We start from the raw sequence: 144179 nt of genomic DNA, 5'->3' as shown, positions 1-144179 counted from the left end.
ACTTGTATTTACTTGGTTCAATCGGGGGATTGAATCAAGGGGATTAAGGTTGGTTGGTGAGCCAAGTTAAAAACCAACGTGTGTAAGGGTTTGATTGTGAGCCCGGGAAAACAATCGGGGTTGGTTCTAGTCGGTGAGCCTGGGAAAACCGACCGAGTTCGTTGTGAGCTCGTAAAACAACAAGTTTGGTTGTGCTTGTAAAACAACCGGCTGTAATCCAAGGGGGTTATAGTGAATTCCCAAGAGAGACTTGGGGAGTGGACGTAGGAGCAAGGGGTAGCTCCGAACCACTATAAAACTCTGTGTTTGCATTGGATTGTCTCTTCTCTTCTTCCTCTCACATCACTCACAGCACTTAGCATTAATTAAATAACTTGCAATAGTTTTTAATTAATCATCCATAACGTTTTAATTATCCAAATTAATTTAAAACCCAATTCACCCCCCCCTCTTGGGTTGTCTATCTGGGCAACAAGTGGTATCAGAGCCAAAAACTCTTCCACTCAAGAGTTAAAAGATCAAAATGACAACCCCATTTGGATCTTCTCACATTGAGGGTCAGTCCACCCAAAGACCCCCTTTCTTTAATGGATCCGACTACTCATACTGGAAGGCTAGGATGAGAATATTCATCCAAGCCCAAGACTATGAGATGTGGATCATTGTAGTAAATGGCCCATACATCCCATCCATATATGTAGATGGTGTCAAGGTACCCAAACTAGAAACGGATTGGGATGAACATGACATGAGGAAGGCACAACTAAACTCTAAAGCTATGAATGTGTTTTATTGTGCCTTAGATAGAAATGAATTCAATAGGGTCTCTACTTGCAACTCTGCAAAAGAGATCTGGGATAGACTTGAAGTGACCCATGAGGGCACGAATCAAGTTAAAGAATCCAAAATTAATATATTGGTTCATAAGTATGAACTATTTAAAATGGATTCTAATGAGACAATCACTAGCATGTTCACTAGGTTTACTGACATTGTCAATGGCCTAAAAAGCCTTGGCAAGAGCTACACTAACAGTGATCTTGTCAGAAAAATACTTCGCTGTCTACCAAGGTCATGGGAAGCCAAGGTGACGGCAATCCAAGAAGCTAAAGACTTGAACAAGCTTCCACTCGAAGAGCTCCTTGGATCCCTAATGACTCACGAGCTAACCATGAAGCAACACAGCGAAGAAGAGTCCTCCCATAAGAAAAAGGTAATAGCACTTAAATCTACTTCATCTAACAAGGACCTGTCTTGCAGTAGCAGCAGTGAAGAAGAAGAACATGAGGAAGATGATGGTGAGGCTCTTCTTGTGCGCAAGTTCAAGAGATTCATCAACCACAAGAAGTCCTATCATCAAAGGAGAGGCCCCTCAAATTTCTACCGCAAGGACAAAGGTAAGGAAAGGGAAAACGAGGGGATTGGGTGTTACGAGTGCAAGAAGCCGGGTCACATAAGAGCAGAGTGCCCCTTACTGAAGAAGGGGAGTAAGTACAAGAAGAAGAAGGCTCTTGTCACTACACTATCCGACTCCGACTCATCATCCTCCTCATCAGATGATGAACAAGAAGAGAAGGCCAATTTCTGCTTCATGGCCAACGAAAACGAGGTAACTTCCGATACGCATCTTGATTTCTCTTTTGATGAACTTTATGATGCATTTAATGAGTTAATGGTAGAATATAAGGCCATAAATCTTAAGAATAAAGAACTGAAAATAGCTAATCAATCATACCTACATAAATACGATAAATTAGTTAAGGATAAGGACTTAATCACCAAAGAAAATATTGAACTTAAAACAAGCAACCAACTTTTAACTCAAAAGACTAACACCTTAACTAAAGATAATGAAAAACTAACTAAGGAATTTTCAGAACTTAAAAAATATAAACAAACCTTAGATAAGGATCTTACAAAAGAGCTTAATGATCTAAAAGCAGAAAATCAAACACTAACTAAAGAACTTAACAAATACAAACCCTTAGTTGAAAAATTTACATATAGTTCTGAAAAATTAAACATGATACTAAATAGTCAACGAGCAGTATTTAATAAAGCGGGTTTAGGGTATAAACCAAGAAATAAACAAAAACTTCTTAGTAACTTCTTTGTTAAAGCTGGAGAAACTAAAACTAAGAAAATAACCTGCTTTTGTTGTGGAACTATAGGACATAAGGCAAATGCATGTGACTATAGGAAAAGTAAAACAAAAAGGGAAATTAAAAGGGTATGGGTTCCAAAAGGAACCAACTTGACTAACCATGAAGGACCCAAGAAAACTTGGGTACCTAAGATGACATGATTTGCTTGTGTAGGAGTGTCTTGCAGCCAAGGTCAACAAAAATCGCTGGTATTTGGATAGTGGCTGCTCAAGGCATATGACGGGTGATAAAGATCAATTTTTCACCCTTGAAGCTAAGAAGGGAGGTGCTGTGACTTTTGGAGACAACAACCAAGGTCATATCATTGGTATTGGTAAAGTTCAAATCACCCCTTCTACTTTTATAGATAATGTTAGATATGTTGATGGTCTTAAGCATAACTTGTTAAGCATTAGTCAATTATGTGATATAGGATATGATGTTATGTTTAAACCATCACTATGCATTATAACAAATCCTAATGATAATAGTTTAGTTTTAAAAGGAATTAGACGTGGAAATGTATATGTTGTAGACCTAGAAGATCTTGCAAAACATAACCAATGTCTAGTTGTAAATGAAACTAAAGATAATTATGCTAGTTGGTTATGGCACCGTAAGTTAGGTCATGCAAGCATGGACACAATAACTAAACTAGTTAAAAGAGACTCCGTGATAGGTTTGCCAAAATTAAAATTTGAAAAGAACAAAATATGTGAAGCATGTCAATTTGGCAAACAATCTAGGAACTCTTTTAAATCCATAAAATGTGTCTCTACTTCTAGGCCTCTAGAATTACTACACATGGACCTATTTGGTCCAACTAGAACAACAAGCCTAGGTGGAAATAAATATGGTCTAGTTATAGTAGATGATTACTCTAGGTACACATGGGTCATGTTTCTAGCGCATAAGGATCAAGCATTTTCTATGTTTAAGAAGTTCCATAAGGAAGTAACAAATGCTAGAGAGTCTTCAGTCATAGCCATTAGAAGTGACCATGGTACCGAATTCGAAAATCAATCATTTGATGAATTTTGTAGTAAAAAGGGGATAACCCATAATTTCTCAGCACCTAGGACACCACAACAAAATGGAGTTGTGGAAAGGAAGAATAGAACACTAGAGGAAATGGCTAGGACTATGTTATGTAAAAGTAACCTCCCTAAGTACTTTTGGGGAGAAGCCATTAATACCTCTTGTCACATATTAAATAGAGTTTTATTAAGACCCATTATAAAGAAAACACCTTATGAACTTTGGAAAAACAGAAAACCAAAAGTTAATTACTTTCATGCCTTTGGATGTAGGTGTTTTGTACATAATAATGGGAAAGATAATCTAGGGAAATTTGATCCTAAATCTGATGAAGGAATATTCTTAGGTTATTCTACAACTAGTAAAGCCTATAGAGTCTTTAATAAAAGAACCTTAGTCATAGAAGAATCTATACATGTAGTATTTGATGACTCTAGTGACATCTCCTCTAGTAAGAAAGTTAATTTTGATGATGATGTTGAAATACTTGAAGAAAAGATAGATGAGATGGGATTACAAGATGATAATCAAAAATTGATTGAAGAAGCATCATCAAGTCAAGAGCCTATTGTGGATCATGGGCTAACAAAAGCTTGGAGGTATGCTCACGGGCATCCTAAGGAACTCATTCTAGATGATCCATCTTAACCGGTTAGGACTAGAGCTTCACTTAGAAATCTAAATAACCATCTAGCTTTTGTCTCACACTTTGAGCCCAAACATATAGAAGAAGCCGAAAATGATGTAAATTGGATAAATGCAATGCAAGAAGAACTAAACCAATTTACTAGAAACAAAGTGTGGGATCTAGTAGAGAGACCTTCTAAATATCCAATTATAGGTACAAAATGGATATATAAAAATAAGCTAGATGAAAATGGAATTGTTATAAGGAATAAGGCTAGACTAGTGGCAAAGGGTTATAATCAAGAAGAAGGCATAGATTTTGATGAAACCTTTGCTCCCGTAGCTAGACTTGAGGCTATTAGACTATTATTAGCATATGCATGCTCTAAGAATTTCAAACTATTTCAAATGGATGTAAAAAGTGTATTTTTAAATGGGTATATTAATGAGGAAGTGTATGTAGAACAACCTCCTGGTTTTGAAAATCATCAATACCCTAATCATGTGTATAAACTGAACAAAGCACTTTATGGATTAAAACAAGCACCTAGAGCATGGTATGAGAGACTTAGTAAATTCCAATTAGAACATGAATTCTCTAGGGAAAATGTAGACACAACATTATTTCTGAAAAAGCAAAATAAGGAGATGCTATTTGTACAGATTTATGTTGATGATATCATTTTCGGTGCTACTAACAATCGCCTCTGCGAAGAGTTTGCTGATTTGATGCAGAGTGAGTTTGAGATGAGCATGATGGGAGAGCTGAACTACTTCCTCGGGCTTCAAATCAAACAATCTGAAGGAGGCATCTTCATCAATCAAACAAAATATGTCAAGGAGATGCTCAAGAAGTTTGATATGGAAGGAAACAAATCAATCAGCACCCCCATGAGCTCATCATGCAAATTAGATCAAGACGAATCAGGTAAATCTGTAGATCAAAAACTTTATAGAGGTATGATAGGATCTTTACTATATCTTACTGCAAGTAGACCTGATATTATGTTTAGTGTTTGCATGTGTGCTAGATATCAGGCTAATCCTAAAGAATCACACCTAGCTGCAGTTAAGAGAATTTTTAAATACTTAATAGGAACTAAGAACATAGGGCTATGGTACTCTAAAGAATCTAGCCTAAACTTAATAGGGTACACAGATTCAGACTTCGCTGGATGTAAGCTTGATAGAAAAAGTACCAGCGGGTCGTGTCAGTTTCTAGGAGAAAACCTAATCTCATGGTTTAGCAAGAAACAAAACACGGTTGCATTATCCATTGCAGAAGCTGAATATGTGGCAGCCGGGAGTTGTTGTGCTCAAATCTTGTGGATTAAACAACAATTAGAAGATTATGGCAGTAAACAAGATAAAATCCCCATTAATTGTGATAATACAAGTGCCATAAATCTAACTAAAAATCCAATTCAACATTCAAGAACTAAACACATTGAGATAAGACATCACTTCATAAGAGATCATGTATTGAATGGTGATGTGTCACTCCAATTTGTTTGTACTGATAATCAATTAGCAGATATTTTTACAAAACCCCTAAGTGAAGAGAGGTTTAGCGTGCTTAGGAGGGGATTAGGAGTGATTGATCCATCCTAGTGGGAGTTTCCACTAGATTAATTGATTTTGATGATTAGAATGCGGTTAAAATAGAGTTTCTATTCAATGATCATCAAATCAGATCCCAATTAGGTGATTTTCCCTCATTTGGCACGGTTATAGCATGACTTTTAGGTGCGTGCCAAGGTTAGAGACGACTCGAGTAAGTTTCAGAGCCGGCTCCTAAGGGGGAGTCGACTCGCGCATATTCTGGAGTCGACTCGAGGTCGAGTCGACTCGCGACTCAGGGGAGTCGACTCGCAGTCGGGATCCGACTTTTTAACCCTAGGTTTGTCGTTTCGCAAACACTTTTCTTTCAAGCCGCCACTGTTCAAAAAGCCCTAGAGCCGACTCCTAGGTCGTCCCCGATCGTCTCCAACCTCTGTTCGGTCGATTTTTCACCGGTTCTTAGGATTTTCGTCCGTTCCTAGGTCGTCTCCGGTCCGTCCCGAGTCTCCTCCGTCGACCTTTCTTCGTCCTTTAGGTGTTTCTTCCCGTTTAGGTCAAGATGCCTCGTAAGACCGTGGTTAGGAAGAGGTCCCGTCCCGAGGCCGGTCCCGAGCGGCGCTCCAAGGCGCGGCACGATCCCGCGAGGCAACCACCTCCGGCTCGTTCCCCGCCTAGGGCGGTTCCCGCAAGGCCGTTGGCCGGGAAGGCCGTCACCACCGGGAGGTATGTCGACTTTGACTATCTCTCCCGGGAAGGGTTCACCATAGGTGATAGGCTTAGAGCCCAGGGCCTAGAGTACTTCCTCACTTTGGACCTTCCCACTTACCCTGGCCTTGTTCAACAGTTTTATAGTACCGTCCATCGGGGAGATGGAGGTATCGAGGGCACAGTAGTAGGTGTCCCTGTGCGTGTCACGGAGGATCTCATTGCCCACATCCTCCACCTTCCATTAATAGGGATGGCTCCCGCACACCCTGAGGATAGAGTTGAGGCCCTTACGGTCGTCTTAGGGCATCCACCTCAGTCCCCCCTAGACGAGGTATCTGCTAGCTCACTTCCTATTGAAGTGAGAATCCTTTTGAGTATTCTGTCTAGATCCATCTTCCCTAAGACAGGAAGATTTGATTTTGTAAATGAGAGGGACCTAGCTGTTATGTCTTACATTCTTCAGGACACCCCGGTCAACTTCCCCAAACTCATCTATAGGTATATGTGTGAGCCCCTAGATAGACCTAGGCTCACCCTCCCATACGGCATGATTTTTACTCTTCTCTTTAGGGAGTACGAGATTCCCATTCCTGAGAGGGAACCCTCTCGTGCATTGCGATGGACAGATCGCTTGTGTACGGGGACCATGCACAGGATGGGGTTTCGGAAGAGAGAAGGGATCTGGGTTAGGAAGTCTACCCTCACCGCTCAGACCACCAGACCTTCACCTAGTCCTGAGCCCGATTCAGACTACCCTGACCTTCCAAACCATCCAGGCCTCCCATCCACTCCTCCTGCTCCTACCACCTCCGCCGGACCTTCCTCCTCGGCACCACCCTCTATGGCGGTCCGGATTGATCCTGAGCAGCTCCGGGAGCTGCGACAGGAGATAGTCAGAGAGGTGAGGGATGAGCTGCTTCGGGAGCTCCGAGGTGCGGTGCCTGCTCCCACTCCTGCACCTGTATCTTCTCAGTTGGTCCCTTCCTTGACAGCCGTGACTGACATGACGGCTCATGTACGGGAAGAGATCTACAATGTCCGGAGTTTGGTCCAGGCCCAGTTCCACAGCATGAGTGAGGTCACGAGCTCCACTCGACAGATGCGAGAGGAGATAGGTCGTGACATGCACACCACCACCGAGGGGGCCGAGCGCTTGGCGAATGTACTCATCGACAAGCTGGACGCACTTCAGACATCGGTGACTGGGCTTCAGGCGTCGGTGACAGAGCTCTCCACTACACATAGCAGAGCCACCACGTCTATCATCACACAGCTTGGCCATGTCACAGATGCAGTCACCCTCCTCATGGAGCAGAGCCGATTGAGAGGAGGAGCCACATCCTCGAGAGGAGGAGCCACATCCTCCAGAGGAGGAGATGCATCCTCGAGAGGGGGAGCTTCATCCTCGAGGAGGACATAGATGTGTTTGAGTTCTGTTTTGTATTGTTTTACTTTACTTATTGTATGCTCAAATCTACTTCAATTCATATCAATACAATGAGTAGACATCTTATCTTCAATTATGTGCCATTTGATGATTGTTTGTACCATTGATTGTGGTTGATTACCTCCTTTTTGGTATGATGACAAAAAGGGGGAGAAATATGTATAAAATGTGTAAAAGGGGAGAAAAATAAAAAAAATATATGTAAAAAAAATCAATGAAAATAAATAAAAAGATAAACTCTTAAAAACACACACAAATTTGTTCTAAGTGGATTCGGTACCTCGAGGCTCATTATCTCTCTTTTGGGGCTCCTAATGGAGTAATCTCCAGAATCTATTCAAGGGATATTTGGAGATTAGCTGAATCCTACTCAAGAACAAATTGACAGATTTTTCCTCTAAAAACAAAAAATTCAGTTCAAAAACTTCAAAGCATTAAAAGAAAATTCAGAGAATCAAAACATAGTTGAATGCATATGTTGAGGGGGAGAATCTGAATTTTAATCAAGCTAAATCATTAATGACATATAAGCCAAACAATTGATTGCATAATATGAAGGCTTATATAATTTCAAATGAAAGGGGAAGCTTTAACTCCGAAATTTATTGTTTCACTCCTTTCAAACTTGGATAAATTAAATTATCAGACATTTGAATTCATTTATGGATTTTATTTCATTATTTATTGAGCAAGTCATTTTACAAATACTCAAAGTTTTGTCATCATCAAAAAGGGGGAGATTGTAGAGTGATTGATTAAAACCCCATTTGATTTTGATGAGCTCAAAGCATTCGAGTATATCTTGTGATTACTAATGAATTCAATTGAGTATTTCAGTGAAAATCCTATCCAAGTGTCTCTAGATTTTGGTTCATAGTATTTTGGATAAGTTAAGAAGTCTGCTGAACCAAAGTCTGAGACTCGAGTCGACTCCCGAGTATCACGAGTCGACTCCAAGCGTATCAAGTTCACTGGCACGAGCTCGAGTCGACTCCAGACTAGTACGAGTCGACTCCGACTGAGAACAGAAAGAAGAACAGAAAGCCTCATCTCAGAACCTGTCAACGAGTCGACTCCTGAAGTGCGCGAGTCGACTCCAATGTTCAACGAGTCGACTCCAGGGTAGTAAGAGTCGACTCCAAGAGGTACACAAAGAAAAGTCAGAGAGCAGTTTTCGAGTCTGAGATTCGAGTCGACTCCAGTGGAACGCGAGTCGACTCCGATGGTTGGCAAGTCGACTCCAGAGAAAGCAAGAGTCGACTCTCAGCGGTACACAAAGAAAAGGTCAGAGAGCATTTTATGGACTCTGAGATTCGAGTCGACTCCCGCAATACGCGAGTCGACTCCGAGACTGTGCGACCATCGACAGACAGAAAACCATGTTACTGCCTCTGAGATTCGAGTCGACTCCCAGACAGCTCGAGTCGACTCCCAGACAAGCTTCACGTCAAAAGGCAGAAGACCAACTTTCGGAAACTGAGAGCCGAGTCGACTCCAAGGAAGTTCGAGTCGACTCCAAGACTGGATGAGCCAAAAGACAGAGAATCGGGAGTTCGGGCTCTGAGATTCGAGTCGACTCCAAGGACAGTCGAGTCGACTCGAGTGGACAAAATTCAAAATTGGATCCACGGACTTCAGTGGATGAGCCGACTCCAAAATTGCCAGGTCAGCTCCAGAAGTTGGCGAGTCGACTCCGGGTCAAGACGAGTCGACTCCCAGTCGTGACGGCAACTTTAATTCAAATTTAGAACAGTTGCCGAGTCGACTCCGGAAAAGCTTGAGTCGACTCCCGCTACAGCCGAGTCGACTCCTGATCGCGCGAGTCGACTCCAACCCACCAACGGTCATATTGTCAGGCTGCGCAGAGTGTGCAGAACGGACAAAAAAAGCAGTGTAACGGCTAGTTTCCGTGGGGGTTGGCTTAAATAGCCACAGAAGACTGTAGCAAGACAGAGAACAACCATTCCACTCCAAGCATTCAAGCTTTCAAGCTCTGCAACGTGCTCTTCAACGAAAAAGGGGAAGATCAGCATTTACTGCAACCAACTACATCTTCCCAGCAATTAAAGCCTCCTCCTCCTGCATTCAAGTCGACTACTCATTCGAGAGGAGACCTGAGTTCAAGAAGCCATTCCTCTACTTCAGCTTAAAAGCGTTTGAGGGCTTCTAAACTCCTCTTTTGATTATATTGTTTCACATCTGCTTTTGAGAAGCTTATTTTCCTTTCTTTCTATAACTTGTATTTACTTGGTTCAATCGGGGGATTGAATCAAGGGGATTAAGGTTGGTTGGTGAGCCAAGTTAAAAACCAACGTGTGTAAGGGTTTGATTGTGAGCCCGGAAAAACAATCGGGGTTGGTTCTAGTCGGTGAGCCTGGGAAAACCGACCGAGTTCGTTGTGAGCTCGTAAAACAACAAGTTTGGTTGTGAGCTTGCAAAACAACCGGCTGTAATCCAAGGGGGTTATAGTGAATTCCCAAGAGAGACTTGGGGAGTGGACGTAGGAGCAAGGGGTAGCTCCGAACCACTATAAAACTCTGTGTTTGCATTGGATTGTCTCTTCTCTTCTTCCTCTCACATCACTCACAGCACTTAGCATTAATTAAATAACTTGCAATAGTTTTTAATTAATCATCCATAACGTTTTAATTATCCAAATTAATTTAAAACCCAATTCACCCCCCCCTCTTGGGTTGTCTATCTGGGCAACAAGTGGTATCAGAGCCAAAAACTCTTCCACTCAAGAGTTAAAAGATCAAAATGACAACCCCATTTGGATCTTCTCACATTGAGGGTCAGTCCACCCAAAGACCCCCTTTCTTTAATGGATCCGACTACTCATACTGGAAGGCTAGGATGAGAATATTCATCCAAGCCCAAGATTATGAGATGTGGACCATTGTAGTAAATGGCCCATACATCCCATCCATATATGTAGATGGTGTCAAGGTACCCAAACTAGAAACGGATTGGGATGAACATGACATGAGGAAGGCACAACTAAACTCTAAAGCTATGAATGTGTTTTATTGTGCCTTAGATAGAAATGAATTCAATAGGGTCTCTACTTGCAACTCTGCAAAAGAGATCTGGGATAGACTTGAAGTGACCCATGAGGGCACGAATCAAGTTAAAGAATCCAAAATTAATATATTGGTTCATAAGTATGAACTATTTAAAATGGATTCTAATGAGACAATCACTAGCATGTTCACTAGGTTTACTGACATTGTCAATGGCCTAAAAAGCCTTGGCAAGAGCTATACTAACAGTGATCTTGTCAGGAAAATACTTCGCTGTCTACCAAGGTCATGGGAAGCCAAGGTGACGGCAATCCAAGAAGCTAAAGACTTGAACAAGCTTCCACTCGAAGAGCTCCTTGGATCCCTAATGACTCACGAGCTAACCATGAAGCAACACAGCGAAGAAGAGTCCTCCCATAAGAAAAAGGTAATAGCACTTAAATCTACTTCATCTAACAAGGACCTGTCTTGCAGTAGCAGCAGTGAAGAAGAAGAACATGAGGAAGATGATGGTGAGGCTCTTCTTGTGCGCAAGTTCAAGAGATTCATCAACCACAAGAAGTCCTATCATCAAAGGAGAGGCCCCTCAAATTTCTACCGCAAGGACAAAGGTAAGGAAAGGGAAAACGAGGGGATTGGGTGTTACGAGTGCAAGAAGCCGGGTCACATAAGAGCAGAGTGCCCCTTACTGAAGAAGGGGAGTAAGTACAAAAAGAAGAAGGCTCTTGTCACTACACTATCCGACTCCGACTCATCATCCTCCTCATCAGATGATGAACAAGAAGAGAAGGCCAATTTCTGCTTCATGGCCAACGAAAACGAGGTAACTTCCGATACGCATCTTGATTTCTCTTTTGATGAACTTTATGATGCATTTAATGAGTTAATAGTAGAATATAAGGCTATAAATCTTAAGAATAAAGAACTGAAAATAGCTAATCAATCATACCTACATAAATACGATAAATTAGTTAAGGATAAGGACTTAATCACCAAAGAAAATATTGAACTTAAAACAAGCAACCAACTTTTAACTCAAAAGACTAACACCTTAACTAAAGATAATGAAAAACTAACTAAGGAATTTTCAGAACTTAAAAAAAATAAACAAACCTTAGATAAGGATCTTACAAAAGAGCTTAATGATCTAAAAGCAGAAAATCAAACACTAACTAAAGAACTTAACAAATACAAACCCTTAGTTGAAAAATTTACATATAGTTCTGAAAAATTAAACATGATACTAAATAGTCAACGAGCAGTATTTAATAAAGCGGGTTTAGGGTATAAACCAAGAAATAAACAAAAACTTCTTAGTAACTTCTTTGTTAAAGCTGGAGAAACTAAAACTAAGAAAATAACCTGCTTTTGTTGTGGAACTATAGGACATAAGGCAAATGCATGTGACTATAGGAAAAGTAAAACAAAAAGGAAAATTAAAAGGGTATGGGTTCCAAAAGGAACCAACTTGACTAACCATGAAGGACCCAAGAAAACTTGGGTACCTAAGATGACATGATTTGCTTGTGTAGGAGTGTCTTGCAGCCAAGGTCAACAAAAATCGCTGGTATTTGGATAGTGGCTGCTCAAGGCACATGACGGGTGATAAAGATCAATTTTTCACCCTTGAAGCTAAGAAGGGAGGTGCTGTGACTTTTGGAGACAACAACCAAGGTCATATCATTGGTATTGGTAAAGTTCAAATCACCCCTTCTACTTTTATAGATAATGTTAGATATGTTGATGGTCTTAAGCATAACTTGTTAAGCATTAGTCAATTATGTGATATAGGATATGATGTTATGTTTAAACCATCACTATGCATTATAACAAATCCTAATGATAATAGTTTAGTTTTTAAAGGAATTAGACGTGGAAATGTATATGTTGTAGACCTAGAAGATCTTGCAAAACATAACCAATGTCTAGTTGTAAATGAAACTAAAGATAATGATGCTAGTTGGTTATGGCACCGTAAGTTAGGTCATGCAAGCATGGACACAATAACTAAACTAGTTAAAAGAGACTCCGTGATAGGTTTGCCAAAATTAAAATTTGAAAAGAACAAAATATGTGAAGCATGTCAATTTGGCAAACAATCTAGGAACTCTTTTAAATCCATAAAATGTGTCTCTACTTCTAGGCCTCTATAATTACTACACATGGACCTATTTGGTCCAACTAGAACAACAAGCCTAGGTGGAAATAAATATGGTCTAGTTATAGTAGATGATTACTCTAGGTACACATGGGTCATGTTTCTAGCGCATAAGGATCAAGCATTTTCTATGTTTAAGAAGTTCCATAAGGAAGTAACAAATGCTAGAGAGTCTTCAGTCATAGCCATTAGAAGTGACCATGGTACCGAATTCGAAAATCAATCATTTGATGAATTTTGTAGTAAAAAGGGGATAACCCATAATTTCTCAGCACCTAGGACACCACAACAAAATGGAGTTGTGGAAAGGAAGAATAGAACACTAGAGAAAATGGCTAGGACTATGTTATGTGAAAGTAACCTCCCTAAGTACTTTTGGGGAGAAGCCATTAATACCTCTTGTCACATATTAAATAGAGTTTTATTAAGACCCATTATAAAGAAAACACCTTATGAACTTTGGAAAAACAGAAAACCAAAAGTTAATTACTTTCATGCCTTTGGATGTAGGTGTTTTGTACATAATAATGGGAAAGATAATCTAGGGAAATTTGATCCTAAATCTGATGAAGGAATATTCTTAGGTTATTCTACAACTAGTAAAGCCTATAGAGTCTTTAATAAAAGAACCTTAGTCATAGAAGAATCTATACATGTAGTATTTGATGACTCTAGTGACATCTCCTCTAGTAAGAAAGTTAATTTTGATGATGATGTTGAAATACTTGAAGAAAAGATAGATGAGATGGGATTACAAGATGATAATCAAAAATTGATTGAAGAAGCATCATCAAGTCAAGAGCCTATTGTGGATCATGGGCTAACAAAAGCTTGGAGGTATGCTCACGGGCATCCTAAGGAACTCATTCTAGATGATCCATCTCAACCGGTTAGGACTAGAGCTTCACTTAGAAATCTAAATAACCATCTAGCTTTTGTCTCACACTTTGAGCCCAAACATATAGAAGAAGCTGAAAATGATGTAAATTGGATAAATGCAATGCAAGAAGAACTAAACCAATTTACTAGAAACAAAGTGTGGGATCTAGTAGAGAGACCTTCTAAATATCCAATTATAGGTACAAAATGGATATATAAAAATAAGCTAGATGAAAATGGAATTGTTATAAGGAATAAGGCTAGACTAGTGGCAAAGGGTTATAATCAAGAAGAAGGCATAGATTTTGATGAAACCTTTGCTCCCGTAGCTAGACTTGAGGCTATTAGACTATTATTAGCATATGCATGCTCTAAGGATTTCAAACTATTTCAAATGGATGTAAAAAGTGCATTTTTAAATGGGTATATTAATGAGGAAGTGTATGTAGAACAACCTCCTGGTTTTGAAAATCATCAATACCCTAATCATGTGTATAAACTGAACAAAGCACTTTATGGATTAAAACAAGCACCTAGAGCATGGTATGAGAGACTTAGTAAATTCCTATTAGAACATGAATTCTCTAGGGAAAATGTAGACACAACATTATTTCTGAAAAAGCAAAATAAGGAGATGCTATTTGTACAGATTTATGTTGATGATATCATTTTCGGTGCTACTAACAATCGCCTCTGCGAAGAGTTTGCTGATTTGATGCAGAGTGAGTTTGAGATGAGCATGATGGGAGAGCTGAACTACTTCCTCGGGCTTCAAATCAAACAATCTGAAGGAGGCATCTTCATCAATCAAACAAAATATGTCAAGGAGATGCTCAAGAAGTTTGATATGGAAGGAAACAAATCAATCAGCACCCCCATGAGCTCATCATGCAAATTAGATCAAGACGAATCAGGTAAATCTGTAGATCAAAAACTTTATAGAGGTATGATAGGATCTTTACTATATCTTACTGCAAGTAGACCTGATATTATGTTTAGTGTTTGCATGTGTGCTAGATATCAGGCTAATCCTAAAGAATCACACCTAGCTGCAGTTAAGAGAATTTTTAAATACTTAATAGGAACTAAGAACATAGGGCTATGGTACTCTAAAGAATCTAGCCTAAACTTAATAGGGTACACAGATTCAGACTTCGCTGGATGTAAGCTTGATAGAAAAAGTACCAGCGGGTCGTGTCAGTTTCTAGGAGAAAACCTAATCTCATGGTTTAGCAAGAAACAAAACACGGTTGCATTATCCACTGCAGAAGCTGAATATGTGGCAGCCGGGAGTTGTTGTGCTCAAATCTTGTGGATTAAACAACAATTAGAAGATTATGGCAGTAAACAAGATAAAATCCCCATTAATTGTGATAATACAAGTGCCATAAATCTAACTAAAAATCCAATTCAACATTCAAGAACTAAACACATTGAGATAAGACATCACTTCATAAGAGATCATGTATTGAATGGTGATGTGTCACTCCAATTTGTTTGTACTGATAATCAATTAGCAGATATTTTTACAAAACCCCTAAGTGAAGAGAGGTTTAGCGTGCTTAGGAGGGGATTAGGAGTGATTGATCCATCCTAGTGGGAGTTTCCACTAGATTAATTGATTTTGATGATTAGAATGCGGTTAAAATAGAGTTTCTATTCAATGATCATCAAATCAGAACCCAATTAGGTGATTTTCCCTCATTTGGCACGGTTATAGCATGACTTTTAGGTGCGTGCCAAGGTTAGAGACGACTCGAGTAAGTTTCAGAGCCGGCTCCTAAGGGGGAGTCGACTCGCGCATATTCTGGAGTCGACTCGAGGTCGAGTCGACTCGCGACTCAGGGGAGTCGACTCGCAGTCGGGATCCGACTTTTTAACCCTAGGTTTGTCGTTTCGCAAACACTTTTCTTTCAAGTCGCCACTGTTCAAAAAGCCCTAGAGCCGACTCCTAGGTCGTCCCCGATCGTCTCCAACCTCTGTTCGGTCGATTTTTCACCGGTTCTTAGGATTTTCGTCCGTTCCTAGGTCGTCTCCGGTCCGTCCTGAGTCTCCTCCGTCGACCTTTCTTCGTCCTTTAGGTGTTTCTTCCCGTTTAGGTCAAGATGCCTCGTAAGACCGTGGTTAGGAAGAGGTCCCGTCCCGAGGCCGGTCCCGAGCGGCGCTCCAAGGCGCGGCACGATCCCGCGAGGCAACCACCTCCGGCTCGTTCCCCGCCTAGGGCGGTTCCCGCAAGGCCGTTGGCCGGGAAGGCCGTCACCACCGGGAGGTATGTCGACTTTGACTATCTCTCCCGGAAAGGGTTCACCATAGGTGATAGGCTTAGAGCCCAGGGCCTAGAGTACTTCCTCACTTTGGACCTTCCCACTTACCCTGGCCTTGTTCAACAGTTTTATAGTACCGTCCATCGGGGAGATGGAGGTATCGAGGGCACAGTAGTAGGTGTCCCTGTGCGTGTCACGGAGGATCTCATTGCCCACATCCTCCACCTTCCATTAGTAGGGATGGCTCCCGCACACCCTGAGGATAGAGTTGAGGCCCTTACGGTCGTCTTAGGGCATCCACCTCAGTCCCCCCTAGACGAGGTATCTGCTAGCTCACTTCCTATTGAAGTGAGAATCCTTTTGAGTATTCTGTCTAGATCCATCTTCCCTAAGACAGGAAGATTTGATTTTGTAAATGAGAGGGACCTAGCTGTTATGTCTTACATTCTTCAGGACACCCCGGTCAACTTCCCCAAACTCATCTATAGGTATATGTGTGAGCCCCTAGATAGACCTAGGCTCACCCTCCCATACGGCATGATTTTTACTCTTCTCTTTAGGGAGTACGAGATTCCCATTCCTGAGAGGGAACCCTCTCGTGCATTGCGATGGACAGATCGCTTGTGTACGGGGACCATGCACAGGATGGGGTTTCGGAAGAGAGAAGGGATCTGGGTTAGGAAGTCTACCCTCACCGCTCAGACCACCAGACCTTCACCTAGTCCTGAGCCCGATTCAGACTACCCAGACCTTCCAGACCATCCAGGCCTCCCATCCACTCCTCCTGCTCCTACCACCTCCGTCGGACCTTCCTCCTCGGCACCACCCTCTATGGCGGTCCGGATTGATCCTGAGCAGCTCCGGGAGCTGCGATAGGAGATAGTCAGAGAGGTGAGGGATGAGCTGCTTCGGGAGCTCCGAGGTGCGGTGCCTGCTCCCACTCCTGCACCCGTATCTTCTCAGTTGGTCCCTTCCTTGACAGCCGTGACTGACATGACGGCTCATGTACGGGAAGAGATCTACAATGTCCGGAGTTTGGTCCAGGCCCAGTTCCACAGCATGAGTGAGGTCACGAGCTCCACTCGACAGATGCGAGAGGAGATAGGTCGTGACATGCACACCACCACCGAGGGGGCCGAGCGCTTGGCGAATGTACTCATCAACAAGCTGGACGCACTTCAGACATCGGTGACTGGGCTACAGGCGTCGGTGACAGAGCTCTCCACTACACATAGCAGAGCCACCACGTCTATCATCACACAGCTTGGCCATGTCACAGATGCAGTCACCCTCCTCATGGAGCAGAGCCGATTGAGAGGAGGAGCCACATCCTCCAGAGGAGGAGATGCATCCTCGAGAGGGGGAGCTTCATCCTCGAGGAGGACATAGATGTGTTTGAGTTCTGTTTTGTATTGTTTTACTTTACTTATTGTATGCTCAAATCTACTTCAATTCATATCAATACAATGAGTAGACATCTTATCTTCAATTATGTGCCATTTGATGATTGTTTGTACCATTGATTGTGGTTGATTACCTCCTTTTTGGTATGATGACAAAAAGGGGGAGAAATATGTATAAAATGTGTAAAAGGGGAGAAAAATAAAAAAAATATATGTAAAAGAAATCAATGGAAATAAATAAAAAGATAAACTCTTAAAAACACACACAAATTTGTTCTAAGTGGATTCGGTACCTCGAGGCTCATTATCTCTCTTTTGGGGCTCCTAATGGAGTAATCTCCAGAATCTATTCAAGGGATATTCGGAGATTAGCTGAATCCTACTCAAGAACAAATTGACAGATTTTTCCTCTAAAAACAAAAAATTCAGTTCAAAAACTTCAAAGCATTAAAAGGAAATTCAGAGAATCAAAACATAGTTGAATGCATATGTTGAGGGGGAGAATCTGAATTTTAATCAAGCTAAATCATTAATGACATATAAGCCAAACAATTGATTGCATAATATGAAGGCTTATATAATTCCAAATGAAAGGGGGAGCTTTAACTCCGAAATTTGTTGTTTCACTCCTTTCAAACTTGGATAAATTAAATTATCAGACATTTGAATTCATTTATGGATTTTATTTCATTATATATTGAGCAAGTCATTTTACATATACTCAAAGTTTTGTCATCATCAAAAAGGGAGAGATTGTAGAGTGATTGATTAAAACCCCATTTGATTTTGATGAGCTCAAAGCATTTGAGTATATCTTGTGATTACTAATGAATTCAATTGAGTGTTTCAGTGAAAATCCTGTCCAAGTGTCTCTAGATTTTGGTTCATAGTATTTTGGATAAGTTAAGAAGTCTGCTGAACCAAAGTCTGAGACTCGAGTCGACTCCCGAGTATCACGAGTCGACTCCAAGCGTATCAAGTTCACTGGCACGAGCTCGAGTCGACTCCAGACTAGTACGAGTCGACTCCGACTGAGAACAGAAAGAAGAACAGAAAGCCTCATCTCAGAACCTGTCAACGAGTCGACTCCTGAAGTGCGCGAGTCGACTCCAATGTTCAACGAGTCGACTCCAGGGTAGTAAGAGTCGACTCCAAGAGGTACACAAAGAAAAGTCAGAGAGCAGTTTTCGAGTCTGAGATTCGAGTCGACTCCAATGGAACGCGAGTCGACTCCGATGGTTGGCAAGTCGACTCCAGAGAAAGCAAGAGTCGACTCTCAGCGGTACACAAAGAAAAGGTCAGAGAGCATTTTATGGACTCTGAGATTCGAGTCGACTCCCGCAATACGCGAGTCGACTCCGAGACTGTGCGACCATCGACAGACAGAAAACCATGTTACTGCCTCTGAGATTCGAGTCGACTCCCAGACAGCTCGAGTCGACTCCCAGACAAGCTTCACGTCAAAAGGCAGAAGACCAACTTTCGGAAACTGAGAGCCGAGTCGACTCCAAGGAAGTTCGAGTCGACTCCAAGACTGGATGAGCCAAAAGACAGAGAATCGGGAGTTCGGGCTCTGAGATTCGAGTCGACTCCAAGGACAGTCGAGTCGACTCGAGTGGACAAAATTCAAAATTGGATCCACGGACTTCAGTGGATGAGCCGACTCCAAAATTGCCAGGTCAGCTCCAGAAGTTGGCGAGTCGACTCCGGGTCAAGACGAGTCGACTCCCAGTCGTGACGGCAACTTTAATTCAAATTTAGAACAGTTGCCGAGTCGACTCCGGAAAAGCTTGAGTCGACTCCCGCTACAGCCGAGTCGACTCCTGATCGCGCGAGTCGACTCCAACCCACCAACGGTCATATTGTCAGGCTGCGCAGAGTGTGCAGAACGGACAAAAAAAGCAGTGTAACGGCTAGTTTCCGTGGGGGTTGGCTTAAATAGCCACAGAAGACTGTAGCAAGACAGAGAACAACCATTCCACTCCAAGCATTCAAGCTTTCAAGCTCTGCAACGTGCTCTTCAACGAAAAAGGGGAAGATCAGCATTTACTGCAACCAACTACATCTTCCCAGCAATTAAAGCCTCCTCCTCCTGCATTCAAGTCGACTACTCATTCGAGAGGAGACCTGAGTTCAAGAAGCCATTTCTCTACTTCAGCTTAAAAGCGTTTGAGGGCTTCTAAACTCCTCTTTTGATTATATTGTTTTATTTTCATCTGCTTTTGAGAAGCTTATTTTCCTTTCTTTCTATAACTTGTATTTACTTGGTTCAATCGGGGGATTGAATCAAGGGGATTAAGGTTGGTTGGTGAGCCAAGTTAAAAACCAACGTGTGTAAGGGTTTGATTGTGAGCCCGGGAAAACAATCGGAGTTGGTTCTAGTCGGTGAGCCTGGAAAAACCGACCGAGTTCGTTGTGAGCTCGTAAAACAACAAGTTTGGTTGTGAGCTTGCAAAACAACCGGCTGTAATCCAAGGGGGTTATAGTGAATTTCCAAGAGAGACTTGGGGAGTGGACGTAGGAGCAAGGGGTAGCTCCGAACCACTATAAAACTCTGTGTTTGCATTGGATTGTCTCTTCTCTTCTTCCTCTCACATCACTCACAGCACTTAGCATTAATTAAATAACTTGCAATAGTTTTTAATTAATCATCCATAACGTTTTAATTATCCAAATTAATTTAAAACCCAATTTACCCCCCCCTCTTGGGTTGTCTATCTGGGCAACACTTATCCTAGGGCTCGGTCGAATTCCGAGTTAAACTCGGAGAGTCCCCCCCGAGCCCAAGCACGTCCTAGACATAAGCACCGCTATATTACTGGTCTTGGGCCCCTAGTTCAGCTATGCCGAGCCATAACGCAAGTTCGGTTATATAGCGGACGAAGTTGGAGCCGCAGAACCTAATTCCTTAATATAAAAACGGATTCAAACGAAAGATCTTTAGTCAGCCAAAAATGGAATCAAAGCATAAGTCATAACAAATGTATATTCATTTTAAAAAGCCCATAGGCCAAGTACAAGAGTCCGGACTCGGCCTAAACAAGTATAAAGGCCATTCCGACTTACACAAAAAAAAAGAGAGCAGAAAGGAAAGGAGAACTATATAAAGGGCTCAGGCCCGGCGATTTCAGCAACGGTCGGCTCCTCTGCGGTCGAGGCCTCCACGGTAGCCTCGGGAACCGCCCCGGTGACCTCGGGGGCGATCTCGCCTTCTTCAGCTTGACCCTCCTGGTCGGCCCCGCCAGAGGTTGGAACCTCTGCCTCCGCCTCCGCTTCTGGATTTTCGACCCCAGCGCCTGGTTGAAGCAGGCTAAGGTCGAAGTCGGGAAGAAGTCGCCGCAACTGGTTGCGGAAGTCCTTGAAGCCCTGGATGAGCCCGTTGACGCCTTCCTCTTCCATCAAGTCGCGAAACTCTTCCGATTCACGGAAGAGCTTGACGGCGTCCTGGGCCTGCTCCCGGGCCTCCTTCTCCCGAGCCTCATGGTAGGCGGCCTTCCGCTCCAAAGTCTTTATTTCTCTTTCGCGGTCCGCGAGCAGAGATTGCACGTCAAGTAGACGGATCTCGAGATCTTGGACCTTTATTCGAGCCTCCCCCACCTCCTGCTCGCGAATAGCGAGCGACGATTCGGCCTCCGTCCGGCGGGCCTCAGCGGCGCGCACTTCAGACCTGGTCAAAGTGTGCGCGCCCCTCTCCTCTTCAAGTTCGGCGACCAGAGCCCGAACCTCGTCCTCGGCCGCCCCTAGCTTCGCTTGAAGCACTTTCTGCTCGGCCCCGGACGCGAGAAACTTTGTTTCGGCCTCCTCACGCCCCCTTTGATGCCTTCGGGCCCGGTCCCGATAGTCCTGGATGATGTGAATCATCGTTTCGGTCTCGTGGAGGCGCTGCAAGAGGAACACGTAAGAAATAGTTTTAAGCCGAAACACAAATTTGCACAGAAATAAAAGCTGACTTACTCGGATGGAGGAGCAAATAGTGGAATCCATGAACTCGCCATAGTTCATGGACCGGATCTTGGCCTGGTCGGCCGGGAGCAGCGCGACCCGGAGAACTTCGCGCGCCACTTGTACGCTGTCGAGGGCCGAGTCGCCCTCAAAGACGGCCCATCCAGGAGCGTATGGCACCCGCTCCTGGGGGCCCGATGAACCCGACAGGCCGGCCTCGGCCGGCCTGGGTGCAGCCGACCCCGTCGCTTCCTGACTATTCCCCGGCTCGGAACCGGAGAGCTGGGGTCGGATTGGCGGCCGACTTGACCGCCGCATGGTAGAAGAAGGGCGCACGAGCGCCAAATCTATCGAAGTCCTCCCTCCCTGGTCGGAATTTGGAGCTTCCTGCCGACCAGAGATTTGCGAAATGGGCATCGGGCATGGGAGTGCCATCGTGGCTCCGCCAGAGCCTACGCCCTCTCCCCGACCAGCCTCAGGGCGCACGGGGCGAGGAGCGCGCACCTCAACCGTTGTGGTCGTCGAGGTCTTCGCCGAGGTCTTTGCTTTCTTCCTCGGCTCGGTCGGTTCTCCTGAGAGTTCGGCCGCCCTCTTTTGGAACCGGGCGTATAGGACCTCGCTCTTGGTCACCATTTTTGCGATATCTGCAAGGACGAGCAGGATTAAAACTTGGAAACTGTAACAAAATGAAAAAGACACCCTACTGCTACTCTTACCATGGGGACGCGCCGAGCTCAGCCCAACATTCACTAGAGCATCCTCACTGATGAGGCCGCTCAGTAAGATGCCGCCCCCAAGGTTGCGAATGGTGTCGAGGACCCCTTGCTCGCGCGAAGAAAGCTTAGGGACTTTATTGACAGACTTGAGTTGGGTTGGCCCCCACCTAGGGTTAAATCCCCATGTCCGTTCAGACCCCAGGAAGAAGAACTTCTTCTTCCAGTCATGAATGGAGGAGGGGGCACCCTGAAAAAGTGGCCGACCCACCCGAAGGGCGATATAGAGCCACTCTCCGTCTCCCGGGTTCGACTTTAACACAAAAAGTCGCCGAAAAACATTAACAGAGGTCGGAATCCCGTGCAGTAAGCACAACGACAGGAAACCGATCACTGTTCTCCAGGCATTCGGAGCGAGTTGCGCCGGAACCAGCTGGTATTCCGTTAGCAACTCATCCACGAAGCCGTGAAGAAGAAACCGTAGGCCAGCCCAGAGTGATTCCAGATACACTCCAATCCGGCCTACTGGAGGGTCGGTCACCCGATCCCCCTGCCTGGCGGGCTCCAACTGGAACCCTTGGAGAGGAAAAAAACATTCCTCGGTCATTTCCACCTCCAGTACATCCATGGTGGACTCGACTTCACTTGGACCGAAACCCATTAGGAAAAAGGAAAAGAGATTATTGGGAGAAAAAGAAGAAAAGGGAAAGGGACCTGTGAGACGCCGGGAACAAAAACCTCGGACTGAGAAAAACTGGAGGAAGAAGACAATAAGAAAGGAGAAGGAAGCCAGGTGAGGGTTTATATAAATCCCTCCAACGGCCCAGATCAGCAAAAAAAAAAAAAAAAACGCTGCTCCCCATTCGGGTTACGACGCGTGTCAATCCAAAAGATAAAACGCCGCATTTATTCCGGGCTGACGCTTCGAACACAGAAGCGCCCTATCGAATCATACGGCCCCATCATGAGCCCACGACGCGAGGACGCCTCGGAGAAGGCGTTCCGATAATGAGGTATTCTCGGGAAAGAAGAAACGCCGCCTATTAAAGGCGTCTCAAAGCGCCCGATAATTCAAAAACGCGCAATAATTTCAAAATTTTCCATAATAACCCAACTAAAACTACTTCCCGCGCTCAAGCTAGTAGCCAGCTAGAACTAGGAAGTCGAGGGGTAGTGTTGGGAGATTACCCAAGTCACAACACCTCAGAGGCGCTCGACCGAAGAGCACCGACCAAAGAGGCGCTCGACCGAAGAGCGCCGACCAGAGAAGCGCTCGATTGGAAAGCACTGACCAGAGACAAAAAGCGCCAAATAGAGGCGCTCGGCTGGAAGGTACTCGACCGAAGAGCACCGACCAAAGAGGCGCTCGACCGAAGAGCGCCGACCAGAGAAGCGCTCGATTGGAAAGCGCTGACCAGAGACAAAAAGCGCCAAATAGAGGCGCTCGGCTGGAAGGTACTCGACCGAAGAGCACCGACCAAAGAGGCGCTCGACCGAAGAGCGCCGACCAGAGAAGCGCTCGATTGGAAAGCGCTGACCAGAGACAAAAAGCGCCAAATAGAGGCGCTCGGCTGGAAGGTACTCGACCGAAGGGCACCGACCAGGAGCAATCCCGCCACAGGACACACCGCTAAGCGACCTGCTCGGCTCGGCACCTCCGCTAGGCCCATGCCTTAGCCGAATACCCAATCACCGCCTAATCCTCCAACAAGTCTGACAACCAAGTACGTAACTCCACTACAATCTGCCACCGTCCCTAAGTCATCAAGGCACGGGATCTCCACAGGAACTCAGCATGACCTGTCATTAATGCATAAGACCCCCTCGGGCCTCCGATGCACTCAGTCATTAAATGAACACAGCTCAAGACGATCTCCGGATCACTGAACCATCACAACGTATGGCTCACCCTGACCACCGGTTCACTCAGCAATTAATGAACTTACTATCTACGAACCCCCGGGCCTACCATAACCGGCGGTTCAACACACTCCAATGGGCCCAACCGACCGTGACAGCTCCCTGACTCCGGTCTGATCCGGCCTTATTCTCCACAACAACATTAATGAGCGTGATCGCGTCCAATTATTGCAAAAGGAGACAAACTCCCCTGTCACCTCCCAGGTAACGTTATGTCCCTCTATAAAAGGGGCGGGCCCTCTTCCACTACGACACACAGATTAGCCCCCTCTGACTTAAGCTTCGGAGGGCCGGCGCCGGATAATCCGGCCACCGGCTTTTTTGCAGGACTACCCAGGGGAACACCGCCAGTCGGCGCACCGCCTCCCACCATCCCAGCAGCGGAACTCCTCCCCCTCCTTGGTCCGCGGCAGCCCCCGGGTCCAATTTCCAGCAACAGTACCCAAGGCCCAACTCAATCCAAGCCACCAATCTGTTCCAACCAATTCAAATGATGCCAACTTCTTGCCTCCCCAATTCATATTCTCATGATTTGGTTCTACTTTTGCTCCAGCTGGAAAAGGGAATGAAGCCTGAAGAATCCCACTCTCCCCTGATAGCTCCAAAATGCCTGACCTCACTTTCCAAACAAGGTCATGGGCCCCATGACTCCACTAGGCCGACTCGTGTACCAAGACAAAGTCACCAACACCACCACCACCATTCGAGCCAATACCTGGCCTGACCCAATTCATGGGTCCCACCCTGACAAAGAACCAGTTTGACCACTGCCTGTGAAATGACTAACAGCAAGCAAAGCAGAGTGGGTGACAGCACGGAGAGAGAGAGAGAGAGAGAGAGAGAGAGAGGTTAAAAGAAAAGGTTAAGTGGTGGTAGGATTTGTCGAGTAGCAAGAGTGGGGAGTACAGGGATTGGAGGCTGCGGAGGGGACAAAGAGGAGATTTGGGTTGCAGGGGAAAATCGTACTTGGTCGGAGGAGATGTCACGTCGCCTTTTTTTTTTCCCTCTTTCTTTTTCCTTTTCTAATATCCTCCGCCGCTGAGCCGACAAAGGGGTTCGACCAGAACCAAATCCCGAAGGCATCCTCCCCTCGGATCTCTCGCTTTGCAGTGGCACCATGATCTTTATATCGAAGCCCTTTGGTATAATAACTATAACTTTTGGGTTGTAGCATCCAAGATTTCCATTTCTTTCTGATCCACTAGTTATTATTAAAATATACTCGTACGATTCTAATGTTTAGTTGATGCATTGTATTGAAAGTTATTCGTACTTTCGGTATATAAATTAAGGTTCGTGTCATCCGCTATATACGGTTGGAGATTTGACTCCATTGGTAATGTTTTCTTTAGAATTGTTATATGCCCTTTTATGTACTTTGTATTGGATTGACATGATTTATTAGGTTAAAAATTAAATGCGTAATCATTCATTGCGGCTTAATACTTATTCTTTTTCATGCAAATTCAAACATACAAGCTTCTATGAGAACATTATTATGGTTTTTAAGGAAAAAAGAAATTAAATATGTGTATTAGCTTGATGAGGTGATGCATCCGCATGTTTTAATGTATCGGTGGCTCTACATATTTATATTTTGTGGAATCTGATTGTGCATAAATAACAAATAGAACAATGTATACTTTGTTGCTTTTGGCGCTATTTTGATCACTGATGCATATTGACATTTGGCAATATGTTGGTGACCTTATTATGCAGAGTTGTTTGCGCAAAAGTAAATACTACATAAAACAAAATTTGAATTTCTTCCATCCAATATATGATCTGTTGTTTGTGTAGATGGTTTCTTTTTTGTTGTTTTTTATGTAGAGTTTTTTTTTTCTTTTTGTGATCTGAAATCAAGATTTTTTCCATATCATCGGAGAGTTTAATAAGATTACTAAAATGTGCAAGCTTCTCAAAATTATATAACCTTCAAAAAAAGAACTTCTAAAAAGTAATATGACAAAATCGTGTGAAGATGCTGGAAATCACAATTCCAAGCAATACTTTTTTCCGCTTTCTCTCTTAGTGTCTTTGTATATACACCAGCAAAAGGGGATTTGACATGGAAAACAAAAATTTATGAAGATATGATATTGGAAAACACTACATGTACAATATCAAATTTGTGCTTTTAATCATGAATTCTTATAATTGGTTTGAAAGCTATGGTTGTATTTTCTAAGTACAATAAGTTTTGTCAGCTTAAGAATAAATTGCTTTTCCTTATAATATTATAGAAGTGTTAGAAGATGAGCTTGTGCATCAACAAGATTGCATAAAAGGGGCCCTGTACTTGATCTTTCGCGGAATATATTCTATAACATATTCTCTTGTTTTGATATTTAAAACATATTTTTACTACTTATAAATTTTTGATTACTCGAGTCAAATGGTATCAAAAGCATTGTGATCTCAAATACTACTTCTCAAAGTTGTAGCAGTCCTCTACTTGTTAATATTTAAAGGTAAAATCTTATCAAGCCCAAATTTGATAGAGTTATATACAGATTGCATGTTTTGGAGGCTAACAAACATTTTTATATATATATAATTGCTCCGCAAGTATACTCAATTTATAATTTTCTATACAAATTGTCGGATTCTACAATTTTGGCTCTTCCCTGCTTGTTAAGATTTTATAATGCAATATTAACATGTCATCTTTATTAGAGCTACACGTGGAATCATCTGCATGTTTTGGAGACCAACAATTAAGCATTCTTTCTAATTAGTTCAACAAGTGCACTCCATTTATAATTTTTAGTACTCATTGTAGTCTACCATTTTTGCGCTTCTCTACTTGTTATGATCTTATGGTACAAGCATATATACATACATACATACATACATACACATATATATATATATATATATATATATATATATATATATATATATATATATATATATATATATATATATATATATATATATATATATATGTAGCACTAACAGACTATCTCTAATAGACCTATATGTTGCAAACAAGTATTTGGGACTATGCATGTATATCGTGAAGCTAACGGAGCGGCCGACTGGGTGCCCGCATATGTAACGAGCTACTCAAGAGGCACCCTATGAACTGGAGAGAGAGATGCCCAGAACACTTCGGGGCCTTTTGTTTTTCAATTTTATTGGGTATATTCGTACTCGTGATGTATGAAATGTCCGTTTTAGCAAAAAAAAAAAGTATTTGAAAAAAAAAAATATTTGGAGACTAACAAAAGTAGTTTTCTACAAGTGTACTCTCATCACTGTGGTGCTTATATTCTTAGTATAATAGGCCATCCCTACCAAACTAAAACTTAGGATTTATCGGTAATTACTCTAGGCAATCGCGTGCATTGTATTCGTATTTCATATTCCTTGTCCCACAAACTCTATCACTGTGGTGCCTGTCAACTTGTTTAAATTCTCGTAGTGCAACCTTATATGGCCATCTCTAACAATAGTACACGTGGAATCACATATTTTTAGAATCTAACAAATATCTTCTGTAGATGCTTGAACAATTGTAGTCCACAATCCAACAAACAGCTCCTGCAAATCACGAAGAATGCGTCGGACTGTGTTGGTCTCCAAAGCATATCCATGAAAACAAGGGAAAGAAGACATACACCCACCTTCACCAATATATAGAAGGACCAAACCTAGCAGTGATGCCAACAGTGGCAAAACATCAATAATTGATACCCGTGTTTCTCACCCATTTCAAGCGATGGAGAGCAAACCCCGGGATCAGCCCCAAGGCCTCGACCTCAGAGGAAAACAAAGTACAAAAGGCCACGGTCCACGTGGTGAACCCACTAAAAAGAAAGCTAGAGATCGAGGCCACAGTCTTTGGCTGACCGAACTACATTTTGGCCTTCTTCTCGACCTCCCACATGGCCATGAGCCGGCTGTGGACCCGGACTTGTCCTTGGCTTTCGTGGACTTCTGTGGATATGGCCAGCTTTTGGGGCTGGTCGCCTATGTTTTTATCGAAGTTATCGATCCATGGGTGTCTAGTTACTGAGGTCCATTATCTCTTTGCCTTTTGGGTTGTTTCGAGGTTGATGGTACATGGCTCAGGTTGGCTTCATTTGCTCAAGGGATTGAGGTGCATGAAATAATCTACAAATAATTTGGGCAGTGTTTCCCAAGGATAATTTTAACCTTAGTTTTTTTTCTTTTCAGTTATGATAAAAAAAAATCTCTCCTCAGAAACATAATATGTCGATGAATATATGTGAATGAATTCTCGAAAATCTCGGACTTTTATTATCTTTTAGTTGGATGCAAGTGATAGGATGAGGGGACATTGATCATATGCATTTAATAAGTTAACACACTCTTGCTTTTTTTTACTTTTTTGCTTTACCAACAAAAGAATATATAATGATACTTGCATTGCGTAAAAATTTCCAAGCAGTTCATTTTTTCCATTTTCCTTGCATATTATCAAATTGATAAAATTTAGAGAATTTAAAGGCCACTCATGCCATGTGAGATTTTTCAGAGGGAGACAGCTTTATTTGGTAGAACTATGCTGCTTTATCTTGCGGGCACATGGTATTCCTTATTGTTTTCAGTAGATAATATAGACAAGAAGATTAGCTAAGCGACTGCAGAGTTACTTTTCCTATGATCCTATCTTTGACTCTTTTTGACGAGACCCGGTAGGTTAAACCTTATCCTTGTCACTGCTCTGAACCTGCTCGACTGTCTCGTCCTTGTGGAGTAGAGTGAGGAGCAAAGTAGAAATATAAATGACAAAATCCTTCGAAAATGACCACACAATGCCATTGCCAACTTCCAAGAGCTCTCAGCCACGCTACCAAATGCCACGTTTAGGGAGTTGGCTTCCCAGGAAGCGTTGTCTCCCGAGTATATACAGCCAGTTTTTTTGAGATAAAAAGAGTATATACAACTAGTTGCTTGTGCGTATATATGTATATATGTATTTATATACAGATATATATTTATATAGCATCATCAGTGTTATAATTGACTTTCCAATCAGCAAGCTATAGGAGCCTTGCTATAGACGATTACCCGTTTTCCAGGTAGTTTGAGAATAATAGCCCAAAGGCGAGTCCTTTAATTAATTAGGACAGTTCTTTAATTAATTGTTTTAACTGCTTCATTGGATCCCATAGATCACAAGGAGATTTCTCTTAAACTAGGGATAAAAAAATAATTTCGCCCCCTAACTTAGAAAGATCCTAAGAAAATCAACTAACCCAAGGTCCCTCTTGGAAATACAAATAGGTTTATCTAACTTCACTTGCAAATATCCATAGAGAGCAGTGTTATATGCAATATCGAGGAAATATTGGACGTAAAATGACAAGGAAAAAAACTTTATCCACCTGTCGATCTATATACCGTAAAACGTTTGAAAAAAAATCACGATAATCTTATTTTTTTTAATTTTAATATTAATATATTATTATATAGTGTCACGGGAGGCCTTTTAAGCAGTTACATTGGCCATATATTAAAGCTTCAATATAGTGACGGTACCCTCGTTTAAACTTTTTGCATTAATTTTTAGAGGCCCCGTATGCCTCTGACTCGTAGTCCTAACCAAGTACAAGACAAAATATTACGGAGCTCGAGGCAAAAGGCCTAAGAGGAGAGCCGAACCCACAGCATGCCTTGGCCACCTCATCCATGTCAACCCCATCATACCATGACATGCGATGCGAACAGCCCATGCATGACATGCGCCGTGAAATACTTCTGACATTCTTTTTGGTGGTATATGGGCTCCCTACGGTACGTACCACACACGCACACGCCCACCCACATAATAACAGATTTATGCGGGGTGGCGAGACTCAAGAGTGCATGGGACTTTGTATCACGTAACAGGCGGGGGGTGACAAGACTGCATGGGACTTCGTATCTCCCATGCTACAGGTGTTATTCTAAAAGGTGCAACTTCTGTAGGGGGACCGGCTCTAGTAATATAATGGGGTGGCAAATGTTCCTTGGGCTTGAGAAAGCTTGGGACACCAAGGTTGTCTCGTCTTGGGAGATCGAGGAGGCCGAGGGGACCATCATAGGGTGTGATAAGGTGCTCTTCGTGTGCTCGTGTGGACAGTGATTGATTGGCGGCTTTTGGGTTTGGTTTGGGAGTGGGGTTGGATAAAAGCTTCTCCTTGGCCAATTTAAGGGGTGGCTGGTGGTTTAAATTTTGACATGAAATTAGCTTGAGCCATGAAAAAGGTGGCATTCCAGGGACGTATTGAAACCCAATCAGAGTTTTCTTTTCAGACTAGGAGATCTTAGAACACTTTGCGGGGACCAATAGCATGACAAATCAAGATGTTGGTTCCCGATGACCAAGATGAAAGGTGCAAGAACCTTCAATTGTCATTGAAGAAGGAGAGAAGATAACAAAAGATATGTGCCCTAACTTGGAGGGCAACTTGGGTGGAACTCAACCTAAACCGGCTTGTTCAACCCACTCATTGTGCAGCGCTAGGTTAAAGTTTTATAAATCTGGATTAACTCTGGGTTCAAAAATTTCAACCTAATTTGAAGCATGTCGACCCGATTCAATCCGACTCTACTCAACCTAATTTACAATTAGTAAATAAATAAATAAATAAATCACATATGTTTGCAATTCATATTTATGTTTCATGCGTTATATGCTTTTTTAGTATTGCATGTTTGTAATTTAAATTGATAAATAACTGAGATCCTGAACCAACAAAAGTATCCCAAAACTTTTCTTTATTTTAAAGTTTTGAATCTAACTTGATTAACACTATTTAATTGATTAACCTGAGTTAAACTGAGTTTAGTTTGGAAGGAGGTTGGGTTAGGTTGTGTTAGAAAAATCTCAACCTGAGACTAGGTTGGATTCGATTGGGGTTGGGAGATATATTGGTTGGATTGGGTTAAGGTTCGCCCTCAACTAGGTCCAACTAGCTCGTGTTGCAGCGGCACCAATCTAGAGACCTGTTGGAGCCTAGTTAAAGCTTTCAATCTTCCAAATCTTAGAACCCTTGAATAGCAAGACTAATCAAGATCTTGGTTCCTATTGATTGAGATGAAAGGTAGAAGAACCTTCAACAAAATTGAAGTACTAGAGAAGATATCAAAAGAAATATTACCTATCACTTTACACCTTTTCAATGTTTAGTAATTCAACAACAAAAAAAAAAAATTATAAGATGGTGAAAATGAGGTTGAAAACCCCGTAGATTATATATATATATATTTGAGAAAAGGATAGTACATCAGAAATGAGGCCATCAAAATTTCATTGGGGTCATGAAATAGGATAAAATATAAATGAGAAAGCTTCCAATAAGAGATTTAAAGATTAAAGTTTTAAGATTCAAGAGGATAAGTTTCCATCATAACTAAGATCCAATTTTCCATTGAGAGATGATTCCTGAATTAGCAAACAAGGTGCTTTTGCCAGAAAGTTGAAAAATCCTGGAATTTATTTCTTTTCAAATCTTCTACCAGATTGAAGCAGCAAGAATGTCTCATGCTATATGGAACTTCTTAGGAATTCTGAGCTCGGCTCAACTACAAGGAGAGCTCAAACAAATTTCAGAGCTTGGCTCAACCATCCAGTTCTTATATATGTAGCGGAAAATCTCCGCTCAGCTTGACTAAAACCTGACCCAATACTTAAATGAGCGAAGCTCGAGAGGGTTTTATTAAGCTCAACCTGAGCTCAAGCCAAGCTCGAGCTGCTTGTTAAAAAGGTGAGCCCAGAACCTGGGAAGCCTGGGTCCTGGCTGGGCCAGTTTGTACCCCCTAAGCATTAACGGGACTTGATATGGACACGAGCCAATAACCTCGGGCGGAAGATTAAATCCACGGGCCTTCTATGTGCCAAAAGCAACCACAGTTTGGAGACTGTGACAAACTCATGGCTGCTGAGTATCGGTCATTAGATATTTCTGTGTTCTGGCTGGAAAGAGTTTTTGGTGCATCAAGCATTTAACTTCTATAATTCCATTTATGAGATCATTATGACAATCATCTTAATGCTTCTATGCAATTATTATATGTCATTTAACTTCTGTTTTTTTTTTTCTTTTCCTGCATTCTCTCTATGCAGCTCACAGCTTTATCTTCTTTTCCTCTTTAGTTTACCTAATTATGATCATCTATCCGGTCCCATGGTGGGAATCAGAGTTTATGTCTAATAGTCATGCCAAGTGGTTGGGAGAAATGAAACTAATCCAAGCTATTCAACCTCCAGACTCAACTATCCAAAAATAAAAAGACAATCCTATCCCCGATGCCGAGGTCAGGAGGGTTTCAACAAATTTAGCACTTGTACCATTATTGATCGAGAGCTTGATCGCACCCCTCCGATTTGCGGCATAATTAAAGTATGATTAGGTCGCCATTCCTTTGTTTTAAAAGAAAACCGAATCTATACCATTACTCTCTCATATATCTCCAACTCAAGCTTTCTGTAGAACCTAAACATGGCGATCCTAAGTGGATCTTCATATAGGTGTCTATTTAGTTGAATACTACTACAACTAGCCGGACCAATTTGCATGGTGCTAAAATGCAAAGCAAAATACAGAATAAAACAAAGTCTCAGACAAAACATAAGAAGGTAATGCAGAAAAGTGATTTTTACGCGACAATGATTCAGAAGCAGCTCAGGCAAGTTTGCTGAATCTAATTCCAAGAAAATTCATCTGAGCTAATGCAGCCAGGATTACAAAAAGAGATTCCACTCTAAAGCAACATAGCGAATAACAACTAGTCTCCAGGAAAAAGAAAATGTCATGCAGAAAAGTGATTCCCATGGGAAAATGATTCAGCAGCAGCTCTAGCAATCTGACTGAATCTAATTTCAAGAAAATATAGGAGAATTCATCCGAGTTGATCGAGTCATGATAGCATATAGACTGTCCACCTAATTGTAACCTTAGAGCGGCCTAAATCTATCCCAAGTGAACTTATCTAAGAGCAGTGACAGCTCCTTAATGTCTGAGATATTCATCAGCACTCCAGAAGTCAATTCTTTCTCCAAAAGCCACTTCACATTAAGCCAATCAGCCAATGATTAGATAACAATATCATGATATATTCAGATTCAACAATGGTTGATGAACAGAAGATTAACTGAAAAATAACAGACTCGAGCATTAGTGTGTTTGATAGCTCAAATAATACATATGGCAGGCTAACTTTAAAGACAAACACAACCAAATGGAAGTGGCATGCTTCAATGGCAAGTGACATGCTTAAGCTCCTAGGTTTGAGCCCTGCTATCTGTGCAGCTCGCAGAATCAGTAGAAGGGGATGTGGGAACCTTAAAGGAGACAAATAGAATGAACCAATCATGAACAAATTAAGTGATGAATTTAGATTACATTACTTATTTTGTGGTTGGCCTCGCCCATTGATTATAGCAATTTGTTTGGTATGTCAATTGCCTACAAGATATATAGATCGTTAAAACTTCACTGTGGAACTTCAGCAGGTGACAAATAGCATCCACATCACCTGACAAGCTGCTTCATGCTGGTAATCAGCATCAACAAACTACCTTTCTGGCATCGTGGACAGATTATGATGGAGACAACACTTAACTTAGAACACAATTTGATAAAAGAAATGACGACATCCATCACAAGAGGTTGCTCAAAACTTCCAAGAAGGCTCTCAAGTTGCAGGGTAAATTGATAATATGGCTAAGCAATTATTGTATCCATTCAAGAAACTACTACAGTATTTAGCAAAGAGCATTTAATGTTCTTTTTTAATGACAGAAAAAAGTTCATGACACGGTGAATCATCAATGACACCATGACGTTTCATGATTGATAATAAAAGAAAAAATCAACAAAGAGTAAAGCTCTTTCTTATTTTGTGCACCCCTCAACTGTATGCTTGTCCACCAGAATAAAGTGAACATGAAATTCTTGTGCTGCCTACAACCAATCAAAACACATTTCACTGTCATACCTTCAAATGGCAATAGTTCAGGGCCTAAAAAAAAGTGAAAGAAACATAAAGGACATAATTAAGCTTAAACAAAAAATAAAATACATTTTCCCTTTTATCATAAAATATTATGAGTACTTGTAAGCAAGATTTTAGAACTTAGTTTTGGTTTTGGTTTTGGTTTCAGTCCCTTGGGTAGAGTTTAGGTTTCACTGCTTCAGCAGTGAAGTTTTACTCCCAGTTTCAGAGTTTGGTAAAAAACTGAAGAATAAATTCCAAAAATAAAAATATAAGATAAATAAAAGAAGCCAAGAAAGTTATGCATCATTTTAAACTAAGGTTCGCCATCTCGGTACCGGACCTCGTACTGGTGCCACACTAGCACAGTGTCGGTATGGTATGGTATCGAATTTTTTTGGCGTACCGAGTGTCAGTACGCTACCCATACCGGATACTGATACCGACTCGATACAGTATGGTATAGTAAGCCCTGTACTAGTCCGGATCGGGGCGATATGGTGTACCTTGTTTTAAACTTTTTGTTATATAGGTTCTTCTTTAGTTTCTATTATTTAAGGTTGAAGTTAGTCTTGCACTTGAGCAAAATTAGGTATGCTAATATTTTTACTCTGCATATATGTATACGTATATACATTATTTACTTTTGGAACATTTTTGGGCATTTTTACTTATTTTTGAGGCTAAAACTTTATTTAGTCAAGTGCATGCAATTTGTCACATTACATTTATTTCATGTAAAAGTTATTATTTTTGTGAACTGCATTATATCCAATTATTCATGCTAGTTTTTACTTTTTGTAAAGTACCATAGTAAGGGCAAATTTTGGAGGCCTTGGTCCATCAACGCTTAAATTTAATATCTATCTCCTTTTTTAACTAAAAAAAGAAACAAATATGAAAGACCCTACAACTTATGAAGTTCAACAAATAAAATAATGAATTTATCATGATTATAAATACTAAAATATAACCTTAAAAAGCATCTATCAATAGTTTGAGTCAATTTTGGCCAAAACTAGCTGAAATCACTGAAGTTGGACCAAAACCTACCAGTCTCAGCTGACATTGATGGAAAACTAAAACTGGGGGTTAGTCTTAGTTCAAATTTAGTTGAACCGGATCAGTTTCAGCCAAAACTAACAATCTTGGTTGTAAAAATACCAAACCTTAATAAGGTTGATTTCTACAATGAAAAGCTTGATAGGTAGTAGCAAATAGTAGTATGTAATATAACAAGAAAGGCAATGATCATCAATCAGGATTATCTCATATACTCAAAGAAGCCGACAAAAGTATATGATTGTCTCGGTGACTACTGATACAATCCTATAATCTTCCTCTCCTAAGTTCCAACAAGCAGCCAAGGAACTGCATATAGCACCTAGGTGGTATGAGGGTGCCTAGGCAGGCAATTAGACCTACCATGTTTAATAGATATCTAAAACATAAATTGTACTCCAGAAAAAAGAAGGGAGACAGAATGATGTAGTCCCTTAACATTAGTGCTGCAAAAGAAGTTTGGTGCAAGCTAAATAAATTTCAGATATGGGCACATGTAAATATTTTTCTTCATAACAGTCAAAACAACAAGAAAGAGAGCAAAAGGAGAAGCAGCAACATTTAAATTATGCTGAATAGAGAGAAAACATAAAACATAGAGGATAAAGCTTCCACAAATGCGTTTTTCAATATAACCCATAAATCATGTATAACTTGTCATTCCCTGTAAGCCCATATTTAAGACACACAAACAGCCCTAAAACAATATTTACTAATAAGAAAATACTCTCAACTTGCCTATAAAAACATAGGATTCTAGATAACATAATTTTATACATATTTTCACTGGGAATTCCTGATCAATCAAAACTCCATTATAACAAAATTATCCATTTTCTTAACAAAAAATGATAAAAGACATTTCAAAAATACTAAAATTCCTACCTTTGCAGGACTCCCTGTAAAAAGATATCAAAATCTCAGTAACTTGCAATCCTAATGAGTTTTAGGATTCTATAGATCTAATCTATATGACTTTTAAATGATAAGTGTACACATAATAAAACTCAAATTATAAAATTACAATAAGTAATACAAAAAATGTAAATAATTGAAAAAGAAAAGCACAAAATTGAAAATTAATCGAACCATTGAATCCTTAAATTTTGATCGCATCACAAAGAGGAGGGAGCAAGGAGGTGGTGGAGGCACAGGTGGGGGAGACGAAGGCAAAGGATAGTCGGGTTGGAGGCAAAGAAGGCAAAGGAGGGGAGAAACAGAAGCAGAAATGAGAATTTGTTGAGGATATTAAGGACACAAAGGAGCAGTAGAGGCAGAGCAGGAGAGAAGAGGAGAAGAATAAAGAGGAATAAAGGAAAGGTAAAAATAATGCTTCCTCCGTCTGCTGCTGGAGTTCCTGCCTCTCACCATTCAACCAAGATCTACTATCCCCTACCTGCCATCAACATACTTTCCACTCGCTCCTCAATTCCTCCATCTCCATCCCTTATTTAGGGTCAGAACAAGAAAGTTCAATGGCAAAGTGTCCTTTAAAGCCTGCCTGAACTGCCTTGACAAAATAAAAATAGTCCATGCTTGATCATCATATCTTCTCCTAAGCCATCATAGTGCCCAAGCTGCATATGCAGACTGCCTTACCTGATGCAAGCACCTGGGTGATTTGTACCCGCTTTTTCAGAACAGTTTTCTTAACAAAAAAGGACATTAAACCAATGGCTATCCTTGCATCAAAAGTTCATTATTTTCAAACTAAATCTCATCTACCTCACATATACTTACATCAAAGACCATTTCCTCACCTATCCAGAAAAAAACTATTTACACATCTATTTACATCAAAGACCATTTCCTCAATTATCCAAATAAAAAAAAAAACACTTTAGTTCCAATCTGATTCATATATTACTTAGCCAGGCAGGCATGCACCAGTGGAGCAAGTCCTCAACAATACCGAAGGAAGCCTTGCCATGAAGTTAAGGCAAAGAAGTACAGCAAAGAATCTCACATCCCTCATGTAGGACTTAGAGACAATATTGACATTTGACAATGAGACATAACTACAACTGTGTGTCACAAATGACCGTTGGCACTTTGCTTCTAACACCATTGCAACTTCACCAAAGATGGTGCTAGAACAAGCAATGCAAATAAATGGAATTAGAAGTCTAACTTCCATGGCCTTGTTTGCTTGCTTCTAGGGCCTTTGAGTTGGGGCTCATTACATGCAATCTCAAAGGAACTGGAAAATATGCTTGACTCTAGCGTTGAAAATTGTACGGAGCTCGATATGGAACAGTTTTAAAAAACAAGATTATCAGGTTATCGTAACACAAAAGTAACATTTTTTGACTTCTACCAGAATTAGGACACAGGTTTCCATGGCATTCAAAAATTGCTACAGAATCATAAAACCTTGGGAGGGGAGGAACCATAATTCAAAATTTATTAATGTCCTAAAAATTACTAATTTTGTTATGGATGTGTTTGGATATACTACAAAATCATGAACCATCACAATTTCACATGTCTCATGAAATTAAGCATAATGATTTTACAACAGTGGGTTGTGCAATGAGTTTCGTAAAACTGGAAGTTTCAATTGAGTAGAAAATTTGAAATTCACAATTTTTCTTTCCTTATCATCTTAAGCTTTTCCACTTTCGAACCTTCTCTTACACACAAGCACACAACCATACACCTTCTTAAAAACAATCAAAACATTCAAAATTCAAATATCCTAAACATAGGAAAGGTTAAAATCATGTATTCGAATTAAAACAATTTTAAATGCAGTCATATCCTTGTCTTGTCTTTTTTCTTGATCCATTACTATTTGTTTTAGTAACAATTGTGCAATATATATACAATATTAGAGTTTTTTGCATGTATGTCCTTATAAATATATAAAATTGCATTTATACCTTCTCAAATTTACTATTTACATGTATATCCTTATAAATTATTTTGTTTTACATGTATATCCTCAAAAAATTTACTATTTACGTATATAACCTTAACACAATAAACGTAGGCAGGCAAAAAAAATAATAATTTATAAGGATACACACAATGAGTAAATTTGCAAGGGTATACATGCAAAAAGAAATAATATATAAACACATACATGCAAATAGCAAATGTGCAATAGTATACATGCAATTTCAGATATTTACAAGGATACACATGCAAAAAGTAAATATGTGAGGGTATACATGCAATTTTATATACTTATAAGGATATACATATAAAAAAATCTGAAATATTTAAGAGGAGAAAAGAGAGAAAGCTTGCTTGAGTAAGGAGAATATGAAGGCTAAGTATGATGGAGCTAGATGTATAAGACCAGGCAATGTTACTAAAACACGTGATATGGTGCCAAATGTCCAATTTCTAAAAGAATTTGGCATCGATGTCTTCTAAAAATCAAACAAATAGACAAATACTTATCTTTTATATATGTGTGCCTGCATGTGTATGCGTGTGTGTAAATTTCAGCCATTGGATTATATTAATGACAATGTTCTAGCTTCTAAAAAATGGCTATTTGGATTTATTAAGAAGCCATCCAGGTCGATGGTTCGCTATTTGGCATTGCTTAGAGATGTTCTTTTACAACTTTCCTGGTAAAACAAATTGTTCTTAATAAAAGTATGAGATGGGGGATGGGAGATGGGCGGCCACCGGAAGGGAAAACGAGGTCGGGCTTGGATTTGCTAAGACAGATGAATGCTATCGAAAAAAACAAGGCACAGTGGATCGGGCAGTTTATGGGGTTTGGGTCGATAATTGACCAAGCAACTAAATCTAGCGGGCATGCCGGCAGTGTTCGGGCAACCTACAAAAGAGAGGAGGGCTAGAAAAGAAGAAAAGAGAGGGGTTCCGGTATCCCACCTTAGGAATAGGTGAGGTGGAGGGCTTTGATTAATCGTTGGATTAAGGAGAAGGGCTAACAAACAATCAACAGCTAAAGGGGTAGTTAGAGAGGGTGGAGGATCGGTGAGGCTGCTATGACGGAGGAAAAGCAAAAGAGAACTGAGGAAAATATAGAGAAGGGGTGAGGGCGAGGGTTCTGGCTATTTCGCTTGTCCAACATTGGCAAGGTTGCGCACAACAACTGACCTAGGGTCCTCTCGATGATCACATCAGCTCGTTGCGCTCACTTTGGTGGAGGTTTCAGCCCCCCAACTTGGTTGCAGAAATCACATACTCAGGTGGCTTTCAAGCCCCTCTCAGTTGGCAAGTCCACCAGCCAAACTTGCCGAGCTAAATTGAGTTAAGACTAAAATTGAGACCAGGTTAGGTGGCATGGTGAGCCAGGTGTTACAATAACCTGTTACCAAATCTCGCCTTTCTAGAAGTTTGTAAGTTAGGAATGAAAAATTTTATTATGTGAAAGAGAAAAGATAGTAAACATTAGATCTTTTCAAAAAATAAAATATTTATATTTATATTAGAAATAAAATATAACAAGAAATAATATATCATAGCTGCTAGCTAATTAATTGACTTAGAAAGCTCAGAATTGGAGGAGATTCAAGCTCATGACTTCCAATAATTTGAGCTCTGATACCTTATCAATTGATCATTAAATATCCAAGTTAATTATTTATTTAACTCATTCATTTGTCAGACTAAGTTGATTATTGTTTTGTCTCATTCTCATTAGTCATCTAGCATCATTTCTTGTCTTGATTCATCTATTCCCGCATGAGTATAATTAACAATGTATATAAGGCAGATCATGGTATCAAAGCTATGTTTACGATCAAGAAGATTTCCTGTTAAATCGGTTGTTGAAATCACTAAAATCTATTCAATCTAAAATTTGGTGATCCAACTAAATTAGTGACTTGGCCAAGTTTTAAGTAAATTGATAATTCAACTCAACCATATTTCCAAGGTAACATTTATATTCTACATCTATATTATGTGTGCCTTTCTAAGAAACTATATTGCATTCATTTATGTTTATTATTTGCTATTAAATATTTGTTAGATATAATTTTTGTTGATTATTTTACATTTATTTATTACTTTATTATAATATTTAATAATTATATATTTATTTATTATTTTGTCATTTTTATTGACGTGTTAACTTGTTTGAGTCATCAGCCCATTGGGATTGTTGGAAACTCAAGCGAGTTGAGTTATATATGCTTTTAAACACTATTTTCTTATTATATATAGAGAGATATATTAAGCTTGCTAATGGAATGGGTTGACCAATGACTCGACACGACCTACCCTGTTTAGATCCTGTTTATAACACATCTAGACAAATTATGGTCTAAAGGCTGATACACCAAGGAAGGTGCAAGCCGAACATCAAGGGTACAGACTAAATGAATGTGGTGTAAATCCAAAAGAGTGAAAGATCGGCCCATAACGAGATCTTAGTGGTGCAAGTCCAAGGATGGTAGTTACACCTATCTTACCACTACACAGAACATGGAATAAGTGGGGTAGTTAAACCTATCCTACCACGAATTAGAACATGAGAAGAATGGTACAACTACTTAAATATAGGAGTAGTTGGGGGCTGATAATTATCATGCATGACAATAGTGGCCCACATGGCGCAAACCAGCAAGGATAAGTGTCAATAGCTAAGTAGCGACACAGGTCCTATCAAACTGTAATATTGAAAAAAGATCTTTTCGACCTCCAACATATTAGTCAATTCTATTTTATCTATTCTTATCTTTGCATCAGTTTAACTTTATTCTGCACTATATTTACCAATAGGACTACTTTAGAAATAGTGTTAACTTAGATCTCTCCTACCATAGCTCAGCCTACACCTTGTCCCTATCCAAATCTATCTTCTTCAAAAGGCAATGTGATGGTGGCAAAACTTCTTGAAGGTCAAGACAACTGGACCCACGCTACTCATATCCTCCCTTCAATCATCCTCTTTTTGATAGCTTTGATGCCAATGGCATGCCCCTGTACCTATCTATCCTCTTGCTGTTAGATTTGTCATGCAAGTTCTTTGGCATAGCCGAGAAAGAAATTTCTTTGCATGCTCAGAGAGCTCTTGTTGGCAACATATTTTCTGGTACACTTGATGGACATGTTGTGTAGTTGTTGTCATGTCATTGCAAAAAAAGATCAATGAAGCAGCTGCAGATAAAGTGGCATCTATGTTAAGGTCACTCTTAAAATGATATGTGATATTTTCGATTTTGGTGGTGAAACAGATCGAAAGACTTCTTGCTATTATTAAGAGCCGGTATTATGCGTTACAACATATTCCAATGTGTACTGTGGCGAAATTAGCCGATCCTATCTTTATGGCAGATGAATCAGTTTTTCAATTGCAACTGTACGATCATGTCGAGGTCCTTAAGGCATCTTTCTCTCAGACTTTGGCTTACCAGGAGTATGAGGCTGAACACTATCCTATGGATCGTCGAGATTTACAAATTGAGGTAAACAGGAAGTTAACCTACAAATGAATGCAGGAGGAAATTTGACCGAGTAGATAATAAACAATGCTTCGGTTAATATTAAGCCGATATTCAAGCTCGAGATAAGCTTCATCCATCTTGATCTTCAGATGGTTGTTATGAGGAAAGTCGGTGAATCACATTAACACTGATCCCTTTTACTAGAGTCGGACATCTCCTAGTGCCAGTAGATGAAGGACAACAGTTTAGCCAGCTTGCGGTATAGCCTGACCCTATTTCGAGGTTTGGAGGGCAATCACCTCCAAGGGTACTACCACCTCCTCTTCATCGGAAGCCATCCAAGCCAAATCTATATACTAAGGGGCATTATCCATACTATTAAGCACTTTTCCTTCCAAATTAGCCATATCTGCCATGAGCCCATGAGCTAGGAGGCTAGCACGGCGATGGATCTTACCTTCACCATATCCTCAATGATTTCTAACTATTACTCAAGTTTAAGTCTCGCTACTACCAAATCTCCATGGTCTCCAAATCACTTAAGTTTAAAACCCGCCACTACCAAATCCCCATGATCTCTAAATCGGCCAAGTTGAATAATATCCAAATCCAAATATTAGCTGATGGATGCGGCATCAGATACATCCCATCACCCTCTTAACCATCGATTGATGGGATATAGGAGGCATTATTTACACAACATATATATCTATTATGATCTAAAATCTGATACATAAAAGAGGGTACAAGCCAAAACAAGAAGGGTGTGGGCTAAATGAATATAGTGCAGACCTAAGAGAGTGAAAGATCAGCCTATGATGAGATCTTAGTGGAGCAAAATCCAAAGACTATAGTCACACCCATCTTTCCACTATACAGAACATGGGATGAGTGTGATAGTTGCACCTATCTCACCATTACCTAGAATATGGGGGAGTGGGATAACTACTCAAATGTTGTAGTAGTGGAGAAAAGATAACCACTATGCATGACAATAATAGTCCACATGGTGCAAACCAGTAAGGACAAGTGTCGACAGTTAAGCAATGACACTTGTTCAAGCAGTTAATGAGAGCCACTTATAAATATCAAATTATAATGTTGAAAAGGAATATTTTCAACTTCCAATATATCAGTCAATTCTATTTTATTTTTACTTATCTTTGCATCGGTTTTACTTCATTTTGCACTATATTTACTAGTAGCACTTTTTTTAAAAAATAGTGTTAACTTAGATATCTCCTATCGTAGCCCAGACTATGCCTTATTCCTATTATAATCCATCTTCTTTAACAGATGGTGTAATAGTGGCAAAACTCCTTAAAGATTATGACACCTGAATCCATGCTACTCTTCTATCCTCCCTTCGATCATTCTTTTTTTGACTGCTCTAATGCCGATGGCATGCTCACGCACCTATTTACCCTATTGCAGTTAAACTTATCCTGCGTGTTCTCTGACAAGCCAGCTGAGAAACAAGTTTCTTGGCCCATTCGGAAAGCTCTCGTTGGCAACAGATCTGATCTGGCAAACCCATAGGGCCAAGCTGGATTCCGAAATTGGACCCATTTGGCATTCTTGGTTATTTATTGAACTTTGATCCACCCCGACCAGATCTGATCTGTGGGCAATATAAGTCTGGATCAAGTCTCCTTATTTCTGACCCGACCCAACACGAACCTAAATGACAAGTTAAGCCATAATATATAAAGGGCCAACCCGCCCAAGTCCCAGTTCTCCACTCCCTCGCGTTCCAATTCACCGTCCCTCATCCTCCTGTACACCACAGCGACCAATCCTGAAAAGATTGCATTAACTTATACTAATTTATTGGGTAAATTTAAACAACCTCTATCTATTTCCCCCTAAAATTAAACTACCTCTAAAATCTTTTTTCTTAGTTCTCAATCATGACGAGTAACAGTAACCTGTTAACATGTTCCTCTTTCATAGGATAAACATACCACTTGACTTACATTTCTATCCACTAGAAATTGAAAGCGAAAAACAAAAATTAAAAAGAACCAAAGGCGTAGTCGGAGAAAATGAAACCCTCCTCATCTGGCACTCTGAAATCCTTTCAGAGTGCCGCTGAAGCACGCATTTTTCACACAATCACAGCTTAATAAAACCCTAATCATTCAAAGAAACTTAAAGAAAGAGGGCAGATCAAAGGTTTTAGAGAGTGCCGAGTTATCTGAATTTACTTGAAATCCAAGTGGAAGAGAGACCGCTGACTCCCAGATCGGGAAGGAGGATCGGAAGGGACGTCTCGAAGGCTCTTACCCCACCTCTCTTTCCACCTTCCGTGCCACGGAATCGTTGTCCTGCGACGGCGGAGAACGACGACGGGCTTTGCGAAGTTTCCAGGGACGGCGTGCCGCCTCGTGAGCGGCGGCACCTTCCGTTCCATGGCCAAGTACTTCTTGGTCATGTTGCCGACTGTCGAGCCGGCCGACGATCTCGATCCAGCGGCCTTCGAAATAGAAGGGGTCCTCGAGGAAGATCTCGTCGGCCCACTGATCTCTCTCTTGGCTTAGGACGCGGGCGAGGGCGGACTGGTCATCGGACTCGACGAAGACCTCGTCCTCGAACTCCTTTTTGAGGCGGCGGCCCCACTGCTCGTACTCGCGGTCCTGTGGGCCGAAGCGGGCCCCAGCGGGAGTCGCGGATGAGGACGGCGCCGGTGTCGAAGACCGACCCATCCCTTCTTCTCGAACACGAGGTGGGGCCACCCGTGGAGAACGAGAGCTCAATGTCGTCGCCGATGCTGACGTGGACCCGGCTCCCGGTGCTCCCGGAGTCAAAGATGACGGCGAAGCTCTCCCGGAGTCCGACCGAGCGCACCGCAGCTAGTTACGTGGGGCACGAGAACAAGATGAGCAAAGCGCATAAGAGGAGAGACCGCTCCATCCCGGCGTCATATTGGTGGATATAAGAGGAAATATTCGATATATCTCGTGAATAAGAGGAAATACAAAAGTGTTTTAATCGGTAACAAGATCTACTTACGTGATGACTTTGCCCATATGATCTCGTTAGGAAAACTCAATAAAAAAATAGATTTGGAGCAACTAATGGAATCTTAATCATTAAGACAATATTACATATGCTTAATTCTAAGATGAGACCCTTAAATTTATAAACATTTTTGGGTATCTATCTTTACATGTACCTCTATTTCCTGCAATTCCTAATAAAAATATGTGCATTTATTTGAGAGCAGGAGCATAACGGTTTACAAAATGGATCTCTCATATATGTGAAACGAAAAATTATATATATAAATAAATATAAATTTATCCTTTTTTTGAAAATAAAAAAATAAAATGGATTTTCCTAATGAATACAAAAATAAATATAAATCTGTTTTGGCATTTTCCCCATTCTTGTCTATTAACCCGCGGACCTGCGTTCCTTCTTTTTTGAAAAGTATTCCATTTTGGACTTTAATGGATCCTTAGACTTTTACCTTCAGATAAGTGCAACATTTATTTAGTTGACACACACATATTGGTGATATATGGTATATTTACACATAAGACAATTCAATGTCCACTTAAAGATGCTCTATAAGTAGTTATTACATGGTGAGGGCATGATGATCCAATAAAATCTAAAACCGATTTTTTTTTTTTTGGTAAAAAAATCTAAAACTGATTGTTTTTTCAAAAAAATGAATAAGTAAAACAAATGTCATGCTCTTTTTGTGCAAATCTGATAGCAAATTGATTTTTTCTGCAAAGATGGCCCTTAAATGAATCATTTTTTCATGAAGAAAGAGAGCAGAAAGCGAAATAATAACATGAGAAAGAGGGATTAGTAGTACATTATTGGCGAATAATAACATTGAAACAATTGGTGTAACTCCGTATAGTAAGAAACTGGCCGTGTTTAGGGATAATAACCTCGGCACCGCTTTGAAAAGTATTGAGGCAGACTGTATTATCCAGCTTACTTTTATGAACTAAGACTCAAGTTGCCCTTTTATCTTTATGTCGTTTCCTTCCTTTCTTTTTTTTCTTTTATGCTGAGAGTAGCGCTCACGCTCGATTGGAGTGCATACTGATGTACCAACAAAAAAAAAAAAAAGCGCAAATAAGAAAAAAAGAAGGCAGTACATGATTGGAAAGTGCTTTGAAAGGGCTTGCTCTTTTCGTTTCTTTTCTTCAACCGCCGGCCCCAGCCGCGCGAAGGCTCAAAGAAAGAGAACAAGCAGTGAACTACAACTTCTGTGTTATTCACCTTAATCTATGATGGACGTGGAACAACCGACTCTCATTCGGAATTTCTCCAGAAGAACGTGTGGAAAAATGGAGCAGAAATTCTCTGAAGGTTTCCTTTCCCCTAAACAAGTTTAGGATTCAAGAGACATAACCCCCCCAACCCCAACGCGGCTTAGTTCATGAAGTGTGAACACTCGATATAATTTTTGACAATTGGTCGCGCTGCTGCCGTTTCTTCCCGCGAAGTTTCTTCTTGATCAATATATATTACTCCAAGGAGAGCTTCGCCTTGACGCCTTGAAAGCATCCATTGATGTACTCAAGCAGCTCCGGAGAGACGGAGAGGCAGAGAGAGAGAGAGAGAGAGAGAGAGAGAGAGAGAGAGAGAGAGAGAGATTGTATTCTGGTCCTCACTTAGAAGCGGCTTGAATGATGCTTGCATATATGGTGGGATTGCTTAATCTAATCACGACCACAGGGGTGGAATCTGCACTTCAGGTCTGCTTGATCGTTGTGGCACTGCAATCCATGTTCAAGTGTGGGTTACTTCGGCTTGCAGATCAGGTAAATGCTTCTTTAGAGTAGTGCTAGCAATCTCACTTCCAGGGCCAAATTTTTTTTGAGGCTTCAGGGCAGGCATAGGTCCGAAAATTTTTGGATAATCTAAAATAATTTAATTTCTCTCATCGACCCTCTATCTTCCGAGAATTTTTTCTACAAACAGAGAGTTTTTTCACTTTTTAACTTTCGAAAGAGTTGGTTGGATCAAACTTTCCAGCGATCGCCACAAATCTGCATATAGAGGGTGAATCATGTTCTTAGAGCAGTGTTGTTTACGTGCCTCGATCTAGACAAGATTTTTTTAATCTTCTGAATCTATTTTAATAGATTATTCTTTTATAATACTGTTATATAATAACAATATAGCGATTTGTAGCTATTAATATCCAACAAAGGCTGGGGTGGTGGTTATCTACGGTGATGGTGATGATGAGATACATGTTGGTGATGATCAAATGTTCGGATTATGATATGATGGCATTCAATGATGTTGATGGAGATGATGGTTGTGGTGGACATGAATTAGATGATGGATGATGGAGGTGGGGTCGCTGATGGTGCTATTGATGGTGGTAACTTGGGTAGCAACATGGGTTGCAGATTAGGAGGAAGGGAATACGCTTAAGGGTTTTGGGTAGAGTGGACGCAGGGGTTAGGCTTAGGCTAGTCCAAGATGAGTCTGAGGTGATAAACATGGTATTGTTATTGCTACCGTTATTTATGGTTATAACAAGGAGATGAGCACTTGTAATATTTTGGGAGATGTGACAAGGCCGATACTGATGTCCATTGAATCACTCCACCCGATTCTCCACCTTGCACCCAGTTGCCTCCGTCGCTCTTCTCCACTCAATAGAGAACGAGTTAACGGCCGCTAGAATCTTCATACATTTCTTCCATCCAGTTAAATTACCTCATACAAGACAAGACAACCCAAAGAATGACCACATGTCTCAGACGCACACCCCTTTCCAATCACATCCATCCGATGAAGATCCAACGCAAACAACCATCCCACCACCCTAGGAAGAATCAAGGAAAAAATAAAATATCAAAATCCAAAGACTAGTAGGGAGTTGATTCTCGGCGCCTCACCAGTTGGCCCTAAATGGGTCTCCACCTCCATCAATTCAATTGGAATTGAGGGAAGAAACTAAGTAGAAGAAATCCTAAATCAAAACCCTAATCCTAATATTAATTTCGGCGCTAATTCCTTTCCCTTATATCATCATCATCTAAAGATAATGAAGGGAGATAGGTTTCATGAAGGTAGAGTTGTGGTCATCGGTGAATTTGGATAGGCAAGGATGGGTTTGTCAAAGTAGAGGTTTGTAGGATTCAAGGAGGGGGGATTGGTAGCCTCCAACCTTGCTTCTTTTTTCAGGGCCTATCCGAAAGAGTCAAATGGAGGAAAAAGAGAGGGTCTCTTCTTTTTTTTTTTCTCCTTTTCTTTTTTTTTCTTGTTGAGATACAAATAAGTTAAGGTGTTAATTTGGCCACCACCATGGCTGCCAACTTGGTATACAGTATCGATAATAGGTGGGAGTGCAGCTTTTTTGTATAATGCATTTACGCTAGCAATATTCCAAACAAAAATGCAAGGAATCCTCAAATGATAGGCCCCACCAAAATTATTATTCAATTTCTTTTTTTTTTCAAAAACAATTGAGATAAAGAGAGGAAAAAATTATACAAGATGAATTATTCGAATCAAAATCCTTAAGATGCACAATCCAAGTCTCAAGCATCAAACCTTCCCAAGAAAAGAAAAGGGGGACATACTTGAGTTCACTATTAGATATAAATGTTATTATTTTATAAGTTCAACTCTCAACTAGGTTTATCCGAAAAAAAAACTGTGGCTAAAAGTGGAGACTCGCCCTAAACATGGTATATAGGTAAATTTACCTTAACTAGTTTCCAACTAGTTATATCTTAACTTTTAATTATTTTTTGGAATTGGATGGCCTCAATCCCTACGTAGCCCTAATCCCTTGCGTCTCGACTCTACTCTCCCCCCCCCCCTCTCTCTCTGTCTTTGTCTCTTCAACATCCACAGCTTCTTCCAGTCAACCATCAGGTCGATAGAGGAATATGAAGGATCGGCTATATTAGCTGTAACAACCCAAGACCTCACCCAAAATGGTTAGCCAGAAGATATTATTTGGGTTCCTTGATTCTGTATAAATACCCAAGATCGCCTCGGCAAATAATCGATGTGGAATTAAACACACGCCCGCACGGATCCTCACATACTCCTCCCGTTTAAGCTCTGACGTCCTCGTCAGGCTAAGGATTCAAATTCATTTAAGTCTAATCATAAACACCACGATAGGCCCATGGTCCGCCTCCATAAATTCGGTTGTAGTGTCTCCTAGTCCACAGGCTATGAGCCGAGTTCGCTCTGATACCATTTATAACAACCCAGGATCTTACCCAAAATGACTAGCCGGAAGATATTATTTGGGTTCCTTGATTCTGTATAAGTATCCAAGATCTTCTCGGCGAATAACCGATGTAGGACTAAACACACTCTTGCAGGATTCTCACATTAACAATCGAAATGGATCAATTATGATTTTGAAAATTGCAAAAATTACAACATTTACCATAAAATTATATAACGTATCAATTATGATCCTTGAATTTTGCCCAAATTACAGTATTTGCTTCTTTTTTTTGCCCTTCTACAGCCAACAGTACCACAAGAAAATTTTATTGATTTAGAGGCTGGAAACACAGTAAGGAGTAACATCATAGAAGTTGGGCTCATGGAAAACATGGCAACACAGGTACATGGATGTCCTACATATTTATTTTAATTTTTTACCCATTATATGGTGTTATTGAATTTTCTTTTTGAATTGCATCATCTCCATCTGCTTTCCACTGAGTTCTGCTCAAGTGAGGAACATTAAGTTATACCAACAATAAATATTACCAAAATAAATATTACTAAAATATTCCTAAAAAAATATTGCAGAATAAATTTACACCATGAAGTAGAAATGGGCATCGGGCCGTGCCGGGCCGGGCTCGGCCCAAGCCCACCGGGCTACAGACCAAACGGGCCGTGCCTGGCCCGGCCTGTTACTAAACAGGTTGTGCCTGGCACGGCCCGCTTAACCTAAAGGCTAAGCCCGGCACGACCCTAGGCCCGTTGGGTGGCGGGCCATGCCGGGCCCGGCACGGATCGTGCCTGGCACGAGACAGGCCGGGTCCGGCATGGCCCGTCTGTCCAAAAAAAAAATGCTGTTATAGGTGGCCCATAACGGCTATTTGTGGCTTTTTACTCATTTTGCCCCTCCCAACAGCCATAAAACGGCTAATTTGAGGGGTATTTTGGGATATTTCCGGGCTAGCCCGCGTGCCATGCCGTGCTTGGCCCACGAATTGTGCCAGCCTAGGCCCTTATGGGCCGTGCCGGGCTCGGCCCGCGGGCCAGAAATCCTTAACCCAGCCCGACCCCCTTTTATGAGCCGTGCCCAACACGGCCCGTAACTATAGCAAGCGGGCCGTGCCTGGCCATGGGCAGCCCGGTCCAATGCCCACCTCTACCATGAAGGTAGGGGGGAGAGAGAGAGAGTTATGTGCGAGATCCATAAATGATTTTATCTTGAAGCTCTCCGTACTTGGATCACAACAAAGATTGCAGGTTATTTTGCGTAAAGTCCTGGATTGGGTGATCATATCTATGTTAAAATGCGAAAGTTTGCCCCTTAATTATTCTAAAAACATTGTTATGCATCGGTTATTGCTATCTGGTGAAAAAAGGTACACAACACCAAGCAATAGCCCTACTCCATATGTCAGCATTATAGAGAATATCATCATCAAATAATTTAGCATAATTTTCTTTCTGTGGATCTTATTGCATGGGACAACTTTCAAACTTATAAATGATATAGAAACAAGTTCATAAAAATTACCCTATGGAAAACAGAGTAGAAATTTAGTCCATCAGAAATTTTAAATTACACCATTATAGCTATGTAATGACTGCAGCTTGAGACCATTGTCAGTCATTATAATGTTCTGGCAGATAGTAATTTGGCTTCAGAAAAGTTAATACCTTTATCTATGGATTCGTTGAAAACAAAAAATTCAGGTTGCTCTAATGAATCAAGCTAACTTACCTGCCTTTGAAGGTGCCTTCTATCAGTTCCCCATCAAAGACTCAACACTCATGTAATAAAAAAGGATTCAGTGTTCCTCCCTGTAGCAAGAAACAGATTGGATCACTTGTTACCGAAAAACTTCACTTTTGCACTCTTTCAATGTAGTCCATAGAAGAACCATAAAATCAGTTCCGATGTATTACCTATCTTGACATTCTCAAACAACTCTTGATTACTGCCCAAGGACTTCAATTCTGAAATGGAACATAATTATCATAAGGAAATGTAATCAACTGTTTCCAGTGACCCCCATACCTAATCATTCCCTTCTCCTTCCCAACCCTTTGAATTAATTTTAAGCAGTGAGCACCTTCTTGTTGAAAATTGACATTTCCATCTATGCACAGTAGCTTGTGGACATTCAGAAGGAGATATAAACGAGATAGACCTATTATATTCTATCTATATCAGAGGCAAGAGCAGTTTATTTATTAAGTTCCTGTGCTAAATATTTATCACTTTCCATCTTAGAATATTCCTCCTTTTTGAATGCTAGGAGCAACAAAGGAGGCAGACACAGGATCGACAAACTGAAACATCAGAACAGAATCCTCCACATACTGCCACGAAACAAGATGATGATCCAAAGGAATGCACAAAGATAGCGCTAAAGGTTTCAGTAGCCATAGGTGGGCTCACTGGGAGCATGATTGGTGTTCTTGCTGGAAATGAACACAAGAAATCAGATAACATTTTCCTCAAAATCAGCCACTTGCTGCTATGGGCTAGTTTTGTGTTGTGTTTTATCCTAATGGTACTAGCACTTCTCAGCATCAAGAACAAACAGTTAGTTATAATTGTCAAAATTGCCATGTATGCAACCATTGTTTCACTGATATTGTCAGTGGTTGATGCCTTTATTGTATATATGAAATCTGGAAATCTATGAGATTTTGTTCCACTATGCTCGGTGTTGGCTTTCATGGTCTCATGTCACAAGAACGATGACAACTGCACATGACTTTGGATCTAGGGGACAGTTTCCTTTGAGAGAAGGTAGCCAACTAGATTTTATTCCAATTGGCTCATTTATGCCGAGTGTGAGCCCAATGGTGTGTATACTCATTTGTGTCATTTAACCCCCCCTCTTTTTTGGGAAAACTACTCAGATCTTCGAATATATAAAGAGAGTACCTAAGGACTAGAGCCATTCAAATATTTCAGCAGATCATGGTGGTAATAAACTTCAAAACTATGATTCACAGTAGATGATGATGATGATGTTTCTACCAAGCTAGAAATTTCTCATTAAGAATACCGATGAGGTAAAGAACTGAAACATATGATCTGATCAAAGACACGTAAACCTAAGTTGACAGAACAGTTATCTGACCTGCTTTTTGGGGTAAATTTTGAGGTTGAGCAATATAAAAGTATTTTGTATATAATATAGAATCCTAGGCTAAATAGCACACAAGTTAATTAATGAGAACTCCAACTTTTCTTCAGTCATCCTTTTTCTGAGAGGAAATTAAAAGTCTAATCAACCGATGAGGCAACAGAAACTGGGGAAGAGAATTGTTTTTATTCTTTCTCTTTTTCCTTGAGGGAAAAAAAATTGCTATTTCACTTACCTTGTTACCCTTATTTCACTTCACTGCGTTGAAATATATAATGGCCACTACATCAAAACACTCAGATGTCACCACCTTAGAAACAATTTTCCTGCAACTCTTCCAAAATCAAGCATGTTAAAAGCAACAGAACTATAGACTTATACGGTGATTAAATGTCAGAAGGATAAAATAATGCAAGTATTGTCATGCCTCAGATCCGGAGTATGACATGGCCGTGCTACTAAGGGATACAGCCCACGGTAATACGAAGCTAACATTACATTTAGCTTTCAAATCCATTACAGATAAAATATAATAATTAAAAGTCTAATTCCATTATTCATTAAATAAAATCAATATTAGTTCAGAGCGTCTAAATCTAAACATAAATACCAAACCCATAATTCTTACTATTCAAAAAATCACTAACTACAAATTTATAATTAAATAAAGAACTAAAGTTCTGCTCTGCTATATAGATCGCTAAGCTTGCTAGCGCGAACTTCAAGCCTGGACCATCCTTTGTTCCTATCGACCCTATTCCTCTGAAGAAAGAACAAAAAAATAGAGGTATATGAGTGACACAGCTCAGTAAGTAAATCTTTCACTACCTTATGGGATCAAATATGATTTTTTTATGTCAATGCATCATTTAAGAAAAATAACAGATATTCCAAAATAAACATTTCATAATACAGTATAATAAATCGTCATAAAGCAAATCATGAGTGCATAAATCATTCATATTTCATAAACATAGCTCCAAGTTTATTTTGCAAATCAATACATAAATCATTCTTTTTTTATTTAGCCATATCATAGTTCAAAATATTGCTCACATGTACTCGTGCTACAATCATTTTATACCTATGATAGGGCCCGTGTTCGTAATCGACAAAGATTCATATTTCGTACGCCAACTTTATACCTGTTGGTAGGGCCAGTGTTCGTATGTATGCTAGCTTCGGGTGTCGATTTTTTCAATTCTAGAGATCATACATAGCTATCCGAAAGCCTTTAAAAAAACTTATATCTTTTTTATATTACATACATATAAATAGATGAAAAACATTAAATGGCGTGATCAGATTTATATTTCATAACAAAGCTATTTTCATTAAAACACTTATAGAACTATTTTTCATAATAAAATATAATTTTTATAACACATATGCTGATCCATAATTCTAAGAAAAGCATGATATTTCTACAAGCAAATTCTAGCACAGAAAACATAATTATTTGAACAATAATGAGTGTAAGGTCTGCTTACCTCTTTCGTCTTAGACCGTCAAACTTCACTAGAAAATTCAGTTAACCCTATTAACATATGAAAAGTAAAATTAATTTTCGTTTGATGATTTTAATCGAATAATAAGAAATAGAGATAGTCGGATGATAGCGTTCGACGATTTTGAGTGGGTCAGGCCTCAGTGATTCGATCAATAAATCATAGGAATGGACTCGATCAGGTTGAAGATTAATCAATATGGTTCATCAATAAAGGTTTCAAGGACATTCAGCAGAGTCGAAGTGATCGGTCCAGTAGGCAGCCCGAGCACCAGGATGGATCAGGGCCCTTTACAGAAGTCAACTCAGGTTCGTAGATCAGATCGATAGAACCCGATACTGGATTCCATAGATCTTATAGAGAGAGAAAGTAGAGAGAGGAGAGAGAAAGTAGAGATGGAAGAGAGAAAGTAGAGAGAAGAGAAGAAACAAAAGAGAGAAATAGAGGGATGGTTCTCTCTCTCCTCTTCTTCTTCTTTTCTTCTTTCTTTTTTTTTCCTTTTCTTCTTTCTTCTTTTTTTTCTTTTTTCTTAGCAAAACATAAGAGAGAGAGAGGGCAACTGTGATCGTGGTCGTCCAGCAACGTGGCGGTGGCGGGCAGCAGAGGGCGGTCAGCGGCTACGGCTGGCCGACTGAGTTTAGTGGGAGAAAATCGAAACAGGGGTGCCCTGTTTCGGATTGACTCCGACAATTGCCGGCTCAAATCCGTGGGATCGAAAGCCCAAAACACAAAGGAAGAGAAGAAGATGGAGAGCTCGTACCTCAGTCTGGCGAGGCTTTCCGGCGAAAATCGAAGGAAGAAACTCAAAGAAGAAAAGCTTGAATCGGAGGATTTCTAGCCCATTCTTTGATGGATCTCAAGAAGGAGGACAGGGGATCTTAAGTAGGCAACAATCCCTGTTCAATTCACCTCTTATTGCCGGTTTTTCCAGCCCACAAGCCCAAATAAAAACTGGGTTATTACAAATATAATGTATTTTATTTGATAAATTACTCAAACAACATGCACAGAGACATAAATCCACTTAGCTTTTAGGGAAAAATCATTTCAGCCATCTGGAAGAGGCTCCATGAAAAGCTATATTCTTCCTTAAAGAGTGGGCAGGAGCATAGACTGCATGGATTGATTCATGAATAATCTAACCTATGTATCTCATTGGTTGTCCTCTTCAATACCTTCAACTTGTTCATCAAACAGCCAATAAGCATAAATTCATTTTTTTTGACTGTCGAATAAAACAATTCATATTCACCTTCTGAAACCCTTCCTAAAGATGCATTCAGTGTCCATAAAACCACAGATCTCAATAATTTTTGAGAAGTTGCAACTCAGAGAAGCAAGACTCTACACTCTCCAAGACTCTTCTTGGTCCAATACTCATCATGCTTAACCTGCCAATCTGAATAACTGATGTAAAACCATTGCTTACCATTAGCACTAGAAGGGATGCTAAGTACCCTTTATTTTACTTTTTCCATGCATGCATTTTTCAATTTTTAATTGCACTGTGATCGCAATAAGAGAGCTGATGCAATAGAATCACCCTTTTTTTCCATGTCTAGCATACAAAGATGATATAAGTACAGTCTTTCACATATAGAGTAAAAGCCTACAAATTTCAGATGGGTGAACAAGGAAAAGATCGAGCCAGTTAACACAGCAAACAAAAAGAAGGTGTTAAAAGCCAACCATCCTTAGCTGATTGGCACCCCACTCCACTTCAGAGAGGTCCACAGTTCGAAGACCACTGACCCCTGCTGGTGGTACTCCCCATGCATTTCTCAATAAAAAAATCTAAACAATTTAGTATCGAACAAAAATAAAGTCCCACTGAAATGTTAAAAAGCTCATACCTGAATACATCATGTGCACAAAACATTGTACAAACTTGGTGCCAAATTTTCATATCAACCAGCATGAAATACTGGATGACCATATTCATATCGGTTCAGAGTTGAAGCCAGCACTTGCAAAAGATGAACCATTCATAACATGAAGATTGGCCCTGCACATAGGACCTATGAATTTCATGGATGATAGTTATTTTGAGTATAGATCTCAATTTTACTTCCTCCTAGTTAGTTTAGTATAGCAAACTTTAAGTGCTTAAGTTGTCTTGTCAGATTTAATTCATTGTGATCACCTTCCTTTTCAGGGTTTTTCATTTTCAAACCCTCAAATGATGGAAAAAGTATAGGTCATTCAACAAGGTGCTGTCAAAGATGACCCCAAGAGGCTGGGGGTTAATTTATTCTTCTTGCAATATTCCACAGAGTTGTGCTTCCTTAAGATACTGCTAAAGCTGAATACAGCTTCTGTATGAGGAGCTTGAGGACTCAGGATAAATTGTCTGAAGACATCTAAGTCATGAGTAATACCTGGTTTGGTAATGGTTACGGTTATCAGGCTCTAAACAAATCTTCGGTACATCTCTAGTTTTCAAGCAAGTAGTTTCCCTTGATTAAGCTTATAGTTACATTTGGGAACCAAAAGGTCTTGTATATTAGGAAGGTCCAACACATATTTCCTCTATCAAAAGACAACCAAGGATGAAGATATCATATGCCGAGGTCATGCCAAGCTCGCATTAACACAGTGCTAGTGCTTGGCAAAAGCTGTCACTATGGCATTTCAAGCACAGGCATGCAGCCAATATCATGCCAATGTTAGATGTTAGAAAGGCATTGGCATTGTATGTGTTGTATCATAACAACTGTGGCAACCGACACTTTAATCCATGAGGACAGCCTCCTTTTGGAAGTTGCTCCACCGAAATCTTCAATCACAAATTTCCTTCACAAAGCTGCTTCAGGGTTTTCATCTCTATCTAGTCATCTCCACCAAGGATAGTATCATTTACATAGATAACAAGTATAATTAGCCATCAAGATGTTTTCCAATAGTAAATCAAAAATAATATGCTTGACTTCTTTTAAACTCAAAGAACCAACAGTGCTTAAATGAACTTGCCAAACCAAGCACAAGGGAATTTTGCTTTAGATGATAGATGGATCTCTTTAACTGGCACGCCTGCATCTTTTGCTAAAGCAAATAGAGGAGTATCCTCATAGAAGTTTTCACATAAATATTCATGTAAGAATGAATTATTGACATCTAGCCTGAAAAAAAAAAAGACAAAAAGATGACTTCAGATTGCTAGCAACTCAAACCATAAATTTAGCTAAGTTAAGCTTTCCCACAAGAGAAAATTTCTCAAAGAGGTCTGCATGATAGGTATGAATATAGCTGTTAGCAACAAGTTAGCTTTGTATTTTCAGCTGAACCATCCTGTTTAAACTTGACAATATATGCCCAAAGACAGATTACACTAAATTTCCTAAAGACAGAGGCACCAGCTCTTAGGTTTTATTCTTGTAGAGCGCCCCTTTTAGTTCTAGAAACTTGATATTTACATTAAAATGATTCCGAACCTTGTGAAGAATCTTATACAAGACATAAGGCTCATATTATTCTTCATAAGATAGAGATAAGTCATTTGAGATTAATTATTGACTAAACTAACAAAATATTTAAAGTTTTCCAACGAGAAACATGAGGAATCCATAAATTGCTATGCACCAACACGAAATATTCAGGTTTAAATTTATTAAATCAAGGACTTTAAAAAACAGCCCCATGATGCTTAGCAAGCTCATGACTCGCATAAGGTTACTGACATGTTAGGATTACTAGGATTACATAATGAAACAGAAAATGATGTATGCCCTCACCAACACTATCATCTAACTAAGGTCGTCTTATGACAAAGATAAATAACCACCAAGATCGAAAAAAATTGAAACCTCCTTTATGTCCTTTACTGGTTGTCTTCCCCATTGAGAGATCTTGAAAATTCATGATTGGTAGGACAAGAAGTTACTTTGCAATTTAAAGACTTAGGAAACAGCTATTAAAGATAACATAAGATCGAAATTTTGGGACATAAGTCTGAACATCCCCCAGATGAGAAACAGGAGAGAAGGTTCCATCAGCCAGCATAACATACTTGCAAGAAGGAAAAAGTATCAGGATAGGAAAAAGAACCAAGGGTTTCAGTCTATGTGTGGCTTTTTATTTTTCCTTCATCTGCGTTCACATTTCCTTTATGTTTCCTTTAAAAAATTTGGAAATTATCTTAACATTGTTTCTTCTAGTAGATGTTAGTTCTTACTTATTATTATTATCCACCTTTTATCTTCTCCCCCCCCCCCCCCTCTTTAAAAAATTTGGCTTTTTATCCCCCCCCCCTCTTAGAGAAGTGTTCTAGTAACCTTAACATAATTTTCTCCGCATACTTATATGTGGATCAAATTCAGTTAGTGAAAAAATAAATATCTCCAGTGATTCTCTACATAAAGGCAAGCATTAGTGTGCAAGCAACAAGCTGAAAACATGTCAATTAAGTCCACAATCAGAAAATGCTGAACTATCAAACATTGCATACCTTAATACACCAACTTCATATTCTAAGCAGAGAACACAGCCGACAAGAGCACGTAAATACCAGCAACTATTCATGCTATATCTTGCTTGTATAATCTCATCAACAAAATTCAATAAGGAAAAAGATTCCGAGCAAATGAAGAACTTGGAGCTTATTCGAGATGCGGTTTAAAATCCAATAGAAAGCTGGATCTCAATATGGTATAAATAGCAAGCAAGAAAGCAAGAAAGCAAGAAAGCAAGAAAGCTGGATTCTGATGCCAGCACAATTGAAGGTGTCAGCTTAACTTAGCTGGGTCTCCGAAGGAAGAGAAGACTTTGCGCCGGATCTTCTTCCTCTCCTCAAGAGAGTGGAGAAGAACGATTCAGAAATTTCCTGAAGCTTGCCAAGTAGGCATGATCAAGACGCAGGTTTGGAGTCTTTAGAGGACTTCAAGTCAACAAAATTTTGGAGTCTGCCTTCCCCCAACCCCACTCTCACACACGGACTTTCCTCGAAACTTCTTTCACCGACGACCAATGAATCAGATCCGATCTTTCTTGACCAGGCGTGTGAGCCCGGCATTAGTGGGTTTTTTTTTTGGGGGCACACGGCATTAGTGATAATATAAAAGAAATATAAAAAATATATGAACCATATCTAATGCTAAATATCAAAAAATTATAAAGACTTTTGTAACGAATTAGCTTAAGGGTTTTGGTGAAAGAGATGTGGTGCTGATTTTGAATATTTATTTGTGTTGGGTCGTGTCACCACTCCAATAAACAGGGTGGATCCGTTGAGTTCAAGATAGTTGTTATGGTCAAAATACTCTTAAGGTGCAACCCTAATTGTGCTCGAATGTGGTTCGAAGCCGTTCTAATTTGTATTATGTTAAAGCCATACCCATATCCTGCAGTGGATCGAAGAAGAAAAAGAAGCTAACAAGTTGAATGTCAATAGTGGTCAAGTATTTATAAGGTTTTTTTTTTTTTTGATTGAGAATTCTGTTATTTATGATGTTATGTCACATTTTTTTTTTCCCTCAATTTACTCAATGTACTACAACATGTTATCTCATGACTAACCTCATTAACATCATGCAAAAGAACACTAGAACTGGAATCGAAGAAGAATGGATTTTATGGCTCCTCTTTGTATTTTTTTTCCATAATTTGTATAGGAAATATATGTTGCACCTATATATAATTAGGCAACAGTTTGAATACGGATCAATCTAAATTCAACCCAACCAAATATTTTGGATTTAAAATTTTGAACTCAAACATGCGTACATGATGCATTATCATTATCAACCCGAGGTCTAATTTCAGATTCCAGGTCTAATTTTCATATTCCAGGTCAAGCCGATGGGTTGAATGCCCACATTATTGATTATTAGTTGCATATAGGAAAATAAATGGCTTGGTCTGCAGGCAAAATTCTATATTTGTTAAGCCAGATCAGATATAAAATTGTTGCAAATCTTGAGCCGACTGATTTGCATTTCTAATTGGGAGCCATGTGGTAGGAAACCAGAGGTCTAGTCTATATCTAATACCATGGCTCCATGGAGATCGAAAAAAGTTGGACCTCTCAAGTAAACAAACATATCAAGCAAATTCCATTTACTTGTTGCATCTTTTTGCATACATGCAGTTAGATATTCATGAATTTTATAACATAGTTTATATATTTAACATTACAAGTAAATGAAGCTAGTGGCGCAACTGCTTCAATGAATACAGATACATAAAAAAAATACACACTACCAATAATTTATTTTCACCAAATAAATAGAAATAGGTCCGTATATAACACTGCAGATATAAAAAATATCTTATAAAACTATTGAGTGCTTACTTGGATGGTATCACTTTTTGCCACTGGAGCAGGAGAGTGGGGTTCTATTCTAGTTAAATTTGACCCTCAAAGCGGGGATGGGTTTAGCATCTAGGTTAGGGATGAGACCCCCTAATATCTTTAAAAAGAAAAGATACATATATTTTGTAGGAAGTCAGTTTGTAATAATTGAAAAAAATAACTATTTTTATAGATAACTGTTACAATAAAAGAGAGGCCGTATTAGACAAGAGAACAGAGAAATGAGTAGTCCCGCCTTCCAAATGCTCTGTATTTTATTGTTACTCTTTTTTTAGGAAAGAAAAAGAGCTCAATGACTAGCATGGACTAGTTAAAGCTTGTTGTCATGCCACGATCTGAGATCGTGAGCCAGAGGCCGCGGCAACCGCTCATAGGAAACTCTCCTTACGAGCATGCAAGGTATCTTATCATAATATCAAAATCAGGCAGCAAAAATAATTTAAATAATAACGTTCAAATTCTAATTAAATAGTAAAATTAAAGTCTTACAAAACCAATAATATTCGAAAATCTAGTCTAAATAAAGATATCAAAATCTTATCTCCAATCACTCTCCCATGATAAATCTCCGAGTCGAGCTAAGTCTTCAAATACGTAAAAACAGTATAAAATCGTATAATGAGCTAGACAACCCAATAAACAATAAATACTTTAGCTAGATAAATCAAGCAATAAAATAATAATAATATATTGAAATTAAGCATGCAAAATAAATCGATTCAAAGTCAAATCGATATGCTATCCAGTCAGTCACTTTAAATTTCAAATCTTGTTTCATAAATCAATTATATTTCAAATCGTCAAGTTTATCTAGAGAACCATGAGCTATAACTGCATTTATACCATATTGCTGGGCTAGAATATGTGCTTAGCAAAGTACCAACGTATATCCCTTACTAGTAGGGCATCCATATAACAATGTATAACTTCCACTAGTAAGATATCGATATGCCAATGTAAAATCCCCACTAGCAGGGTATCGATATGCCAACGTATAATTTCCATTGGTGGAGCGTCAATATACCAATATATAACCCCCATTGGCAGGGAATCGATATACCAGCGTATAATCTCTACTGGCACGATGTCGATATATTAGTGAATAACTTCCAATAGCAGGATGTCGATATACCAATAAATAATCCTCTGGCAGGGTATCAATATATAGTCTGGCTACAAGTCCAAATATGTTTCGTAGCAAAAACTCGTTTTCTCATATTCATATTTAGTATTCCAAATCGTAAGATATATAAATTCATATGACATTGAAATCAATCAAACATAATCTATATCGAAATCAATACGTTTAATTAAGAATCATACAATATTCTAGAAAGAGGCACATATAATAATAAAATACTATACATAAACTTCTTAAATCAAGAATGGTTCGTTTAAGAAAATATCTATAATTTGTCGATAGATCTAGAAAAAAGAGTTACATTACTCACCTTGCGAGCAAATCTAAAGTATCAGCCTAATCAATTTTAAAAATTCTTCTAAGATCCCGGTATTTAAAAATTACCAAAATTTATCACAATTATTCCAAAAAATAGAAACCCTAATTTCAATACTTTATAGGGCTGCGGGAGTGCCCGACACCCCAGTTGGTCTAACCAAGGCAAAAATCATCTGATCATGTTCGAACTAGATACAAATAGTTTAATCGGGATTGGAGGTGACCAAATCTAATAGTGTTTGACAAGGATTAGGATGGAGGTTGGCACGCTGTTTGATGACTCTAGATTAGGACCCTTCATCTAGATCGATCCAGAAATCACTAAGAGTCGTACTTATAGGGTCCAATCAACGTTAGAGAGAGAACATTCAGGTAGAGAGAGAGGAGATAGGAGAGAGAGGAGATAGGAGAGAGAAAGAAGAGAGAAGTCAGATAGAGAGAGAAAGTTTAGAAAAAAAATAGAGAGAGGAAAGAGAAAGATAGAGGAGAGAGAAAGAAGAGAGAGACTCTTTTTCTTCCCCAAAATAGGGGAGAGTCCGTCTCTCCCTTTTCTCTTCGATCAGAGGGGGTAGCAGCCCATGGTGGCTCAGCTCCAGGCAATAGTGGCCACGACGGTTCTCAACCGCAGTCATTGTTGACAACGGTGGCCGGTCGGATGGTTTTTCGGCGATTCGCCGGCCCAAATCCCATCTAAAATAGCAAAAGAGAGAAAGGAAGAAGAAGAAGATCTACTTCAGTCCAGTGAGGTGGTCCAGCCGCTCCTTTCGGCAACAAGTCGAGAAAGAAGATCGAAGGAGGAGCTTGGGATCAGTGGCTCGATCTCGACTGAACTTGAAAATGGAGGAAGGGAGTCTTTAGATAGGCAATCCCGACCTTATCCGGCCAGTCTTTGGGTGGCGATGGGACTCCGATCACCATCACGACCGGAGAGGAAGAAGACTCCCAGCCGAAGTCTTCCTCCCGATCTGCCTAAGGCCAAAATATGGCTAGGCCAGTCGAGAAGACTTAGCCCAGTCCATTGGTTTTAGACTTGTAGACTAGACGTTTAGACATAATATATGTAAACATCAGTCAATATTTGCACAAAATTGAATTTATAAATAGAACATGCCGTTGGCTCCTCTAGCTAGGAAAAATCCATAATTACTTGCCTTACACTAAAAAAAAATGGATAGTCTATTTTTGATTTTCTTTCTTGTTTGATTTCTTAATGGACCATTAAATACAGGATTTTATATGTTATTTCCTAAAATTTTATATATATGCATATTAATCCCTACCTTTTCTATATTTGTATAGTAGTCTATGAAATCTAGTATCTTTTTTTTTTCTTTTTTCTTTTTTTTTACATCCATTGAGTTTTTGAGCATTATTGGATGATCGGATCATCTCCTGTGATAGTTTTTCTTTTTTTTGGCTCTTTGTTTAGCTGCAAGATCGAAGTAAAGGAGCCCTCTTTTTCTAGCATCAGGTTAGCTGGTTAGCTGAGAGTTCTCTGCATTTTCTTACAATTTATTTCATCCATGAGCTTATGTGCTTCTCTTTGTTAATCTAAACCTATTTTCTCTTTATTTTTTTGTTTGATCTAGAAATATTTGATCGTACTGTGAGTAGGCTCTGGGCAAATAGTTTTTATGATCTTTCTTTTTTGTTATCTTTTAGGGAAATTATCTACATATGGCCATCAATTCTCTGGATTTTATTTGATTTCTCTGCGAATGTCCATCTATGTACATCATGCTGCAATCATGGCTTTCTTCAATTCTACTGTTCAACCCGAGATCTGTGACCGTCAGATTCTACTGCCACAGCTCGAGTATCCATTTCGACTATCTTTCTTAGGGTCGCTCGCTGTTCTAGAGCAAGAGATCAAGTGGCTCTTTGGATTCGTACCAAGGAGATGAAGGCATTGGAACCTTTTATTGGAGGCTTAGAATTTTTTTTTTTGGAAACTAGTTTCTGCTCTTCGTCTTGCAGCATTGATACGTTATTTTTATTTTGTTATGGTACCTCAATGACCTGCAGTTTTGGCCATGACTTAGATTCCTTCTTTTTATTAGAAAAATAAATATCAATCATGCACTCTTCTCTCGCAACTATTTGCAGGCATGCTCCTTGAATGATCTCTTGAAATGCAATTACGAAATTCTTATTCTACGCATTGTCTTGTACTATCAAAATATACTGGTAGTCGCTTAAATCCCATGCACTGTATGAAATATTTGATTGATTGATTGATGAAACGATAACAATCTATCAAGTACTCTACATAATTTCTCGTTAAATTAAAATGGCTTGGCCAATACTGCAACAATTTAGAGAAATTGCGCTATTCAAGCAACGCACCTTCAATCGGCGAGTTCACAATTATTGATAATATTATTTCATTTTATTGAAACATGGCTGATACTACAAGGAGCCATCGTTGTGTGCATGAATTTTTTTTTATCATTATATGATATAAAAAATGGTACATATTATCCGTAGAAATTAGATCAAGATATGAAGTGCGATTAATTGTTGAGTTGCCTAATCAAGTATTTTTAGGTTCCGGTAACTTCATATGTGCATCTGTAGGACCAGCCAAAACATTTTCCCTGCTTACATATGCTAGACTTGCTAAATTCTGTAACATTCCAGTCAAAAAAATTGATGCTTTTAGACATCTCTAGCTTTTTACCTTGTTTTCAACATTGCACCTGCCCTGAGTTCATAGCCTACCGAATTTTACCAGAGGATCTAGGAAAATAAGAATGTCCTTCCCCATTCGCCCAAATCGACCGATTTCCAAATCTAGGTGCTACAAACCAGCTAAAACTACACCAACCCCGAGGAAAGGACTTCCGTGGACATCAGGACCGCCGATCGGACGGCCCACATGCGCCCCGCGGGCCCTCGTAATCCAAATGAGGAGGAACGAATCTGGATCTTAGATGCCGGATGGGGGCATTTCGGTCATTTCAGTTCCTTCCACGACCGGCCCGAGGGCTGCGCTCGTGTTCCAAGCGGGAAACTCCGAGGGCGGATAAAGTCCTCTCCTTCGCCTAATCGTGGAAGAACGAGAACGAGAGGACGAGGGCGGGGGGGAAGAGAGCGAGCGATGAGGGCATTTCGGTCATTTCAGTTCCCTCCACGACCGGCCCGAGGGCCGCGCTCGTGTTCCAAGCGGGAAACTCCGAGGACGGATAAAGTCCTCTCTTTCGCCTCCCCGTGGAAGAACGAGAACGAGAGAACGAGAGAAAAGGAGAGAGACAGAGAGAGAGAGAGGAGAGCGAAAGGGGCAGAAAAAGGTGGGATTTTTGTCCTCGAGACAGAGCAAGGGAAAAGGAGGAGGAGGGCAATGGAGGACGTGGGGGGCACCGCGGCATGGGTCGCGAGCCGCGCTTCTCACGTGAAGGTGGACTCCTCAGGTTCCGCTCGCCTTCCTTGCCTCCGAAGCGATCTTGGGTTAGGGTCTAGAGATGTCGCTCTTGTTCTATTTGTCTGTTCCTGATGATTTCTGAGGGAAAATTGCTGTGTGCTTTGGCTCTCTTTCCTTCATTTACTTTTTAAAAATTTCTTTTTTCGTTTACAGATTCGAGTTGCGAATGCTTTTTGGCATAAAGAGTCTAGTAGTTCTTGTGGAAGATTTGGAGTTTTGTGATTGAAATGAGACTAATCTTTGGCGTTCTTTCATTAATAATTTTATTTTGATTCTGTCCTGTTTTACATTTTTTGTGGATATTCTGATGTTTAATATTTGGAGAAATCTTTGTTGAATTTATGGATTTGGTCCATTTTATGAGAATTCTGGTGAATTTTTCTAGATAGTGTGATACTTGTGGTTGTGTACACTTTCTTCGCTTCTCTTCTCTAAATAGTCTCCCAATATGTATGTGGATGTTGATTGTCATTGTAAAAGTCTTTAGTTTTCCTGTTTACACCGTTCTCAATTCCTGGTAATGAATAGTATATGTTTTTCTATGAATTTAACTCCAAAACACTTTTATGAATCCTTTCTATCATCAGAAAAATTACTGTCTGTAACCTTTCACAGCTTGGCAGATGTGTTTCCTGCCATACTTCATTGTGTAGAAGACATTGAAATGATCATTTGCTAACTTACCATCACTTGCTGACAGGGCAATGATGATTCTTAGTATTGCTCCATCTAAGTTGAAAGTTTAAATATGCACATGCAAGGCACTTAACATCTGTGGAAGTGTATTTTTTTTTAATGCTCAACAAAAATTCATAGCACATTGTGTTTTCAACCATGGGCCCTTTCACTCAAAGTCATGCCAAGCAATGTTTAACTGGTAAATTGCCATTTAAACACCAGACCCAGTTCCTTTGTTTCTTTATGTTTTGTTAATTCTTTCTAAAACACCTACCATACTGCATTTTTTGTGAGATGCATAAGCCCCTCTAAGAGATTAATTGAATACATTCGCTTTAGAACATCCCAATCTCACGTGCACTACCAAAATTAATGCCAATGTACAGCGCTTTTTCCATGGCAGCCACTCTAACACTTAATAAGTTGGGATAGCTTAGTAAAACCAGTTAATTGGGAAGCATTGAGGACTTGGTGCTTCGTTCTCCCCATGTCATAGTGGGAAGCGTGAAAGGAATCAAACATTAGAATGTTGAAGAAGCTTTTACTAACAAAGAAAGTTTAGAGTATATTTCCTGGGACTAAAGTTGTAGGGTTTCAGACTACTTGTGATTCTGCATTTGTTATGTCATTAAGCTTTTCCCTTCCTTTTGTTTTAGACTTTTTTCCCTTTCAAAGAGGCTTGTTATAATCTAACTAACTTTGATAAGTAATATATGATTCTCATTTCGACAATGCTATCATTGGTTTAGTAATTAATTCAAAGTCTTCTCCACTTTATGCATCTGTTTTCATAACTTCTCCATCTTATGGGCTCACCTACTCCCTGTCTTGCACATGGAAGAATCACTTGTATAAGCTGACTATCCATCCCCTTAACGCTCAACTGCATTTATTTACCTTCTACCCCATTGATTTTCCTTTTTCCGATGATGTAATAGTTACCTAGTCTTTGATTGCTACTTGGTGTGTTTTACTCAAACTTTCTTAACATGGGAACGGCATTCGTTTAACTCTTTTCTCATCAGTCCTCTGAGTCACCCACTCTTTATTATGATCTTTTTTTTTCCTGGCATGATTGTAGTTTATTGCACTTGAAGTACAACTAGAATTATGATCATCTAATTATTATGTAATTCATTTAAATTTTTCTGTTTCCAGAACTTGAGAGAGTGGTGAATAATATTCAAGGTTCAATTCCAAAAGTTGAATGGAATTTTGAAGGGATCCACTACTTTGACAATGGGCCACTTACGGTTCAGTACCTATTTGTTTTGGATGCATTGAACTTCTGTTTTTGGCCAGGTATATTTCTCTTTATGCCAATTAACTCTCATCCTTATATTCAGCCATCATCATTATTTGTAGCATGTTATGTTATGGTGTATCACACTAACAAGTTTTAGCAATTGGTGGTAGAACTGTGTTTATTATGTCTGATGAGGAAATTTTTATTTTTCATTATACTCATGTAGCTCATCATATGATAGCTTTATTAAGTTTCTGATTTGACTATTTAATACTCTGTATTCTGAAGAAGTTGCATTATGCTATTTGAGCAACTTTTGGCAATTTAAGGTTTTCATGAGATCCACAGATTTTCCAGACCCATGTTTTGGGATGAGAAATGGTTTCGATATGATGGATATGATGGATTATCAATTTCAAAATCCGTGATATTGATGGGCACACCCATGTGCTGTGTCCCCACCTTGTAATCCATGTCCAAGCTTTCCAGACTACGTCTTTCTATGGGAATGATTTCGCCTCAACATTCTCCATAAATTTTCAATATCATATGCAAGTTGTCTCCAGGACTGTCAACTAGGAGCAGATTCTCAAGCATGCTTGATGGTAGTTTGAGCAGGGAAAAGTAAGTGCAACCTTAGCATGCCAAGAACCAGGAAAATACCAGACCTTCATTGTTGAAAGTTTAATAGCTTAAAAGGCAAAGTTATGAGATCCTTTGCCTGATGCTGTGATGTAGTTTCTTTGATAAAAATGATATTCAGCAGTGCAAAACATATCAAGATGCATGTTTAACTGAACCATGTTTTATTCAGTACTCTACTTGCAAATGCATCGCTTTGTTTGCATTTCATATTCCAAATGTCAACACTTCTTCTTTTTCCCCCTTCTTCCTCTCCTTTTTTTTTTTCTTTCAGCAACTTGTACTAATTTGATGTTCCCAATTACTTACGCTAACCAGATAAGGACTTGAACTATGATCATTTGGCTTCGGGATTAAAGGCAGCTTTGCAGAAGGACAAGTCTGCTCTTGATGCAGATCGTCTACAGAATTACACTGGTATCTATTTTATCCTTGGACCTTCAATTCCTGCTAATCATTTATGTCAATCTTAGCCTTGGTCTTATTTTGAGTATTTTTAAGGAGTACCATGCACTTATAATGTTTTGTGCGAGCAATTGTTGCATGAGAATTATTGAATGGCCATAGAAATGAGAATTAAATTGTCAAAATGTTAGGTCCTCAACTGCGTGAATTTTTGAAGTGGCCGCGCCCACTTCCTCTGGAGGATGAACGAGTACGGTTACTGCATGAGGTAGTATTCTCTGAGTCCTTTCTTGACAATTTCAAATAAATAAAATTATTTGCATGTTTTCTTTGAAACATTATCATACCACTTCTGCTAACTGATGTTTGTCTCCATCATCTAGTTGCTTGTCTTTCTTTTTGCTTTGTTTTATTTCCTCGATCCTTGTACAAGGGTGCGCTCATCATATTTATCTTTTTTAGATGCAAGGACATTATTGCTTGCAAAAATGAGTTAATTATTTAAAGAAAAAGTTTCCTGTGTATTTATTTCTGCTTTAATTCGTTCAGGTTGGACTGGAACTGGAGAGAAGCTTTGGGGGACAGGCAGCCAACCTTGTAAAGTCTTGCGGAAATTCTGCTATAACTCTAGTTGCACTTGTGACACGTCACTTTCCAGGTAAAATTTTCTTGTTGTTTGCAGTTGTCATTTTCCAAGCCTGTATATGAGACGACATATATAAGAATTTTGGAAACATTGCAAAGGTTAAACTTATAAGACACTTTGCAGTGTTTTTCTCTTTTCTTTTTTTCTTTTTTTTGGTAAATAATGAAGAAAGCATCACTCAACTGCTCCAAGCATTAATGGAGGAAAAAGGTTTTGTGTTAGGTCTCTTATTGTGTGTATGGTGTCAATTGACACGTATCTTTTAGTCTTCTTACATCCAAGAAATTTCATTTAATATTTCATACTCTTTGCTGTCAACATATGTACAAGGATCGTGGCTTAAATTCATATGATGATAAAGCAAAAAAACTTCGAACTTCTCATATTATTCATGATATCATGGAGCATGAACTATAGATGCGATATTCTTAAATGTTTTCTTGGTATTTTTACAAATTAAAATTTTGTTTTTATACAGCTAAGTGTGTTTGTAGATGATTTCTATGCAGAATTTTCAGAATATAGTGGGCTTTAGAAATATATATTTATTATTTTATGGTCATTGTAAGTGTGTCTGGGTTTGTGCTATTTTTATTGAAAGATAGACGTAGAAGCTGCTTTTTTGTCACTTGTTTCTATATTGATTTTCCATGAGATAACTATCAAGACTTTCTACTTTTCAATTTTAAGGTAACTTGAGAATGAATCCTTGACCCCAAGGTCACAAATGCTCTTGTCAAACATCTATAGGGTCATGGGAATCTTTAAGGGTTTTTTGCACTTGATAAGAATATAAATTCGTGGAACATGATATATCGAATCAGCCTTTCATTCAGTGGAGAAGGCTTTGATTTGGAAATTTAGTATTAAGCAAATTATTATGTATTTCACTCCAATCTAATTTTCTATTTCATGTGTCTTCTTTCGTGCGAAAGAACATGGGCATCATTCTCGCTAGCATTGATAATTTCCATATTATCTCTTATAAGAGAGTAATAAATTGTAACTATAGTTTATTTTTTCCTCCTTTGATTTTATTTATTGAAGTTGGCTTTAATCCAATTACCTGAAAGCCTCAAATATAATTGTCAATTGAGCTACATGCTCAAACTTTTTTTTCTTGACTCTAATTTGTAGGGAACATTCTGCTGCATACATTTCTATCTGTTTATTTTTTTGGTTGTACTATCCTTTTGCTTTTTTGGTGTGAAATATTGTCATAATTCCAGTACATATTAAACTAGGTTTTCGAGATCATTCATTATACAAGGGTCACCAGGTCTTCTTGTACAAAAGGGCACAAATTTTTGCTGCTGATTTGTGGGGTGCTTTCAAGGGCCAAAGTTTTGGAAATTTCTACGACATAGGCTCCATTACAATATTTGCAGACTATATCGTCCCTGCTGTACTAAGACAGCTTGGTGTGCTGAAATATAGTTCAGCCTTATCTAGCTCTATTGATTCTAACGACGAAATAGGTGCTGGCAGTGAGGAGGAAGTCGAGATACGTGCTTGCTCTATTCATGCTGTGGAAAAAATGAGAGAACTTATTGAATCAAAATTCAGGAAGCAGGTATATCAATCTATTGCTGTACTTTCTGTTATCGAATCTGTGATGTTCACTGTTAAGCATATATTGCATGCTTGGTATACTTCAGTTTACTCTGACTAAAGTACTTAATCAGGTAAACTTTTTCCTATCATGCAAGGTGAACATGTGCCAGATACATTGAGATTGCAATTTTGCTTTGCCTCTCTTTTTAAAATGACCAATCTTCAATTTTATATTTCACTGTGATATATGTTTTAGTATCAATTGAAAAAACAGAGATAAATACACTAGGTTCATTAAACACGAAAACTATTTCATACCTTAGCCCAATAAACAAATAAATAAATAAATAAAGGAGGTGGGTGGGGCCCAGGAATTTCCTCTGCTGATACCATATAGAAATTGTGAAGTCCAAAACTGTGTTCAAAGGCTCAAATTTCTCAAAATACACTTCCATATATTGTAATTTAGATTCTCATAAAGCCAGTGGGTCCATGGTTATGGATCCATAATATTTTTCCGGATGCTATGGTGTTGGTTGTTGGTGCTGGGTATTAGGAAAATATTGCTGGGTCAGTACATAATGAACTCATATGCTAACCATCTTTCCAATACTGAGTGTCAAACCCACCCTATCAATTGAAAGAGAGATTTTTTGGATCTCGTCCAGTGAAGATTTTAGTCAGCCATGGAAAAGAATGGACCCATAGCTTCTAGACAGAAATAGTAGTTGTATTTTTGTTTTTCTAACAGAATATTCTTTAGAAATGTGCAACTTATCTCTTACAGAAAATGAATTTAGTGAATACTGTAATCCTTGGGTAGCAAAAAGACTTGTAAGACTTTTCAGATAAAATTTAGAAGGGTTTTTTGACTCTGGAAGGTTTAAGGTATTGTCAGCTGTAAACCTTCAGCATGATTAGGCTACAATATTCAGTCCTGAGGTTCTTCTCACCAAAACAAAGGGAAAATCAAAATGGTTCTTATTTGAGTTCTGTTGAGGACTTGAAGATCAAATCTTGAGCTTCTTTGCTGTGCTACTTTATATGCTCTATCACAATTGTAAGGGGCTCAATATCTACCATATTCTTATTATTTGAAGGAGAATTGACACTACAAAATGTTTTGCTGTCAAGGCAACATATTAGTTTCGCTTCATTAATTCTTGAAGTAGATGCACTAACTAGTCTCCACATGGATCTTTTGTGCAGGTGCTGAGTGTGGAGATGGATCTCTGGCTCTGGTCCTACGGCGTTCAGAAGCCGTCTTTGCGGCATCACCGCACACTTTCAATATACTATTGAGTAATTACAAGCTGCACAGTATGGTCATGACTGGTTTGTTTTCTATCCTGTGAAGACAGGTGTGAGTTTCTTCTCATCAGTGCAATTTTTGAAGGTAGACATCTTTCACTTCTTGTCCTGTTAAGGGGCCAATTTTGAAGGGATCCATGTTTTCTGACTCTTTGGGCTACACTCACACCCGTTGTGTGGCCGATGTACCAAAAAAAAAAAAAAAAAAAAAAAAAAAGAAAAGAAGGAGAATCCATGTTTTGATTAGACACTAGGATTTTGCGGAATAGGCAACTCTTGAAGGGTAGAGAATTTATGGTTTATAGAAAAAGAAAAACTTATTGCTTTATCTGGCAATGACCCCAAAACTGATGAAAAATTATTCAAGTATGCAGGCCAAGGGGGCTTGCTCCTGGTTATAGTTAAACTTGTAGAAAGCAAGCAAACAGTAATTGAATTTATAAATAATGATACAAAGAGCAAAAGTAAGATGAATAATTTTAGATTCTATAGTGTCATAAATTGGTAAATTGTAAATATTTTTTTTATATTTATCTTAAATTGTAAAATCAAATCTTAGAAAGCCTTTCATTGGTACTTATTTTTATTTAACCTGATTAAAACTATGCAGTTAAATACTTTGAATCATATTAGAAAATGCTGAAAAGAATATAATCTTCATCTTTCTTTTGACTTCAATGGTAAATTTTTTCTGTTCATTTTTCAGTCTGATGCTAAAAAAGGTTTTGGCTAAATAAATCTAGATAAGTAGATTGCCACACAAGATAGAGATTCAAATCCATTGTGCCAAGCCCCGATGTATTTATTGCTGTTCTTTTGGATGGCTTGCAAACTTTTGGAGATTAAAATCCATTGTCGTCTCACCTGGCCATGGACTTTAATGAAACCGAATTACTGTCTGATGTTGTATGAGATTCTTGGTGCAGTCAAACCAGAGTTGGGTCAACCGTCAGCAGAGGGCCGACACAGCCAACAAAACATCGAAATCTTACTCAGACCGAGCTTGTGAATGAACTCAAAATTTTAACTTGATTATAAATTACCAATAGGCTTGGGTCAGGTGTGAATTGGCCAATCCAAATTGCAGCCACGGGAAAGATCACAGGAATCTCTTGTTGATTGTAAGATAAATGCAAGGAAAACTTTGTTGAGCTAGCAGGTTGGAAGTGGGCCATATTTAGGAAATCTCCAATGCAGAAGGCTTTCTCTCCTTCCGCCATTGCTTCCAAGTCTCTTGGACAATATTAATGTTCGGACACATACTTAGCCTTGGTCTTCTGGATCAAATCATTGCTGCCAGTTGGGTTTTGGCACTTTGCCAGGTTTTCCTAGACATGAACTCATGGAAACAGTCTGTGGGACAGCGTTACAGGGATCATATATGTGAAGCATGCTATATGGACTGCTAGGGTCAGATCTGGTTCTTATCAGCTTGTTCTTAAGTTTCATTCATTCTGGTTGGCTCAGTTGTCAACTTTGCATTAAATTCCAGTCATCATGATGTTTTACAGGACCTTTACAACTTCTCAAAGATATCTTGGCTAAATAATTCCAAGGCCAAATCCTTGTGCCCATACAATTTTAAGCTTCTCTCCGTACCTAAACTCTGAAATTTGTCCCTGAGGTACTCTTGGACAAACCCTTTAAAAAAAGAATAGCTTATCCTTTTTTCTTTATAAAAACTGAGGTTTGTAGCTCTTGCTTAAGGTAGAGAAATAACAGCAGTAGACTAAGCTTAAAGGTGGGAGTGGTTTCTCTTATTCTGCCTGCCTGTCATTAGTTTAAAGAGGAATTGAGGCTTTTGGGCTCTGAGGTAATCTGCTGCTTTGTTATGGAAAGTGAGAGACATTCAGCATAATTCTGGCCTAATTGTGACTTCTGGTGAGCATATATTTCGGTTTAGTAGTACCAGGATGATAATTAAGCTCATGTGCGCAATGCTTATACCGAGCAAAAATGCTCTTTGATAACAATGGAACAAGAAACCTCCTCCTTAAGAAGTGAACAACAAAATCTTGACAGCAAGCGCATGGTTCTTCTCTCAGAAAGTAAATATTTGATTTTAAGTAGATAATGATGTAATTAACCACTCACACCAATAAGCACATTAGGCTTGACGCTGACAACATTCCAAATATCGATGACGGTGTATATAACTGTTAACTCGGTTGTCTCACCATTGCTTCTCTTAAAGAAACCCATCTAATTATTCACCAGACCTACCAATTGCTTTGGACAAGAGAACCCACATTCTCTTAGAGCTCGTTTGATTCATGGAAAGTATTTATCCTTTTACAAATATAATTTTTAAAAAGCAGATTTCTGAAAAAAAGATACTTGGAAAAATATTTTTGGCATGTTTGGTTGACAGTGGAAAAGTGACAGATTTCATGATTGCTTATGTTTGGTTGATCGTTTACTTTTCTGAAGAAATTATATGTATTTTCTATTATACTCTTAATAAAAATTAAGTATTTAATGCTTTTTTACTATGAAAGAATTTTTTTTAGAAAAAATAAAAATGGAGTGATTTTCGGATCACGAAAAAGTAACTTTCTTATGTTTTTAATAGAAAAAATTTTTCCATAAAATATAAGAATTATATTTTTATGAAAATACAACTTTTCCGTCTTTCTTTTTTAAAAATTACAATCAAACAAAAAAACATTTTATTACTTTTTCGTTGACTATATTATTATTATTATTATTATTATTATTTCGGACCAAACGACTCCTTGATGCCTTCCAATATGCTTTTAAGAAGGCTTCAATATTTAACCTTCAAACAACACAAGCAAGTATGGTCCTTGGTCAGGACTCTAGGTGCAACTCAAGACCGAAAGCACAAGCAAATTAATGCAGTGCTGCCGCGGAAAACAAAGCTGGAGAGCATTAAATAAGTGCAGAAAATTAAGCTACGGGGACAAAAGTAAGCGCACTTTGTGGGGATTGTCCTCGCCCATTGCTGTCCCTGAATAAGCTGGTGCCTGTCACCGAGACGGGATTCCAATAATTGATGGGAACCCCTCCCACTCTCAACTTGTCCAAAGTTCCGTGGTGTTACGATCAATTATGGACGCCACCGCGCATTCTCATCCTCCCAATGGAGAAAAAGGCGTCTGGACCACCGCCAAAGCCCAAAGGTTCTACAGGATAAAATTTAAGTACCATGAACATGCAGTACAGGACGATAGATATTTTGCATGCAGCATACTCGTTAAGTTCCAATTTATATATCCAACCATTGTGCCTCCTGCTTTCAAAACCTAGGGTTGAATCCAGCCTTTCTTTTCTTTTTTTTTTTTGCTAAAGTGAATCCAGCCTTTTGAAAGCAGCATTTAACTTATTCAGTTGGATGGCATAAGAAAGGTCGCAAACATTAGTATGTTATGCTGCTAGAGTAATGTTTATGGGAGCTGAGGTAGGGCTTCTTTGTGTGGCTTATGGCATTAAATTAAATATCAGGTTTCTTATAAAAAATTAGCATAATGGCCAATGTTGAAGCAAGAATTCTATTACCAGTGCGTCGGGATAGAAAAGAATCTTACGATTAAGAAATATGATAATTGATTGATGAAGCTTATGGAGAATTTCTTATATACCCTATGCGACAATTTGGGATTGTTGCAATACACGTAGGATAGGTGGGTGCTTGAGAAAAGTTCGAGCATGGTATTTCTGATACAAATATAGAGTAGGTGTGCCTCTCCCACTGTGTGATATTGTATTTTCTGATGCTAGTGGCTGTATCTATGTAAAGCAGTGCAACTGTGCCGCCTCGCAAAAAAAATAAAAAAAATGTAAAGGTTTTGGAACTTTTTCGATCCCAATCAAGGGATGTATATAAATATTCGGAGCATGTTGGGGGCGTAACTGCAAAATAGAGAGACTAGACGGGAGGCAGACGGGGCAGTTTGAACAAGTAAAGGGTGTCGCCCGTGGTTATCGCGCAGATACTAAAAGCTAATACCTCTTTTGTAAATTCAAAACTAACGGAGGGTCTTAGTGAAAGAGAAGTTTTTAAAACGAAATAGGAATAAGATGCCACAAGTTGGCACATTGATAATTACGCCACAGAGGAATCGGACGGTGGAGAGGGGGACCAGCCGCGGAAACACGGAGTCGCCCCGCACCCCAGGAGTTCGGAACTTAATCCCCCGACCCCCTTTTAATCCCAAACCCAAGGCGGTAGCCCGACCCCAACTTTCTTAACCCCAACATCGAGTTAAGCTAACCCCCGATGACCCCTATAAATTCCCCCACCCCCAGCTTCTCCGCCTCCTGTCCCTCCTCCTCCTCCTCCTCCTCCTCCTCCCCTAACCTTGCTCGTTTCTTGTTCCCCAAGTAACTGGAAGAAAAAAATTCTCCTTTTTCTTAGAAAAATTAAGCCGGAGGAGAAGTAGCTCTCACCTGCGTGAGAAATCTCCGACGATCTAGGGTCCGGAATTGGTTGCGTCCCCGGCGACCGGACAGCCGGTTGATGAGATCTGACAGCCGAGAGAGGAGGGGAGGATGAGCTGCAATGGCTGCCGAGTTCTCCGGAAGGGATGCAGCGAGGCCTGCATTCTCCGGCCGTGTCTCCAGTGGATCGACAGCCCCGAGGCTCAGGGCCACGCCACCGTCTTCGTCGCCAAATTCTTCGGCCGCGCCGGCCTCATGTCGTTCATCTCTGCTGTCCCCGAGTCCCAGCGCCCTGGTATTCCCACGAAATGCCCGCTAGAGCATAAGCTAGCTTCCCCTCCGAGGTTTTTTGATGCCAAGTTCTTGGCTTTCTTACCCTTGTCTTTGGATCTTTAGCTTTGTTCCAGTCGCTGTTGTTCGAAGCGTGCGGGCGGACGATCAACCCGGTGAACGGCGCGGTGGGGCTCCTGGGGGGCGGGAACTGGCACCTCTGCCAAGTGGCGGTGGAGACGGTGCTCCGCGGCGGGACTCTCAAACCGCTGCCGGAGCTTGCCGCCGCCGCCGACCATGACGACGTCGCCGCGGTCGTGGGAGGGAAAGGCGGGTTCCTCTACGGGCGGCTGAGGGCGGGAGGGTGGCCCCTATCCTCCGCAGCCAAGCGGCCGAAGGCCTCCCCCGCCGAGAACAACGCGGCGGCGCCGCCGTGCGATCTGGACCTCTGCCTGACACCCGGGTCCCCGGCCGTGGTTCGGGAGCAGAAGAGGCGGAGGCCGGCGACTCCCTCGATGACCTCGGAGGGGTCCGTGACGACGAGCGGCGAGAGCGGCGGCGATCGCCAGCCGCAACTCCTCAACCTCTTCGTCTGAGAAGAGCTCTTGATCGAAATTAATTGTCGCTCGTATGTGTGTCCTGGTAATTTCCGAGCTCCGATCGTAGTCGGCGAGGGTTTTTGTTTTGCCTCTTTTCCTCTTTTTTTCTCTCTCTTTTTCTCCTGCTGTAACTACCGGTCTGGATTCCCGCTACCGAGGGGAAGATGAGAGGGCCGGTAAGCACACCGCTCTTTTTCCTAACTACGAAGTGTATTATCCTAAATTAAATTAAATAAATAAAAAGGCCTTTCTATTTCATCTTGCCTGTGTTTCTCCATTCCGCCTTTTTTTTTATAATAATTTGGAAGGAAAAAAAAAAAAAAGGGCACGCTTGGGCATGGCGCCGCGTCGGGGGTGACGCGGCATCGCACCACCCCAGGTAATTTTAAGACCATTTGCTTCTATCGAAGACTCTGGAGGCGACACGTTTACTTCAATGAACTAAAACTAAAACAACCAGTTGAGCTTTTGGGACTCTCGAATTTATCCAGATATTTTGACGTTTCGACTTTTATCTATAAATTGATAAAATACAAGGATTAGGAGCGTGCAGAGAGAGGACGGCTCTTGGGAGGTGGGGAGAGCCGTATCGAAGTGGGCAAGGTATTTTGAGGATGATGGTAGGGTCCACTGGGCGGCAAGTTGCGACGCATTGCAAGTGTGCGGCGGATGTCAGCGTCGAATTCGGCGCTTCCTCTCCCCCCCTCCCTCGTTGTGGAGTGGGGGATGACGCGGGATTGTGGGGCCCAACCCCACTCCCCCATCTCCCCAAAAGCGGGCGATGCTAAACTTGGGCTAATATCGTTTCGTTTCATTTCTTTTCTATTCTTTCTTCCTTGCAATTTTTTTCCATTACCTGCGCTCTCTTGGCCCCAATTCGCCGCATACGCTCGAGTGGAGCCCCCACTACTACTATCACCACCACCACCATCACCGGCTAGCACAGGGCAGATTGCTTTGCCTTCCCATCCAAATATTCTCGACCAGGAAAAGTTTGTTGTTGTTGATGGGATGTCGTAGAGTTCTTTTTTTAGGTTGAAGAATAATCATAATTATTTATTTTTATAAAAAAATTAAGGTGAGCGTTTGATTTATGAGATTTATAAAAATAAACAGTTGTAATTGGAAGCATATACGGCTAGATGCATACTATAATAATGCATTATGTGGCAATAATGCTGATAATTATAATTGTTTATTTTTATAAAAATATATTGAGATGAGCATTTGATGCACGAGGCTTATAAAATAATTGCTTACTATATAGAATATAACTTTTCTTTCATAAGGGGCAAGTTATCTCTGTAACGTTATCATGTGTGTTATTTTTTTACTGTTTCTGATGGAGCTTAAATATGATATTATGGTAAAAAGGTTGCGAGCATTGGAAGGAGCACTAACCCTTGTCCAAATTATTTTGGACTGGCTTTTGTTAGTGGCAAAATGACAGGACATTGCTGAGGGAAACGATTGTGAGGCGTAGATGGTACCAAACGGTTGAAGGGCGAGAGATGCAAGAAGAACGTAACCAAAGGGTTGTCTCCATGAAGCCAGATTACCGTGAAGGGTTAGTGCATCTACCGAATCATGTACTTAATTTAAGGATGTGACCTTGGTGTTAGGTCTCTTGGCACTTCAATTTGGAAGCGTAGCTATCATTAACTACGTGTGTATCCAACACATACGAGAACGAGAGAATGTTGCACCATGTATCTTATCTCAAATGGTATCAACAATAGGAAAAGGTAAACCAAACTACAAATTGATAAATAACTGTAAAGAAGTATGGTTGGTGTCTAATTAGGGTGGAAGCCTTGTGTTTAGATGGCACTCTCTGTTGGTGCTTGGTTGGCTCAGTTAGAAATTGGAATTATGCTCTGAGCAATAGGTCGAACCTACAAAGAAAAGAAAAAGAAGAGCAACAAAGGTTGTTGGACTTCATCTTGCGAGGAATCCTTTGATACCAAAATCAGGATAGGTTTTGAAGAGTAGTGGAGATTCGAGGAATGAAAGTAGAGGAGAATATTAGAATGTCTGATTTATATAGGTTGAGGGTTAATGTCAGTTAATGAAAAAGGTGGGCATGCATCTTAATTGCTCAACGAGCAGTAACTTTTCATACGTTACACACGTCGTGGGACTTAACTGCACAGGGCATGTGTTTGTAGACGGAGCAACCATCCATTGAAGAAGCTTTAATCGACTTTATGGTCCATCTAGCAGGGGCCACATGATGAGTTTCCATTAGTCAGCTGATTAGGTCACCAATGGTCAGATCCGAGGCATATCACTCTTCTTAACTAATTTTCAGCAAAAGTTTTGGATGTTAACCTCGATTCTTATAGGATATTCATCCATTCTCATGTTCCAAGATTGCTCTAGCCAGGGTCAAACTCTTACCCATCGATCTTTAGGCGCCATTAAGACAAATCATCATTAAAATCTCGCCTCATTTGGAGGACTGAGAAGGAAATCCAAATCTTTGTGGAATTACCTTCTCTTTGTCCAAGCAATTTGCATTATCCAAGTGGGTTTCACATACTTTCACATGCATGTAGATGAATCCAAAGAGAGTCATTTGTTTTATTTAGCGAGAGGAACTAGCTTGCAACTTTCAAACGTTGCATCCTCATCCACGACAGAGAATCAAAAATATCGAACAACAACAGCAGCAATAACAAAAGTATTAAACTACTCGAGATTAGGTTGGAAAGTATGGCATTGGGCAAGGCATGACCCCAAAGAAGTTTTGAGGCTTATAACGTGATTGGCCAAGGGTGGCTGTGGCTCTTGGGGCTATTATAAGCTTAAGATAATCCAATTGGTTTGCTTTGGCTTTATATATAGCGATCTGTGACGCGGAATCCACATTACCTTTTCTAAGGTCGCGTCGTTTCCATCCAACATGGGGCCGGCCATGTTGAAACTTCCAGCTCTTTGGTGCTGACGAGGTCAATAGACAAAGATCCATGGATTTCTTTAGTTTGTTTCTGGGGTGTAGTTATCCTTAGATCCTTCTCTTCTGTGCAACTCACCAACCCATTGGAACTGCCATTGCCTTGGTAATCCGGAATAGATTTTATGGAATTAATGACTTGGTCCACTTGGATCTGAATAAATAAAACAACGAAAGTAAAACAGCCCTAGTTTGCACAAAGGTGCCCAGTGGAATCCGTAAAAAAAAAAAAAAAAAAATCCAAAATCCCTATTAGTTCGCTTTAAATTAGTTTGTTCTACAAATCTCAAATTACATATAAAAAGATCCGAGTTTCCACAACTATTGTTATTAGGCTAAAACAAATGGTCATTCATGACAAGTATTGTTACTGCTACTGTTGTTATTTTGAAGAGAAGTGTTTGTTTGGACATGATTGTGTCCATTTTTTTTCTAACAAAAAAAAAAAATAAAGATTTATGAAAACAACAAGGAAGTTGCTCAGTCTATTACAAACATTTTAAGCATGTTTGTGAGGTGCAACTCAAAGAATACAAGTAGATTAATTCATGGGCTTACTTTGTACTTTATTTGCTAATGAAGGAGTTATCTGCTAAAAAACAAATTAACACAATCCTGCTTGTTTCTTTTCTTTTCCTTTCCTTTTTTTTCCCCCGAAGTTCTACAGCTCTTGCAATAAATCTGTCAGTCAGGTGCTTCCAGTTGACCCCAAAAAAAGGAGGGGAAAAGAGGAAGAAAAAAAAGATGAAGGAGTTTGTGAGGGGATCGACGCAATAGTTGGTTGGGAGGCCATTAAAGTGAAAATCAGATCTCAATTTCTGGTACGGAAATAAAGGTGGCATTGACCCAATTTAAGATTCTTAACTTGGTTGGTGGTGAAATTTTTGGTTCGATCAAATCTAACGCCATGGTGCTGCAGTCTAACTATGAACCAATATACGCAAACATGCATGTACCATGCCTTTTTTTTTTCGTACGTGTTGGTTCTTGATTGAACTAGTTTATTACTGAATTGGTGAATATGATTCAACTAATAATTTTTTAGATAATTAATGGTAGGGCCTTTTCAAATTGTTGTTCGTCTGATTCAAACTGCTGAAGATATGAGCCAGCTTTACATTAAAATAAGACCAAAACTGATGGCAACTTTGGCAAGGGCCAAAAAAAAATTGTCTAAATATACAGCATAAGAAAGCTTCCATGCAATTCATGGCAAGGAAATCCACATGAATGATTCAGTCTTGTTTTCATCGCACCTCACACGTATTTGACCATACTACAAAGGATTTATTATTTCCCCACTAGCAGTGCTACGCTTTCGCTAACATAACAAAAAAAAGAGAGGAAAAACAAAAGAAATGTTACAAGCTGTGTCACTTATTTGTGTGAGAATTCCCACTTTGGATTTGGCCCAAGACAAGCCACATTGCTCCTTAATTAGTAATAAGTTGCAGGTGTGAGTGGGAGTATTTATTTCCAATCCGAAAGGAGAACGATGATGACATGCGTACTTTGTGGGTACAGTCGTGTTGACTTTGTCTGACGAGCAAAGACCATGGAAACAAAGTTCACATGAATACTATTCCATGGTGGAGCAAACGCTGCAGGAGTTGACATGATCGTGCAGACAAAACCGCATCCAATAGATCTCGTTCTCCACACAAAAAAAAAAAAAAAAAAAAAAAAAAAAAAAGAAGAAGAAGGAGGAGGAGGAGGAGGAGGAGGAGAAGCAGAAGGAGGAGGAGGAGGAGGAGGAGGAAAGAAGAAGAAGAAGAAGCTCTGGGTGGTCAGATGGAAGCATGCGATTGATTCATGATACGTCATCTTTAGACAAATGTATTGCATTCCACGCTACTCATGTATACAGGGAGGCCAACTGTGCTGCGTTTTGGATGGCTTCCTATGCAGCCCATCATTCGGAGATGTCATTTGGGACAGACACGACTCGGTCTTGTCTACTTTATAGTTTCTGTTTCTTTCTGATTTTTTGGGCTATGTTCATATCCGTTGTATATGAGTCGTCGATGTACTTATAAATTAAAAAAAAAAAAAAAACTGTGGCTCAGAATTACTGGTTATTCTATGGGCTAATTGTACCACCAAGAATAGCGGATCAAAGATAAGAAATATTTCACTATATATGAAAGCGATGTTAAATCTTAATTGTCACAATCAATAAGTTTGTTTCTTTTATATACCGTCAGCAACAAATTTGCAACAGTAACACTAATCAAGGGATACGATTATCATCTCCAAGCAAGCAAGTACTTGGTCGCAATTAGGCAAATAAGTTTGGATGTTCCCTTGTTCATATTTGAACCACCAAATCATGATAGAAAAAAATGGTGACAAGTCTAGTAGCTACGGATGGATACATACGGACCTGCTGTTGAAGTCGGATTAGCTAGAGAGTAATCAAAGAGAGGATAAAAAGTAATATGGTTTAGATATTTTGACCTTCAAATACTTTTTTATAAAAAAATAATCTTCAAAGATTTTTACCATCATCACATCATTATTTGAAGAAGATGGATAAGAGGTGTAACACTAGGCTATAGTAGAGGAGTGTAGTACTGGGCTAAGATAGGGGTATAGCATTGGGTTACAGTAGTAAAAGCTAAATTACAACTACTAAAATAAAAACTACGGTAGATTAAGATAAGATAAAATATAGTAAATTGATTGCCGAAGTGTCCGTAAAAATTCATTACTTATACTAGGATAAAATAACTGTCTACTTTTGATAGCTATTAGCCACATCTACTTCCACTCATCACGGTTATGGTAACTGACGCTAGTTATTTACTATTTCTCTATGTTCTAATTTAGTACCACCTTACAAACTCACAGACCATGTACCACCTCCTAGATCAATAGTCATGCTTAATCAGTGAAATCCCCTACTATATATCCATTCAACCTATTTTATATCAGCATACCATTATTTCATGTATTCGGCCTCTTGTGAGATGCTCTTGAATCAGCCTCTACTAGATGTCTCTGATCTACTTCTATACGATGTCCATTCGGTCTTAGCTCTTGAGATGTCCATTATACCTATTTTCACTCCCCCATACGGCTAATTTAGGCGCATTTCTCCTACATGTCAGTTTGAGCAAGGATGTGGTGTAAATAGGTAACGTAAAAAAAATAGAATTTGCAATTCCAAGTCATGAAGGAGTAGATTATCTAGAATGTAAGATACTGATCATCTTTTGAAGGCTTTTTTTTTTTTTGGTAAGTCTCTCTCTTGAAGGCTTCATCACATTATCAAATTAATCAAATTTATGATCCACCATAGAGAACAAGATGACTGCATATTCACTGCTTGTTGAATAAATTATGTCTTGTTGAATAGATTATATGTCATGACAACATGAAGTACCAATGAAATCTACATATACCTTTAGTTGTGATTACTACTTACCCTAAGGTAATTTTTTTAATTAATCTTCATTTTTTTAAGTGGATCAAGTCAAGGTGCTCCTAAAGCCTTTTTTGGCACAAGAGATTAGAATGCCTTGGTGTGGTATGGATCAGAAGCATTAAGTCCAAATGAAATATAAAAACCTCTTTAAAAAAAATACTAAGATTATAAATATGTGTATGTTTCAATCCTCACAGCAAAATACATGGCCTATTATAGTTTTAATACTTGAAACACTTGGAAACCATTGGGTCGATATATTATACAAAAACAAAATAAACAAAAAAGTAGTCACGCATGATTTCAATATATATTAAAAATGCATAGGCTTTATTTCCTAGAAGTTTGGAGTGAATCTAGCCTAACTTACTTTTTTTGATATGCACAAATGTCAAAGGCCCTTCATAATTAATACCATAATTGTGGAGAATATGCTCTTTTAACATCTTAAATTCATAATGATGTATTTTATTAAACATAGCCATGCAAGTAGATTAATAGAAAATAGCAAGTGAGATAGAAATTAAAAATAATAAGATGTTGCTTGTGACAAGTCCATCTTCTTCTCTAGTGCTCCACATATTATTATTATTATTATTCTGATGGCTTATGCCAATGAAAGTGACATGCAATTTGTTTCTTTGCCATATTAATATTGGTTATATTCCCCTTTGCATTTCCTTTTTGCAAATTCAAAACATATATATATATATATATATATATATATATATATATATATATATATATATATATGAAAGATCCCTTCTTCTTCTCTAGGATTCCAAGAATTTGGTTCACTTTGCATATTTTATTATTATGACCATTCTTGTAAATGCTGCCCTTTCAAAGAACCTACAGCCATCTTCCTATATTGCATGATGTTATTTCTTTGATACAGGGGCATTATTTTACTGTGCTAAAATTACAAAGACATCCTCTCTTTCCAATATGTCTTTTGTTTTTGCAAAACTTTTAAATTTTGATGGAAATGATTTTATAGAATCAACACTTTGAGGGGTCAAATTGCAAAAACACATGGTTGAGGAATGAAAAGTAACGCACCTAACGGTCAAAAAAAAAGACGGCCGTTAATAGTACGACTTTGTACCAAAAGAAGTAAGTAGGGATCTACATACAAGATTTCGGAAGCTATGAGTTCTCCATCATTTTAGACCTTGTAAGGAGTTAATTGTAATAGTTGTAACAATAAACAAATTGGAGTCACACTAATAGGAACGCATCCCACCGTCTCCAGGAGCTTTATACGAGAGCCATTCCTTGAGCCATTAAAAATGGGGCCAAAAAAAATCAACTTGTCAGATTTATTAAGACGGGGTGCATGTACTTTGTGGATTTTTTTTTAATCATTGAGAAGAATAAAATGAATAGGGAGAGAAAAGTTCAAACTTTTTTAAAAAACTAATATATGAGTTATTTTCAAATAACAATACTAATTATAAGTTATTGTTTAATTTATAACTTTTTAAATATAGAAGATAAGATAACTTTAATTATAAAGAGTTTTGGACAAGTAAGAATTATTAAAGAAAGATATTGGAAAACTCATATTTTGGTAGAATTCTAGAAATATTTTTTTTGGGTGGGCCTAAGGTGAGTGTGAGAAAGCAGTAGGAGTCGCACAGTTTTGTAGATGCACTTTCAGGCAGTCAGCTTCAAAGCCTTTCAATTTATATAAGATTATATATATTTACTAAATTTCTTATCAAAGAAAATTTGAACTCGAGAAACTTTAAAAAAAGTTAGAAATATAGATTCATAGATAATTAATATGGCATATTTTTTATTTAGCATAACGTTAAGTGGATCAACAAGTTCAAAGTCATGCCAATGAAACAAAAGCAACATCAGCTATAAGGCAAATGTCTCTTTTAATCAATTTTGTAGTACAATTTGTGCAACTTGGTATCTTTACTATTATTTTGATTGGTGAAGTTTTTTTTTTGCCCTACCCTAAACAAGATAAGTTTATTAGTTTTAGAAATATTTATTAACATATGGAAAGTGAATGTAATTTAACATTTAGTCTGACAAATGTCTTCTGATAATTTATTTTATATAATAATGAAGATATATTATTTATAAATAATATTTAGTTATAATAGTCATTATTTGATCATTTCATTATTAATTCGATTCAAATATTTTTCAATTCAATGAACCTTTTTAATCTTGAAAATAAGTTTTAATTTTTAAACGTCTTTATAATCAAGGAAATTTTGCAAGTAGAAAGCTATTATTTGTTTTTGTAAACTTTTTTTAATGTAAATATTCTAATTTAGTTTTTTGATGGACCATTTATATTCTAATGCTCTTGATTATCATAACGCTGATTTTATATATATATACTGGCTAGTAGTAGTCTGTGCATTCTATATCAATATATATATGGATGCATCGACTAAGTTAAATGTGTGAACTGAAAAAGTGATGATCCCTTTTTGAAGATTGACATATTAAGTAGTTATTTTTCTATAAAATTTATTATGATTAAACCTTTATCTTAGGAATTTTGCAAAAAAATCACTTTATTTTTATAGTTGCAACTTTTTATAAAAAAATATATCAATTTCAAACAATGTTGAACCACATATCCTGCCCTTTGAGTTTATTGCAAGTTTGTAACAATATTTTTACATGTGCACCAAGCCATATCATTTGCCCATCTATTAGGCTATTACCACTATGTATGCACAAATTCAGCTAAATATAAGCTCCTAACCTCCCTTTCCTTCTTTTTGGTTTCTCTGTATGGAGTTTTTTTATTATATTTTATTGAACTAGGTGGCTAGCCAATGAAACCATGGATGGTATATTTGGAAATCATAAAGCAACTTATTTGCAGCAAGATGCTTTTTTTCTTCTTTTAATTAAAGTTGGTGATTATGATTTTTAGCTGTGATATTGTTATTGGATCAAAAAATGGCTGGGTGATCAGGATCTGCACAGAAATATCTTGCGATAAGTTAAAAGTTCCATCCAATTTGATTTCTACAAAGGTACCTTTTCTTTGTCGAAGACAAATGGTGTCTCTCTCTCTCTCTCTCTCTCTCTCACACACACACACACACACACACACCCCTGACATTGGAGAAGCCGGCGGTGGAACCGCTCCCAAGGCGGCCGCCGAAATCACAACGGGTATGTCTTTGTCACGTGACACGGTTGGCACGGCAGGAGCAAAGATTCGGACATGGCTACCGGCCAATAGGATCCTTCCAAGGACTGCTCCTGGCCCTGCCAGCCAACATGGGAGGCTGCTCATCTGGTTAAGGCTAAGTTGAAACGACCGCTCTCGGGCCGCCGCCGCCACTGCCGCCGCCGATCCTCTGATTTTGTTCGGCTCTTACTGAAATACCAGACATCCCCCTGCATATCATCAAAAAATTTAAAATTTATTAATTAAAAAATTATTTTAAAAACTAAAATATTGATTGATATGAATATATTATATCAGCCAATATTTTGGATTTTGTCAATATATTGATTGAAATAATACGATCAAAAATATATATATATATATATAATCGGTGGTTAATTAAGGATCAAAAAGTTAATTTTGCCCCTGATGGTTTAAGAAAAACATGAATTTGAAATGTTTTGGAAGGTTTGGAGGGAGACAAAGTATTTTACAATTAAAAAATGGGTATCATTGGAGTCTACTAAAGAGCTACTATGAGGATAAGAACTCATTATGGATCGATGTATGAATTAGCTTGTGATCTGATGTATATGAAGTGATTTTAGAGAAAATCAAAGAAGTAATACTTGGAGGACCGCTCTACAAAAGAAGTCCTATAAAATAGTTGATGTTTTGTGCATCATTTATTAGTAATTGGTCAATAGGATTATTTTCTATACAAGTCCAACTATGTCATGTTGATGAAAGATGAATATAACTGTTTAATTAAATTTGTCCCATAAAGTGATTTGCCTAGTATTACTCATCGTTGTTAATAAAGGGATCTTTGGAGTATATGCTTTTCATATACTTGGAGAATATTAATTTATGAGTATGAATTTGACATTTTACTAGCAGCCTGTGAATGCAAAGTGTGATGTTAACTTTCTTGAATGCTCAATGCGTAAATATAATTCATGGAAGAATATCATCTGCACATGAATATATCATTTTTTGAGAGTGATATAAATTTGTAAACTAGCCAGTAAAGTTAACATATATAATGTCATGCATTCATCCTTTCTTTTCAATTGGAAGGAAAGAGGCAAAGAAAATGAATTGCAAGAAAAGGCCCTCTTGTCCCCATCTTAATTCAGCCCATCATCTTTGATCTTATCATGAACCCTAGCTATCTAGCCCTGAAAGATGCTGTGCAGCCCCCACCCCTGATAGTTGGACAATGGAGTTTGGACTGGAGCATGGTGGAACAATTTAGCTGATAGAGTCCCTTGAAATTCATTGATCTCAGTTTACAAGCTCAATACATGCATCATGCATATATCAATAAAATAGATATCCATATTTATGTACCTGCAGTCATATTAAATATCTTAGAGCACATCTATTCCATGCATGTGTATGTGATGAACACATCTAAAATGTTCAAATTAGTAAGATTTGTCTGGTGGGAAGGTTCATGTGTAATAAGTATTGTGATTGCAAATCTTAAGATAAATTTTGAACTCCTGACGATCGAGAAGATTAACACCTGAAGAATATGTAGAGAAACAGCAGCAGTAACACAGTCACATAATGTTAATCTCAAAGAAATTAGCATTACAATGGGAGAGGTATAAACAGACTTGCTAACAACCAGGTGGCAAATGAACATCTTTTTCAGTGTCACCATCCAACCAAGGATCTGAACATTGGGCAAGCCACAAGAGACGCTTGAAGCGCATAGATTCCTCACAGACTGGTACTGACATCACCTTTGACATCTGGCCTCCCAAAAGATTCCATGCCCTTGTGTCGTCAAAACAAATGCGAAGTATATAAATGGATACAGATGGGAAAGGAAGTGCAAAGAATAAGGACTCCTTAGTGATTTTTGATTGATTTTGCCATTCATAGCATGATAGCAAGAGGTATCATTCTTGACACAGGAGTGCACGGCTCACAGTTAAATAGCACCAAAGCAACACGAACAATGTTCACTTTATCATCTAGGGCTTTGGAACAACTATATATCAAAAGATGGACAAGATACAAAAACCACTTTGATAAAGAAACTGGTGATCTTCCTTCTCTCCAACCAAAAAGAAAGCATTAATATATACAAAAGCTTTTCTTTGATCAGTACAGGAAAAAAGTATTCTGTATACAGCTAATGTATATCCTGCAAGGAAAAAGGCCATTCCTGTGGTAGTATCCATACAAAAATACATGAATCAGCCACCCTAGGTGAGATCAACAGAAGATTTAGAGGCACTCGCTTCGCTCCCAACAAACCACCATGCTTTATTACCATTGGCACAATCTCCAGTTAGAAAAAGAAGAGGTTGCAGTGATGTTAGTGATCACGAAGGCAGAAACAGAATTGGCTCTACAATTTCATCTGGCTGGGTTTCCGTTTTAGCTGTACTATATGCCCTTGCAGGCTACATTGTCTCACCTGTTGTCCAAGCGTTTGTTAATACAGACAATATGTGAAAGTTGGAAAGGAAATGAGGATGGTTTTAGCTTGTTCTAAATGAGATTGCATCGGGAGCTGGGTGGGTGGCGTCCAACAGACATGTACATGCTCGCGCACATGTACACGCACAAGCACAGACAACCCAGTAAAGCATGCCATTGCCCACAATTACATATGCAGGATGGGGCACACTTCAAGGGACTTTTAGATTACATTTCCACCCACGCCGTGTCCATTTGCCTCCTAATGTGATCATATCATGTAGCAAGTTAAACCATTTCCAGAAAATAATAAATCTGGCAGTATGACTTACATGCATAGCTGCTACTGTGGACAAGAGATCTCTGGATTGATCTAGTAATGCTTGCTCTTGAGCTGCCATTTTAGCCAGTTCAGACACCAAGGAACTAGTTCCTTCTACCTGTAGATAATGCCTTATACATATGAGGTACATAAGAGAGAGAGAAAGAGAGAGAGAGAGAGAGAGAGAGAGAGAGAGAGAGAGAGAGATCATTGAATAAATGCAAGCTCGATCATACTTGAGGAAAATTAATAAGATCAAATAAAGATTGAAAATAAAGGGGGAAAACGGTTTTTTTTTCTTTCTTTTCCAACACATATTAACAATCAAAACTTTAACTTCTGCAGATTGCTACAATAACGACTAAGCTTTCCATATTATATGAGAGTCGGAGGCCTAACATTAATTAACTAACATTAATCTTCAATGGCTGGCATTTTTGTCCAGCCCATTGAATCAATCAGTCAGAACTGGAAAAAATGAGTTCTGGACTAAGGTTGTCTTTTGCTTCCATTCTCTGCTCAATTTCAGACACTAAATGCTGTCCACTAACAATTCGTTTCAGGCATCAACAAACTCCAGGATCCTAAATATCTGTGTTAATGTACATAGTTAAACTCTAACATTGTTATTAGTTCTATTATTCAGGCATCAACGAACTCCAGGGTCCTATATATCTGTTTTGTTTTTGTTTTTTTTTCCGCTACAACCTAAATATCTGTGTTAATGTACATAGTCGAACATTGACATTGTTACTAGTTCTATTATTTCCATTTACAAGTTTGGCTAGATTGTGTGTGAGAGAAGGGGGTGGGTTGGTGTAGACAGTACAAATTACAATGTCTCAGGAAAAGCACTATCTACCATTGATGGATATCTATACAAAATGTCCATTACGTATGTCTTGAGGCATGTTAAAATGTTAATTTATAAAATATATTACAAACTAAAAAAATGTTAAATCAAGTAGATGAATGAAGAATTGATTGAGCGATTATTATACCAAGATGTCTATGTGATTGCTTGGGCACCTAGGAAGTGGTCTCTCATGGATCATAGCAAGCAACTTGGCGCACCAGTAAGTGAATTGGGCGACTTGGTAGGTGCATGCTGCAGTGCATTTAATCCTACTCAACTATGGGCCAACCAATTGGGTGGCTAATCCCTCAGAATATGTGCTAAATAAATAATAAGCAAACTTTGGGATTCTTTTTTTTTATTTTGAAAATCTCAATTATGTCAAAAGCTGGCAGAAGTTACATATGCTAGCAAAAAATTATTGAAATGAATTAAAAGTTCCCCTTTCTTTGAGATTTTATGAGAAAATATAATAAAAAATCTACATATGCTAGAATTTTGGTAGTAATCTATTATAACTTGCAATGTACCACAATGTACACACTTTAACTGTCATCCTCTGATGTATCCATTTATTCTTCGTATGAGTTTGCATAGACTGTATGCACGTGCACGCCAAGTGTGAAATGCATCGAGTTGATTCCTAATAAAAATGAATCTACTTAACAGATAATCTGGAACCAAAGTGAATGCTAGTAGTTGCATTGTGGAAGAACCATCTGCCAGTAGAAAGTCTTAACTAGCTTGACTAGTTGAGATGCAAGCCATAGCATCATATGCTCACTAGAGAAATTTGTCAGACAATGACCTAGCGAGATCCATTTCTAACAACCAATATTGGAAGTTCCATGACTTCCAAAAGGGGGATTTTAATTTCATCATATGCTGACTAGATAAATTTGTCAGACAATCACCTACCTAGATCCACCTCTAACAACCAATATTGGAAATTCAGTGAATTCCAAAAGGGGGATTTTAGTTTCATCTCACAGGAATTCTGCATGCACTATCGAATCTGATAAGATTGTTAGGATGCTAAATTGACCTTTTCCAATGCATGTTTCAATAGCTCATGGTTATATCTGCTTTTAGCTGTCATCTTTTGTGTCAATTCTCCATCCAATAAAAATATAAAATGCCCCTTGCAAGGCACATTATTATTATGAAAATGTTCCCCCTTTTCTCCCTCTTTTTTAACTCAAACTTCAATTTGGTTAGGCTTCTACAATATATGATCAACTTAATTTATCTTAGTTTTTGAATTGTTTTCTTAGGCCAACTTTGTGAGAACCCATATTGGGTTTTTCAAACAAGGATCTTGATGCCTTTCTCCTTATTTGGTTTTTAAACATATACCAAATTTATTTAATTTCATGAACCCATTTTAAAACCTTCAACAATCATTTCTTGACTCTTCAAACATTTTCATCTTATTTAACGAATTTGTGAGCTTCTTTCTGCCATTTCTTGCAATTAATTGGTTGATTTTACTATTCATGATCAATATGAAATTTTTCTTAGTAATTAAACCATAATTGTCTTGTTTGTTTTTATGGCTCATTTGCCTTGAAAATGCAAGTAGTCGATATTTTGCTACTTAAGCCATTCTCTATCACATGTGAGGAGGTTGGACCGCAAAACTGGCACCAAGAACTGTGTTCATTATTGCCACTTTATGTAGTACATTTGGTAAGGTACATTCCCGTACCTACACAGGCATCCAACACTTTCTTTTTTTCTCATGGTTATGAAACTATTCAAAACCAAGCAGTACGGGTTGGTACCAAGCGATATGGGGTGATTCAGCTCCGTTCAAATTGGTACGGACTGGTTGGGCTGATATACCGAATCAAACCTGGGTAACTTATTGGTATGTTATGGTCACTACAGGGCAGGGCAGGCTGGTATGATTGACCTTGGTTGGATATTTGTATTTTCACATAAAAGTCTCATCTTTTAGGACCACCACTATGTGAATTTGTTAAGCAGACCTCGGCTTCCCAACATAAGCATTTAAAGTTCCCTGGTACCCTCTGGCATGATTCAGACACCTTCACTTCCAAAACCCTTCTTTTTTTCACTAGTTTATTATGATTTTTTGAAGGCTTCATTGTCAATCTGCAAAGACCTCCTAATCCCACAGATGTCATCATCTTGTCCAGCCTATAGCATCAGCCAACCTTGTCAGTTGGTTCTCCTTTCTGGTCTTTGTTAGCCCCATCTCGATTTTCTTTAGTACCCACCATGTTCACTTATGGCGGGCCTTTTCCTTCTCTTGGGTGCTACTTGGACTGTCACTAGGAGTTGCTTTAGTCTTAACACTTACTTTATGCCTTCCTTGCCCTCATGTTATTTAGAACAACCTTCTGACCTAGCAATGCTATATTAGGATTTGAAGAACAATGGCTCTTCATCTTTTTACCTTGCCTTATGAAGTTTCATTGCCTCTCACTCTCCATTTCTGGATTTCCCTCATTCTTTGTTTCTTCACTGTTTCTTGATGTTCTGATCCTACTGTTCACCCTTCTCCTTTAAATATAAGCCTCCCATTGAATAGCCTTCACTGCTTGTTTGATAAGCTAGTTGAGATATTACAATAATATTCGGCTGCCACCAAAGGTTAGGTGGAAATATTAGATTAGGTCTATATTCATGAAATCAGGCAGGTTTTGGGTATGGATGCAAGTGAGGTGTCAGTTTGAATATCTAAGAATTTCTTGCCGAGCACTACCCAAGTATGATATCCAATACCCAATTATAAGCATTAGGTGTGGGTGTCAGTTCGAACATCTAAGAATTTCTTCTTGCCAAACACTACCCAATTTTCACACCAATGCCCTATTATAAGCATTCGGTGATGGCACTCTGGCTAAACGAGCATATAGGATGATGTTTGGTGCTAGATGCGAACACTACTAGACTCATTTTCCTCAGCATTTTAACTTTTTTACAGACTCATCTATAATCAGCTAAATGTATAAAATCAAATAAAAATGTAGAAAAGCCTAAATCACAATCCAACATAAGCTAAACTGCATATCCATCCACTTCAAAATCATAATTAGTTCATTTAAATTTTGAAGGCAAACAATCAACAGCTTCTCCAAACCGATAGAGTTCAACCAAAGTCTGCCGAATCGGGACTGGGACCCTTACCGGTCGGTAGGCGAGTTGGTACGGTATGGGACCAACACACAGTACACTTGGGCGTGCCGGTTTCGAACTGGCACTCCAATTTTTTTTTAAGTTTTTCAAGTTTGATTAATTTATAATCAATTTTTTTTTTAACTTTGTTTTGAAGATTTTAAGTATAATTTGATGTTTTTGATATTTTCATAAGTCTAGTATAACCAAAAAGATGCATCTTGTTATTTTAAAGTGATACAAAACATAAAGTGATTAGTAAAATATTGCACGCTACAAGAAGCAACATGAAATATCCTAAAATCAAATAGTGAAGTAAAAAATATAAAATAATGCAATCAATTACATATATTTAAAGTATATCATACATAACGATATCTAAAATTTCGTCGAGTGGCGATGCCTCTCGTAGATATCCGAATCATTAGCATAATCAGGAGGCACATCAGCCCACCCCTCTAACCAAGCGACATTGTGGTTTTGTATGTTTATCCCATAAAAAATGCATTCCGGATTATAAGTACTCTCAGATCTCTCACTGAAGCTCTAACTTTGAAAAATATCCTCTGGCTGATAATACGGTTGTGGAAAGGCCCACCCAAATATGCCGGCAGCAAAATCTGACTTGTAAAAGGCTCTGAACTGCGTAAGGTAGCAGCCATCGGAAGACGATGCTTCAAATGCACTATATCCATATCCGTATCTGTATGGATCATAGGCTGCCAGTGGCTGTGTGTAATAGAATCCAGTATACGATTCAAAACGTGTATTGTCTGCCACATTTGTTGGGATGTGGCTGAAGTGGAACCAGGATCCAATAGCTCGTCATATATCCTTCTTTAGCATTGGGTGAACCCTCTGCTGCTTCGAATTCTTATTGGAGAAGGCATGTGCATCAAAATTATGGATAATGGCTCCTGGTGGAATCTTCTTGGAAGACTTTTTTTTTTACTAAAAACTTCCAGCATAGATACAATATGGCCACCGCCTCTGCCGACGGCCTTTCTAACTGAGAAGGTCCTTCTGATCTCTGAATCTGCCCTGCTACTCGCAGAGCCGGAGCTCAACTTGTAGTATGAGGGCCCAAATTGAGCCTTATGCCTAGCCACCTCATCCTGCTGTCACTGATCATCCAAGCTCGTCTGAATGACAGTCTGAATTTGTCTTCTTGTCATCTCGAGCGGACGCCTTTCTCTGACTCCCTAGAGTGATTAGAAGGTAGCTTTGTCGCTCGGCGGTCCACTCTGCCTTCTTGGAAACCCTCTTTTGCTGCTTTGAAATCATCAAAGTGCTTCTTCATCAGCTGTCAAACCTCTTGTGGGCAATTCTAGCACAGATATGTCGAGATAACCACCAGCTAAGTATTGCTTCAACCTGGTTACCCCTTCTTCTTTGAATTCTGTGTTACACTTCCAATGGTACCAATCCGAGAGTATTTATCCATGATCTCAACTAATGTTATGCTCTAGCTCATTTTTTTCTTAATGGTTCTATTCCAGCAGATTTATTAAGTATGTTAGTTTATCAATTATTTAAAAATAGCAAAATTTCTTTACTATTAAGATAATACTTTTTACTTCAAAAAATACATCTGATTTATCTAATGCATAATACTATTTTTTTATATTTTATTTATTTATTTATTTATTTTTAATAATTTTTAAATTAAAAATTATGTTCAAATACCATAAATTTAGAAAAATATGTTTTTACTTCAGAAAATACTTCTAAAATATGTATTACGTCTACAAATTTTTTATAATTTTTGCTATAAATTATATACATTTAATCATTTTTAAATAAAAAAATAAATATAAATATTTTAAAATTTATATATAATTTGAAAAATTTTAAAAAAATGTCATCGTGTAAATCATCAATAGATCTACAACATATCATAAAATCAATCCAAAATCAAAAATTTTGACATGATCTTTTCTTATTTTGCAAATTTTAAGGTATTTTTTGGCATAAAAAAGGAGAAAAAATGAGATAGAAAAAAGAAAGCATATCTTATTTAGGGTTGGATTCTCCTTCAATCGTACTAAATCAATATATTTTTCGCCCTGAGGAAGGGAGGGTATTCGGACAGGTTGGGAAGGCCTAAGAAACATCTCGGGCCTTCCCAACCAACCTTTAAAACAAAAGTAAGAAAGGGAAGCCGGTTCGAAACTGGTCCGACTCGGTGCGAACCACTAGTTCCGCACGGAACCAGCCAGTTCACGACTAGTTTCGGCCTATTTCGGCCGGTTCCTATCGGTTCGGGACCGGTTCCAGCTAATTTGGAGCTAGTTCCAAGAAAAAATAGGTGAACCGACCCAGTCCTCCACTGGGTCGGCTCGGTATGGGCCGAACCAGGCAGTTCGGCCCAGTTCGGTGAACCTTGGCTCATACAATGTGTTTTCTTGGGCATATAATGCTATAGGATGATTGAGTTTAAGGTTAATAGTGATGAAGTACATGAAAACCTTTGATTGTTTCACATTGCATTCAACAGAGATCAACACTATTTAATTTGTGGTAGATGGTAATTAAATGCTAGCAACATATGCTAGTAATTAAATATTAGCATCATATTCAACTTTTTTTTTTTTGGGGGGGGGGGGGGGGGGGGTCATTATTTGCATTTGCCTCACATGAGCAAAACATGCCACTGTTACTTTTGTACCGAACGTGTTTCTCATACGCAACACACTAGAAGCAATGAACATAAACTTATATTCCGACAACATTTAGAGCAAATAAATTTAACGATGAATAACAATCATATAATTTCACCAGTGGAGTGTCAATAAATTTATTTATACAACTGAACTTTCAGATGGCATTCTGTGCATGTGAAATTAAGCAGACATCTTTGTTATCTAGTAGTCAGGAACATGTTCGAACCAAAAATTTTATAGGTTACAAGTCAAACTAAGACACCAATGACAGTTTCTTCTTGCTCCCAACAAACTGTGTAACTCTCTATGACACCAGTTATTGACCGTTTTTAGACATGACAATTAAATGGTACATTGTTCAGACAAAGTTATTGACTACAGAAAGACATTATAAGAGAGGCACTTGTTCCATATTATATCAAGAAAATATCTGAACGCTCATCAATCAGAAAACTGAAAAAACATTTTTAATCGATATTACATGTGAAAATGAATGTTGTGAAGGTAATCACCTTCGACAATAGAGAACATATGGAGGATCCCATTGACTGCAACACGTCAACTGCTGAACCAACAGCATCTTTCACTTCTTGGATGTCCGCCTGTTAATAAAAAAGAAAGCAACTACATTACTTTGCAAAGTTTGCCTGAAATTACTACATAAATTTATTAAATTGGATATCTAGAGGTACAAACCTTTGCTCCTCCAACGACCGGAAGACGGAGCGTGCTAGCCTTTAATGCTTCGATAGCTCCTGATAAAGCACTAGAATGATCTCTATCCAAAAGAGACCACTCCTCCAAATAAGTCATCTGCATTGATCAAATATTCGAATGTTTAAATCTACACCAAACAAAACAGTTCAAATCATCATGAGCAAAAGTGCAAAACTATCATCCTGAAATATTTTCTCGAAAATTCTTTAAGATAAGTAAATTCATTTTGTAGGAAATGTATTGTCTCAAATTTTGTGAAGCATGCATGGCGGTTTTTGGAATACACTTTGACTGGATATTTCCCATTACAGAAAATTACTCAGGGAAATAAGCTGCCTAGACATTTGCAGCTGATCGGCAAAATAATCTCCATTATACTAACATAATATCATGTTTTCAGCAAATCAATGCCACATTTATGTGGACTAATCTTAAAGGGCAAACAATTTGGTGAAAAAACAGGGTAACTAATACCTCCGAAGTTACAGGGAAAATAACAACAGAATAGCTGTATATCTTGGGCATGCTCAACAGCAATGTGAAACTTCAGAAAATGGATTAATGTGCTCTCATCCATAGGGCTTGTTAATTTGCACATTTTATCTAGATAATAAGAAAAGAAAGGTCCAGAAATATGTTAGCAGCCCCTTCCAGTAAAAGAGAAGTGGGGGTGTGCCGACTTAAGAATAGAACTGATTCAATTAAAATTAGTAAAAAAGTCAGGTGGTTAGAAGGGGTTTTATTTAACAAAAAGATGCTTTTATTATAGGATGCCAATGTACTATATAAGTCCCTGGATCTTGAAGTTTGAACACCAAGAGTTCTAACAGATATAACTAGTTTCAAGTCTTCATTTTAAGTTATTGTCATAAAACAACTTGGAAATGCTTTTGTAGCCTAGCAAAAATAGTCTTTAGCTGTAAACATTTTTGGCCCAAATTCAACATATTTTTGTGACCTTTTCTTGTGATGAATCATCACATATGTCAATCATCTTTGTTATCATCTATTACGTCACACTAATTATATAGATATAAATAATAACACAGATCAGAAATCACAAATGCATTGGAGTAGGATACTAAAAACCCAATAATTGATTATTCAACCTAATGTTTCATTGAATCAATCTAGATGAAATAATCACTATGTTAGATCCCTAGAATAAAAATTATGCCCGGCATCATAAAATGGAAAGAATGTTTGAAATCATAAAATGGCATCTTCAAGAGAATAGATTTGTAAAAGCTAGGTTTCTTTCAGTCCCCCCAAATGCACATTCCTGGCTCCATTCTGGAAAGAAGAAGGCAAGTTGTCTAAGATTTAATGCAAATACTCGATGACCATTATATGTTAACATCCAATAATGAAGGGTGCAGCAAATGAGAATTATAGAAATTGAGTATTTTGTAGACATGAAGCACGGTAATAATCCAGAACCGAAATTAGACTTGGAGAAAACCTTGCAGCAACAGCAAACACACACACATACACACACACACACACACACACACACACACACAGAGAGAGAGAGAGAGAGAGAGAGAGAGAAATAAAAGACTTACTTGTCCCTTAAGAATGGAAGTTAGTTTTAGATTTTGTTTCATAAGCTGTAGCTTGGTCCTTTTAAAAGTGACAGAATCACGCAACTCTGATGTAGTTATCCATGCATTATACAAATTTTTCTGATACAAAGCAAATGAAGAATTAGCTGATAAAGCATCATCTATACTTCTTTGATAAAGATCAGAGGAAGGCATTAGCTTATTGATATTAAAGATTTTACATGCAAGTTAAACCATAACATCGAAGGTAAAAATGGCTAAAACAGAAACTAAGATGTTTTGGTAACTGTCCAAAGCAGTAAAAATTAGAGCATAAACGACATGGAATGCACGCATAAACATTATTGGAGTCACATCTGCACTTATGAAATAAGCCTAAGACACAAATAGTAAAAGTAAGAATAATAAGCACATTGAGATACTTGCACACACACATAAACAACACAACAAATATATGATCTCTGCTGTTGGACAACCTTGAATATGTGCACAAACTCTAATTCCACGAATTGCATATAAAGTCACACCATATTGCAAAAAAAGCCTGTGCAACAATGGCTTGACATTTTGATGAGCATGATTTTGTGGAACAGAAAATTGAATACAGTGCTTCAATGATAAGGACCAGAGAAACTATGGTACACCATTATAAGATGAGATCCTCCCATAGGTTATGGACATCCATGTGCATGCACAAGCGGTACATACCATATGCATGCACAGCACACAGAGACAGAGCTGAGATGGGATTCCAGTGGCCCAATTCAATTATTACATAATTAACTGGAGGAAATCATCCAAGTTGAGGATCCACACACTGTTTATCAAGATCATACGTTTTGAAGGTCACCTACTTATACATCAAGTGGATACAAATGTAATGGAACTATTCTATATTTTGAGTAAGTTCATCAATTTAGAGGCATTTAAACCCATTGAATTTTGGTTCATACATGTATTGTGATGTATAGATCATAATTCACTATCGATCCCAAATCTACTTAAGTCTTCATCCCATGGTTCGAATATGAATCACTTGCTATTTAAATTAGAGTCGCTCTCCTCAAACTATGTATTGATCCAAGTAGTTTTAGATCATTATTCTCTAAACCTTTTTTTCCTGTAATTACATTTGATGTTCACCCAGCCAAAACTATATCATCTGCAGATATTATGAACTAAGGGTTCTCCTCTTCAATTTGAACTGCAAGTTCCTATAACATGTGCAAAAAGATAAAGGTTTGAAGCTGATAATCGGTGAAGACCTATTGCAACTAGAAGCCCATTATTTGCTTCATAAGCAGTTTGTAAACCTGGTATTACTCTCATATACATGAGCATGGGTGGGGAGGATACAACCAGAAACCTATTAGGAAAAGGACATGGTTGAGAAGAAAAGAGTTGCAAAATAGCTGATACCACCCATACTGGTAAAAACACCTATACTAAAACAAATTCAAATCAATCAAAAAGAATATGTTATAGATCAAAAGAACCTTGTGTAAAACAATAAATAGCCAGGGGCACAAATGAACCTAGCTGCTCAGTAGCAGCAAGGGCTTGATTTAAGAGCTTGTTTGAGCTCGACTCAATTAGGAAACAAGTGGAGCTCAAACAGATTTCAGAGCTTGGCTCATAAACAAGCCATGCCTGAACGGCTGTCCAATTCTTATATAGTGGGAAAGCTCAGCTTAGCTTGAGTAAAGCTCGACTTTTAAAAGCTTAGCCTAGCCAAGCTCAAGCAGGTTTTATTGAGCTCGACTTGAGTTGGAGCCAGGCTCAAGCAGCTTGTTAAGAAGCTAAGCCGAGCCAGAGCAGCCTGATACTCAGCTCAGCCCGGCTTGTTTGTGCCCCTATAAATGCTAGCTTCTAAAATCTGATAGGCTAGCAAACAGCATTTTTATGACTGCACATCAATTTAACTAAATCTGTAAACATTCTTGCATGCTGAATATCTAATCGGAAGATCCTCACCCTCGTTTCTAGCCAACGTCCAGCAAGAACATAGGGATATGATATTTGTTGCAACCACTTCATCCTTAGGCCCGACCAGATTAAGATTTCAAAGAAGAATGTCACAGAAACAAATTACAGGCCGTCTCATACAGCCTAAGGTTTTTGAAGCCACAACACACCACTATCAATAATAAGGAGATGGAAAAAATGATGTTCCTCGACATGTCTTAGGAAATTCTGACTAAGCACCTTCTACCATTTTGGCGTATTTCTGAAAGGATTCCATCATCTCATGTATAAGAGGAAAATCTACACTACAATAAGGCAAACTTTCTTCCAAATGATTCATGTAGTAGAAGATGACATACTGAAAGAAGATGAGCCATTGTAAGTAATGCAGCTAGAGTGAAATCTAGGAGTGAAGACATGAGGGGTGGTCAGGCGGCAACATAAAGCAAGAATTTCCCTGTCAGAAAACATAAGCATCGAGAAAGGAGGTTTAGGGTGACGGCAAGAGGGTTTATTCATCTATCATTTTTATAGAAGAAGAGTTTTCCTAAATAAGGCCTAGCATGGACCCAAACATCAGAATCAGACTCGGACATATGTCCAAGTATCTGACACAGCAAGAGGAAGGAAAAGGAAATAAGAGATACATCGAAAACATCTTAACTAAATATGTATATATATTTATAAAATCTTATAAAAGATATTGTCTGATAAGGTCTTCCAATATGCTTGTTTCTCATCTAGTAACTTAAATATATTAGGAAAATGACATTTTGCAAAGCTATTTTAATACCTACATTCTTGACCAGTCTCTAAAAGAGAAAAGCTCATTTTTAACACTATTATAGTTGGGGTGGACTAGTCATTAAAAGACTCCAACTCTTCACCAATTTTTAAAAGCAGCAAATATTAAAATTTAATATGTAGCCAAGTGTCTGAATATATTCAGAACCGTAACTGATTTAGATTCTAGGAGCTGGATGTGAGTGTTTAGGTAACAATAACTCATTATTGAGCAGGCTTCGTAAAAGAAAGTCAGAGAGAATCAAAGCATTCTCTGCTCAGGCAGTTCCTTGGCAATAAGGTTTAGATTGAAATCTTGAGACACCAGACAAAATTTGGAATAGAGCAGCAGCTTTCATAGTTCTTGATATGGTCAATGGGGTTGATGCTTTTAAATTTCAAAATGCTGATGATATGATGCAAGTCCTTACAAGAGCCAATGGTCTGTAAACAGGAAAAATGCTTTCCTCAATACAGTGAAGAAATAATTATATACCGTTAGCATTGAGCTTCCAGGTTGCTCCAGTTTGGGTTGTTTTCCAAGGCTTCATTCAGAGTGTTACAAGAGAACTATTATTTCAGAAACAGACCTGCTGCTGTGGGCCTTCCAACCATGATAGCTGCAAGCCATAGGCTTGCTTGAGTTTCCCTGGAGGTTGATCTTACCAAACTGCTACAGCTTGGAGTCAAGATTGAGGATGGTCCGGAAGTTTTGAACATTATGTTTATGAAGGTATTAAGGTACAATATAGATGTGGGAGGGTAGGCCACAAAGTTCTGGATTGTCTCCATTAAATCCAAACAAGAGAGATGGAGGGGGTTCAACTTCCTGCGCAGTCTGCTTGGAGGCTGCCATTGCTGAGAACATTGTGGAGACAATAGTGGTGACTAATGATGAATCTGACACATTCTGTTGTTCAAGAGAAATTATAGTATGAGCCATGGTTTACAGTCTCTTCAGGTCGGGAGGAACCAACATGGCTGATGTGGTAGTCTGTGTGGCAGCTTTCACCAATGATCTGGAGAAAGACATGAAGAACAAGACATATGATATGGTGATCAGTCCCTTTTGCTCACTGATAGTGGTGACCAAGTTCCATGTTTGAACAAATTAAATGAGGACCACTTCTAGATAACCTTGAAGAGAAAATTCTTAACAGTATTCAGCCACATACTCATTATAGCAAGGGTCATGTGGCAAAGGCTCGAACAAACTATCGTCAAGAAGTATTAGATGCTAGTGCTTCTAATGATGGACAATCAGAAATATTGCAGCCAAAACGGCAGATAGCAGATTTCTATCAAATGAAAAATTGGATAATATACTTTTTGTTCGAATGTTTGTTCATATCTTGTCACACAAAGAGCAAATCCCCTCCAAATTAAATTCAGTTGTTTATTCTTATGGTCGAGAAAAGTGCCTGAAATTGTACCAACTACCTTGATGATCTTAGAATTGAGGGATAATATAGTCAACCTGGAATTTTCAGCTACAGCACATTGATGATGGAAGTTTGAAAAATGTGCAAAAATATGTGAGGATGAATGAATTAAACATAAGGTCAACACAAGATGATAGAAGGGTTCAACCAAAGGCTCACATTGATGGGCATTGCATGAAGAAGCTAAGGAGCATATGAAGAGGGCACTATAGCATACGACATCAATGAGACGGATCCATTAGTTTGGCCTTTCTGAAGAAGAGTTTGTACTCGAGATGACAAAGGCATATACATCTTGAAGATGACAATCCACTAGGTTTTGAGGGGAAACTAACCAAAGAGTCAAAAACCAAGGTAGGAAATCACAAAAATGAGGTGTTAACCTTGGGGTGAATCAAGTGATAATGAATAAAGGTAATAAGGGATGTCTGAGTAGGATAAATTCATTCATCTGTTAAATTAAGTCACGCATTTTAACTGTATCGCTTTTATGTTGCTTGAAATTTTCCAGAACCATGTAGATTTTAGATCATGCGTCAAAATTGAGTGTCACCACTATGTGCTGCTTGGCCAATTGTGGCTAAGGCAGTGGTGGGTTGAACAGGCCTCTTGTACTCGCTCATTTGGACTTGAAAAAGGAAAATGATGAAATAACATCATGTGAGGATATCACATGAGGCAACATAATATCTTACTCCACAGTCTCTCATCATTTTATAAATATTAAAAAGAAAACCTAGATAATGTAGCGACGAGATCTCTGCAACTAAAACAAATGCATCCAATTTCTCAAGAACACTGCTGCCCAATTGCCAACACATCTAGTGATCTAACAAAAATATTTTGTTTGTAGTTTTTTGAAAAAGCTAATTATTTCTAAGACACACGATACCACCCAAAACCTAAAATTATTGTACTTGACAAGCCCAGAACTGATTTTCGGTCTCTCATGTCTTTAACAGAAAGGTGGTGTTTGAACAATATCTGTATATATAAATCTGAATATGCATAATGTCAGTGCTCAACTGTGTCTTCAGATTTGCCAAATATGCAAATTGTCAATGTGTCTTTCTTTCTCATCTCTCAACAACCAAGCACTCATCATACTAATAAAAGTTTTCTTCCAAATAAGCAAAAACCATATGCAAGTTATATCACTATTCTATCTGAATTTTCTGATCACCTGCCTAATTAAGAAAACAAACCAAAATGGTTTTAAATGCTCATTGCCTACCATTATACCAGTCTTCTTCATAGCTTGATTGTATAATGCAGACCAAACTGCAGACCAAACTAACCACATTTTTTCTACACTTCTACTAATATATATTTTTATTGGCATCTCTTCTGCCACTTTTCATCCTGACTAAAGTCACCTCACATAAATCTAATTGGTGCTATTTGGTGATGTATCTTACCTTTTCTCACCCTACATATCTTCTTTCAGCTAATCCTATGCTCCTACCATCAACCTTTAACAATTGAAAGCATCATCTCCATTTTTGACAAACTCGTGGCCTCAAACAACTACTCTATCATTTCTCACTCTTTTTGCATGATCTGTTTCAAATACTGCCTTCCTCCCATTTTATGGTAACACAAATATTTTTCTCACCCTCTTTTCAGCTTCATTTTTAAGTTGAAATCATCAAAAACTAAACCTTTCCCTTGATACTCTGACTTTTTGGCCTTTCTTTTTGATTTTTGCAAATTAAGTTTCTAGCGTTCTTACATTTTTCAAGACATAATATTGTCGTATAACCACAAATTCTCCTTTTCCATACTTTAGCACCAGACATTCCAAGCACACCTCTTGCTACAGTCTCAGTACATCTTCAACCATCTCCTACCACATTATATCCGGAGGCACACACTTTCATTCATCACTTTGTCACCTTGCTCGTGCTATTTATTATCCTTTCTAACTCTGCATCATATGCTTATATGTCTTCTGACTCCACTTTCCTTTATCCTCTGCTTTCCTGCTACTCTTTTTGGCCATACTATCATATCAAAACTGAAGGAACATTGTTAGATGTCACATAAATGACAATATGGTCCAATTTGAAGTGAAAAATGTCAAATTACAACAAAATATGCTCTGAAATTCGATAAGTCGCAAATGTGCATCAAACTTCTTAAACTGATAATAATGAAATGCCCACATCTTGAGAAAGGAAGAAGTAACTACTGGAAGCCATATACATCTTGATTTGCTAGTTTTAGTTTGAAAACAACATTACTAAGGAAAGCAAAATCATAACTTCATAAAGGGGTTTATGTCTAAAGTCAACTGCATTTATTTTAGATGACCAGTAACACAGAAAATCAAAACAACACATGAACAATTTCAGTTTAATCAGATTATATGATTTGAGTAACCCATATTTTTTTTGACAGCATAGTTCCTAATACTAATTTCAACATTACATATACTACAAGGATGCATGATACTCAATTAATATAATAACTACAGAATGTGCGCATGAGAACTAAAAGAACTGCATAATGCCCCTATTGTGTCTGTCCCTGACCATAGCAGTCATCACAAACCAATACATGTGGTGATGAATATGATGGACACTCCCCTTACTGGCAATATCTGCCAAATGAGGAAGCTAAATCCCTAAACCGAAATAGGCTAAAAACATGTGCAATTCTATAATCTTTCTCGTATGCTTACACTGTCCCAGAATTTCAGCAAGAAAATGAATACTGCATTAACATGAGAAAATATGGTATACCATACTAGTCCGAACCGGACGGTATAGGACATACCGTACCATACCGGTTCAGTACCGGTGTCCGGTATAGGTGGTGTATTGATATTCGATATGCTAAGAAAATTATATGTCGTACCGATATTGTGCTAGTGTGGCACCGGTATGGGTCCGGTACCGAAACAGCGAACCTTGTAAAACATATTACAAGTGAAAAATGATTATAAACTAATCCTTGTACCATGCAATATATGAGATGACAAATGTAAAACAGCAACACTGACAGGTGCTTTTAGTTTAAGTAAGAACGATGGACTGGAGTAACATATAGGAGAAAGAGAAATACTTCTGAACGATTAAGATGAGTCGATCTTAAACCAAAGCAAGGTACCAACAAAATTGATAGGGCAAGCAACATCCAAGCTAGCATATTGCTAATTGCTAAGTAGAAAGCACGCGGACCAAGAAATCATAACAAATACAGATAACAATTTCAAATATCAATATGTTGAGAAAGCAAACTCTAAGATTGTAGCACTGGCACTACCTCTGCGGTCAGTCTCTGCACCAATAGCGCAGCATTGGCCCTTGCATTCACCCAACGCCATTGCAAGTGTCGATTATGAAACAGCCTCAACAAGTGTGCTTCCTCAATCCGGTTCTCCCCTTTCTTTGCCCTCCTCACTTCTGCTGCAAAGCTTATAATTGAAGGCGCATTACCCGGCTGACCAATTGGAGAGGAACTCACTGATCCATTGTTCCTCATTCGCAAAGGACTGGCCATTCCCCTTGAGGGAGAAGCTGTAATCTTACTCGGAGAAGATGGCCTCATGGGTCCACGGAGTGGAGAAGAAACCGACCGAGGAGATGACGAAGGGCTATCTACCAATGATTTCTTTGTCAAACCAAGCTTCGGTGGGGCTGCAGTCCTGGAGCCTGACGACAACAATGGCGTGCCCGGCTCTGGAAGCCGGCGTAGTCGGCTGTTGGTCTCCTGCCAGAACCTTGCAGGCACACTAATTCCACGAGGAGTGACCCGTGCCCTTGAGGGCACACTAAGCTCCTGCGCCCCTGAATTGCTGCCGGAGGACACACTGTCAGTATCCGATGATGCCGAAAGGTCGCCCCCATCAAAGGATGCACGGCGCGTGCCGTCGTCGAACACCATTGACTGCTGCAGCAAATGGACCGTGGCCAAGATGGAACCTTTCTTCTCCAAATTGCAGTCCAAGCTCCTCATCAAGGGGTTCGACTGCCGAGGTCTGGCAGCGGGCCAGCGATGGTGGTTCTCAAAGGGCCGGGAGTTCTCCGACTGATCGCTGGCTCTGGCAGGGGTAGCGGCAGCTGAGTTGGTCCTCCGGTGCGCGGGGGCGGGCTTGCGGGCGGGGCTGGGGGAGGTGGCTTTGGCGCGGCTGGTCTGGTAGAAGAAGGACTCCCCCTGGAACGAGACGGAGAGGCTTCGCGTGGTGGTGCAGAGGGCTCGGGCGGCGGCGGAGGGCTCGGCGGGGGCGGGCCGGGGATCAGGGCGAGGGGTGGAGGGACGGCTCCGATCGACGGACTGGGATCTCTTAGGGGCCAATGCCGGTGGCGTGGAGGGCCGGGAGGATATCAGAGGCGAGGGGAAGCGCCGGGAACTCGAAGAAGAGTTCGAAGAAGAGTAGGAATTGGAAGAAGAGTATGAAGTAGAGGTAGTCGAAGACGAGGAGGAGTAGGGAGAGAGGTACCGAGAGGAGATCTCTTTGGTACGGGGGCGGCGGGAGACAGCAGCAGCAACGGCGGCGGCATTGTCCTTCTCGGAGGGGATGAGAGGGCGACGGGAGGGGCTATGGAGATCGTCGGGGAGGGAGGGGTTTTTGGGGCCAGGGGAAGTGGAGGCAGCCGAGGCGGTGGTGGTCGGAGAAGCGGCGGGGATGGCGGCCACCATGATCCCCAGGGAGAGATCTGGTTCTCCGCCTCGGCCCTATCTCGATCTCCTTCTATCTTCTCGAATTCCAGCACCAGCTAGCCGTTTGGTGGAGAGGACGAGTCACATTCCCCGGCGGAGCACCAGACTCCAGCTTCTAAGCTCCTCTCCTGGCCCCTGAAGGAGAACAGAGAAGGGAAGAGTGAAGCGGAGAAGAAGGGGCGAGAGAGAGAAGGGTTTGAAGGTTTTGTTTTCTCTCTCTATCTCTATGGTTTTGTTCGTTATTATTTAGTGTGGTGTTGCGGTTAAGCTATGGAAAGGCTTGCTGTTTTGCTACGAAGGGAGCGTCGTGCGCGGAGGGCGAGAGAGAGAGAGAGAGAGAGAGAGAGCGCGCGCGATGGGTTTCGGATTTTTTTTTTTTTAGCTTATTCTTTTGCTTTTAGGCAAACAAATAGAACTTTTTTTGTTATTTTCCTTGTGGTCTCTAGTTATTTTTTATATATATATTGCTCTATAAAAATTAATTCTATCAAAAGAATAAAATTGAACAAGGAGAGTAGTTAATTTCTAAAGCAAGAAATAAAGAGACAGAAGGAAAGAGAGGGGGTTGGGGGTAACGGCTACATGGTAGAGAGAGAAGGAAAGAGAGGGGGTTGCTTTCCCTTTAATTTTAGGGAGCATTTAATAGAATTTAAGAAGAACTTAAAAGAATTGATAGGAAAATAGACCTTTAATTAAGGATAAAGGATATTGCCACCTGCTGAGAGTAAGAGGTGAGAGGGTTTTTTTAATTTCTGATGAGTTGGGGTCGCTGGCTTTGGGGGGCATCACAAGGTGGGGGACTTCAAGCTATTTAAAGGCAGACTTCTTTTGGTAGAGTGGGATGGACCCTTGTCTTTACCAAATTGTCATCAGATTATAGATTTTAACCAGATTTAATTAATATCAAAAGTATTTTAAAACTAATTTTAAATTAAATGCTTGGTAGGGTGGAGTGGACCATACCTACATCAAATTGGCACTAAATTTTAGCTCGGTTCAAATTTGGATAGATTAAATAACAAAAATATTCTTAAACTAACTTTAAATGAGACATGCAAATATTTAACAAGTATTAATAATTATAACTATTATTGTGGAGTCATTACAGACAATACATTTGAGATACTAAGAGGCAGTAGAAAAATGATGCATTAAAAATTGAAGCCCAATATGGACAAATCTCATAAGTTTGCTTTTAATAGTAAAATAAATAATTAAACTTATCTATTCAATTTTTATTTTAAAAAAATATTAGTCAATTCAGGTTAAGCTTTAGTAGAATAATCTTTGCTAGCGTTTAGTGATCTAAATATAATCATCGAGGTGATCTTAGATCACTGATGATTCTTATACCAAAGTAATCTGATGTCCGGTTATCTAAGTTCACTGCATTTGCCATACTATATTATAGTGACTAAATATCACACCATACCAAACGCTCTTTTAAGAGTAGAAATTAGGCTTAGAGCCCAAATTAAACCAAAGGATCTACACCAGCCAACTTACCTTGAGGTGACAAAGAAGTAAGCTAGGAAGGAGGTGATAATAATTTAACTTAAGTTTTCACAAGTAAAAATAACTTAGGAAAGACTCTAGAAAAATATAATAGTTTAACTGTATTTATTATATAATACTACAATTCTTCCATAATTAAAATGGTATATTTTATTGGTAAACTACTTAGGACGCTACTTTAATGAGTTGAGGTCCAGAAAACAGTCATCCATCAGAACAGTCCTCTCTAATGGGTCCAATCCTGGGATGGAGCTTAGCTCAAGGGTCACTACCTATCATACTGGCCCTTGACAGTAACATGCGATCCCTTCCCCAGCTTAATTGGCTTGATTCATGAAAGAAAAAGAATAGCCATTAAATTTATTTGGCTTTCCCAAAATCTTGACTGCTGGTCACAGGATTTTGGCGCTGTAAAAGGTGATGGGGCCATACAGCTGCCAGGTACTTGGCAATTCCTATTTCATCAATTATCCATCACAAACCAAAGTGGCATACTGTTGATAGGTAATTGTAACAATTTGAGATCTTATCCGAAAAAACTGATCAGAAGATATTATTTAAATTTTTTGATCTTATATAAATATACAAGATCAATCCAGTATATACAACTAGTATCCATTACAAAGACTAGACAAAAGAAAGTATTTGGTAATTTCTATTCTATCGACCAAAAAAATTTGTGAAAAAATTCATGGCATTAATTGTATTATTCCACCTTCAATTTGTGATTATCCATCACCAACCTATGTGGCATATTGTTGTAGGGCAATTCCTTCCACCTTTCCCTCTTATTGATCTTATTCTTCATATTTTTCCTTCTCTCACATCCCTCCTTTCTTTGCATGCAGAGGGCTCTATAGATCCAAGTGACTAGTTAGGAATTAAGAATTTATTTTTGAACTGTGCAGTTATCACCAATATTGTTTTATAGTAGCCTTTAGATGATAGACATGATTAGGTGCGCCTTAGTGGTAGTTTTGCCTTTTATAGTTCCCCAAAGCGAACATAATTGTTTAAACAAATTGTGATCCAACTTTTCTCAAATTGAAAACTTATAAAACTGTTGAAAAATTTAGTTGTTAAAAAAGAAAATGGAATTATAGGATTCTAGTTTTTCATTAGTTTGAAATATATTTCCATAGTTGCTTTGCCCATCTTTTGTAATCTTTTCAAATGTAAATTGAATTGTATCACCCTAAACTTTTCTACTTCTATATTGTACATTGCTTCTTACCTTTCTTCCAATCTTCGATGATCAATGAAGATGCAGGAACTTTTTGAGAAATATGCTTGGAATGCTACCTCTCTACCAAGGAGAGGGATGCCGGCTATTTAAGTCAAGTTCTATTGGCAAAAATTTTGATAAATTAGACTAAAAACAAGTACAAACAAGGTGTGAAATTGGAAAACATTCATGACAAAAAAATAATGCATAAGAAAAATCTAGTTATAATGCTTGTGCAAATGGATGTGGCTGCTAATGATATATATATATATATATATATATATATATATATATATATATATATATCTGAGTTCATAGTTCTTTATCTTTATTTATCTCTGAGTTCATAGTTCATAGTGTAGCATCATAGTTACCGTTTCTTTTTCCAAGTAGATAATATCTAATAGAAAAAGTTTTTCAAGACCAAGGCAACAAAACCCACTACCATTCATATATATATATATATATATATATATATATATATATATATATATATATATATATATATATATATATATATATATATCTTTTAAATTATTTGAAATTTATTTGCTACAGTACATTCTTTGTTTAGATAAATTTTTAAAATTTACTACGACCAACAGATTATGGTGAATTTGTGTAAGACTCTTATTATAAAGTTTAGCATGATTGAAATATTTTGAGGTGAATTTTAATTAAAGCTATCATGGTGTTGCTCTCCTTTTTTCCTTGAGGGATGGAATGGAAAGGAGAGCAATTGATGGCACGGCTGGATCAAAAAAGATGAATGGTAGTGGGTTTTGTTGCCTTGGTCTTGAAAAACTTTTTCTATTAGATATTATCTACTTGGAAAAAGAAACGGTAACTATGATGCTACACTATGAACTATGAACTCAGAGATAAATAAAGATAAAAAAAGATAATTAAAAGATAAAATAATAATGTTGATCATTTCATTAGCGAAGGGCTGTTCTCAAACTTACAACTTAATTCTGATAAGTGTTTTTCATTAACTATTAGAATAGGTGCCGCTACTTTAACTTTGATGCTTGTTCTTATTGTTGACTTGCATAATAGCTATGCTCCTTCCACTACTCTTATATTATGGATAATGCTACCACTTCTTTTATATACTAGATAGTGGTAATTACTAGCTAACCATCCTACTTAATTACTTTCTACTCCATTAAAAATCTCCTAAGCTAATAGCTCTCATCCCTCTTGGTTTGTACTACATGTACTCAGTTTACACCTTGATGCTTCACCTTGCACCCTTAGTGGTTCAGCTTGTATCTTTGTTATTTTGACATGCGTATATAGTGTTTCGATCTGCGTCCTTGGTACTCGATTTAAGATTTGTATATTTTTAGTAATACTCAACTTGATGATCATATATTTTAACTTGATGATGGAGTACGACTTTAGCCTTCTATCCAAGCACAACTTAGTCTGCTACCTGAGTATAACTTTGGCCTATTGGTCAAGTACTTCAGCCGGCCGACTGAATTCTTGATTTGCGTCTTGGTATTTGATTGAAGGTTAATACCCTTCTAAAAGCACTTAACCGGCCTACTCGCTTTTCAAAGATCTGCTCCTACTCAATTTCTATTGGGTGATTTTCCAAGACTTGTTATTAGTCGATCTAAAAATCGCACTCATTAGTTTGGATATGGTGTAAACATATAAAAATTAAAAAAAAAAAATAAATATAACATGCCAAAATTTGCCTACATAGCATTGTCATCCTTTCTCTCTCTCCTTCCAACTCTTCCTTCTTTTTTTTTTTGGTGTGCGTGATTTGAACTCAAAACCTAAACAAAATCTCATTTCTATGCCAACTAATAACTTAAACCAAGAAACTCAAGCCCAAGGCGATAAAGTTGGATCAATAATGCATTTCAATCACAACAAAACAAGCAAATACGTACTGATCTCTACAATGTCGAAAATGAATTCAAGTGTGCCAATACTAAAACTACTGCATTCATTTCCCTCCTTAGTTAAGGTTTTAAAAATCAACAGCAAGAACCGGGGACCCACCAATTAGGGACAGCCAGAGGGGTTCCCAAAACACCACAGTCATCTCCCCCAGAAGAATCCCATCAGTAACTGGACCAAACACCACCAGTGTACTTCGATCCAGTCGAGCACAAATGGCAGTACGCCACCTCCAAGATTTCAGACAGCTCGCGAATGCATCCATTTGCAAGCCAAGAATGATATGACATTAAACCAGTTTTTATATACATTTTTTTTGTTTAAAAAAATATTATTTTGCACTGCTGTTCTAGCTTCCAGATCGCTACGTGCCACCCCAAAGCCTATTTTGGACGAGCCCGTGAAGCCATGCATCCCTGCCGACTTCCTGATCCCCTCACGGGATCTTGTCAGAAGATGGGAGATGCGTCGAGCCATTCTAGCTTCATGCAGTAGTGGACAAGTCTCCGGTCCACGCAAACACCATGCAATGGTCGAGTTGGACTTATTTTTTTATGGAGTCAAGGCTCGAGCTCAATCACTAAAACTTTGAGCTCAACTCAAAGCCGGAGTTGTTTCATCAATTGATCATCCTAAGGAATTAGGTTAGAGCTATCTTATTGGGTCGGATCTGGGTGTCTGTCGAGGGATTTAGGTTGAAATTTCGATCTAAACCATATGGTACTGTAGCTAAAATTTCATAATTTTATGACGATGTCCTACCTAATACTCATCATTAGGTTTGGATCTTGCCTTAATTGGTCGGCAATATCTATGATATTGCTTCTGTAACTTTTTAATATTTGATACAGCATGTGAATGAGCTTGTCAAAAGCCTAACATTTTTTAAATAATAAAAGTAGACCGTGACGACCGCGAATGGTATCACTTTCTTATCATGCAAGGGATTAATGCCGATTGGAAACAACCCTCAGTAGGCTTCTCTTAATCTTAAAAAAAACTATATTCAAACTAAAATAGGAAAAAATATAATTTACATTAAAACAAGAAAAGAAGGAAGTGAAAGAAATGGGCTGATTGGTGATGCAAAAAGATCAATGGTGGGTGTGTCCTTAAGATACAAAGGGGAGAATCAAGGATATGGCTTGGCTTCTTTCTTTTAGAAGGCCAACGAAATTAGAGATTTCGTAAGCTTAACATTCTTATTTTCTTTAAAATAAATCATTAGTGATATCTTTATATATACTTGATAAGTTTTGTAGAGAATATAGCAACCAAGCTATAATTATGTACTACTTGTGGTGCACATAAAAAGATGATGAATGTTCTTATAGTGAAGAAAACTCAATGTTTTCATTCTGAAAAAAACTCACTATTATTTTCACTAACCAGCAAGGGCAAACATGTTTTTGAACTATGTCTTTGAAGTTTAGGTGTGATGATGTAGGGGAAATGAAGAGCTTCATTGGCGCAGGATGAAATGCATGTTAAACCAAATGATTTATTTTAGGTGGCTCACTGCATCTTACATTATCTATTAATGCACCTCTCAAAACCTGTTGTGGGTTACATCCAACTCCAATGAAAACCTTTATTATTATTATTATTATTATTATTATTATTATTTCTGTACAAGAAACCTACAATACTACACCAATCAATCTTTCTCCAGGATGTTTTTATCCCGAATGATTCGATGGAAAATTTTTTTCTATCATAAAAAAAATAAAAAAATAATTTGAGTCGGATCCGACCTAGATCTGACTCGGACCCGATCTAGATCCAAATTTTTTAGGTTGGGTCCGGATTGCATATGAACCCAACCTGATCCGAATGATTTATTGGGTCAAAAATTGTAACGGCAAACCCGTCAGATCTGGGTTCAAAATTAGGACTCCAACAAAAAACTGAATTGGATCGAGGTTACTCATGACCCAATCCGGTCTGACCTATTTGCACCCCTATGTGTATGTTTAACATAAATGAGGCTAGCTCCAGATAGTGGTATAATGGTTGGTGTACGATTACAATGATCTTTCTTAAACTATATCATTTCTTGTTAGAATAAGGTTGCCATGTACATAATAACACAGGAAACATCACCAAACAACAATAAAATGGTTGTTGGATGTCATATTCTTGCCCACATCATAGAGAACTAATGCCCTATTTTGTAAGGGCGCATGGGGACGAGCGAAGACTTGCCATAAAATATAGATGGTTGGTTACGTCACGTCGTAGGACGAAGGAGACACAGCCTTTGCCGCTACGCACACGGATGAAGGTCAAACCGACCGGTTTTGCGGATCCGGGTTGTCTGATTATGTTGGGAGTTTGGAGCGACGTACATGGAGAGTGAAATCACAACTAGAAATGTGGACAGAATGGGGAAAAAATATTTGTTCTTTCTACTAGATTTATGACATGCCTTCCTTTATGCTCCCCAAAGATGATGGCAGGACAAGAGCTCATGCTTCATAATGTGGATTAAGTAGCTTATATGATCCTTTGTAACATAGTATGCAACACCAAGCTATAGCTAAACCAGCTTTTGCTCATGTCATGGGCATATATCTTCATTTGAAGAGCGATCGAAATCGAGAGCAAAAAAAAAGTTTTGTCAACCCGTTCGACTTAATTATCTTAGAATAAAACATTAAAAGTATTAGAAATTTTTGAGAATAGGTTCTAAGTGATTTATTTTTATTAAAAATAACTAAAGCTATTACTTTGTGCATCTAGTTATACTAGTGAGATTCATCAAATTTCTATTTTCACCAATAGACAAGCTAAAATCTTTCTAAAAATAGATCTCCATCAATTTTAATTATATCCTATTGCATTACCTACTTGCTTCTGAATTGAAAGATAAAGCCAAATCAAAATTTTCAAAAACAACCAAATTTGATTTGATCATGCATTTTAAAGGCTTAAGTGGTCTCGAAATAAAGCCATGCAGAGTCTGATGAGTCTGTCAATAGGTCGTCACGTTATAAAACTATACAATTTTAAAAAATGCATTGCAAGGTAGATACCACATATAAAAGCTATATCTTCCAAAATGTTTGATGTACAAATCAATCTTGGAAATGATAGATCTTGCTCTCAAATGCTATCTAGGAGTAGCAAAAGTGGTTCGTAACAGATCTAGTGATCCTCCCGGATTCAAAGTGCAAACCTTAACAGTAGTATCCCACACCATCACCAAATGTTGAGGACCCAAAACTTATGCCTTTGCCTTTAACGCAAGTGAAAAAGTTTAACCTCTATATGTGTCATCAGTACACCAGGGACACCTAACCTTGAAGAACGGAACTAAAGGGTGCTAACCCCCTTACCCAAGGATGGCCCTGCCACTCTCTTCTCTCCCTCACCTACACTTATTTGGGGACCATCCGTTTCTCTTATGGTTAGCCGCTAGCATATTTAAGAGTTCATAAAGGACCAATGAAACACCAAGCTATTTGAGCGACTGTCCTGAGTGAGAATTCTGAATTAAGCTAGTACTGGCTTTTCTATTGCTTATCTGGCCAGCCCAACAACTATGGTTGTCCATCCTTAAAGGGGCCAATAGAATAGTGCCACATTGGTACAATGATTCTTTCGAGTGAGATGTTTGAACAATGGTGGAATAGCTCACCTTCTACAGCTACTGTAGAGTAATTGGACTTCTTACCCCTTGTTCTATTGACTACACTATTGGAAGGTTTCTCCCTTCCAAGAAAGCAAAGGAGGGTGCAATTACATAGAGAAGTGATAGCACTGTTTGTTATCAATCTTGCGGGATATAGATGCTCTAGGAAAGGTCGTTCATGGAGAAGCAATGGAACTTTTTATCGTTCCTGATAAAGAGCAAAACAAGGTGTTAAATAAACAAGCATCCTTAGGAAGAGGAAACAAAGTATGAATTGTGTGAGGTTCCATCTGTTGTGACCAACCATACTGGCATTAATCTTAGTGATAAGAGCCTGGTAAAACGAAGTGAAAAGGCTAAGATTTTGGTAGTTTTGTATAGTGGCTACCTCAAATGATAGAAGATGATGCGCAAGCTAAAAGAATACCAAAGATCTCAGATGATTTATTTTCACTCATTTTAGTAGCAAAGCACCATTGTCCAATGGGAATCACAAATATATATGTTCGAGAAGTAGAAGTTTTCTAATGAAATTATTGTGAGGTAGAATATAATTTCCAGACTTGCCAGACTTGCTTAACAATTTGTTGTTTGTTTCTAATGATTCCTATGTATCCATCTTCTTCTGCTGCTGCATTTACGAGATATTGAGCCTGGCATTACCTACCAACAAGCATTGTGTCTTGGTATTTCATGCCTCTCTTACATCTAATAAGAACCCTAACGCTTGCTACCATTCATTAAAATGCACCTCTAGATCATTCTACTTAAATTTCCTTGATTCATGGCAATTCACCACATAGAATGCTTTTGGTGCATTTTCCATCGAAAACCACTTAAGGAGAAAAAGAAAGGAAGAATATGAAAAATTAACTTGATAGACCTATGCGGCAATAACCATCGGAAGAAATTAAAAGATCACAGGTATGATTAAATACCTCAGTGGAGAAACTAGCCACCCAAGAAGTTCTTGTATCTCTAAATTAGCTTTTCTTGTTCTTGTTGTGGCCTTGGATGCTGGAGAGCCGAAGACTCCGAGACCAAAAACACATCAGCCTAAGGTCGCTATTATTTGCAGGCTAAGTTTTGTGAAATGCCCCTCGTCATCTCACGCACTCACATACACACCGCTCACTGTTTTTTTATCTCCCCCTCTTTGCTTTCAAGGAGGTTTTGCTCTCCATTTGAAACATTCTACCTTTTGCCTTTGTGGTCTCACACCTGTCCTACTATCATTTTACAGATGGGCACAGGCCATCTACTTTTCCTACCTCCTCCTTTTACAAAAGGATACCAAATTGCTGCTCCTATATAGCATAAAAACTCCATAGTGGGCTGTTTCAAAACCTTGTAGAGCTTATCTTGGTACCGGCCCTTACCAATGCCACTATATCATTACGTCCGGCATAAAAATCGATACAGAAGCTAATTTTGTGTACTAAATGCCGGTATGCCCTCTATATCATAACCCAGTACTGAACCAGTACGATACACCCTATACCGCCTGATTCGATATAATATCGCATACCATGCTTGCTAGCATCTTACTTTTGTTGATGCTAAATGAGTTCCTCCTTCATGTCTCCATTGATCTCTATCTTAAGTACCCACGAAGTTTTCAGGGGATAAGTTTGATGTTTTAAAATTGGATTTGTTTGATTAACTAGCTAGGTGGACATGGTTATCATAATAGTATGCCATCTTATCAGGGAAATACTTGGATGATCAATTTCTGGCACCGAAATCATTCGATGATGCACTAAATAATATTTTCTTATATTTCATTTGTTTAAATATCATATTTCTAGGGGTCCTATCATTGTATGATAAAAAAATTAAATGATTGTTCTACATTAATTGTCACATATTTGAGTAACATAAATAAATATGATGCAAAAGTTCCTTCTAACAACATTAATATGAAATTTCAGATCTGATTTAGTCCTTGTTTCCCCCATATTGAAACTGGGTAGCAACATGAAAGATGCTATCAAGGTTGCACTCAGTGATTAAACTTACCAATCACTCCAGAATAGCTCCAGAACTCATTTCCCTTTTGTGCCTCATCCTTTGGGACTCCTGGTAGCTCTATAAAGTTGGGGACCATGTTTTGCAATCTAAGACATCATTATACAAGAATATAATACGATTGTCCAACTTTTGAAGCTAACAATATATATATATATATATATATATATATATATATATATATATAGAGAGAGAGAGAGAGAGAGAGAGAGAGAGAGAGAGAGAGAGAGAGAGAGAGAGAGAGAGACCTGATTTATTGGCTAAAAAAGAATTTAATGGATTTATTGGTATGCTGGATGCATCAAAAGAAGAATATTGATGGCTTCTGTGGGTATTTTTATGCATCAAAACCTACAATATGATCCACTTGGCCACACCTAAAACAACTAGGAAACAAATGTCATGTCATGACCTGGAAACCGATCGAAAAGCCCAAGGGATGTTTGATCGAACGCACCAAATGGGAGAGACTCAGAACTTTGAGACTTTGATAAGAGGACAACAACAAACAAAAGCAAGAAAAGGGAAGGAAAGGCAGTCTGGCAGCGGAAGGGCAATCACATGATTCACCACCTTTTTCACATCACAATCATCATGTTTCCAGGTACATCACATAAAATTTTCAAACTGCAGAGGATTCGGCCTTGTTGGTCGTGTATTGTGTTAGAATTTCAGATATACTTTTACGATAGTTTCATGATATAACTTCCTCTTCTTCTTCTTGATAGATGTATGTAGATATATTTCCTGATTGTTATGCTTAAAAAAAGATGTCTATGAATATAATCTCCACAAAGTGATAGAAAAACAGAATATCGAAGTTTGTCCCTATAGCAAAAAACTCTATATTATGGTTGACAGGCAGTAGTTTGCTTGATGATTTTTGGTATTATGAAACATAATTTTTTTTTAACAAATCTTCAGAAACTGGGTGCGCAAAAGAAACTCAACATAAAAGTTTTGATAATTTGTTCAAAGCTTGAGTTGTGGACTGAGTTCTTTACCACCAATTAAGGTTCAATTCTTTAGCTAAACTTCTGTCGTGGTCCACATTGGGGAGTTAGATATAGCACTCATCATGTCATGGTCCACTATGAATGTTTGCTATGCAAGCAGCCAGCGTTGAAAGTGATATTAAGCCAGGGAGAATGATTTTGTCTTGGCTTCTTCTTCTGAAAGACCTTTGCTACACACTTTATTATTTGATAAGGAACCTTAACATTAATGAGGGATGATGAGCTAGGGAACCCACTCTTTAGTTGATAGGAAAATGGAGCAGACTTAAAAAGCTCCTGTCCTTGAGGCATCTTTACGTGCTTGTGAATTCTTAAGATGGACTATGATGGAGAAATAAATCAAAATCAGTGACGAGTCTACCTTGCTATGAAAGAAATTATGATGGTGATCAAGTGGTAAAGGTTATCCATGGTGGCCATCAATTAGGTTCAAAGTCTTATCCACAGTGGCAATTTTCTACCATGCACCTGTGGATAAGTAATTGCCTTGCTTCTCTTTTCTCCTCTATCTATATTGTATATTTTATTTTATTTTTTTATAGCATGCATGTCTATCCTAGAAAATGTCAGGCTACCTATGCATGCTAGAGAGAAGGTTGGTTAAGTTAGCAAATCAAGGACAAAAATATTCATGATGTATATGCAATCAATATCCATGGCAATTTTCTTCCTTTCATGAATTATATTATTTCAACATTTATCTTAGTTCATTTTTTATTTTTTTTTAGTACTAAGTTGGTACCTGACAGTGGTAAATCATGTGATAAGCACCATAAACTAGAAGATTGCCACCACATTAAGATATTTACAAAATATTACATAACTTAGGCTAAGTAAGACCTAGGAGTCCTCTCTTTCTCATGGTCAGGTTCAAACCTCCATTCCTTTCTTAAGAGGAACAGAGTCCTCATCACAAAAGAAGCACAGATTGAGGGGGAAGCCAAAAAGCAAGGTGGAGTGGTATGTGAACTCAAAGGGAGTAGTTTTCCAGAAGCCAATACAAAGATTAAATAGAGGGGAGGAAAGGATTCATGGTGGATCTCTGGTCCTCAGCAAAAACACTAGCAGACCTCACCACCTGAGTGCGGCTGAGGATGATACTCTTGAAATAACTCTAGATTATAGTAACATATTCAGCATTCAAAAACAATTCAGCTAGAGGTAAGCTTTAGGAGTTTGAATAATTCTGATAGATTCATCAAAGTTCCGAATAAAATAGTAAAACTACAAGAGGTAACTTTTTGAAATATTTTAAATACTTATTTACTTAAAAATAAGTCTAGGAGATACAAGATTAAGTAATGATAACAAAAAGATACATCGTTGTCGACAACAATATATGGTATCATTAGTTTGTAAGACAAAGAGATTTATTATATAGGTCATAACTCGTCAATTAATCATAAAATTTATATATAATTTGAGAATAATTGAGTAGTTTTGGATTGATTTGTTTACGGAGGATAATTCAGGATTTTTCAATAATTCAGAGAATATTGTTACCATGCTCCAGGTTGCGAGCTTTCTAAAACTGACCAAGCTAGGTAAAAAATTCCAGTTTTCAGGTGGTCAGATCCTGAACTCAGTTTACCCTGCAGGTTGTCTCACCATAGAATTAGATGACAACCTGATCAATGGGTGACAAAGGCTGACCACTTTGCAGTCCGCCTGGAGTAAAGCATTGGTTGATGTGCTTGTTGAGCATACCTGGGACAAGGGGCCTGGACTAAACCTCTCGGCATGAGGAGATGGAACACACCCTATGTTGGGACTCCTTCCATAAGAAAGCCTGGACCCTAGGATGGGCTTCCACCTTCCAAATCCTCCTCATCTTGGTTGAAACACTAGCAACATTAAATTATCTTAGCTTTCCCACCAGCATGTTCTGTCACTGCTCCCCTTCTTGGTCAAGGTAGCTGGGAACCCAATCAACCATTTCTGCAGGGAAGCATTCAAATTTCAATTCCATCAGAGAAAAAAGAAGCATTCAAATTTCAAGGAATTAAAGGTTCCAACCTCCATCATTAATCTAACTTCAGAATAACTGACTTCAGCTAGAGAAATTAAGAAATAGCAAGCAACCTAGCATGGCAGTAGCAAAAGAGGGCAAGAGATATAAGAAAATTATCGAGATCATTAATAAAGTTGAAAGAAATCTTTTTATTTGAATAATGCAATAACACTGATTATTATGTTATACAAATTTCCTTCAAGCTTCCAATGCTTGAAAAAAGATTAATTTAAATTAATGAAATTGATGCCGACTGGCCTTGTCTCAATACTCTCCACATGTGAGAGGACCTTAATCCAATCCCAAAACAAAGAAAAAAGAAATAAAGACACAAATTGCCTTTCTGACACCATAAATATAGATTAATTTTATAGTTTCCATGTTCGCATGACTAAATTAAGAGACCCTTCAAGATCCTGCTTAAAATATAGCCCTAATCCACTTTACAAGGCTGAGAACAAATACATCGTGTCCACATCAATTAAGAATCAACCTTTGCAATTAATACTGCAGGAATTTTTCTTTCAGATTTCGATACATTCTTGACTAGCAAGTATATTAATTGAGAATCAAGTATGACACCAAGCAATAAAATAACTTGTTCTCAACTCAATAGTCATCACCACCTAAAACCAAGGCTAGAGTGCCATGTAAAGTCATTCATAAAAAAGAAAATAAAACAGCGTGTTTACATCTGCACCTCGACAGCTATATAGGATGGATGACAAAAAACTAGAGAACAGGATCTAGTTAAGCAAGCATTGAAATAAGAGAATAAGGCAGCTATCTTTACCAGGAGTGACAGGGGAAAAACTTGCAGCACACGGCCTCCATTACCAAGTACTCGGTTGTGCGTCGTACATCAATTACAATATGGTAGATTTGTTGCATGTATCCTGCTAAAAATTACATTCAACAGAGATAATTCTTTAAAATTTAGATACACACAAGATTAGTTCATACTTCATAGTGTACCGGCATAAAGTCATACAATTATAGGATTTTTGGTTTGTCATGAGCATTATTACAGCACCAAAATGGTAATGTCAGGTTGATAATACAGATATAGCATGATGAGTAATGGTTGAAACAGAGGTTTGATCAAGGAGACTGATTCTTGGGATGGTTAGGGGGCGTCGGTCGTGGCACATATGGCATGAGAGGAGTTCCATGCTCAATTGGCCCAGCTGTTATGGCTGCCCTTGAACTTGGAACAGGGTCAAAGCGGGGGTAGTCCTCCAGGTTTATTCTCCCAAAGTCTATTGTGCTCTTGGCGGTATTGATGCTATAGCTTCTTTCCTGAAAAAGAAGCTTGATTTCTTGTTAGTACCTTGCACATAAATGTTGGTCATATTGAGACAAGACCCTGTTAAAAATACTATGCAACTCTAATGGAGCGTCAGGTAACAAGCATGTTCATGAAATCACCCACAAGAAATGACTCAAATCAGTATAGGCATCTGCCAAAATCATCTAGGAGTGCACGATGACTATGCCAGCTCAAAGGATATATTTGAACTGGAAATGATATTTCCAATGACAGCCCATTTCCTATTAACAAGGCAACAAACAAAAAATGTTATCTAGTTCACTGGGCTAGCATGAGCTAGGTTCAGCTTTGTATTGAAAGGGCAATCCTGACTCTACATAAATAAGTTATATGCCAAGGCTTAATTTATTTCCCTGACTCTATGTAAATAAGTTATATGCCAAGGCTTAATTTTCGAGGCTTGTACTGAACATACCTTCAATTTCCTGTTCGTAATCATTGCCGTTACACCTTCAATAGGCAGAGCAGTTTCAATTCCATGGCTTGTATAGGCTGAATCTGCATTTACTTATAAATGGACAATCAGTATACTGATCTATGATAATTGGATACTATATATGTTGTACAATGAAGCAAATTATGACACATCTGAATTTTCCTTACTCCAAATACATGCAATGACCGAATGACAGGATGTCTACAGTAAATACCTGCCTAAAGATTATTTAGTTTAAAGGCTTTCAAAAAAAAATAAAAATAAAGAGATGGAAGATTGCCATTACACCTTTAACAGGCACAGAAATTTCAACTCCACGGCTTGTACAGGCTGTATCTGCATTTAAATATAAATACACATTCAGTATATTGATCCATGACAACTGGGGCACCATATATGTTGTATATTGAAGTAAATTTATGATGAGGGTGAAATATGGGTCGTGGTCCTTCATGCCTTTCCCAGTTTACCACTCTAGTGGCTCTCCAGTGTGGAGGAATATTTGCTCTTATGCTCCACTAGTCTACCCTAATCTTAAAAGGAGCATTGGTAATGGAGAATCCATCGACGTGATTTATAATCAGTAGTTATCATCTACAAAAAATCTTGAAAATATAGGGTAAGATACAGGTGGGTTACACAACAAGAAATGAGTAATCATAATACACACACACACACACACACACATATATATATGTATGGATGTATATGTATATTACAACCATAAAGCATAATAAGTATCATAATAAAATGGCCTACACTCCACACAATAACAGCAATATCCACAAACTCTAATTATCTGTCATCTCTATCATTAAAAGGTTAGCCAAAGAAAGAAAAAAAAGAAAAAATTTCCAGTCATCCCCAAGCATATCAAGAAGTATCTGGCACCCTCTTTAAAGATTATATATATGATACTTAAAATAGCTTTGCAGCATGTATCCCAGTTGCATTTTACGTGCATCAGTATTTTAATATGCATGGACACAGAGGCGGCCCAATACATTTGGGGGCCTAAGGCGAATCCAATAAATGGGGCCTTTTTTTTATAAATTTTTTAATAAATATAAAATACTTAAAAAATGATATGAAAATAGATAGCTATTAAGTACACTATTTCAACGAAGATGCATGAATCTAACAAAAACAGACAAAAAATCTTTTTAATTTAATATAATTCTTCAATGGGAGCACAGAAAAATAATTATCCTAAAAGAAGGGCATGAAACTGATTAAATAACTGAGATAATGCTTGACAATACTGTTTACCCCGTCAAGAGCAGAATAGAAAAAGGTCATCCCATGGCACTTAATGGCCAAGGTAAAAAAAAGAATTTGTCCAGAAAGGGGCCTCCTATAAAAGAAAGTAGGGGCATTATGGGAAATTCACTCCATCTAATTAATAAAAGTCCTATCCCACCATCTCCCCTTCAAGTGAGTACCCAAGCAGCGACTGCAACATCACACAGCAGCCATTGAACCCCCTCCCTCCTTTTCTCTCTGTACCACCCAGGAGGGAAGAGGGAAGAAGAAACCGAGAGGAGAAAATTAAAAGAATCTCCACCCTCCAAGAAGTCCATTTCCAATCCCCCTTTCTTCCTGATGGCCCGGCTGGGTCAGGAGTAATGTGAGGGAAGGAAAACCAAAACCAAAACCAAAAAAGAGAAGGGATGAAAGATGAGAGTGGCTTCAGGCGCGTATCAAGCCAACCAAATCCCTTTCTTCCTGATGGCCCACTGCCCAGGCCAGCGCCCAGCTACGACTCTAGCTATTGGAGACGGATGGAAAAGGCAGAAGGCTACAGATTAAATAAAAAAAGAAAAACTATGCAGTGGGGACCGTGGGATGGGGGCCTTCCGTGGGTCGGGGGCCTTAGGCGACCGCCTAAGTCGCCTAAGGCCCGAGCCGGCCCTGCATGGACTCAATCAAAAGATTGAATTTTTAGTACCTGTGTATCCTAAGATCTATCAATTTGGTTGTTATTGGCAGTTAATATTGAAATGAATCCAAATTGCATTAAGTTGGACATATTTTCATAAAATAAATTAAACAATTCAGCGAAAGCTATATTTCCCATCTACAAGTTAATGACAAGTGTTGCTACAAAACCATTAGTTGAAGTTGACCACAGCAGCTTCATCAAGAAAACTTTAGACTCTTAGACAAGACTTTGGTCCTTTATTTTTTCCTTGTTTTTCTCTCCGATTTTCTTTCATCTCATTGCTAAATAATGGAAAAGAAGATTCCCCTCTAACTAATTTTATCTTTCCCTCACCTTCTCAGCAACCAAACATAGCCATAATAGTGAAGTCTGTCAAATTATTTCAAAAAATTCCAGGCCAGGAGCCTTGGAATCTAAGAAACAGCTTGACCCAAAAAATCGATAATAATTTGAAAGTTATGTTCATGATTCTCCTTAACAGAGACCCATGAATGGATTTTATTTTAATTTTGTTTTTGATGAAGCTCTTTATTCTATTGGACCTTCTTTTACCAAGTATGAACATGAGTTTCACTTTTCTTTAAAACAAAATTGAATTCATTTCCTCATAAATTTTAGTCCAATCAAGAATTAATCCATATTCATCATACTCCATAGGTTTAAGTTCTACACGACCATAAATCTCCCGCATTAAAAAAAATTAACCTTCTAACTGTTCAAAAGGTGAAGACTTTAGGATGCAGTTTGTTCCATGAGTTCACTATGATCACCACCTTGAAATTACAAACCTACCACCGGTGGTAAAAAATGCAATAACATCAGTATGTTACCACATTGTAAAACCAGAAAGTAATGTTCGAAATCCATATGTTAAAGAAAGGTTAGAAAGCCAACCAAGATAGAGCTTTCCATATCGTAAAATGGTCTGCATGTGCATAAAACAAGATCGAGCCGGCCCAAGTGGGTTGGGGAGGAGAGCTGGTTGCATGAATTAATAGCTATTAGTAAACCTCGAATTAATAAGCGAAGCTTTCCATGTCGAAGTTTGTGTAGAAAATTACACAGTCGAAACATGTCAGAGCAAAAGAACTAACCAATCCTTAACAACCAAAGAGCATAGTCAATAAGTCTAGCATTGCACCTCAAATGAAAATATTTCTCTGATAATAGTTCATGGAAATGAAAGCATAATAGGATCTTGCAGTGCCACAAAACTAATCATTCATGTATCACTAAGTTCACTTCCAACAGTCTATAACTAAATGAATCCCAACTTATCTTAGGTGTTCAAAAGGCACCATACGAGTGACACAAACACTGAGGCCACGAGCTAACATAATCCGAATGATGCAACATCTCAACGACATGCTAATAGAGAGAAAAAGCAAAATAATCCATTTCTTTTCTTTCCACTTCTATGGCACTTAGGCTTGTCTAAAGCCAACAGGAAGAACCATAATATCAAACACCAGAAATGCAAAAGATGACTCTTTTAACAACTCAAACACAAATCAAAGGCAAGAAGAAAATACCTCCAACATTGCCGCCACTTCTGCTCAAAGACAGAGCCGCTCCGGCGGCAAGAAACAGAATCCAAAATCCCAAAGTTCTCATCTTTTCCTCAGATCCTTCACTTCCCAACCCAAAAGATTCGATCTTTACTCTCTAGATTTCACCAAGAACGATCATTCCAGACTCGTAAATAACGGAAGAGCCCATACAGAGAGTTGAACAGAGGAAAACAGGGAACAAAGGGTAAGAAGAAAAGAAGAGAGATAGGAAGAGGTTTCCTTCCGTCACCACGGACAGAAAATTCGAAGATCCAGCGGGAAATCCGTGATAGTTGGCTTCCATTTCCTCCTGCTCTCTCCTTTGGGTATTTCTTATAGAAATGGAGAGAGAGAGAGAGAGGAAAAGAGGGGTCGGTGTGAGAGGAAGCCAAGTGAATTCAATGCGAGGGGCGGTGGAAGTCGAGCCAAAGCTCGGAGGGGCTCGCAGACAAAAGCTGCGAAGCTTGGAGTAATGACTCGGGCCATACGCGCCTCTCAATTTAGCTTTGCTCTTTCTTTTCCTAGACTGGAGTCACTGGACCACTTCAGAGCCAGAACGGTAGGAAATATATGAACTTCTTAAGAGATTGGGACATCATCAGAAGACAGTCATGATATAATAAAGCTTGCAACTTGTGAATGCTCCCTTTTGGAAGGTTTTAAGTGGGTCATATAGACTCTTGGCCTGCCAGACCTAGCCTTCACTAAAGATAATACATTTATGAAATTGGTTTGGGTCACAAATTTAGACTCTGGTATAATGTCAATCACGGGTGTAGATGAGTTAGGATTTGGAGCTATCTAGAGCTGATTGGGTTAGATTTATTTTAAAATATCAAGGCTAGGTCATAAAGTAAGACTCAAACTCATTGTATAAAAGGACTGGATTGGATATATTGTGGTTCCACCACAGGGCTCGTTTGGTTCGCGGGAAAAGAAGAGAGGAAAGTGTGGTCAACGGAAAAGTGATGAGATGCCTCTTGTTTGGTTGGAATTTTCAAAAGAGAGAGACGGAAAAGTTGCATTCCCATGAAAATATGATTCCCACATTTCATGGGAAAGTCTTTTCCATGAGAAACATGAGAAAGTTATTTTCTCATGAGGCGGGAATCACTCCATTTTTATTTTTTTCCAAAAAGATCCTTCAGTATTAAAGAAGCAATAAAGAAGCATTAAAGACCTAATTTTTATTAAGAACATAATAGAAATTATACATAACTTTTCCAGAAAAGTGGATGGTCAACCAAACATAAACACTTTGAAAATTTGTCACTTTTTCATGGTCAATCAAACATGCCAAAAGTACTTTCCTAGGCATTCTCTTTTTAGAAATATATTTTCCAGGAATCATATTTCTAGAAGGAAAAATGCTTCCTGCGAACCAAACGAGCCCATAGAGTTTGGGTTGTATCTTTGGTGCGAGATGATGATTGATCTTTTTTACGACGTCAACTATTGGATCGCATCTCAAATAGATCTCAAAGCACTCTGAACTTTTCTTTCATCCGTCTACATAGATCTTATGTGGCCATTGCACAATCCAACATTTGACGTCATGAAAGAAGGTGAATCATTTTTTCATGCAAAAGATATAACCCGAACCCTTCACCTCATCAATCATGCTTGCGCTTGCATGCTAGGAGAATAAGAAAAGAAACAGAGCGATATAAACATTACATTTGGTTACTTGGTGAGCAAAGAAAACTTGAAACTTAAGGTAATTTGGAAGGTTGGCAAATCTGGAAGGAGAGGAATTCAAGGTTGGCAATTTCCCTAGTCACGTTGGTTCAGGCAAAATTGCTCTAGTTCCAGCTGCGGAGAAAGCTGTGCTCTTTGAAGACTAAGAAAGGATCTGAAACTTTGCTACTAGCTTTCAACCATTTGCTGCCTTGCGCTGCAGCATATCTTTTACTTGTATCTTCTTATAATTTCTACCCCTCTATACATGGAAATCTTTCTTGTTTTAATAAATTTGGGGAAAACTTTTCCTTCCTCCATTACACATCGAAAACCAACAGAGAAGAAACCCAAGGTAATCTTTAATTTATTGTTATGGTCAGTTCTAAGAAATTGCTTTAGTTCATGAGTTAGATGCATGACGAAGATGCATCCAATACTATATAGTGAAAGAGAGCAATGCTTATCTTATATAGGAACAAATATTCTAATAATAGATGTTGTGCTTTTTAATGTGCAAAAGAATCTTAAATCATAGAATCAACTTGATTTCTTGGAAAAAAAATTAAACTTTCGATCTTGACAGATTACTTGGTTTTAGAGGTAGTTTGGTTTGTCTACATAAACTGATGATGAAAATTTAAAGATTCTAACCCTTATTTGTTAGGCACTCAATTACCTCCCTTTGTTAGCTGGACACCATTCAACCATACAATGTTCTTCGGGTATCTTTCTATTTACTATAAGTTCTAGAATATTTGTCTTTGTTTCGATAACATTTCCTAGTATTAACCTTAGGTAATTCTGTCTAGATCAAAAAGAAAGAAAACTCGTCATTTTTATAATCAACTCAATTTGTATACTATAAAAAACGCATGAAAAGATTTTTTTTTTTTTTGACTACAACGGATGACTCATATAAGTCTAATATGAATACATCTAAAAAAAAAAAAAAGTAACGAGTCTTGGAGCGCTATAGACAGCTCCCTCTCACCAATTTAGAGAACTTCCTCAGAGTAATTTGCCACAAATGAGGCTACCCAATCCGCATCTCTATTGGCCTCCCTATAGACACGCTTGGCTCGGAAAGCGACATCCCAAGCTATCATGCCCGAAATGTTCCGGAGCAGTAGATGGCAGCCACTCATGCCGCCGGTGCACTTCTGAATCCAGCCAATTACCGTAGCCGAGTTATTTTCAAGCAGGACTGTGTTGGCCCACAGTACGCGCCGAGCTTAGCACAAACCAGCCCAAGTTGCTCTCAGCTCTGCCCTAGGAATAGAAATATTAAAAATCTGGTGCCCACCAGCTGCCACCATAGTCCGAGCTTCTGATCACAAAACCTGCACCATCTTTTCTGTCACCATCCAGCCGACATCCAAGTTTACTTCGGAAGAAACAATTTTTTTTATAATAAGTGCAGGTCAAGCTCAAAATGCCAAGCACAAATATTTTCATGTGTAGAGCCTTTTCTTTTGGGTGCAAAATGCATAGTTCTTAAAAAAAAAACAAAAAAGTATCATATGATATCATGGCTAGCATAAGCTGAAGGAGAGAATGCTAGGTGCTCTTTAAAGCTCAAATTAGTTTTTTTTCTTAAGCGCAGAAGTAGCAGCTCCACTAATTTAATTTAAAAGTAATAAAGAAATTTTTTTTCACCAAACATTTGGGTCTAAGGGAACGGCCTTCTGCCAGGGAGACCACATTAGGAATAAATTTGGCCAATAGGAACTCAAATATTATTATCTTATGTGATAAATTCCATATATTTACAGAGAAGATAGTAATACAATTGATTGGAGACATCTTACGTGGCAAACCATATGGGACCTACACTATAGGATAACAATTTGGTTGCCAACCCCCTGCGGCTTATCCCCATCATTCGAAGTCCCAATCACTATTCGAAAAGACTAAAACCCAAGACTATTGACTATTCCCAGCACAAAAATGACAACCAAATGGAGGACAAACACCTGGAAGATGGCCAAAAATGAGATAGAGTTATGCAGTGTTTAAAGCATACAAAGAAGTATCATTATTAAATGTCTTTAGGCCCCATTGCCCTTTTTAAGTCATCCAAGCCTTGAACATGGAGCTGCACGGAATGGAAGCAAAAGAAGACGTCATGTAACAGCTCAAGGGTGCAATGCCCATTCCCTCCCCCTATAAATAATACTCTTGGCATTGGGAATGAACGACCCGCTCTCAGTTATCAAATATTCTCCCCATCCTTGCTGAGAGACTTGTGAGGAGCCGTCCACAATTTCTTCCCTCGACGAAAGCTTGCATGGGAGTGAGGGTTTTCCACGGCAGGGTGGTGCAATCTCAGACCTGGGTTCTCAATTTCCCAATGCTACAAATTCTTTTAACATTAGATGGCATACAAGACCCATTATTTCCGCTTCCTTTCTGGAATGAATTAGAATGACCTTAGTTCACAAAGCATTTCTTTTTTGACTGAAATTGAAATAAAATTTGAATACTGAAAAAAAAAAAAAAAGTTTGAGATTCGATTTTGGAGAATTAAAGTACTCCTATTTTCTAAGAGTCGGAATAGAAATGAAACTTTTCCTAATTAAAGAGTTAGAATGAGAGTCACTCATTTCTATTCTCATTTTAGAGCACAACTACCTCCAACTAAATATGCCTATAGTATTTTTTTACGAGTTCTTATCTATTTTAGCGCACAGCCGCAACGGACCACTGCATTATTTACATTCCTTATGGTCGTTATACATGATCTGCTGTTATATCATAGCTCCTTATCAATTATAATCATCAATGAGATGATAACATGGTTATAGAAATTGCCGTAGATATTAAATTGACTTAAAGATTTCAAATATCTAAAGCAATATTTACTTTGTCAAAATAGAATACCAAATCAAAGATTATTTTATGTGAAAGTGACATTCTCAAAGTCATCACAAGTACATGACTAATTCTCTTAAGATACCTTTTAGGGTGCAAATGCAAGAAGCGACGATCATAAGGGTGAAAATGGATCAGATAATATCCATCTATATCCGTTATTGTAACCAAATTTATCGAGATATAGATAGAAATTTAAACATCTAACTAATATCCGTATCCATATCTATATTTGTCAAAGAAAAATATATATGAATATGGATAGATAACTATCGATCTGTATCCGAATATTTGATTCCATTTATAACCCTATTTAATTTTATATGATGCTCACGAACTTCTTTTAAAAAAATAAATGACTATATTAACATGCTATTAACTTAATTTATCATCCACTTAGTATTTTTGATTCTGTCGTCATAAAGTTTAATTATTCAATTTATATCCGTATTTATATCTATATTTTCAGTATACGATTTATATCCGTATCCGTTTAAAATAAATATGGATATAAATTTTTGCATATGATTAACATCCGTATCTGTATTTGTATTTATCACACAAAATAAATATAGATGTTGATATGCTAGTATCCGATCTATATCCAATTTGATTTCATTCCTACATGAGCAGAATATCATTCCTAGATAAAATAAAACTCCAAAGTTAAGCTTGTTGGTGGGCTGGTCAACTTAAAAGCTTACCGAACTTAGTCTGTTACAAGAACTAGGAAGGTCCAACCGTCCAAGAGTACAACTTAATATTTAAACTGGGTCAATTGTTTGCTAAAACTATCAGATTTATGCTTTATATATATATATATATATATATATATATATATATATATATATATATATATATATATATCCAGACTTCTATGGTTTATACGTTATTCGCAACTAGATTAACCAATTTTCCAGCTATTGATACAAATTATCTTTGGGGTAGGATATTTCCCATGGGGCTTTCATGATGGTCCATGGGCCACCATAATGTTCCACAGGTTCGGGTTGCGTGTGAATGTATGATTGATCTTCTTTCGCAACATTGTCCATCGGATCACGCTCCACATAGCTCGCAAAGCACTCCAAACTCTCTCATTCATCAGCCTACACAAATGTGAAGTGATGTTTGTGCGATCCACCAGTGGATTTGTGCGAAGAAAGGTGAATCATTCTTTCACATGAAAGATACAACCCCTACCCATGTTCCACTAAATCATCATCGAATCAGGCACCGCAACAAAACTTGGTTCTAGGCCTTCCACTGGGCCGAATCTGGATCACGACAACAATGACCCAAACCTGATTTAGTTCATTTTTGAGTCATACTTTTAGACCAGGACTAATGTATTTACTGACCAAGTCAGATGTATGGAAACCTATAGCTCATTCAATCATGAACCATACCCAAACCAACGCATTTAGGACCCGATTGGATCTGCTAAAAAATTTGGGTTCAATTCAAGATAAATACAAGTACACTATTTTTTAACATTCAGTAGGAAAACTAGTAAATAGTAATGGCATAGATAACAGGTGGATAATTGAGTCTTTTATCTCAAAATAACTAGCCTTGATATCTAACTTATAAACATATATTTTGTAAGAGAACAAGTGATAAAGGAAATAAATATTTCAATGTCATGAATTCTAGGGTTGAATTGGATCAAACTAGACTGTATTGGGTCATCTAATATTGGACACACTAGACCTGATTACTCGACATATTGGACCAAGTCCAAAGTGGCAGAAAAAGACCAAGACCTAACCAAATTTTCAAAAAAGGTCATGTTAAACCCAAACACAGCCATGGGTCTTTGAAACCATATAAAACCTGGCTCAACCAAATGTGGTGACAAGTTAACGGCTTCCATTTTCAGACCTACTTAAGAACCAATCCATGGTTCATCACAAGACCATGGTCTGCCAATAAAACCAAAAGGGCTATGGGGTAACATGAATGCAGTCACTCAATTAGATTATTGTGAGGGCCCGTCCCATTGACCGGCCCGCACATGATTTGGGCTTGTGGGCCGGCCCTAAGAGGCCCGCCCAACTCACATGCACTGCACGTGAGAGAAAGGGGAGGAAGATTCTGGCTGGGAGTCTCCTTCCTCCCTCATCCGATCGCGTTCGCACCAAAACCTAGGGTTTTAGGGCGATCCAAACACCAAAAAAATTGAGATTGTAGCCTATTTAAGATCTCTCATACTCCTTTGAGATCCATCAAAGAATAGGGCTAGATTTCTTGCAATTTCAAGCTTCCTTCTCAAGATTCTTCCTCCAATTTCCACTGGAATGAGTCGCCGAAAAGCCTCGCCTGACTGAGGTATGAGTTATTTATCTTCTCCTCTTTCTTTCCTATTGTTTTGGGCCATCGTTCTCTTGGATTTAAGCTGACAATCGTCGGAGCTTCATCCAAAATAGAGTACCCCTGTTTCGATATTCTTTCACCGTGATTAGCCACCACCGGCCTCGGGTTTGGCCGGGCTTGCAGCAGCCCGAGGCTGCCATTGGATGGGCAATTGGGCCACAGCTGCTGCCACTTGTTACCGATGAGGGAAAAGAAAGAAGAGAGACGAGAAGAAGGACTCTTCCCACTTCTCTATTTTCTCTCTCTTTCTCCCTCCTCTCTCTACTTTCTCTCAAGAAGATCTATGGAACCCAGTATCGAGTTCTATCAATCTGATATACGAACTCGAGTTGATCCTTGGAAAGAGGTCTAGAACTACCTTGGTGCTCGGACCGCCAATTGGATCGATCACTTCAGTAGAATGTCCCTAAAACCTTCATTCATAAACCATGTTAATTAATCTTGACCCTGATTGAGTGATTCATTAAGCAAATTGTCTAGACTTGACCCATGCAAAACTACCATACACCCTAGCCAAGTTTTCTCGTATTATTTTATTAAAGTCATTAGTTAGAAATTAATTTTACGGTTAATATTTTAAATAGGTCTAGCGGAGTTGCTTAGCGAAGTTTGACAGTCTAAGACAAAATAAGTAAGTAAGTCTTGCACTCCTTATTATTTTTTAAATTATGATATTTTTTCTGCATAAAATTTGCTGGTGGAAATATCATATTTTGCTTAAAATTATAGATTATCATATGTGTTATAAAAATTATGCTTTATTATGAAAAATAGTTTCATGAATATTTAAATAAAATAGCTTTATTATGAAATATGAATCTGAATATGCCATTAGTGTTTTTTATCTATTTATGTGTATGTTTTAAGAAAAAGATATAAGTATATGAAATGTTCTCAGATAGTTATGTATGGCCCTCACCAACGGATACAATAGTTGGTAAATGGTCCCACTAGTGGGTATAATAGTTGGTAAACAACCCCATCAGTGGGTATAATAGTTGGCATACAGCCCCGCTAGTAGGTATAATAGTTGGCATACGACCTCGCCATAGTTGGCTAACTATGACATGCAGTCAATTCGACCCTGTCACGGGTATAAAATGACCATAGTACGAATATCTATGAGCAATGTTTTGATCCATGATAGGATTAAGTGATATGAAAAATAATTTACAAATTTATTTGTAGTATAATTTTGGAACTATGTTTATGGAAGATGCATAATTTATGCATGCATGATTGGCTTTATGACTTATTTTAATATATTGTACTATAAAATTTTCTATTTTATAATCTGTTATTTTCTTTAAATGATGCATTGGCATGCAAAAACTTATGCCTAATCTTAAAAGGTAGAGTAAGATTTTTTTATTAGGCTATGTCGCTCATATATTTCTATTTTTATTTTTTTCTTTAGACAAACTGGGCCAGTAAAGACGAAGAATGTTCTAGACTTAGAGTTCGTACTAACAAGTTTAGCGAATTATATAGTAGAATTTTAATTCTTTAGTTGCTTATAAATTTATAGCTTAGTAATCTTTTAAATATTGAGAATTATGAGTTGGTATTTATGTTTGATGTAGATGCTCTAAACCACTATTGATTGCATTTAATTAATAATGAAATTGAACTTTTATTTATTCTATTTCGTTTGAGATGAATTTGGAAGTTAAATGAAATGTTTGACTTCGTGTTACTGTGAGTTGTACTCCTTGGTAGCATGGCCATATCATGCTTCGAATCTGGGGTGTGGCAATTACCACCATTGGAACTTGAATATTACAAGCTGGTTTATGGAAGTCTTAGGTCTCGCACTTGAGCCAAACTAGAATAAAGTTTGCTGGGGCTTTCATTAATTGGTCAAGCTCAAGCCCAGCTGAATGCCTGATGTAGAAGGTCTCCTTCGACCTCACGTTTGGTGGAATACAGTTGAATAAATGACAGGATTTAATTCAGGTTTATTCCAGGTGACAAACAAGATAGTACCTTATATATTTAGGTGTCTCAAAATTGGGAAGGTTGTTCCTTCCCTTGTTTCATACTTTCATTTTGACACGAATAGATATAGGGTACATTTAGTTCTTGAAATGGATTGGAAAGGAATCAGAATTATAGTAAGAATGGGATTTGAATAGTAGGTAGTTGGAATTGGATTTCTGGGGATCGAGATATTTCCATTCCTTCTAGAATCAGAATGAAAATGGGACTCTCTTAACCAACCGGCTAGAATAAGAGTTACTGAATCCCATGTTCTAATTTCAGAGCCCAACTCTCCCAACTAAATATGCCCATAATGTTTAGAAGAGCTAGAGTCCTCTTTGTTCTTTTCAATAGAATCTGGATTTGAGAAGGCTACAACTTGCAACTAGTGAGCTGGTTTCCACTGAGCTAAATTTGGAACAATCTAGTGATATAGTCGATCCAAAGCATGGCCGGCCTACACTCGAGGAATTTTGCAAAAACAGCTCTAGTGTACGAATATACATCTTTTCTTTTTCTAAGAAGAAGAGTGTATGAAAAACTGATTGAAATTTTGGTGCTTGTCTTTTAAAATAAAAAAGCACATAAAATTGATAGAATGATTATGCTTGATTTCCTAGATATATACAGGTTTGCACTTCTAATGCAAGAGAATATAATGACACTTACCATCCTATATATAATAATAGAATAACTCATGTATTTATGTGTGTCCGTCATATGTATGTTCGTATTGGTAGAAAGTATTCATCATGACATGATCTTGAGCACTAGCCATATTGAAGCATTGCCAACTTAATTTGGATACATGGGAGGCTTTCTTGATAAACAACAAGGTATTTATTTTCAATAAAGGAAGAAAAATAAATATCCACAGAGATCTTTTTATTATTATTAATCTTACATTCTCTATTTTGTTAATCCTAATGGCTAAAAGTACAAAATAATATCTTATGACTATCATATATTCATAACATAGTTACATAAAAGTCATTTTATAGGTACATGACCTATACCAGTTATCCAATTGATAAGGTCAATCCAAACCATTTATCAGTTGTAAAATTATTTGTCACCATGGAAATGAAAAGAAAGAGAATGAATACTTATATAGTGCATTAGACACTTGTAATGCAAGTGGAAGAAATCATCAATCGCTAGAATTTCTGCAATAGGTGAGTAAACTCCAAGTTTTTGCATGGAATGGAGTTCAAAAGATTTTATTACTAAAATCAGGAATTGTTCTAGATGTGTTGAGGAGCATGAATGGTTGTGATCTCATGATTCTGGGCCTCTTCCTACTATAAATATTGGAACTCTGATAATATATAATATTCTTATTAGCATGAGATACCCAGAGTAAAAGACTGGATTAAATTTTTGATTTTAGTTCTTTAAATATTTTGAAGGAACAAGATGGTGTTAGCAAACCTTTTAAATTAAATTTCTTTTAAATTCTGAAGCATTTTTTGGCTCCATCTCTCTCCTAGTTGCTTGAGAGTACTGTTCCACAATAGAAGACCTTGCCATTCGATAATAGAGAAGATCAATAAAAAGGAACATGATCATATCAAAAGAGAAAAAGAATGAAAGAAATTAACATGACACAAAAAATCTCTCATTAGTGTCTAAGAATGAAAACAATGAATACGAAATACTAAGCTATTATGCTAAAATTGTTGTTGATGTTGTCATCATTATCTTCTGCTTTTTGACCATTAGGTTGCCTGAGAGGATGATATTAAATTTAAATGTTAAGAAAGTTAGCAATGATCTTAATTACCATGAAGGGGTGGCTGGATGTCCATTTGTGCTAAAGATTGGAAGACATGCTAAGTCTAGCTAAGCTAACTTTCAAGCAACTGGTGGAAAAAAAAAAAAAAAACCTACCCAGGAAGTCCAAGATGCACAGTGTTAAAAATTCAAGGCATATAAATTAAACTGCCTAAAAATTAAACCCAAGGATCTTTTATGACCATCAGATTAGAGAATCCTACCTAGAACTTTTTTTTTCTCTCTCTTTTAACAGAAAGTAACCAAAAAAAAAAAGATAGGTATCTGATAACATATTCCAGTAAACTTTTCTATGCAAATCTGGTGCTCTACTCATGCGTCACGTATCTATTTTTCGATCGACTAAATAGAATGAATATCTAGTACCTAGCTATGAAGAGTCCTCTAATTCTCTATTACCCAGCAAAGCAAACTGACAATTAGATTATCTCCCACTCTATAGGTGAATGTTGTGGAGTCCATAGAGAGAAATCTAAACTCACCCTTAGGCAAATAGATTGAAAGCAACACAACCAAGATTATAGTTGTTAGTAGTATAGCTTTGCAAGCAACAAAATAATATCTAATAGTTTCGCACATTTCTTTCCCACTTTGACTTAAATTTCTGTTCAAAATTCTGTCAAACAGCATGTTCCTCGCTTCCATTACCCCACCATACATGCATCTCAATCCTCCCTGACATACAGGAGAGAATAACACCCATGGCAATGATTGGGCAGCCACACTGGACCAACATGCATGAACCAGAGAATAGTAGAAATATAGTCTTAAAGGAGCCTCCCCTTTCAGAAGAGCTCGACATCCAAAGCAAATTGTCTTTATCCCTTTGGCCTCCTCATCATTTCGGTATAATGCATTCACCTTAAAAGTGTGGCCTAAGTTTGTGTGGCTTGTTAACTAATTGTCTGTGAACCCCTTATATGAGGTTGTGTGGGTATCTTGAGCACATGCTCGCACTCCCTACTTTCAAGCTCACATTCTTGTTTGTTGTGATGTCTTCTTGGAAGAGAACTGGGTGCAGGGAACCAGCAAGAGAATTCCGCCTCGAGAAAGTTGAGTCTTTTAGTTTAGCACCGTGTCTTCTAGCCTTTGTACTTCAAAGCTTAAGAATCCACCTCATTACTCTCACTAGGGGATTACTATAATTCTCATGTTGAACCTATCTTGTTCTCCTTATCTGCTTTCTGATAGATTCTTCTAATCCTCTCCTTGGTCTCCGTGTCCTTGAAGTCCCTACAAATCTTGCACCACAATATGGAATTATAAAGGCAGAATTTGGTCAGCTTTCCATGCAAAGGCTGCTTTCTTGCACCCTCAATGGGGCGAGGGCTTAACCTCTATTGTGAAGCCAACGGGCTTCAACTTTTTCTACCTTGCGAAAGTTTGATGACCAAGAGATTTTGATTCACAAGGCATGGCCACAAGTCACTGTTCTCATGTGAGAAGGGCAAGTGGGAGAAATGTGGCACAAGCCATGATCTTTTCTCTTCTATCAGTCAAGAAAGGTGAAGGACATGGATCATTGGAGGTGACCACTGGGGCCCATGAACTAAACACTATGTGATGGTTTCAGGACCATCACTAGTCGAGGGGATGTGTCGCATAACCATGGCCATTGAACTCAGATATATTATATATCCGAGTGAAATGCGAGCTAACTTTTCCATGCAACAGGGTTTGGAGGTGGATGGTGCGAGTACAAGAGGCAGAAGTAACCTTTTGAAACCACAGGGGTACTTGTGGTCCTTCCGCCTTTAATTATTTGCAGCAGAGATCAATATGCGCAGTGACAGTCATCGCTATGTATATGACCCACTTTGTCACACTGAGATGAAGCATTTCACATGCACCTGAAGGAGATTCACCTTGCCCCCATGGACCACAGCTCTCAAATTCCTGAATTGTCTTATATAATTAGCTGATCAATTAATAAAAATTGCTTAGTGAAATGGTAGATGTCTTGGGTAATAGCTTCTAATTAAGTAGATCTCTATCTAGCATCCAGAGTCACATTGACAATTATTTGTAAAATCTTGGCCAGTCTCTTTGCTTCTCTAAATGAAACAATTCATGATACTAATTCGAATATATATATATATATGTATTATTTTTGAAGGTACTTAAGCATTTTTGTAAACGTTATGATTCGTTTTGTTTGATCGATTAAATGCTATGATCATCCCATGAGACATTTTTCGTTCAATCTCTACAAGTACGTACATTTCTCTACTCTGAGCCGGTACCCTTGCTCGTGCACTGGAGTCACTGACAAGAAAACTGCCGAATGACTGTGTTGTGGAGCCCACTGAAAGAAACAAGAGCAGGAAACATTATGAGGTAACAATTGCAGCTGCATGGACCACTACGTACAACTGGTACATCAGATTTGGCCCACTTGTAGACCATGCTTTGAGTGAGGTGTCCTTGGCCGCACGAACGAAGAGATCCACTGTATCACCTCGCATGCTGGAACCTTGGTCGGTTCTCATGGGAAATTGGACTCCTTCCATCTATAGCTTTTTGGAGCCCTTAAAGTGGCCATGCCCTTCTCATGTTGTAGTCAATTGCAGCATTTGTACGTGGCATAATCAAATTGGCAGTCCGGCCGATATCCGAGCCTCAGCCTTGATGAGATGTGTGTGTGTGTGTGTGTGTGTGTGTGTGTGTGTGTGTGTGTGTGTGAGAGAGAGAGAGAGAGAGAGAGAGAGAGATGTACTGCCCACCATTAGAGTCAATATTTGGTTGGTTTTTGGGGTAGGGACTCTCAATTTTCCTAATAAGAAATTCCACCTAGTTCTGTTACAGTCTACTTGGATGGTAGGCTTTATCTAATAGGGCAAAGTATTACACGCACCACATACTCCAACATGGTCATGCACTATATATGTCAATCAGTTCATCTCTTTTTTGTAGGCTAATCGTCGAGATTAATGGACGATGAATGAAGCTCGCAAAAAGAAGACAAGATGATTGGCATGGTGCATGGCCATGTGGTTCATGCGGTGTAAAGTATAATTTCTTGTGTAATAGGAAAAAAGTAAAATTGAGCCCCAAATTTGATTACTAAGAATTGAATTATCTAGGAAGCCTCAAATTTGCGTGTCCACAAGTTGTGGTCATGCTAAAATTAAGAGCATAGTTTTCGGATGGTTGTGTAAGATGGGGAACACTGATAATACAGGGTGATGTTGATATAAATATCATGTTTTGTCCAATGATTTGATGTCGATTCCATGAATCCTATTGGATATAGTGAATCAAATTGAGATTTTTATTAGAAGTGCTATCAAGTCAGTCAAGTTTAGGTTTTACTAAATCCAAAGCAAATACCTGTTGAGATTTTGGGTCTAACTTTTATTCCATATCCTATCCATTGAAGGCTCACATAGGACCTAGGTTCGAGTAATAAAAATGTACATTAGGTCCGAATCAGCTAGAGGTTATGTCTGCAGTACCCATAATATCTAATGTTTTATCTTAAAAAGTTAATCAAGCTAAGTAATCCATGCTTGAGGAGTTGAATGTAATATATGCTATAAAAATTAAATCATGAACAACAACCTCTTGATGGTTAACTACATAATAGTAGTGGATCCAAAATTTGAAAAATACATTCAGAGTCAACTATAAAGACCCAAATATACTGTAGTATGTTATTACTTTTAATTTTTTCAATTGGAGGATATATAAATAAAACTAATATTATTATGTATGTGTATATATTAATTTATGTCTATATATATGTGCATGCAAAATGTATATATATAATAAATAGAGTCATTATTCGAGTCTAGGTTAGGTATAAAAATCTTAAACCTGATCTGGTCCAAAAGTTTGGATGGATTTGACTTCAATTTCATAGCCAACCTGTTCATCATTGGGTTTCGATCGGGTTTGAGTTGAGCAACAGTTTTGTGGTTAGAGGGACAACCTTAATTTTGGTTTATCTTTTTATTTTTTTTCCTTTAGGCAAAGGAAGAGAATGCCGACTATCAATCAAATTCATTGAAGTAAAAAAAGTTTAAAGTGGTATAGATCGGACTTGGAACCAGGTCATAGGTAACAATCCATTATCTATACCAATCAAGCAAGTTAGCACCCATGAGATTTTGGTTCATTGGTCCTTTTTCAAAGTCCAATCTCAAAATAGATTTTTTCCTCTTTTTTCTTTTAGAAAGATATCCAGCATCTAATTTTTGTAAATAGGATAAAGTGGCAACCACCATTCTATTAAAATTTATTTGATCTCCTTTTACTTAGTGATGGTTAAAACCTCACTCTCTTATTATCATAATATAAATCAATTTAGAAAAGAGAATGGAAGAGAGGATCCCTGTCCAAGAAGTTGTCTTGTAGAAATAGAAAACTCAAGATTATGATAATTGTTAAACAGAAATAGATTAAAAGGAGGTAGCCATTAAGCGGGAAGCAAGGACTACTTTACCATATTTACCGAAGGACTAGGTGTATTTGTGCAAAAAAATGGATTGCTTTAAGATTTGGTCATACGAAAAGGACTAATATGGCAAAATTCCAGTCAAATTTCGATGTTGAGAAGAGGGTCGAGATTTATCATAAATTAATACATTTTAGAAACAAGGACAACAGCTGGCATGGTTAAGTTGCTTTTGGGTTTTGGACTACTTGCATATAGGCCCCTATATCGAGGCCATTTATCTCTTAAATTTATTTTTCTGTTATCACTGCCCTCACGATCCTTTCCCTTCTCTCTATGATGAGAATTTGGGGGTTTAACATATCCTACTACGCTCTAGTTTTTTCCCCAAAGTTCAAAGCCACTGAGTTGGCTACAGGTACTTCCATCTGAGTGCAAATACCTTTCACTGGCCTCATGTTCCCTCCATTAATTAAGCTTGTAGTCGCATGGGAGGGGATCAGATTGATTTGCACGAGGCTTGAAACCGCCAGATTCTGGGTGGAGGGAGATTTTATAGGGATGATCTCATGGATTCATGCTGGTTGGCATGCTGGGGAAAACAAGGTGAAAGAAATTCGTGGTCTGATGATAGACTGAATTCGAGATGGGGACCATTTTAGAAGTGGGCACCCACTGTTGTGCGAAATTCGTATTTTGATGAGCGGCTTATATTCATTCCAGACAGTTCATGTGTTCCGAGAAGCGAACAGAGCGGCTGACTGGATTGCCTTATTTGTTGCTCGGCACTCTGGTGCGGTCCTGTGAACGGATGATGTTGCCATCCCTACTCCACTACGTCTTTTTTTTTTATTTGATTTTTCTGGCTGTACTTACACACAAGCTGTATGCGCTGCCGTTCTACCAAAAAATATATATAGATATCTATATATTATCCTATTCACTATGACATCTTTTTGATGGTAGATGAAGCGTCCTTCGTGCTTCTCATGCGGTCAGAAAAAGGAAAAAGATGGTAGATTGGTTGACTGTTGACGATTGCGTGGATGTGTGGGGGGTCGATGGACTGCCACTAGAGATAGCTAGTTAAGTGCAGAGTGATAGCATGAGTATTTGTTATCCTACATGTAAGTAATTGGGTTTGTACTTTGTACCACCTTGTCAAGTAGTACCGGGAAAAAGAAAAAAAGAATTCAAAGCCTACACCTCGGAAGTGCTAGCTAGTAACAATTCTAATAAATTAGATGAAAAGCAGTTTATGACACAAATATCTCAATCTCCAATATAATTATGTTTCTAATAACATATTGGAGCACTAATCATGCAATAAAAAATAAATATTGGTTCTTAAAGGTAATAGGTCTCTGAGAGGAGCTGAAAACTTTACATGAACAGCCATCCTTGATATGAGAATTTAGCTTGAACAGCCGGCTCTTTGACGAAGAACATGTGACTCATTGTGTTTCAAACTTTCACAATACAAAAAGATGGATTCTATTTTTGTTTCTATTAGTGCATCAGAAATTGTTTAGATCGCAACCATTGTAATTGCAAGTAGTTGCTTATGTGATGGATAAGCAGGGGTGGCCCAATATATTTGGGGGCCTTAGGCGAACTCATTAGAAGGGGCCTTTTTTATTATTATTTAAATAATAATTTTTTTTAATAAGTATAAAAATATTTTAAAATTTTTATTTAAAAATAATTTTTATTTAAAAATTTTTATCACTGGCAATCTCATTTTTTAACTCTATTTTGGGTGCCTATTCTATTGCTAATTCTTGAGTTGAATTTGATGTAGTGTTATGTTTGTTTGTAACAACAAATCTATCTAGAGCTTCTTTTTGAGATTGAATGAGTTTATCGATTTTTTTTTTTTTTTTGAGTTTTTCATACCCACGGTCATATTTTCTATTGGACATTTTAATCTATAAATAATATTATCAAACTAAGCAATTAAAAAACCACCACAAACAAATCAAAATATAAAAAAGTTAAAAATGATAAAACTTAATTGTGTCAAGAAAAACAAACTCGGGTCCCGACAAGTAGTGCCGAACTTAAAAAAATAACCCTTTCTCCTCACCCTCGGAGAGAGTAAGCTTGTGTCGAGAAGAGGTGGAATAGTTCCGAACTCGACGGCGAGAAGAGGCCGAATAGTGCCGAACCGCTGAAGTAGTGAAGTCACAACCAATCTACAATTGAACCAAAAAATAACAAATTCTAAATTAATTACTTAACTAAATAAAAATTAATTAAACCAAAAAATAATTAATAAACTAAGTAACTACAGACTACAGTTACTTACTCACCTCAGTGGGATTTGGGAATCGGGATCAGTGGACTGTGGACAGTGGGAACAGCCGAACAGGGTTACAGCCGAACAGGGGACTGAGGGAGTGAGGGGAGGAGGTCGGGACTCGGGTCTCGGGAGGTGGCCCGGTGGGACTGGGAGCCCGGGAGGAGGTCGGGTCCGTCGGGACTTGGGAACCGGGAACCCCGAGGAGGCCGCCGGCCGGAGCGGCGGAGGAGCTGAGGAGAGGACGGGGTCACCACCGGCGCCGGTCACGGCCTCACGGGAGGCCGAGGATGGCGAGTCAGCGACGTCGGTGAGAAGAGGATGGGAGGCCTCACCGCCTCGGCCCTCGGTCGCCGTGGAGTCGGATGTCGGAGGAGCCGAGGACGGCGACTCGGAGTCAGCGAGGACGCTGGACGCCGAGGAGAGGATGGAAGTCACGGGACTCTGCACGGACGCACAGTGGACCGGAGCTTGGAGCTCGGAGTCGGAGGCCGGAGCTCGGAGCCGAGGACGGCGACGTCGGCGAGGAGAGCTAGAGAGGGTTTTGCGCTCGCCGCTCTGCAACTTTGCAAGCCGAATAGCCGATCTGCCGAGTGCCGAGTGCCGAGAACCGGGGAAGGTTCCGACATTAAAAAGGCAGAGAAGGGGCCCAAGGGGGGAGAGTCGGACTGTCGGAGAGAAGGGGGGAGCCGGGGAGGAAAAAGCCGTTGCGTTGCCCGTTGCTTGTTGACGACTCGACCGCTCGACCACGCCATCGCCCGTCGCCCGTCGCCAGTCGCCGCAGTCGGCCTCAGCCTTTCACCGTTTTACGTCGCATCGCCGCCGCCCAAACCCGCTGCCCACTCCCTCCATAGCCCATAGCCAGATAGCCTGATAGCCCTGAGCTCCTGCTACCCTTGCCCCTGGAATAAAAAAGAAAAAGGCTGGGTGGGGGCCTTCCCTGGGCCGGGGGCCTTAGGCGACCGCCTCGGTCGCCTAAGGCTCGAGCCGGCACTGTGGATGAGTCGGCCAGTTCAAGACTGATGGAAGTCCTAGTGTATCACACTAATCTGGTACACCAATCCCTAAGTGTGACTCCAAAGATATGGATTTCAACATCCAACTAATACTCTCATCCATCTAAAAAAAGCCAATACGAATATGGATAGTTAGCTATGCAATCCATATGCAAATATTAGATTCTATTTGAAATCCTATGTAATTTTATACAGCTCTTCCTAGAAAATAGATAGCTAGATTAACATGCTTTTAATTTAATTTACCTTTCCTACCGGTAATACTTTCTATTTGATGGTTCATAAAATTTAACTACCTAATTTATGTCCAATATATATTTGTATTGTCAATATTCTATTTATATTCGTATCATTTTAAAACAAAATAGACATGCATATTAGCATTCGATTAGTACCTGCATCTGTGGTCATAAGGATATGGATATATTGGTATTCCATCTATTTTTAGCCTAAGAAATGAGTATCAGACGCTAGATGATGGCGCTTCAAATGGAGTGCTTGATATGCGGACCACAAAATTGACAAGAAGTGAAGTTAAAGTAGTTTTGGAAATATGGATGAGTTGGATAGGTAATCTAGATCTAGTAGCTTGATGTTGTAATTTAAATGTATCAGCTTCGGATATGCCTCGATAGCCTTGAAGACCCACCATACCATCTGCTAGATTTTTAGAGATGAAGGAGTATAATTGTATCACTTTCTACCGGCTTCACATCCTATCCAATAGAGCAGAAAATGCGCATTAGTGACATATTCCAATGGAAGGAAAAATAAAAAATCAAACTTAGTAATACTATATATTATTTTCCTTCTCTTTAAGAAAGCCATCTTGCGGGGATGGGCAGACGCCAACACAATTATTGACGGCCGGGGAAAGGTGGTTGTAGAAATGCCAACGCAAAGCCAAAAACTTCTCAACCAACAATAATTCAACGCATACTCTTCTGGCCTGATGCTATCATTCCATGACATAAAGTAGCATTTAGGCACATTCTAGCGTCCCTAGGTAATTCCTAAATTCCTTCAACTTGTACTCAAAATCCTCGTCTCTCCACGGAGCTGCAGTTCATATAAATGATGTAGGCTGATGATGTG

At 38.6% G+C, this 144179-nt stretch overlaps 5 protein-coding genes and 1 long non-coding RNA gene across 26 annotated transcripts; 3 read left to right on the top strand and 3 right to left on the bottom strand.

The window, feature by feature from the left end:
• Positions 1 to 32450: 32450 nt before the first annotated feature.
• Positions 32451 to 58005, bottom strand: LOC103705287 (uncharacterized). 11 transcript variants are annotated; one of them, XR_016395876.1, is made up of 5 exons: positions 57470 to 58005; positions 50322 to 56144; positions 50137 to 50216; positions 33319 to 44065; positions 32451 to 33248 (listed from the first exon to the last, which is right to left on the bottom strand). It is a non-coding gene; the product is annotated as an uncharacterized LOC103705287 (long non-coding RNA). The 11 variants fall into 11 exon arrangements; XR_016395873.1 differs by having other exon boundaries at positions 32451 to 33746; positions 43421 to 44065; positions 57470 to 57982; XR_015967243.2 differs by having other exon boundaries at positions 32451 to 44065; positions 50322 to 53054; positions 53786 to 56144; positions 57470 to 57979.
• LOC148702864 (uncharacterized) lies at positions 45869 to 51067 on the top strand. The gene is made up of 3 exons (XM_088701073.1): positions 45869 to 46003; positions 48694 to 48792; positions 50675 to 51067. The coding sequence occupies exons 1-3, from the start codon at positions 45869 to 45871 to the stop codon at positions 51065 to 51067; spliced, it is 627 nt and encodes a 208-aa protein (XP_088557199.1).
• Positions 58006 to 63831: 5826 nt separating the features above from the next.
• LOC103705285 (uncharacterized) lies at positions 63832 to 72256 on the top strand. Of its 2 annotated transcripts, XR_001879324.5 has the most exons (8): positions 63832 to 64201; positions 66049 to 66192; positions 67097 to 67195; positions 67375 to 67451; positions 67733 to 67841; positions 69074 to 69402; positions 70593 to 70779; positions 71621 to 72256. XR_001879324.5 is itself a non-coding variant. In XM_008788945.6 (7 exons), exons 1-7 carry the CDS (start codon positions 63892 to 63894, stop codon positions 70683 to 70685), a joined length of 1161 nt encoding a protein of 386 aa, XP_008787167.1. In that variant the 5' UTR covers positions 63833 to 63891; the 3' UTR covers positions 70686 to 71942. The 2 variants fall into 2 exon arrangements, 1 of the variants encoding a protein (XP_008787167.1); XM_008788945.6 differs by having other exon boundaries at positions 63833 to 64201; positions 70593 to 71942.
• A 2698-nt stretch (positions 72257 to 74954) lies between these two features.
• On the top strand, positions 74955 to 76222 carry LOC103705284 (LOB domain-containing protein 37). The gene is made up of 2 exons (XM_008788944.5): positions 74955 to 75390; positions 75492 to 76222. The coding sequence occupies exons 1-2, from the start codon at positions 75207 to 75209 to the stop codon at positions 75959 to 75961; spliced, it is 654 nt and encodes a 217-aa protein (XP_008787166.1). The 5' UTR covers positions 74955 to 75206; the 3' UTR covers positions 75962 to 76222.
• A 9083-nt stretch (positions 76223 to 85305) lies between these two features.
• On the bottom strand, positions 85306 to 115435 carry LOC103705334 (QWRF motif-containing protein 2-like). Of its 4 annotated transcripts, none has more exons than XM_088701064.2 (7): positions 115298 to 115435; positions 104668 to 106200; positions 97211 to 97330; positions 95625 to 95741; positions 95441 to 95530; positions 88276 to 88383; positions 85306 to 85734 (listed from the first exon to the last, which is right to left on the bottom strand). In XM_088701064.2, the coding sequence occupies exons 2-7, from the start codon at positions 106042 to 106044 to the stop codon at positions 85627 to 85629; spliced, it is 1920 nt and encodes a 639-aa protein (XP_088557190.1). In that variant the 5' UTR covers positions 106045 to 106200; positions 115298 to 115435; the 3' UTR covers positions 85306 to 85626. The 4 variants fall into 4 exon arrangements, with proteins under 4 accessions (XP_088557190.1, XP_088557191.1, XP_038983395.1 ...); XM_088701065.2 differs by having other exon boundaries at positions 104668 to 108924; positions 115298 to 115417; XM_039127467.3 differs by lacking the exon at positions 85306 to 85734 and adding an exon at positions 87485 to 87941.
• Positions 110560 to 125261, bottom strand: LOC103705283 (Glycosyl hydrolase family 35 protein). Of its 7 annotated transcripts, none has more exons than XM_008788941.6 (5): positions 124655 to 125261; positions 121469 to 121516; positions 121160 to 121242; positions 120208 to 120713; positions 110560 to 119341 (listed from the first exon to the last, which is right to left on the bottom strand). In XM_008788941.6, exons 1-4 carry the CDS (start codon positions 124734 to 124736, stop codon positions 120516 to 120518), a joined length of 411 nt encoding a protein of 136 aa, XP_008787163.1. In that variant the 5' UTR covers positions 124737 to 125261; the 3' UTR covers positions 110560 to 119341; positions 120208 to 120515. The 7 variants fall into 7 exon arrangements, with proteins under 7 accessions (XP_008787163.1, XP_088557194.1, XP_088557196.1 ...); XM_088701068.2 differs by having other exon boundaries at positions 118179 to 119341; positions 120208 to 120313; positions 124655 to 125260; XM_088701070.2 differs by having other exon boundaries at positions 118179 to 119341; positions 120208 to 120310; positions 124655 to 125260.
• Between the last annotated feature and the right edge of the window lie 18918 nt (positions 125262 to 144179).

Source organism: Phoenix dactylifera, chromosome 7, assembly GCF_051530095.1.
Source record: "Phoenix dactylifera cultivar Ajwa chromosome 7, Ajwa_hap1_PhDact_Kaust_v1.1, whole genome shotgun sequence".
NCBI classification, from domain to species: domain Eukaryota; kingdom Viridiplantae; phylum Streptophyta; class Magnoliopsida; order Arecales; family Arecaceae; genus Phoenix; species Phoenix dactylifera.
Note: the sequence above shows the minus strand (reverse complement) of the source record. Positions and strands in the feature narration are given on the sequence as shown.

Bases quoted from the DNA above. Each gene is read 5' to 3' on its own strand.
- LOC148702864 (XM_088701073.1), top strand. From the start codon at position 45,869: ATGATGCTTGCATATATGGTGGGATTGCTTAATCTAATCACGACCACA. The intron at 46,004-48,693 runs GTAAATGCTTCT...GCCCTTCTACAG, and splicing joins TACTTCGGCTTGCAGATCAG to CCAACAGTACCACAAGAAAA. The intron at 48,793-50,674 runs GTACATGGATGT...TTTGAATGCTAG, and splicing joins TGGAAAACATGGCAACACAG to GAGCAACAAAGGAGGCAGAC.
- LOC103705285 (XM_008788945.6), top strand. From the start codon at position 63,892: ATGAGGGCATTTCGGTCATTTCAGTTCCCTCCACGACCGGCCCGAGGG. The intron at 66,193-67,096 runs GTATATTTCTCT...TACGCTAACCAG, and splicing joins GAACTTCTGTTTTTGGCCAG to ATAAGGACTTGAACTATGAT. The intron at 69,403-70,592 runs GTATATCAATCT...TCTTTTGTGCAG, and splicing joins AATCAAAATTCAGGAAGCAG to GTGCTGAGTGTGGAGATGGA.
- LOC103705284 (XM_008788944.5), top strand. From the start codon at position 75,207: ATGAGCTGCAATGGCTGCCGAGTTCTCCGGAAGGGATGCAGCGAGGCC. The intron at 75,391-75,491 runs GTATTCCCACGA...TTGGATCTTTAG, and splicing joins CCCCGAGTCCCAGCGCCCTG to CTTTGTTCCAGTCGCTGTTG.
- LOC103705334 (XM_088701064.2), bottom strand. From the start codon at position 106,044: ATGGTGGCCGCCATCCCCGCCGCTTCTCCGACCACCACCGCCTCGGCT. The intron at 95,742-97,210 runs GTAAGTCTTTTA...TGATCAATGCAG, and splicing joins CTTCCATTCTTAAGGGACAA to ATGACTTATTTGGAGGAGTG. The intron at 85,735-88,275 runs GTAAGTCATACT...GATGATATGCAG, and splicing joins CCACAGTAGCAGCTATGCAT to GGGGATGTCTGGTATTTCAG.
- LOC103705283 (XM_008788941.6), bottom strand. From the start codon at position 124,736: ATGAGAACTTTGGGATTTTGGATTCTGTTTCTTGCCGCCGGAGCGGCT. The intron at 121,517-124,654 runs GTATTTTCTTCT...ATTTAAATGCAG, and splicing joins AAGTGGCGGCAATGTTGGAG to ATACAGCCTGTACAAGCCGT. The intron at 121,243-121,468 runs GTGTAATGGCAA...AAGTAAATGCAG, and splicing joins AATTTCTGTGCCTGTTAAAG to ATTCAGCCTATACAAGCCAT.